At 45.8% G+C, this 144,179-nt stretch overlaps 2 protein-coding genes across 2 annotated transcripts in view; both read right to left on the reverse strand.

Annotated features, from left to right (window-relative positions):
- Positions 1-17,216: 17,216 nt before the first annotated feature.
- On the reverse strand, positions 17,217-114,874 carry LOC115119233 (endothelial PAS domain-containing protein 1-like). Its single transcript, XM_065012605.1, is given in 18 exon segments — positions 17,217-26,412; positions 27,063-27,230; positions 27,367-27,457; positions 31,841-31,937; positions 32,233-32,711; positions 32,860-32,973; positions 35,419-35,630; positions 36,327-36,535; positions 37,569-37,716; positions 45,750-45,856; positions 67,798-67,936; positions 67,939-67,999; positions 68,218-68,330; positions 71,975-72,059; positions 72,606-72,754; positions 84,434-84,517; positions 84,520-84,623; positions 114,459-114,874. Coding segments are annotated over 18 exon segments (2,538 nt in total). The 5' UTR covers positions 114,485-114,874; the 3' UTR covers positions 17,217-26,260.
- A 3,081-nt stretch (positions 114,875-117,955) lies between these two features.
- The window catches only part of LOC115121610 (protein kinase C epsilon type-like), a 225,878-nt gene continuing 199,654 nt past the window's right edge, over positions 117,956-144,179 (reverse strand). Inside the window, 4 exon segments of the mRNA XM_065013213.1 lie at positions 117,956-123,058; positions 125,079-125,225; positions 129,863-130,051; positions 130,669-130,807. Of these exon segments, the coding sequence (XP_064869285.1) occupies positions 122,909-123,058; positions 125,079-125,225; positions 129,863-130,051; positions 130,669-130,807 (625 nt within the window). The 3' untranslated portion in view covers positions 117,956-122,908.

Raw genomic sequence — 144,179 nt, forward strand, 5'->3', positions numbered from 1 at the left:
TGGACATACTGTATTCAGGTACTACTTTAATGAAGGTAGTATTTTAACACCATTCTGAAACGTGTTCTCCCTACTTAACACGGCCCAGAAAAGATTGTCTTTCCACAATGTTACAATGGATGTAATCATCATCAGCATCGTTTGGCTGCAGAACAGTCAAACTTCAACAGATACAATTGCCCCATTCATTTTGCTGACATCACTCTTTTTGTGGGTCGTAACACGTTGCTGACACAGCCTCTATTGAACTGTCTTTTTGAACTGTCCTTACCCTTGGTGGGAACAGACCACCCTAGTCCAGAAAAAAGAGGCTAGTGCCATTTTTTGAAATGAATAGTAAACATTTTGGCTGAGAAAGGCAGGGAGCTCTATTCAGACAATCTCAGTCTTGTTCAGGGACTATGAAAGTAATTATCCATGAGGCAGATCGGAGCTCTGTTTTTCCCTAAACTGCACACAGACTCATCTAACACAGTGTCCTCAATGTGAGTTAAGATACAGCCAATGGTAATGATGAGGGGCCGGCAGTACAGACATTTTTTCTTAAGCAAAGAAATCCAAGCTCATTATAATGAATTACAAATTAACATAGAGACATGGTGCAGGCATCTGAGGCAAGGGATCAGTTGACAAAAAGCGAGTTCGCCAAAGTCTAAGGCCGAGGGCATTTCCCGGCCCTTGCTATCTAGGTAGGGCTTCATGTGCGAGATGCACTAGTCTGCCTGTTCCTTGGACAGATTCTGGTACTACCGATTATTACAACCATCCAGAGACAAGGGATCTTTACTAACGAATGACTACACTATGTACACACACTTAATTATAGGACACTGTAATCAGATGACTGAATTTGGGACAACAGGCTTTTGTTCATGTTTTCACAGCCTTAAGTGAAAGGTTGTTGGGTACACCTTTTTTAAAGGGTACTTATCAAAGTTGAATGCCTGTGTGTAAGCATGTTTTAGTTTTTTACAGATATTGTTCTGAGTGTGTTGTGGAAGTACCAGACTTTGTGAGAGATTGGGTTTGAAGGCACAAAATAAAGCAGAGTAGTCTTTGTGAGTCCTTTGAAAGGGTTTCTGCCAACATTAATAGTTTGATACCACCGCTGCCTAAATAGTCTTCTGGAAACATGAGTCTGGAGGTTGATGAGCTTGTATCTCAGGTTGCTCCTATTTTACCTCCCTCTGTTTTTTTTTCATTAAAAGAAAGGAAGATAACTGTTTGAGGCTACTGAAACGAAGAATACATCTTTGTAGCTGGAGAAGAATGGAAGTCTGGACAAAGGTTGGTTTCTAATCTGTTTCATAAGGTAAGGAAGATACACACAAAGAGTTGGACTGTGTTTCCTAAATTGTATGCCTGGCTATGTCGTCCTGAAGTCCTCTGCACAACCCAGTGAGAAAAATGATGTAAAAAGACATATAAAATACATGTTTCCAGACGTTGAAATAAGGTTTATTTTCAGTTCTGAACTAAAGTTGTAAAATCTGTATTTTCTGGACTTGGTTGTTTCTATGGCAGAATATCAACTGTACATTTATTAAAGGTCAACTAAACAGAAATCCCTCCGACATTTCCTGGTTGCTAAAATTCTAATAGATCTCCTAATTTCAGTTTGTGGAAAAACAAGCAAATATAGTGTAGAGAATGTGTCAAACTCATTCCACGGAGGGCCGAGTGCCTGCAGGGTTTTGTTCCTCCCTTGTATTTGACACAAATTAGTAAGGAACTCCCCTCATCTGGTTGTCTTAATTTTCTACATTTATTTTTTATTTTTTACCTTTATTTAACAGGGAGTCCCATAGAGATTTAACATCTATTTTACAATAGAGCCTTGTACACATTACAATAAAAACAGAATATTAAAACACACGTGTATGAAACAGTGGAGACTGAAGGGATCTCTAGTGTTATCCATTCCAGCAATCATGTTCAAAGTAGTCCAACCAGCGATCCAGCGATCATGTTGAAAGTGGTCCAACAAGGGATCATGTTGAAAGTAGTCCAACCAGGGATCATGTTGAAAGTAGTCCAACCAGGGATCATGTTGAAAGTAGTCCAACCAGGGATCATGTTGAAAGTAGTCCAACCAGGGATCATGTTGAAAGTAGTCCAACCAGAGATCATGTTGAAAGTAGTCCAACCAGGGATCATGTTGAAAGTAGTCCAACCAGGGATCATGTTGAAAGTAGTCCAACCAGGGATCATGTTCAAAGTAGTCCAACCAGCAATCGTGTTCAAAGCAGTTCAACCAGTGATCGTGTTCAAAGCAGTACAACCAGCAATCGTGTTCAAAGCAGTCCAACCAGTGACCGTGTTCAAAGCAGTACATCCAGCAATCGTGTTCAAAGCAGTCCAACAGGCGATCATGTTCAAAGTAGTCCAACCAGTGATTGTGTTCAAAGTAGTCCCACAAGGGATCATGTTCAAAGCAGGCATACCAGCGATCATGTTCAAAGTGCCCAACCAGGGATCATGTTCAAAGTAGGTCCAAACAAGGATAGTGTTCAAAGTATTCCCACCAGGGATCATGTTCAAAGTAATCCAAGCAGGGATCATGTTCAAAGCAGTCCAACCAGGGATCATGTTCAAAGTATTCCAACCAGGGATCATGTTCAAAGTAGTCATACCAGCGATCCAACAATCATGTTCAAAGTATTCCTACCAGTGATCATGTTCAAAGTAACCCAAGCAGGGATCATGTTCAAAGTAGTCCGAACACTGATCATGTTCAAAGCAGACCAACCAGGGATCATGTTCAAAGTACTCCAACCAGGGATCATGTTCAAAGTATTTCAACCAGGGATCATGTTCAAAGTTGTCCAACCAGGGATCATGTTCAAAGTTGTCCAACCAGTGATCATGTTTAAAGTAGTCCAAACTGTGATCATTTAAAAATTAGACCATGCAGTGATAATGTTCAAAGTAGTCCAACCAGGGATCGTGTTCAAAGTAGTCCAGCCAGCGATCTTGTTCAAAGTAGTCCAACCAGCGGTCTTGTTCAACGTAGTCCAACCAGTGGTCTTGTTCAAAGTAGTCCATCCTGTGATAATTTTAAAATTAGACCATGCAGGGATCATGTCCAAAGTCATCCAACCAGCGATCATGTTCAAAGTGGTCCAACCAGGGATCATGTTCAAAGTAGTCCAACCAGGGATCATGTTCAAAGAAGTCCTACTAGATTTCCAGCTATTATGTTCAAAGTAGTCCTACCAGTGATCATGTCCAAAGTAGTCCTACCAGCGATCATGTTCAAAAAAGTCCTACTAGATTTCCAGCTATTATGTTCAAAGTAGTCCAACCAGGGATCATGTTCAAAGTAGTCCCACAAGGGATCATGTTCAAAGATGTCATGCCAGCTTTCCTGCTATTATGTTCAAAGTTGTCCAACCAGGGATCTTGTTCAAAGTAGTCCAACCACGGATCTTGTTCAAAGTAGTCCAACCAGGGATCTTGTTCAAAGCAGTCCAACCAGGGATCTTGTTAAAAGCAGTCCAACCAGCGATCGTGTTCAAAGCAGTCCAACCACCGATCGTGTTCAAAGCTGTCCAACAAGTGATCGTGTTCAAAGTAGTCCAACCAGCGATCCAGCGATCGTGTTCAAAGGTATCTTACAACATAAAAAACCAAGAACACTTAAAATACAAATTTCTCAATAACAGTTAGAGAAATATGTTTCTTTCTATGGCTGTGATAGGTTTTTGTATATCTACCTGAATTTGGTCAGGTCGCCAAAAAAGTGACATATTACAGCTTTAATACAATTCTACAATGTAGTGGAGCATTATATCCCTTACATGTTTTGTCATTCCAATTAAAATAGGAAAATGGATTTAACTGAAGTGTGGGAAATGTATTATTTCTCCTGTCTGTCACATGCACCTATCTTAGCTTTTTCAAAAGCTTTAAACTGGCAGTGATAATGTTCAAAGTAGTTCAACCAGAGATCGTGTTCAAAGTTGTCCTACCAGCAATCCAGCGTTCTCGTTCAAAGTATTCCAACCAGAGATTGCGTTCTAAAGTTGTCCAACCAGCGATCATGATCAAAGTAGTCCAACAAGGGATCGTGTTCAAAGTAGTCCAACCAGGGATCGTGTTCGAACGCTGTCCAACCAGGGATCGTGTTCGAACGTGGTCCAACCAGGGATCGCGTTCGAACGCTGTCCAACCAGGGATCGTGTTCGAACGCTGTCCAACCAGGGATCGTGTTCGAACGTGGTCCAACCAGGGATCGTGTTCGAACGTGGTCCAACCAGGGATCGTGTTCGAACGCTGTCCAACCAGGGATCGCGTTCGAACGCTGTCCAACCAGGGATCGTGTTCGAACGTGGTCCAACCAGGGATCGTGTTCGAACGTGGTCCAACCAGGGATTGTGTTCGAACGTGGTCCAACCAGGGATCGTGTTCGAACGCTGTCCAACCAGGGATCGTGTTCGAACGCTGTCCAACCAGGGATCGTGTTCGAACGTGGTCCAACCAGGGATCGTGTTCGAACGTGGTCCAACCAGGGATCGTGTTCGAACGTGGTCCAACCAGGGATCCAGCGATCACGTTCAAAGTAGTCCCATAAGGGATCATGTTTAAAGTAGTCCAATCAACGATCGTATTCAAAGTAGTCACACCAAACGGGTGCCACACACAGTACCGTGCAGTATCGAAGAGCCCTCACTGCTGCTCGATCATCCTATTTTTCCAACTTAATTGAGTTAAATAAGAACAATCCAAAATTTATTTTTGATACTGTCGCAAAGCTAACTAAAAAGCAGCATTCCCCAAGAGAGGATGGCTATCACTTCAGCAGTAAGAAATTCATGAACTTCTTTGAGGAAAAGATCATGATCATTAGAAAGCAAATTACAGACTCCTTTTTAGGAGGACCTAGGATCAAGAGAAACACAAGTGTTTTATTACTATATCTCTTGACACAATGATGAAAATAATCATGGCCTCTAAACCTTCAAGCTGCACACTGGACCCTATTCCAACTAAACTACTGAAATAGCTGCTTCCTGTGCTTGGCCCTCCTATGTTGAACATAATAAACAGCTCTCTATCCACTGGATGTGTACCAAACTCACTAAAAGTGGCAGTAATAAAGCCTCTCTTGAAAAAGCCAAACCTTGAACCAGAAAATATAAAAAAACTATCGGCCTATATTGAATCTTCCATTCCTCTCAAATTTTAGAAAAAGATGTTGCGCAGCAACTCACTGCCTTCCTGAAGACAAACAATGTATACAAAATGCTTCAGTCTGGTTTTTTGCACTTGTGAAGGTGGTAAATTACCTTTTAATTGCGTCAGACCGAGGCTCTGCATCTGTCCTCGTGCTCCTAGACCTTAGTGCTGCTTTTGATACCATCGATCACCATATTCTTTTGGAGAGATTGGAAACCCAAATTGGTCTACACGGACAAGTTTGGTCTACACGGCCTGGTTTAGATCTTATCTGTCGGAAAGACATCAGTTTGTCCCTGTGAACAGTTTGTCCTCTGACAAATCAACTGTAAATGTTGGTGCTCCTCAAGGTTCCGTTTTAGGACCACTATTGTTTTCACTATATACTTTACCTCTTGGGGATGTAATCCGGAAACATAATGTTAACTTTCACTGCTGTGCGGATGACACACAGCTGTACATTTCAATGAAACATGGTGAAGCCCCAAAATTGCCCTCGCTAGAATCCTGTGTTTCAGACATAAGGAAGTGGATGGCTGCGAATGTTCTACTTTTAAACTCAGACAAAACAGAGATGCTTGTTCTAGGTCCCAAGAAACAAAGAGATCTTCTGTTGAATCTGACAATTAATCTTGATGGTAGCACAGTCGTCTCAAATAAAACTGTGAATGATCTCGGCGTTACTCTAGACCCTGATCTCTCTTTTGACGAACATATCAAGACTGTTTCAAGGACAGCTTTTATCCATCTACGTAACATTGCAAAAATCCAGAAACTTTCTGTCCAAAAATGATGCAGAAAAATTTATCCATGCTTTTGTTACTTCTAGGGTAGACTACTGCAATGCTCTACTTTCTGGCTACCCGGATAAAGCACTAAATCAACTTCAGTTAGTGCTAAATACGGCTGCTATTTGGTCATATTACTCCAGTACTAGCCTCCCTACACTGGCTTCCTGTTAAGGCAAGGGCTGATTTCAAGGTTTTACTGCTAACCTACAAAGCATTTCATGGGCTTGCTCCTACCTATCTTTCCGATTTGGTCCTGCTGTACATACTTACACTTATGCTACGGTCACAAGACGCAGGCCTCCTAATTGTCCATAGAATTTCTAAGCAAACAGCTGGAGGCGGGGCTTTCTCCTATAGAGCTCCATTTTTATGGAATGGTCTGCTTTCCCATGTCAGAGACGCAGACTCGGTCTCAACCTTGAAGACTCATCTCTTCAGTGGGTCATATGATTGAGTGTAGTCTGGCCCAGGAGTGTGAAGGTGAACGGAAAGGCTCTGGAGCAACGAACCGACCTTGCTCTCTTTGCCTGGCCGGTTCCCCTCTATCCACTGGGATTCTCTGCCTCTAACCCTATTACAGGGGCTGGCTTGCTGGTGCTCTTCCATGCCGTCCCTAGGAGGGGTGCGTCACATAAGTGGGTTGAGTCACTGACATGATCTTCCTGTCTGGGTTGGCACCCCCTCTTGGGTTGTGCCGTGGCGGAGATCTTTGTGGGCTATACTCGGCTTTGTCTCAGGATGGTAAGTTGGCAGTTGAAGATATCCCTCTAGCGGTGTGGGGGCTGTGCTTTGGCAAAGTGGGTGGGGTTTGGCCCTGTCCGGGGGTATCATCGGATGGAGCCACAGTGGCTCCCGACCCCTCCAGTCTCAGCCTCCAGTATTTATGCTGCAGTATTGTGTGTCGGACTGGCCACCCCTCATTGTGGCTCATTACTGTGCAGCTGTATTCATTGACCTGGCCAAGGCTTTCGACTCTGTCAATCACCACATTCTTATTGGCAGACTCAACAGCCTTGGTTTCTCAAATGATTGTCTCGCCTGGTTCACCAAATACTTCTCTGATAGAGCTCAGTGTGTCAAATCGGAGGGCCTGTTGTCCGGACCTCTGGCCGTCTCTATGGGGGTGCCACAGGGTTCAATTCTCGGGCCGACTCTCTTCTCTGTATACATCAATGATGTCGCTATTGCTGCTGGTGATTCTCTAATCCACCTCTACGCAGACGACACCATTCTGTATACTTCTGGCCCTTCTTTGGACACTGTGTTAACTAACCTCCAGACAAGCTTCAATGCCATACAACTCTCCTTCCGTGGCCTCCAACTGCTCTAAAACGCAAATAAAACTAAATGCATGCTATTCAACCGATCATTGCCCGCACCTGCCCGCCCATCCAGCATCACTACTCTGGACGGCTCTGACTTAGAATACGTGGACAACTACAAATACCTAGGTGCCTGGCTAGACTGTAAACTCTCCTTCCAGACTCACACTAAGCATCTCCAATCAAAAATTAAATCTAGAATCGGCTTCCTATTTCGCAACAAAGCTTCCTTCACTCATGCTGCCAAACATACCCTCGTAAAACTGATCATCCTACCGATCCTTGACTTCGGTGATGTCATCTATAAAATAGATGTTCTCTGCTGCCACTGACTGGAACGAACTGCAAAAATCACTGAAGCTGGAGATTCCCATCTCCCTCACTAGCTTTAAGAACCATCTGTCAGAGCAGCTCACAGATCACTGCACCTGTTCATAGCCCATCTGTATACAGCCCATATATCTACCTCATTCCCATACTGTATTTATTTATTTTGCTCCTTTTGCACCACAGTATCTCTACTTGCACATCTACCATTCCAGTGTTTAATTGCCATATTGTAATTACTTCTCCACCATGGCCTATTTATTGCCTTAACTCCCTTATTTGACCTTATTTGCACTCACTTTATATAGACTTTAAAAAAAAAAGTTCTACTGTATTATTGACTGTATGTTTTGTTCATTCCATGTGTAACTTTGTGTTGTTGTATGTGTCGAACTGCTATGCTTGATCTCGGCCAGGTCGCAGTTGCAAATGAGAACTTGTTCTCAACTAGCCTACCTGGTTAAATAAAGGTGAAAAATAGCCTGTTTCCTCTCTAGGTTTCTTCCTAGGTTTTGGCCTTTCTAGGGAGTTTTATCCTAGCCACCGTGCTTCTACACTTGCATTTCTTTCTGTTTGGAGTTTTAGGCTGGGTTTCTGTACAACACTTTGAGATATCAGCTGATGTAAGAAGGACTATATAAATACATTTGATTTGATTAGTCCAACCAGCGATCTTGTTCAAAGTAGTCCAACCAGCGATCTTGTTCAAAGTAGTTCAACCACTGATCATGTTCAAAGTAGTCCAACCAGCACTCCTGTGATCGTGTTAAGTTGTACAACCAGCGATCATGCTTCAAATTAGTCAAACCATCAATCCAGCGATCGTGTTCAAAGTAGTCCAACCAGCGATCGTGTTCAAAGTAGTCCAACCAGCGATCGTGTTTAATACACACATCACAACAAGAAAGACAACACAAAACTACATAAAGAGAGACCTAAGTCGACAACATAGCAAGGCAGCAACACATGACATCTCAGCATAGTAGCAACACGACATGGTAGCAGCGTAAAACATGGTACAAACGTTATTGGGCGCAGACACCAGCACAAGGGGCAAAAAGGAAGAGACAACAATACATCACACAAAGCAGCCACAACTGTCCGTAAGAGTGTCCATGATTGAGTTTTGAATGAAGAGATTGAGATAAAACTGTCCAGTTTGAGTGTTTGTTGCAGCTTGTTCCAGTCGCTAGCTGCAGTGATCTGAGAAGAGGAGCGACCCAGAGATGTGTGTGCTTTGGAGACCTTTAACAGAATGTGACTGGCAGAATGGGTGTTGTATGAGGGCTGCAGTAGATATCTCAGATAGGGGGAATGAGGCCAAATGGGGTTGAATAAATAAGCATAAATCAGTGGGTCTTGTGACGGGTATACAGAGATGACCAGTTTACAGAGGAGTATAGAGTGCAGTGATGTGTCCTATAAGGAACATTGGTGGTAAATCTGATGGCCTAATGGTAAAGGACATTGAGTCGAGAGTACCCTTACCTGAGAAGAGCGTGGGGATTGAGCTTTTGTGTACACCCTTGGTGACAGGCAGTGGCTGAGACAACAGATTTTCTGACTTTATACACTGCACTCTTTGAGAGAGGTAGTTAGCAAACCAGGCCAAATACCCCACAAAGACACCAATACTCCTTAAATCTGAACCAACTGTAGAAAACTTTTCTGGGTCCAAATCAGGTCCAGTCTGCTGTTGACGTTAAAATAAAGACAGGTCCGGACCAGAGAATGACATCTGTGGATGTTTAAATCAAGGTCAGGGGGGCTGGACCAAATTTCAACGTCTATGGACGTCGGTGTCTGACAGTGCTCACTGGGAATGGAGCACTAAAGTCAATTCTGTTTTAGTAACTTTATTGCTGACATTTCCTTGAACATCTCATTTGAACCTACATTTCTGGTCTGATGTGTGAGCTCTCCTCGGGAAAGATGAGGACGCAGGGTGTTCCGTCTCAGACCCTCGGAATAAGCTGTCCTATTCAACAGATGCCTGATTCAACATACCTCACATGGCACAGACAGACCACAAACAGATCAACTTCACCAAAATATGTCCACTGATCTCTCTCTGACCTTTCTTCTCAGTTCCCTCCACAGAGAGTAGAATTCACACAGTAACTTCACCTAGGATCTAAAACAGACAATAGTGAATGAATCAGTAACTGGGCATCATACTAATCACTCATATAATAGATTTGACAAATATCTTGCTTCCATCCCAGTTGGAGGAAGCTGGTTGGGACAGGTTTTCTACACTGTAACCCAGGGCTTTCAAAGAGACTTCTTCCTCTTAAATCAGTTTTACTAAATTATTATCAGCATGTCACATGTGCAACCAGGGGGGGAAAAAAATCCTAGACCACCTTTACTCCACACACAGAGATGCATACAAAGCTCTCCACCGTCCTCCATTTGGCAAATCTGATCAGATCTCTATCCTCCTGATTGCTGCTCACAAGAAAAAACGAAAGCAGGAAGTACCAGTGACTCGCTCAATACGGAAGTGGTCAGATGACACGGATGCTACACTACAGGACTGTTTTGCTAACACAGACTGGAATATGCTCCAGGATTCATCCAATGGCATTGAGGAAATCAACACCTCAGTCATCGGTTTCATCAATAAGTGCATTGATGACGTTGTATCCACAGTGACTGTACGTACATATCCCAACCAGAAGCCATGGATTACAGGCAACATCCTCCTTGAGCTAAAGGCTAGAGCTGCCGCTTTCAAGGAGCGGGAGACTAATCCGGACGCTTATAAGAAATCTTGCTACGCCCTCAGATGAACCGACCAACAAGCAAAGCTTCAATACAGGGTTAAGATTGAATCCTACTACACCGGCTCTGATGCTCATTGGATGTGGCAGGGCTTGTGCTTTGAAAGGCTGGTCATGGCTCACATCAACAGCATCCTCCCGGACACACTAGACCCACTCCAATTCGCATACAGGGTCGTACTCTGCGGATGTTGTAGGTTCATGCTCTACAACATCCGCAGAGTACGACCCTGCCTCACACAGGAAGCGGCGCAGGTCCTAATCCAGGCACTTGTCATCTCCCGTCTGGATTACTGCAACTCGCTGTTGGCTGGGCTCCCTGCCTGTGCCATTAAACCCTACAACTCATCCAGAACGCCGCAGCCCGTCTGGTGTTCAACCTTCCCAAGTTCTCTCACGTCACCCCGCTCCTCCGCTCTCTCCACTGGCTTCCAGTTGAAGCTCGCATCCGCTACAAGACCATGGTGCTTGCCTACGGAGCTGTGAGGGGAACGGCACCTCAGTACCTCCAGGCTCTGATCAGGCCCTACACCCAAACAAGGGCACTGCGTTCATCCACCTCTGGCCTGCTCGCCTCCCTACCACTGAGGAAGTACAGTTCCCGCTCAGCCCAGTCAAAACTGTTCGCTGCTCTGGCCCCCCAATGGTGGAACAAACTCCCTCACGACGCCAGGACAGCGGAGTCAATCACCACCTTCCGGAGACACCTGAAACCCCACCTCTTTAAGGAATACCTAGGATAGGATAAAGTAATCCTTCTCCCCCCTTAACCTGTTGCTTCTACTCGGGACGCTTGCGTCCCAACTAGAGCTCTGGAAATGCAAATGCGCTACGCTAAATGCTAATAGTATTAGTTAAAACTCAAAAGTTCATTAAAATACACATGCAGGGTATCGAATTAAAGCTACACTCGTTGTGAATCCAGGCAACAAGTCAGATTTTTAAAATGCTTTTCGGCGAAAGCATGAGAAGCTATTATCTGATAGCATGCAACACCCCAAAAGACCCACAGGGGACGTAAACAAAATAATTAGCATTTCGGCGTTACACAAACCGCACAATAAAATAGAAAACATTCATTACCTTTCACCATCTTCTTTGTTGGCACTCCTAGATGTCCCATAAACACTATTTGGGTCTTTATTTCGATTAAATCGGTCCATATAAAGCCTAGATATCGTTATATGTAGACTGTGTGATAAACGAAAAAAACATTGTTTCAAAACGTAACGTCATTTTTAAAATTCAAAAAGTCGACGATAAACTTTCACAAAACACTTCAAATACGTTTGTAATGCAACTTTAGGTATTAGTAAACGTTAATAAGCGATAAAATTCATCAGGAGGCGATGTAAAGATCATTAGCTGTCCGTCTGGAAAAATGTCCGGCTAGAAACTCAACGAAAATATCCGGTCCTAGACCGGAGGAGATACGGTGTCCTGTATGTGTTTGACCAAGAAAAAACTCGAAGGGAAATGACAAGACTCTAGACACCGTGTGGAGGCTGTAGGTACTGCAACCTCAGTCAATTAATTGTGGTTCACGTTTATCAATGGGTTCAAGTAGCGCATGGATATATTTTCCCATTTTCAGTGATCAGTTTTTCCTGTGCTTTTCGATGTAAATGCCGTTCTGGTAAAGCCACAGCAGTGATTTAACCAGTTTTTTAAACGTCTGAGTGTTTTCTATCCACACAGACTAAGCAAATGCATATACTATATTCCTGGCATGAGTAGCAGGGCGCTGAAATGTTGCGCGATTTTTAACAGAATGTTCAAAAAAGTAGAGGGTCGACTTAAGAGGTTAAAAGATTTAGATGCACTACTGTTCCACTGGATGTCATAAGGTGAATGCACCAATTTGTAAGTCGCTCTGGATAAGAGCGTCTGCTAAATGACTTAAATGTAAAAAAAATGTAAATGCATACTGCCCCAACAGATCCACAAATGACGAAATCTCAATCGTACTCCACACTGCCCTTTCTCACCTGAACAAAAGGATCACCTATGTGAAAATGCTGTTCATTGACTACAGCTCAGCATTCAACACCATAGTGCCCTCAAAGTTCATCAATAAGCGTAGGACCCTGGGACTAAACACCTCCCTCTGTATCCTGGACTTTCTGCCACATTGATCCTTAACACTGGGGCCCCTCAGGGGTGTGTACTTAGTCCTCTCCTGTATTCCCTGTTCACCCACCAATGCGTGGCCAAACACGACTCCAACACGATCATTAAGTTTTCTGACGACACAACAGTGCTAAGATTGATCACCAACAACTATGAGACGGCCTATAGGGAGGAGGTCAGAGAACTGGCAGTGTGGTGCGAGGACAACAACCTCTCCCTCAATGGGAGAAAGACTAAGAAGCTGATCGTGGACTACAGGAAAAGGGGGGCCGAACAGGCCCCCATTTACATCAAAGCTGTAGTGGAGCGGGTCGAGAGTTTCAAGCTCCTTGGTGTCCACATCACCAACAACTATCATGTTCCAAACCTACCAAGACCGTCGTGAAGAGGATATGACAAAACCTTTTCCTCCTCAGGAGACTGAAAAGATTTGGCATGGGTCTACAGATCCTCAAAAGGTTCTACAGCTGCACCATCGAGAGCATGGTTGCATCACCGCCTGGTATAGCAACTGCTCGACATCTGACCGTAAGGCACTACAGAGGGTAGTGCAAATGGCCCAGTACACTACCGGGGCCAAGCTTCCTGCCATCCAGGACCTATATAATAGGCAGTGTCAGAGGAAAGTCCATACAATTGTCAGACTCCAGTCACCCAAGTTAGAGACTGTTTACTCTGCTACCGCATGGCAAGCGGTACTGGAGCGCCATGTCTCGGACCAAAAGGCTCCTCAACAGCTTCTACCCCTAAGCCATAGACTGCTGAACAAATCATAAAATTGACACCAGACAATTTACATTGAGCCAACCCCCTTTTGTACACTGCTGCTACACGCTGTTTGTTTGTTACCTATGCACATTCACTTCGCCCCCACCTACATGTTCAGATTACCTCACCTATAACCTGTACCTCCGCACACTGACTCGGTACTGGTGCCCCTGTATATACAGTCTTGGCCAAAAGTTTTGAGAATGACACAAATATTAATATTTGTGTCATTCTCAAAACTTTTGGCAATTTGCATACACTCCAGAATGTTATGAAGATTGATCAGCTGAATTGCAATTAATTGCAAAGTCCCTCTTTGCTATGCAAATTACATTAATCCCCCCCCCAAAAAATCCACTGCATTTCAGCCCTGCAACAAAAGGACCAGCTGACATCATGTCAGTGATTATCTCGTTAACACAGGTGTGAATGTTAAAATATTGACCCTTTGCATCAACTTCATGTAATTGTCAATAAAAGCCTTTGACACATGAAATGCTTGTAATTATACTTCAGATTTCCAAAGTAACATTTGACAAAAATATCTAAAGATACTGAACTTGTTGAACTAGCCTTGTTGGTTAAGGGCTTGTAAGTAAGCATTTCACGGTGAAATCTACACTTGTTGTATTCGGCGCATGTGACAAATAAAGCTTGATTTTGATTTCACTTTCATGTAGAAAATAGTAAAAATATAGAAAATACCTTGAATGAGTTGGGGTGTCCAAACTTTTGACTGGTACTCTATATATAATTTTTAAGTCCAGTAATGGTATGTAATAACTACAGATGGCCCCTTTAAGTCTATCAAAAGTGTGCAAGTTTGAGCATGTGTCCATTAGGCCTTTGGAATAGGCATGAATTAATTTATCAGCATGAATTAGATTGAGCAATAAAAGCCACACTTTTATTCCGTAGGCTTGGATCCAAACTATGCAGCTGTTGCAAGAGCACATTTTTCAATGACTGCCCACTAGTTTCAAAAACAATGATTGACAGGCAGCTTAAACTTCTTGAGTTCAACTACATATTTAGATTTGTGAACAGCCATCCACAACAACCACAATCAGTGAGGCGCAAATAGCTAAATGAGAGAGCAGCAGCAGTGTGATTGACATCAAATGCGCTATGTAGATATCAATAATAAGTTATCTCCGTATCGTCGTAGACTACACGGCTACTGTCATCCTTGCCTCCAAGCGTTTACTCAAACTGGATCATCTTTGGTTGCCGACAGCAGTCACACCATTGGAAGACATAGCTTGTACTGTAGCCTACAAAAGCCTATTCCTGCTCTTTTCTCTGCGCTTCATCAAACACATTGCGTGTGTCATCATAGTGGTATCTGACTTCGCTCAGGTGGAACAAACTTAAAATTGTGCCTTTTTTCAATGTTGATTTGAATGTCATTGAGAAAACAGAGAAGTGTCAAATATTTTTTTACGCAAACATCCTTTCTGAATTTAAAAGTAATTCTCGAGAATCTAGTTTTTCAAAAGTATCAGTAATCTGATTGCAATATTTGTTGCTGGTAACGGATTACAGTTACTGTTTTTTGTAATCAGTTACTCCCCAACCATGAGTACAGGGCAGGAATGTTCCTTTAATTGAATTAATGCCCGAAACAGCCCAACGTTCTGAAGCTGTTTCTCCTCTCCCCTGGCAGACTTCAGGCCAGAGGGGGCAGGGGTGAGTGATCTATCAAGAGGAGCTTCCAAACCAGACAGGCCCGTCGTCTCCCTCGTCCTAGGGAACCAACACTGATGAACCCCTCTGTCCGGGTGAAATGTGGAAGAGAGGAAGAGGGAGAGGAGAGGAGAGGAGGCAAGCCCTGAGGCTATTCTCTCAATGCCTGCATGGATGGATGGAGGGAGGGATGATAGATCAAATTTCATTTGTAACATGCGCCGAATTCAACAGGTATTCCGTGAGCTATTTACTTACAAGCCCTTAACCAACAATGCAGTTCAATAAATAGAGTTTACAAATGAACTAAAGTAAAAAATTAAAAAAATCTTTCTTTTATCGATGGTGGTTATGATATCGCTTAGGACCTTGAGCGTGGCTAAGCCATGACCAGCTCTGAAACCAGATTGCATAGTGGAGAAAGTAAGGTGGGATTCGAAATGGTCGGTGATCTGTTTGTTAACTTGGCTTTACATTTTACATTTAAGTCATTTAGCAGACGCTCTTATCCAGAGCGACTTACAAATTGGTGCTTTCACCTTATGACATCCAGTGGAACAGCCACTTTACAATAGTGCATCTAGGTCTTTTAAGGGGGGGGGGGGGGGGGAGAAGGATTACTTTATCCTATCCTAGGTATTCCTTAAAGAGGTGGGGTTTCAGGTGTCTCCGGAAGGTGGTGATTGACTCCGCTGTCCTGGCGTCGTGAGGGAGTTTGTTCCACCATTGGGGGGCCAGAGCAGCGAACAGTTTTGACTGGGCTGAGCGGGAACTGTACTTCCTCAGTGGTAGGGAGGCGAGCAGGCCAGAGGTGGATGAACGCAGTGCCCTTGTTTGGGTGTAGGGCCTGATCAGAGCCTGGAGGTAGTGAGGTGCCGTTCCCCTCAAAGGCAGGGCAGGATGGATATAGGTCTGTAATAGTTTGTGTCTAGAGTGTCTCCCCCTTTGAAGAGGGGGATGACCGCGGCAGCTTTCCAATTTTTAGGGATCTCAGACGATACAAAAGAGAGGTTGAATAGGCTAGTAATAGGGGTTGCAACAATTTTGGTGGATCATTTTTAGAAAGAGAGGGTCCAGATTGTCTAGCCCAGCTGATTTGTAGGGGGGCTTGGGCAAGTTGCTGCAGGGGGTGCTGAGATGTTGGCAGGGGTAGGGGTAGCCAGGTGGAAAGCATGGCCAGCCGTAGAAAAATGCTTATTGAAACTATCGATTATCGTAGATTTATCGGTGGTGACAGTGTTTCATATCCATCTGCAGTGGGCAGATGGGGGGAGGTGGTCTTATTCTCCATGGACTTCACAGTGTCTCAAAACGTTTTGGAATTAGTGCTACAGGATGCAAATTTCTGTTTTCACAGACCTGGATAGTAAGATGGAACTCTGCAGGCTATCTCTGCATTAGATTGCAACTCCGCCCCCTTTAGCAGTTCTATCTTGTCGGAAAATGTTATAGTTAGGGATGGAAATTGGCCTTCCTAAGCCAGGAATCAGACACGGCCACAACAGGCACTTGTCAGTGTTGTCCAACTCATGCTAACCCTGCCACAGCAGGAAGCATCAATTTTAGTGTATCAAGAACTGCAACGCTGCTGGGTTTTTCACACTTAACATTTTCCCGTGTGTATGAAGAATGGTCTTCCACCCAAAGGACATCCAGACATCCAACTTGGTTAGAGTGTTGGGCCAGTAACCGAAAGGTTGCTAGATCGAATCCCAGAGCTGACAAGGTAAAAATATGTTGTCCTGCCCGTGAACAAGGCAGTTAACCCACTGTTCCTAGGCTGTCATTGTAAATAAGAATGTGTTCTTAACACACTTGCCTAGTTAAATAAAGGTTCAATCAAAAATAAAAGACTTGACCCAACTGTGGGAAGCATTGGAGTCAACATGGGCCAGTATCCCTGTGGAACGCTTTCGACACCTTGAAAGAGTCCATGCCCCGACGAATTGAGGCTGTTCTGAGGGTAAAAGGGGTTAAACTCAATATTAGGAAGGTGTTGCTCATGTTTTGTACACTCAGTGTACATTCCATATAGAATATAAGGTGTTTTCAGTCTTTATGAAGTTCCTGTCTTATATTTTAGAATTTTGGCTTTCCAATTGAAGGTGTTGTGCATTATTATGCATTAGGTATAGCTCATTATTATTATTGTAAATGTGCCTATGTGTTATGAAGGGAGTATAGGAAGTGTTGATACAGGGAAGAGAACACATGTATCACATCACAAATGCAGATCAGTACACTTTAATAAGAAATCAGTGCAGAAATACATCTTATTGGGTTAAATTCCCTATACAGTAATAACAAAATGAATAACAATATAATGAATTCTATATAAATCATAGGATCATCTAAAATAACTAAGACATCCAAAAATGTAATGGATAAAAGCAGAAAAAACAACCCTCATTATATTTAGTAGCCTAGAATGCTGATATTGCCTTTAAAGAGGATGAGAACTGAGATTGTTCAATTATTCATATTGCTAAATGTTGTTTTTTGGCCCTTGAAGTGTCACAGTAGCTACAGCTAGGACTGGTGCTACGCCTTGTTTCTGCAGTTATTTTGTGACTTCCCTCTAGCCAACTCTTCTCACATACCGGAACTCAATTTAGGCCAAATCACATCTGCAGTTCTATCTGACATCTCAGCCTTGACTCATCTCCGTCAGGAACAGGAGCATGGCCTGCAAGGTGGAGAACTTTAACTTTATCTTACTTTGGTTTTTCTATCGCTTAAAATTCAAGTAATAACAAGAGATTTTAACTCAAATAAGTTTAAAATCACAAATGCAAAGCATGGAATTTTTCATGCTTTTATCTGTTAAATACTGCATATTTGTGCATATAGGGACCAACACCAGAAATGGTTCAGCTAATGGAGTGGTCTGATCTAACTATCGGTAACTCATTTATGTACTCCTCCTCATTCCCATAGAATAAATAAATATATGAAATTATACATCCCATCATTTTATCCTTGTGTTTATTTATCTGGAACATGGCTAATTTAAGGAAACGTTCCACATTCCATTCACTTTGGCTCAACGACAACAAGGATCTTATTTTCTCATGTCTTTGGAGGAACTCACGGCATCTATATTTCCATTAACAGTGGAAACAATATTTGGTCTAAAATGTTCTAAGGTTGACAGGATAGCTAAACTTGACAGGGCTGATCCTAAAATTGAACGTGGGAGGGAAAGAGAGAGGGAGATAGAGGGAAAGAGAGAGGATGACAGAGAGGGAGGGAGAGAGGGAGGGAAAGAGAGAGGATGACAGAGAGGGAGGGAGAGAAAGCAATGAGCTGAATAATGTGTGAAGTAGCGTGGAGAGATAAGTGCATCAGTCAGTTCAGCACCACAGTCCCTCTCTATATGTCAGTCACAGTTCAGCACCACAGTCCCTCTCTATATGTCAGTCACAGTTCAGCACCACAGTCCCTCTCTATATGTCAGTCACAGTTCAGCACCACAGTCCCTCTCTATATGTCAGTCACAGTTCAGCACCACAGTCCCTCTCTATATGTCAGTCACAGTTCAGCACCACAGTCCCTCTCTATATGTCAGTCACAGTTCAGCACCACAGTCCCTCTCTATCTGTCCCTCAGCTCTCCGTCTTACTTCTGTCACTGTCTCACCATTTGTTCCAACAGGTCCCAACAGGTCCCAAAAGGTTTCAACAGAATTCTGCCACCCATTGCTCTACATGTAACTATTACTGAGTCTAACACAGAAATAATCTGAGGTTCAACCGTTTTGATTTTGAGATTTGTGTATCGACCACAGGAGGCTGGTGGCACCTTAATTGGGGAAGGCGGGCACGTGGTAATGGCTGGAGCGGAATATGTGGAAAGGTATCAAAAACACCAAACCAATGATTTCCATGTGTTTTATGCCATTCCGTTCACTCCGTTCCAGCCATTATTATTATCCGTCCTCCCCTCAGCAGCCTCCACTGGTATTGACAAAACATATGCTACCAAGAGGTCAAGGGAAGTGCCTGAGTATTTGATATTGACGGTTGGTCGTTAAAGTTCTCACACACTGGGGGCACACTGGTTGAATCAACATTGTTTCCACCTCATTTCAATGAAATGATGTTGGACCAATGTAGGACAGACATATCACCCTCACTGATTAACACCCTCTGCACCACATTACAGCCTCTTATTATTGAACTACCCAAACCCACATGAAATCCTGAGAACGATGGTCATGATAATGCACAGCCCCATTTCACAAGGATCTGTACACAATTCCTGGAAGCTGAAAATGTCCCCGTTCTTCCATGGCCTTCATAGTCACCAGACATGTCACCTATTGAGCATGTTTTGGATGCTCTGGATTGACGTGTACGACAGCGTGTTCCAGTTCCCTCCAATATCCAACAACTTCACACAGCCACTGAAGAGGAGTGGGACAACATTCCACAGGCCACAACCAACAGCCTGATTCAACTTTTGAAAAGGATGTGTGTCACGCTGCATGAGGCAAGATACTGACTGGTTTTCTGATCCATGCCCTACTTTTTTAATGGTGTCTGTGAGCAAATATGCATATCTATATTCCCAGTCATGTGAAATAAATAGATTAGGGCCTAATTAATTTAGTTCAATTGACTGATTTCCTATATGAACTCTAACTCAGTAAAATCTTTCATTTGACGTTAATATTTTTGTTCAGTATAATTTGGTTGGAGGCAATGATTCTCCATTACTGTGTAATTTATTTAAGTTTCAGGTGCCTACAGGGTAAAAATAGCCATTCAACATTCTGCTCCATTGCACCTCCATTGTAAAGTGCAAGGGTGCCAATATATTTGACCACATCTGTAGGTCGACGTAGTGAATCAGATTCTTTATCCTTCTAGAATTGTCTCCTCAAAACATCTCTCGTTATCACAACTAGGGGAGGTCTACACTGGACTAATGACATATTCTCAACATAATTACATATAGTCAACATACCGGATCTTAAGCTAGGGCTCGCCAAGCTAAACATCAGGATTTGTATAGTGTGGGTTTTATTGGACGTCTATGTTTACAGAGACAATCTGTGCATTTGAAGGGCATAACACTGGGCTGAGTCAACATTGAGACAACCTTAAGGCAATGTTAAGGCAAATTACAGTGAGCTCAAAGTATTGGGACAGTGCATTTGTTGTTGTTATTCTGTCTCTGTACTCCAGGACTTTGGATTATAAAATAATACAATGACTATGATGTTAAAGTGCAGACTGTCAGCTTTCATTTGAGGGTATTTCATCCATATCGGTTGAACCGTTTAGGAATTACAGCACTTTTTGAACATAGTCCCCCCCCATTTTATTTGACCAAAGGTTTTGGGGCAAATTCACTTATGTGTATGGTGCCCTACCAAGTAAAGAGTTCATGTCATTTTTGCTACATTAAATACATGCTTAATCATGTGGACAAGTATCCTGCCTCTATTGTATTGTGTTTTGGAGAAAATGGGGGTCATGTTAGCAGTAACTGCACAAAGTAAACCAAGGTAAATAAATAAAAGCCATTTTTCTCAGTTCCACGCTATGAGCAGTTACTACCTTTTTGCTTGGTAGGGCAGTATTAAAGTAGTCAAAAGTTTAGTATTTGGTCCCATATTCCTAGTACGCATTGATTACATCAAGCTTGTGACTCTACAAACTTGTTGGATGCATTTGCAGTTTATTTTGGTTGAGTTTCAGAGTATTTTGTGCGCAATAGAAGTTAATGCTAAATAATGTACTGTGTCATTTTGGTCACATTGTAAATAATTATAAAATCTGTTTCTAAACACTTCTACATTAATGTGGATGCTACAATGATTATGAATAGTCCTGAATTCATTGTGAATAATGATGAGTGGGAAAGTTCCAGATGCACAAATCTCATACCTCCAAGACATGCTAACCTCTCACATTAAAATAAAAGGGGAGGTTATCATTTTTGAGGGTGTATGATATTTGTGCGTCTGTAACTTTGCACAACTAGTGCTGTAATTCCTAAATGGTTCACCCAATATGGATAAAAATACCCTCAAATTGAAGCTGACAGTCTGCACTTTGACCTCATTATGTTATATAATATATCAAATCCAAAGTGCTGGATTACAGAGCTAAAACAACAACAAATGTGTCACTATCCCAATCCTGTTGGAGCTATAAATCACCTTTAAAGACAATGTCAGCAAGAAAAATAAACAACAACATCAAAATACAGTGTTAATAAAAGTGGATCCAATAAACATATAAAGATTCCTCTACAAATGCTAGATGGTTATATCTATAAAGCACCATCACCTTTTTAGATACTGTTGAAAGAGATGACTTTATATCTATACATAAAGCATCAGCACCTTTTTAGATACTGTTGAAAGAGATGACTTTATATCTATACATCGAGCATCAGCACATTTTTAGATACTGTTGAAAGAGATTACTTTATATCTATACATAAAGCATCAGCACCTTTTTAGATACTGTTGAAAGAGATGACTTTATATCTATACATAAAGCATCAGCACCTTTTTAGATACTGTTGAAAGAGATGACTTTATATCTATACATAGAGCATCAGCACATTTTTAGATACTGTTGAAAGAGATTACTTTATATCTATACATAGAGCATCAGCACATTTTTAGATACTGTTGAAAGAGATTACTTTATATCTATACATAAAGCATCAGCACCTTTTTAGATACTGTTGAAAGAGATTACTGTGTCAATTTCAATTGTTTACAATATTCAAAATTATACAGTACCTGTCAAAAGTTTGGACACACCTACTCATTCAAGTAAAACTGAAACACATATGGAATCATGTAATAACCAAAAAAGTGTTAAACAAATCTAAATAGATTTTAAATTCTTGTAGCCGTCCTTTGACTTGATGAGAGCTTTGCACACTCTTGGCATTCTCTCAACCTGCTTCATGTTATTCTACAATGTAGAAAATAATAAAAATACAGAAAAACCCTTGAATGAGTAGGGGAGTCCAAACCTCTGACTGGTACTGTGTATCTTTCATATTTTTTTCTCTCAATTTTCTTTTTTCTTTAAAGCGCAATAACAGATCACTACTGGCCTGCCATGTAATTCATTATACTTGTACAAAAAAAGACACCAGCACTATGGAGTAACATCTAAAACACAGGAATACAATCTGTATCTACCGGGTAGATAAGACAAAGTACCAAGACACTAAAACACTATCTTGACATTATAGTAGAAACTTTCGAGCTTATGTCTTTAAATGTACTGTATATGTGTGTACAAAGCTAAAGTCAAAATGTAAAGGGGTTAGCACACAAAGACAAATACCTTCAAAAAAGAGAAAGAGACAGGAAGAAAGAGAAGGAATCCATAAAAACTGTCTGAATGTCGATAGCCTCACCTCTTAAACTAAGGGCTAAAGTCTATCAGATCTGTGCTAGCCGACACCCTCATAGCAGTTGTACTGGTGGTGTTGGAGGTGGAACTGCATTAGAGCTATCAAATCCACAAGCGGCTCCTGGCATTATACCCCAAGCGGACGTTGCCATTGGCTGCATGGAGTCACATTAAGAGAACTCCCTTGCAGCTTTGTTTAAAAGTTCTAACACTGGAATGTGAGATGTAATCTACACCATTAGGATGATAGAAACCCTCATGATTTCAGCATCATTATTTCTATATATAATACACTTTCTTCTTCTGAACTTCTAACGGGAGTGGGACGGGTGGGTCTTCCTGACAATGACCAGCAGCCACTCTGTTTTGACAGCTCCAACGCAGTTAACCCTCCGACACCACCAAAGCATCAGCTACCACCCGGTTACTCATCCCTGCACCTTACAGGCTGCTGCACTATATACATAGACATGGAATCACTGGCTACTTGAATACTGTTTAAATACTGCTTTACTCATTTCATATGTATATACTGTATTCAATTCCACTGTATTTTAGTCAAAGCCACTCTGACATTGCTCGTCCTAATATTTATATATTTCTTAATTCCATTATTTTACTTTGTATTTGTGTGTATTATTGTGAATTGTTAGATACTACTGCAATGTTGGAGCTAGTGTCAGCTATAGCCAGTTAACGTTTGATATGATTGAATCTAGACCACAGGCATCTAGTAGCACCTTAATTGGGGAGGATGGACTCATAGTAATGGATGGAATGGAATGGTATCGACCATTCCAATCACTTCATTCCAGTCATTATTATGCACTGTCCTTCTCTCACCAGCCTCTTGTGATCAAGGCCAAAGTCTCCCTGATCCTGATATGACCTCTAATGCCATAACAAAGGCACCAAAAGTAGGACTATTCTCTCAATGTAAAGGCATGCTCTGATTTGACCAATCAATTTCATGGCCTGACAAGCACTGTAACTATCCAGTGAAAAACATGCAAACAGACACCAGTCAAAGGCAGTGAGAGACAGACTAGGTCAATGGGATTGAAGGAAGGTAGACGGTAAGGGAAAAGGAAGGAAAACCCCAGATATCATGCTGACAGTAGATAATGTACCATCCAGATTTTAGACGGTTATGTTTTTTAATTTGTCTCTAACAGCGCCAAATGGACGGACGGACAGGCAGACAGACAGACAGACAGACAGACGGACAGAGGGGGAGAGATTGTGAAAGAGGAAAAGTATGACATCCGCCTGCTACAGATCACACAACTGGGGGGACAACATAGACCTTGAGATCAATGAAACAGAAATAGACTCAGAACTAAAAATTCCTCCTCCCACAGGAGGCTGGTGGCACCTTAATTGGGGAGAATGGTGGGTAATGGCTGGAATGGAATTATCAGACACATCAAACACATGGTTTCTATGTGTTTTAATGAGTTCCAATCCAGCCATTATTATGACCCGTCCTCCCCTCCCCAGCCTCCTGTGGTATATAATTTATGATGATAAAGATGACAAAATAGAAAACACATGTTTTTCTAATGATACATAGAGGCAGTAGGGTGGATGGATGAAGAGGAGGATTAGCCGATGGAACAGGTTCATATGGGGCTTGGTATGGTCGGGTGGGGTAAGGTGTGGAGGAGTAGTACTACAGTTGAAGTCGGAAGTTTACATACATCTTAGCCAAATACATTTAAACTCAGTTTTTCACAATTCCTGACATTTAATTCCCTGTCTTAGGTTAATTAGGATCACCAATGTGAAATGTCAGAATAATAGTAGAGAGAATTATTTATTTAAGCTTATATTTCTTTCATCACATTCCCAGTGGGTCAGAAGTTTATATACACTCAATTAGTATTTGGTAGTTTTGCTTTTAAACTGTTTTTTCTTGGGTCAAACGTTTCGGGTAGCCTTCCACAGGCTTCCCACAATAAGTTGGGTGAATTTTAGCCCATTCCTCCTGACAGAGCTGGTGTAACTGAGTCAGGATTGTAGGCATCCTTGCTCGCACACGCTTTTTCAGTTCTACCCACACATTTTCTATAGGATTGAGGTCAGGGCTTTGTGATGGCCACTCCAATACCTTGACTTTGTTGTCCTTAAGCCATTTTGCCACAAGTTTGTAAGTATGCTTGGGGCCATTATCCATTTGGAAGACCCATTTGTGACCAAGCTTTAACTTCCTGACTGATGTCTTGAGATGTTGCTTCAATATATCCACATACTTTTCCCGCCTCATGATGCCATCTATTTTGTGAAGTGAACCAGTCCCTCCTGCAGCAAATCACCGCCACAACATGATGCTGCCACCTCCATGCTTCACGGTTGGGAGGAGGTTCTTTGGCTTGCAAGCGTCCCCCTTTTTCCTCCAAACATAACGATGGTCATTATGGCCAAACAGTTTTATTTTTGTTTCATCAGACCAGAGTACATTTCTCCAAAAGTATGATCTTTGTCCCCATGTGCAGTTGCAAACCGTAGTCTGGCTTTTTTATGGCGGTTTTCGAGCAGTGGCTTCTTCCTTGCTGAGCGGTCTTTCAGGTTATGTCAATATAGGACTCGTTTTACTGTGGATATAGACACTTTTGTACCTGTTTCCTCCAGCATCTTAAAAGGGTCCTTTGCTGTTGTTCTGGGATTGATTTGCACTTTTCACACCAAAGTATGTTCATCTCTAGAAGACAGAATCTCCTTCCTGAGCGGTATGATGGCTGAGTGGTCCCATGGTGTTTATACTTGCGTACTATCGTTTGTATAGATGAACGTGGTACCTTCAGGCGCTTGGAAATTGCTCCCAAGGATGAACCAGACTTGTGGAGGTCTTCAAAAAAAAAATTCTGAGGTCTTGGCTGATTTCTTTAGATTTTCCCATGATGTCAAGCAAAGAGGCACTGAGTTTGAAGGTAGGCTTTGAAATACATCCACAGGTACACCTCCAATTGACTCAAATGATGTCATTTAGCCTTAACAGAAGCTTCTAAAGCCATGACATAATTTTCCAAGCTGTTTAAAGGCACAGTCAACTTAGTGTATGCAAACTTCTGACCCACTGGAATTGTGATAAAGTGAATTGTAAGTTAAATAATGTGTCTGTAAACAATTGTTGGAAAAATGACTTGCGTCATGTACAAAGTAGATGTCCTAACCGACTTGCCAAAACTATAGTTTGTTAACAAGAAATTTGTGTAGTGGTTGAAAAACGAGTTTTAATGACCAACCTAATTGTATGTAAACGTCCGTCTTAAACTGTATCTTGAATGTGCTAGGCCTTTGGGGCAGGGGTGGGGGCTTGGCTGAGGCCTCAGTCAGGGTTGTAAAGAGGTCTAAATTGTATTGTTTAAGGCTATTGGAGGGTAAGGGTGGGGTTGAAGATGGATATATCTAGGTAGGGTAGGGGAGGGTAAAGTTGGGGAGGGGGTATAGGTCTGGGTCTAGGTAGCCACATCCAAGGGAAGGTAGGGGGTTAGGGGGTGTAGGGCTGGGTCTAGGTAGCCTGGTCCAGGGTAGGGTTGGGGAGTAAGGGGTGTAGGGCTGGGTCTAGGTAGCCTGGTCAAGGGTACGGTAGTGGAGTAGGGGGTGTAGGGCTCGGTCTAGGTGGCCTGATCCAGGGTAGGGTAGGGAAGTAGGGGGTGTAAGGCTGGGTCTAGGTGGCCTGGTCCAGGGTAGGCTAGGGGAGTAGGGGGTGTAGGGCTGGGTCTAGGTAGCCTGATCCAGGGTAGGGTAGGGGAGTAGGGGGTGTAGGGCTGGGTCTAGTTGGCCTGGTCCAGGGTAGGGTAGGGGAGTAGGGGTGTAGGGCTGGGTCTAGGTGGCCTGGTCCAGGGTAGGGTAGGAGAGTAGAGGGTGTAGGGCTGGGTCTAGGTGGCCTGGTCCAGGGCTCTCAGCAGGTCACTGCCCTGCAGCAGGTGTAGGTTGCCCTGGAGAGGGACGTTGACCTCACAGTCGTAGCGGGTGAGCTCTGGCAGACAATAGGTCTCAATGGATGGGCCCAACAGCCGACTGGCAACCCCTACACACACAACAAAGTCAGTCCATCATTGGTTAGTAGGTAAGTTATTTTGGAGTCACTGTTATTGTAAATAGTTATTGAATATGTTTCTAAACACATTAATGTGGATGCTACCATAATTACGCATAATCCTGAAATTAATTGTGAATAATGATGAGTGTGAAAGTTAGACACACAAATATCATATCCCCAACACATGCTAACCTCTCACCATTACAATAACAGGGGAGGTTATACATTGTGAGGGGGTATGATATTTGTACTTTTGTAACTTTGCACAAAAAGTCAACCCCTACACACTCAACAAAACATGGAGTCAGTACGTAAGTAGGGAGGAAATGGCTTTGGGCCAATCGCCAATCAACCATCATCTGAGGAGGACAGTTCATTGACTGGCACCAAGTCATGGAAAAGGTCTGTGATTACAAAACAAAGGATATCATTTGTCCAAATCAATTGCGTGCCTGTCTAAAAATAGATTTCAACATGTTTTATCATTTCCAAAATCGGCAAGTTATCATGAATGCATTTTCCTTGACTGGTCACAGCCTGTCCAACTGGTTGTTATTGGTTTAATCAGTCAATCTTTTTGTAACGACATATGACACATGGGAGTAACATAACAACTGAAATGAACAAGCTAAACCTACCCTCTGTTTTGGAGGAGGGCAGCATACGGTATTCTTTGTAGTTGCAACACTGTTTGGGGAAGGATTTTCTGGATGTACCATTTAAACATCCTGGATACCGGGACTTCCTGTGCCGCTGAAGGGGAATGAGACACTTGTCAACACCCCCAGGTATGCACATACCTTTAACTGTAAAAGAAAGAGGAAGAGAGAGATTAAAATTAGTTCAATATCGCTCTATTTTCTCTTCTGTTCTTGCACTTTTAGCGATATTTGGTATTTTTGTTTGTGCACTGCATGTCCCATGTGGGCCACCATACAGTACCTTCCAGTGAGCTGGTGCTGAGAGATCTGTCCATGATGGCATAGCTTTCATTCCTCGTCATCTTTGAAGGAGTACTGAGGGTGGTGTCACCCTGACAAACACAAATACAGACACAGACACACATCACAATCAACAACCAAGTCTGGTCCATTGAGGAGTGACGGACTCCATCCTAGCTGGAGGTGTGCTCTCATCATATCTACGAAGATAGACAGGGCTCTAACTCCCCTAGCTCCACAATGAGATAAGGTGCAGGCCAGGATAGTGGAGTTTGCCACTAGCACAGTCAGTGTAGTCAGCTCAGCTATTCCCTTTGAGACCGTATCTGTGCCTCGACCTAGGTTGGGCAAAACTAAACATGGCGGTGTTTGCCTTAGCAATCTCACTGGAATAAAGACCTCCTCCATTCCTGCCATTATTGAAAGAGATTGTGATACCTCACATCTCAAAATAGGGCTACTCAATGTGTTAGTTCCCTCACTTCCAAGGCAGTTATAGTCAATGAACTGATCACTGATCATAATCTTGATGTGATTGGCCTGACTGAAACATAGCTTAAGCCTGATTAATTTACTGTGTTAAATGAGGCCTCACCTCCTGGTTACACTAGTAACCATATCCCCCGCACATCCCGCAAAGGCAGAGGTGTTGCTAACATTTATTATAGCAAATTTAAATTGACAAACACCCCCCGATGTTTTCGTCTTTTGAGCTTCTAGTCATGAAATCTATGCAGCCTATTCAATCACTTTCTATAGCTACTGTTTACAGGCCTCCTCGGCCATATAAAGCGTTTCTCACTGAGTTCCCTGAATTCCTATCGGACCTTGTAGTCATGGCAGATAATATTCACATTTTTGGTGACTTTAATTTTCACATGGAAAAGTCCACAGACCCACTCCAAAAGGCTTTCGGAACCATCATCGACTCGGTTTTGTTCAACATGTCTCCAGACCTACTCACTGCCACAGTCATACCCTGGACCTAGTTTTGTCCTGTGGAATAAATGTTGTGGATCTCAATGTTTTCCTCATAATCCTGGACTGTTGGATCACCATTTTATTACATTTGCAATCGCAACAAATAATCTGCTCAGACTCCAACCAAGGATCATCAAAAGTTATGCTATACATTTTCGGACAACACAAAGATTCCTAGATGCCCTTCCAGAATCCCTCCGCCTACCCAAGGACGCCAGAGTACAAAAATCAGTTAACCACCTAACTGAGAAACTCAATTTATCCTTGCGCAATAGCCTAGATGCAGTCGCACCCCTAAAAACAAAAAGCATTTGTCATAAGAAACTAGCTCCCTGGTACACAGAAAATACCCAAGCTCTGAAGCAAGCTTCTGGAAGTCTTCCGACTAGTTTGGAAAGACATTACCGTGCAGTATCGAAGAGCCCTCACTGCTGCTCGATCATCCTATTTTTCCAACTTAATTGAGGAAAATCCGAAAAATCCGAAATGTATTTTTGATACTGTCGCAAAGCTAACTAAAAAGCAACATTCCCCAAGAGAGGATGGCTATCACTTCAGCAGTGATAAATAATAAACTTCTTTGAGGAAAAGATCATGATCATTAGAAAGCAAATTATGGAATCCTCTTTAAATGTGCCTATTCCTCCAAAGCTCAGTTGTCCTGAGTCTGCACAACTCTGCCAGGACCTAGGATCAAGGGATACACTCTAGTGTTTTAGTACTATATCTCTTCACACAGTGATGAAAATAATCATGGCCTTCTTAACCTTCAAGCTGCATATTGGACCCTATTCCAACTAAACTACTGAAAGAGCTGCTTCCTGTGCTTCACCCTCCTATGTTGAACATAATAAACAGCTCTCTATCCACCGGATGTATACCAAACTCACTAAAAGTGGCAGTAATGAAGCCTCTCTTGAAAAAGCCAAATCTTGACCCAGAAAATATAAAAAACTATTGGCCTATAATCAAATCTCCCATTCCGCTCAAAAATTTTAGAAAAAGCAACTCACTGCCTTCCTGAAGACAAACAATGTATACGAAACGCTTCAGTCTGGTTATAGACCCCATCATAGCACTGAGACTGCACTTGTGAAGGTGGTAAATTACCTTTGAATTGTTTCAGACATCTGTCCTAGTGCTCCTAGACCTTAGTGCTGCTTTTGATACAATTGATCACCACATTCTTTTGGAGAGGTTGGAAACCCAAATTGGTCTACACGGACAAGTTCTGGCCTGGTTATTAAGATCTAATCTGTCGGAAAGATATCAGTTTGTCTCTGTGGATGGTTTGTCCTCGGACAAATCAACTGTAAATTTCGGTGTTCCTCAAGGTTCCGTTTTAGGACCACTATTGTTTTCACTATATATTTTACCTCTTGGTGATGTAATCCGGAAACATAATGTTAACTTTCACTGCTATGCAGATGACACACAGCTGTACATTTCAACCCCCAAATTTCCCTCCCTGGAAGCCTGTGTTTCAGACATAAGGAAGTGGATAGCTGCAAATGTTCCACTTTTAAACTCAGACAAAACAGAGATGCTTGTTCTAGGTCCCAAGAAACAGAGAGATTTTCTGTTGAATCTGACAATTAATCTTGATGGTTGTACAGTCGTCTCAAATAAAACTGAAGGACCTCAGCGTTACTCTGGACCCCGATCTCTCTTTTGACGAACATATCAAGACTGTTTCAAGGACAGCTTTTTCGCACCTACGTAACATTGCAAAAATCAGAAACTTTCTGACCAAAAATGATGCAGAAAAATCAGTCTATGCTTTTGTCGCTTCTACATTGGACTACTGCAATGCTCTACTTTCCGGCAACCTGGATAAAGCACCAAATAAACTTCAGTTAGTGATAAACACGGCTGCTAGAATCTTGACTAGAACCCCAAAATTTGATCATATTACTCCAATGCTAGCCTCTCTACACTGGCTTCCTGTTAAGGCAAGGGCTGATTTCAAGGTTTTACTGCTAACCTACAAAGCATTACATGGCTCTGCTCCTACCCATCTTTCCGATTTGGTCCTGCCGTACATACCTACACGTACGCTACGGTCACAAGACGCAGGCCTCCTTACTGTCCCTAGAATGTCTAAGCAAACAGCCGGAGGCTATACTCCTATAGCTCCATTTTTATGGAATGGTCTGCCTACCCATGTGAGAGACGCAGACTCGGTCTCAACCTTTAAGTCTTTACTGAAGACTCATCTCTTCAGTGGGTCCCATAATTGAGTGTAGTTTGGCCTAGGAGTGTGAAGGTGAAAGGAAAGGCACTGGAGCAACGACCCGCCCTTGCTGTCTCTGCCTGGCCGGTTCCCTTCTCTCCTCTGGGAGTCTCTGCCTCTAACCCTTTACAGGGGCTGAGTCACTGGCTTACTGGTGCTCTTCCATGTGTGTGTCACTTGAGTAGGTTGAGTTACTGACGTGATCTTCCTGTCTGGGTTGGTGCCCCCCTTTGGGGTGTGCCGTGGCGGAGATCTTTGTGGGCTATACTCGGCCTCGTCTCAGGATGGTAAGTTGGTGGTCGGAGATATCCCTCTAGTGGTGTGGGGGCTGTGCATGGGAAAAGTGGGTGGGGATATATCCTTCCTGTTTGGCCCTGTCTGGGGGTATTGTCGGACAGGGCCACAGTGTCTCCCAACCCCTCCTGTCTCAGCCTCCAGTATTTATGCTGCAGTAGTTTATGTGTCGGGGAGCTAGCGTCAGTCTGTTATATCTGGAGTATTTCTCCTGTCTTATCTGGTGTCCTGTGTGAATTTAAGTATGCTCTCTCTAATTCTCTCTTTATTTATTTATTTCTCTCTTTCTTTCTCTCTCTCGGAGGTCATGAGCACTAGGACCATGCCTCAGGACTACCTGGATGTATGACTCCTTGCTGTCCCCAGTCCACCTGGCCGTGCTGCGGCTCCAGTTTCAACTGTTCTGCCCTTGGCTATGAAACCCTGACCTGTTCACCGGACGTGCTACCTGTCCAAGACCTGCTGTTTTCAACTCTCTAGAGACAGCAGGAGCAGTAGAGATACTCTGAATGATCGGCTATGAAAAGCCAACTGACAGTTGCACCCTCGACAACCACTGTGATTATTATGAACACATTATGAACACTTTAACATCTTGGCCATGTTCTGTTATATAATCTCCACCCGGCACAGCCAGAAGAGGACTGGCCACCACTCATAGCCTGGTTCCTACCTAGGTTTCTTCCTAGGTTCTGTCCTTTCTAGGGAGTTTCTTCTTGCCACCGTGCTTCTAAACACCTGCATTGCTTGCTGTTTGGGGTTTTTGGCTGGGTTTCTGTACAGCACTTTGTGACATCAGCTGATGTAAGAAGGGCTTTATAATAAATTTGAATTGATTTGATCTTAGACAAAACCAGTCTGCAGTTTCGGCATCTAATATAACTCTAGTGGAATATTTAACAGTGACCTCAACCTGGATACACACATCATAAACAACGGTCATAAAGCAGTGAGAGGGTAAACGTACCACTGCCATTTGTGTGAAGGAGCGCTTGACGTTGTTGGCTATGGAGATTCTGGTGGGACTTATGTCTCTGTAGGCCTGGACAAAGTTCTCCATTGACCTGCAAAAGAGGATTACTTACCATCGCTGTACACTACTCTAGCTCTAACAAACATCAGTACAAGAACACAACTGAATAAAAACCGGTAGGACAGACACACAGAATCAGTAGGATAGACACACAGAATCAGTAGGACAGACACACAGAATCAGTAGGACAGACACACAGAATCAGTAGGACAGACACATTGAATCAGTAGGACAGACACATTGAATCAGTAGGACAGACACACTGAATCAGTAGGACAGACACACTGAATCAGTAGGACAGACACACTGAAGGCCCTCTATAGTACCTCTGCTTGTGCATCATGTTGACTGGCATGTTCTGACATGAGTGGCTTCTGCCCATGGAGTTCACCTGTAGTAGAGAGTTTAACGGAGGATCTGGGGGCCACTGCAGGTTCTGATGTCCACCCATGGAGGACAGAGGTGTGCTGGCTGGGGCGTGGTAGGGGGGGATCTGTGTGGGGCCTGTGTATGGCAGAGTAGGCCTGGAGTCCATGGGCCTCATTTGGCTGTGGTTGGGGCCTCTCTTGTCTCCTGGGGCACACTTGGCGGGCTGGTAGTGGTCAGACTGTGGGGATCTCAGGTTTTGGAAGAGGCTGGCGATGTTGCTGAAGCTATTCTGTGTGGTGAGGTGGCCCAGTGGGCCGGTGGCCCCCTCTGGGCCTCCAGGCACCTCCTCAGGAATGATGGGATGGAGCTGGAAGTCCTCTCCGTCCATGGGGATGTAGGGTGCCAGGGTCTCCAGGTCCAGATCACTCAGGGCCGACTGAGAGGGTCACATCACATTACATCACACAACCCCAAGAAAGCAACCATGACCAATTGTGTTAAATACATGTCAATCTAGTATAATGTCAACCTTCCTCATCCACACTGATTCAGTAATGGGTCTGTGAAGTGCCAGTAAGACTGACCTGGGTGCTCCCAGGGCTCTTGGGCCCCTCTGTGTCGAGAGCAAAGAGCTTCTCAGTCAGCTCTACCTTCAAGTCACTCTCTCTCTCATTGTAGTAATCCCCTGGGCTGCTGGGCTGTACCCACAGAGAGGAGAGTGAGAGAGAGAGAGACAGAGATTGAGAGAGAGGACAGGACAAAAGCTCCCTTGAGGCCTAAGTAACTAAGTGACCAGTGCTTATTCCAACCATCCTCCCTGTATTCTCACAACACTCTGCCCCATGTTGCAAGCACCTGGGATCCATGCCCACTCCATAACACACACACCAGTGGAGGCTGCCGAGGGGAGGACGGCTAATAATAATGGCTGGAACGGAGTGAATGGAATGGTATCAAACCATGTGTTTGATGTACTTGATGCCATCCACTCATTCCGCTCCAGCCATTACCACAAGACTGTCCTCCCCAATTAAGGTGCCACCAACCTCCTGTGACACACACACACACACACACACACACACACACACACACACACACACACACACACACACACACACACACACACACACACACACACACACACACACACACACACAAACAAGTTTTGGGACACTGTAAAGTCCATGGAGAACAAGAGCACCTCCTCCCAGCTGCCCACTGTACTGAGTCTAGGTAACACGGTCACCACCGATAAATCCATGATAATCAAAAATTTCAATAAGCATTTCTCTACGGCTGGCCATGCTTTCCTCCTGGCTACCCCAACCCCGGCCAACAGCTCTGCACCCCCCGCAGCTACTTGCCTGAGCCTCCCCAGCTTCTCCTTCACCCAAATCCAGATCGCAGATGTTCTGAAAGAGCTGCAAAACCTGGACTCATACAGATCAGCTGGGCTAGACAATCTGGACCCTCTCTTTCTAAAATTATCCGCTGCCATTGTTGCAACCCCTATTACCAATCTGTTCAACCTCTCTCTCGTATCGTCCGAGATCCGCAAAGTTCAAGGGGGCCGAATACTTTCTCAAGGCACTGTAAATATGCATATTATCGAACAAAACATACATGTATTGTGTAACATGATGTCATATGAGTGTCATCTGATGAAGATCATCAAAGGTTAGTGATTAATTCTATCTATATTTCTGCTTTTTGTGACTCCTCTCTTTCGCTGGAAAATGGCTATGTGTATTTTTGTGACTTTACTATGACCTAACATAATCATATGTGGTGCTTTCACTGTAAATTATTTTTGAAATCGGGCACCATGGGTAGATTAACAAGATGTTTATCTTTCATAGGCTGTATTGGACTTGTCAATGTGTGAAAGTAACATGTTTATAAAAAATATTTTTGAATTTCGCGCGCTTCCTTTTTCAGCGGAATGTTGAGGTGGGGTTCCACTAGCGGAACGGCCCATCCTAGACAGCTTATACCACCCACCACTGCGACCTGTATGCTCTAGTCGGCTGGCCCTTGCTACATATTCGTCGCCATACCCACTGGCTCCAGGTCATCTATAAGGCTATGCTAGGTAAAGCTCCGCCTTATCTCAGCTCATTGGTCACGATAACAACACCCACCCGTAGCATGCGCTCCAGCAAGTATATCTCACTGGTCATCCCCAAAGCCAAGACGTCCTTTGGCCACCTTTCCTTCCAGTTCTCTGCTGCCAGTGACTAGAACGAATTGCAAAAATCGCTGAAGCTGGAGACTTACATTTCCCTCACTAACTTTAACCATCGGCTATATGAGCAGCTAACCGATCGCTGCAGCTGTACATAGTCCATCTGTAAATAGCCCACCCATTCTACCTTCCTCATCCCCATATTGTTTTTTATTTACTTTGCTGCTGTTTTGCACAACAGTATCACTACTTACACACCATCATCTGCTCATCTATCACTCCAGTGTTAATCTGCTAAATTGTAATTACTTTGCTACTATGGCCTATATTGCCTTACCACCTCACGGCATTTGCACACACTGTATATAGACTTTTTTTTCTATTGTGTTATTGACTGTACGCTTGTTTATTCCATGTGTAAGTCTGTGTTGTTGTTTCTGTCGTACTGCTTTGCTTTATCTTTATCTAAATAATAAAAACACACACACAAACACACACGTGCACACAAACAAGTATACACATCGTGACACATGCACACACGCACAAACAAATGCACACATCGTGACACACATGCAGGATCACACACACACGTAGGCTACGCAGGCACACACACACACACACACACTACATAAAAGTGGAAGAAAAGCTAGTAAAACAGGCTTGTTGTAGAAGATGTGGTGAACAAGACAATAGATGATAGGAGAGTTCTAGAAGAGTTCAAGGAGAGTTCAAGGAGAGTTCAAGGAGGGTTCAAGGAGGGTTCAAGGAGGGTTCAAGGAGAGTTCTAGGATAGTTCAAGGAGAGTTCAAGGAGAGTTCAAGGAGAGGTCAAGGAGGGTTCTAGGATAGTTCAAGGAGATTTCTAGAACCTAGAAGAGTTCAAGGAAAGTTCTTGAAGAGTTCTAGAAGAGTTCTAGGAGAGTTCTAGGAGGACACCAGGGGCAGTAGTGGCTACATACCGTGGAATAACTGCTCAGGCTAGGGGGGGCAGTGCTGGGGGTGGCGCTGCCCGGTGTAGGCTTCTGGGGTACTGAGAAAGTGGCAGCCATTTGTTTGGACATGTCTCCTGATGGGCAGGGTTTGTGGGGATCACTACCCCAGCCCTGAGGGGTGGGCATGGGAGACATCTTGGGGTATAAAGGAGGATGAGGTTCCTCAAATGGTGGCCTTCCTGTAGACAACCATATAAATAGTAAACGGTTAGCATTCCTGTTTTCAAAGAAGTTATAGTATTATCTTAGACTACAGATGGTGTCATCTCATCCACATGCCAGCTCTCTCTCTGTCAAACTGTCTGGTTTCACAGCACCTCAGTACGGGACTTGATTGGAAGTCTATGGCAGTAGATGACGAAACAACCACTGGTTTTAATTGGGTAATCTCAGTCCATCACCATCTAGCATAACCCTGAGAACCTACTCTATATTGTGGACTTCAAATCGCGAGCAGCGCAAGTGATTTAAACAAGGAAGTGAGTTCAGAAAATCTAAAAGTACGCATCTTAGAAATAGTTTTCACATATAAACTTTATATGCCCAAACTCAGATTCAATTGGGCTTCCCAAAACCAATATGGTCAATGTCCTAGATTTTTTTTTTATTGCCAATTGTCGCCATTTTTCTAAGTCCCATCTAATACAGCTGTAGTAGGCTTGCTCCCTCTCCCACCTCAATTTCAACCACATCAAGTCCCAGTTTGTTGCACAGTTATCAGGCTCTATGCACCATCAATTGGAGCCTTGGGGCAACGTTAGAGATGGTGCAGGTTTAAGTGCATGGCTTTGGTGAGATGGATAGTATGGGATGATACAGGGTATAGTTAAGGAGAGATCGAAAGTAGAATGGGAGATATTGGGGGGGATTCTGACCAAAGTCGAGGGTGATGATGGCGTCTCCAGGTGTGGGGGCCAGTTGAGCAAGGTCCTCTGGGTCCTCTTTCAGTTTGGTGAACAGGATCTCCATGGGCTCTGTGGCCACCGCAGCACCACTCTGGCTGAAGAAGCTGTTCATGTTGTGTGGCTTGAACAGGGACTCAGTCTGGTCCATGGAGAAGATCATGGACTTGTTCTCCACGTCACTGAAAACCCACAGAGAGACAGAGGGATACCTCAGGGATGTGTTATGTTACCTACTACGACCCCTTCCATCTCAGCCTCCAGTATTTATGCTGCAGTAGTTTATGTGTCGAGGGGCTAGGGTCAGTCTTATATCTGGAGTATTTCTCATGTCTTATCCGGTGTCTTGTGTGAATTTAAGTATGCTCTCTCAAATTCTTTCTCTATTTCTCTTGGAGGACCTGAGCCCTAGGACCATGCCTCAGGACTACCTGGCTTGATGACTCCTTGCTGTCCCCAGTCCACCTAGCCGTGTTGCTGCTCCAGTTTCAACTGTTCTGCCTGCGGCTATGGAACCCTGACCTGTTCACCGGACGTGCTACCTGTCCCAGACCTGCTGTTTTCAACTCTCTAGAGACAGCAGGAGCGGTAGAGATACTCTCAATTATCGGCTATGAAAAGCCAACTGACATTTACTCCTGAAGTGCTGACCTGTTGCACCCTCGACAACCACTGTGATTATATTATTTGACCCTGCTGGTCATCTATGAACATTTTAACATATTTTGCCATGCTCTGTTATAATCTCCACCCAGCACAGCCAGAAGAGGACTGGCCACCACTCATAGCCTGGTTCCTCTCTAGGTTTCTTCCTAGGTTTTGGCCTTTCTAGGGAGTTTTTCCTAGCAACTGTGCTTCTAAACACCTGCATTGCTTGCTGTTTGGGGTTTTAGGCTGGGTTTCTATACAGCACTTTGAGATATCAGCTGATGTAAGAAGGGCTTTATAAATGAATGTAATTTGATTTACTAACAGATTAAGCGACTGTACTACTGCAATACATTTGAAATATCAGCCTTCAAAAAATAACCTCCCCCCCAATGTTGGGCACTATGGGCCAGTTTCCTGGACACAGGTTAAACCTTGTCCTGACAATCCTGGAGTAGGGTTAATCAGGGTATGTCCCCCTCTGCCTCCCCACCCAAACCTCACCATCTTAACCTCTGACCCCCATCCCTTGACCCCTGACCCTTGACCTGAGACCGGTGACCCTACCTGAGGACATAGTTGACACAGACAATGCACTGCGGCTGGGAATTCCGGCTGTTGTAGATGACTGTGCCCTGGGTCTCCACCCACACGTAGCCTCCATGTTTGGCCAGCATACGATACTGTCCACTCAATGCCTGGCCTTTACTGCACACTGTACAAAGATGGAGAGAGAGATTTTTAAAAATACTTTAATTTAAACTTTATTTAACTAAGCAAGACAGTTCAGAACAAATTCTTATTTCCAATGACAGCCTACCGGGGAACAGTGGGTTAACTGCCTTGTTCAGGAGAAAAACGACAGATTTAACCAAAATAGATAGATAGATAGATAGATAGATAGATAGATAGATAGATAGATAGATAGATAGATAGATAGATAGATAGAGAGAGAGAGAGAAAGTATAATTCAACCAGGATGGAGGTGAACAGAAGAGGAACTCAGAGAGCAAGCAGCAGAGTGAAGAGCAGAGAGGTTCAGGTCAGGGTAAGACTAAGATAGAGGGTGAAGAGCAGAGAGGTTCAGGTCAGGGTAAGACTAAAATAGAGGGTGAAGAGGAGAGAGGTTCAGGTCAGGGTAAGACTAAGATAGAGGGTGAAGAGGAGAGAGGTTCAGGTCAGGATAAGACTAAGATAGAGGGTGAAGAGCAGAGAGGTTCAGGACAGGGTAAGACTAAGATAGAGGGTGAAGAGGAGAGAGGTTCAGGTCAGGGTAAGACTAAGATAGAGGGTGAAGAGCAGAGAGGTTCAGGTCAGGGTAAGAATAAGATAGAGGGTGAAGAGCAGAGAGGTTCAGGTCAGGGTAAGACTAAGATAGAGGGTGAAGAGGAGAGAGGATCAGGTCAGGGTAAGACTAAGATAGAGGGTGAAGAGGAGAGAGGTTCAGGTCAGGGTAAGACTAAGATAGAGGGTGAAGAGCAGAGAGGTTCAGGTCAGGGTAAGACTAAGATAGAGGGTGAAGAGCAGAGAGGTTCAGGTCAGGGTAAGACTAAGATAGAGGGTGAAGAGCAGAGAGGTTCAGGTCAGGGTAAGACTAAGATAGAGGGTGAAGAGGAGAGAGGTTCAGGTCAGGGTAAGACTAAGATAGAGGGTGAAGAGCAGAGAGGTTCAGGTCAGGGTAAGACTAAGATAGAGGGTGAAGAGCAGAGGTTCAGGTCAGGGTAAGACTAAGATAGAGGGTGAAGAGGAGAGAGGTTCAGGTCAGGGTAAGACTAAGATAGAGGGTGAAGAGCAGGGCAGGTGGGTAAGACTAAGATAGAGGGTGAAGAGCAGAGAGGTTCAGGTCAGGGTAAGACTAAGATAGAGGGTGAAGAGGAGAGAGGTTCAGGTCAGGGTAAGACTAAGATAGAGGGTGAAGAGGAGAAAGTTTTAGGGGTGAGGAGAGAATGAGAGATAGAGAAGTACTGTATCAGGGTAGAGAATAAGAGGAGTTGGCTCAAGTCCAGGGCTGGCTTGTAAAAGGAGCAGGCCAGGGATAGTAGGGGTCCCAGGGCTGGCTTATTAAGGAGCAGGCCCAAGGTCATAGGGGTCATCCCAGGGCTGGCTTATTGAGGAGCAGGCCCAAGGTCATAGGGATCATGCCAGGGCTGGTTTGTGAGAGGAACAGGCCCGGGGTCGTAGGGTTCATCCCAGGGCTGGCTTGTGAAAGGAGCAGGCCTGGGGTAGTAGGGTCATCCCAGGGCTGGCTTGTGAAAGGAGCAGGCCTGGGGTAGTAGGGTCATCCCAGGGCTGGCTTGTGAAAGGAGCAGGCCTCGGGTAGTAGGGTCATCCCAGGGCTGGCTTGTGAAAGGAGCAGGCCTGGGGTAGTAGGGTCATCCCAAGGCTGGCCTGTGAAAGGAGCAGGCCTGGGGTAGAAGGGTCATCCCAAGGCTGGCTTGTGAAAGGAGCAGGCCTGGGGTAGTAGGGTCATCCCAGGGCTGACTTGTGAAAGGAGCAGGCCTGGGGTAGTAGGGTCATCCCAGGGCTGGCTTGTGAAAGGAGCAGGCCTGGGGTAGTAGGGTCATCCCAGGGCTGGCTTGTGAAAGGAGCAGGCCTGGGGTAGTAGGGTCATCCCAGGGCTGGCTTGTGAAAGGAGCAGGCCTGGGGTAGTAGGGTCATCCCAAGGCTGGCTTGTGAAAGGAGCAGGCCTGGGGTAGTAGGGTCATCCCAAGGCTGGCTTGTGAAAGGAGCAGGTCTGGGTCTTAGGGCTGGATAAGAGTGAGTAAACACAGAGCAGGGCTGCTCCAGGCCAGTCACGTTGCCGTAGAGACTTCAGCTGGCCACATAGAGATCCCACCTGCTCAGTGCATTCAGTCTGCCTGGGCTAACCACACCACTGATTGATTGATGTCATTTGCATAGACTGCGACAAGGAGCCTGGAGCTCAGCTGATGGTTGAGAGGAAAGGAGTACTAGACTCACAAAGGAGTCGAGCTGCTAGTACACACACACACACACACACACACACACACACACACACACACACACACACACACACACACACACACACACACACACACACACACAATCTAGACCCACACTTCCCCTATTACAGAGAGAGGCTTTAATGATGTGTAAAATGTCACTGTGGGACAGAAGCCATCTCACCGGAGTACCTCATTACAGGGGCAATGTGGGACACCTGGTCCCCTGTCACTACAGATGCCCTGCACTCGTCTTATCTCCCCAGTCACAGGTCAGCCGTAATGGGATTGAAGACATCTTAATACCGGCCCAGGTCCACAGAGCCATGATAATGAAATAAGTCCTGTTTTGAATTATATTCAGAACTCACATCTGAAATGTCATTTGGCTGACAGAGTGGCCTGGTGGGGTTTAGATGTGATGTGCGGGTATTGTGTGTGAGAGGGGTTGCGGGCTGATGTGAGGGTACTGTGTGTGAGGGGGGATGGGGGCTGATGTGATGTGAGGGTATTGTGTGTGAGGGGGTCTGGGGCTGATGTGAGGGTATTGTGTGTGAGGGGAGCTGGGGTATGATGTGATGTGAGGGTATTGTGTGTGAGGGGGTCTGGGGGATAGTGTGAAGGTATTGTGTGTGAGGGGGACTGGGGACTGATGTGATGTTAGGGTATGGTGTCTGGGGGTTGTTATTGTGTGTGAAGGGGGATGGGGGTGATGTGATGGTATGATGTTTGAGGGGGCTGGGGACTGATGGGATGTGAGGGTATTGTGTGTGAGGGAGTTTGGGGCTGATGTGATGTGATGTGAGGGTATGATGTGTGAGGGGGCTGGGGACTGATGGGATGTGAGGGTATTGTGTGTGAGGGGAGTTGGGGGCTGATGTGATGTGAGGGTATGATGTGTGAGGGGGGCTGGGGACTGATGGGATGTGTGAGGGGGGCTGGGGACTGATGGGATGTGAGGGTATTGTGTGTGAGGGGAGTTGGGGGCTGATGTGATGTGAGGGTATGATGTGTGAGGGGAGCTGAACATTGCCTGTGGTGTTCTTTGTGTTACAGAAGCTGGTGGATGTCAACATGGATTGTTTCATCTCTGGGCTGGTAAAAGCAATAACCATACATGAAACAGAGAAGGAGAACGGTGCCAGAGGTAGCGAGAGGTGGACAGAAGGAAATCAAGGTAACAGGATGGAAACTACAAACATAAACTGCAGGTGTTTGACTAGGGCCTGCTACAGTAGCACAAACATAAACAACAGGTGTTTGACTAGGGCCTTCTACAGTAGCACAGACATAAACAACAGGTGTTTGACTAGGGCCTGCTACAGTAGCACAGACATAAACAAAAGGTGTTTGACTAGGCCCTGCTACAGTAGCACAAACATAAACAACAGGTGTTTGAATAGGCCCTGCTACAGTAGCACGAACATAAACTACAGGTGATTGAATGGGGCCTGCTACGGTAGCACAACATAAACTACAGGTGTTTGAATAGGGCCTGCTACTGTAGCAGTAACCATGCAGTAGCAGTAACCAAACATAAACTACAGGTGTTTGAATAGGGCCTGCTACAGTAGCATAAACATAAACTACAGGTGTTTGAATAGGGCCTGCTACGGTAGCACAACATAAACTACAGGTGTTTTAATAGGGCGTGCTACAGTAGCACAAACATGAACTACAGGTGTTTTAATAGGGCCTGCTACGGTGGTACAAACATAAACTACAGGTGTTTGAATAGGGCCTGCTACTGTAGCAGTAACCATGCAGTAGCAGTAACCAAACATAAACTACAGGTGTTTGAATAGGGCCTGCTGCAGTAGCACAAACATAAACTACAGGTGCATGAATAGGGCCTGCTACAGTAGCATTAACATAAACTCCAGGTGTTTTAATAGGGCCTGCTACAGTAGCACAAACATAAACTCCAGGTGTTTGAATAGGGCCTGCTGCAGTAGCATAAACATAAACTACAGGTGTTTGAATAGGGCCTGCTACAGTAGCATAAACATAAACTACAGGTGATTGAATGGGGCCTGCTACGGTAGCACAACATAAACTACAGGTGTTTGAATAGGGCCTGCTACAGTAGCACAAACATGACCTACAGGTGTTTGAATAGGGCCTGCTACAGTAGCACAAACATAAACTCCAGGTGTTTGAATAGGGCCTGCTGCAGTAGCACAAACATAAACTCCAGGTGTTTGAATAGGGCCTGCTGCAGTAGCATAAACTACAGGTGTTTGAATAGGGCCTGCTACAGTAGCATAAACATAAACTACAGGTGATTGAATGGGGCCTGCTACAGTAGCACAAACATGACCTACAGGTGTTTGAATAGGGCCTGCTACAGTAGCATAAACATAAACTACAGGTGTTTGAATAGGGCCTGCTACGGTGGCACAAACATAAACTACAGATGTTTGACTAGGGCCTGCTACAGTAGCACAAACATGAACTACAGGTGTTTGAATAGGGCCTGCTACAGTAGCACAAACATAAACAACAGGTGTTTGACTAGGGCCTTCTACAGTAGCACAGACATAAACAACAGGTGTTTGACTAGGGCCTGCTACAGTAGCACAGACATAAACAAAAGGTGTTTGACTAGGCCCTGCTACAGTAGCACAAACATAAACAACAGGTGTTTGAATAGGCCCTGCTACAGTAGCACGAACATAAACTACAGGTGATTGAATGGGGCCTGCTACGGTAGCACAACATAAACTACAGGTGTTTGAATAGGGCCTGCTACTGTAGCAGTAACCATGCAGTAGCAGTAACCAAACATAAACTACAGGTCTTTGAATAGGGCCTGCTACAGTAGCATAAACATAAACTACAGGTGTTTGAATAGGGCCTGCTACGGTAGCACAACATAAACTACAGGTGTTTTAATAGGGCGTGCTACAGTAGCACAAACATGAACTACAGGTGTTTTAATAGGGCCTGCTACGGTGGCACAAACATAAACTACAGGTGTTTGAATAGGGCCTGCTACTGTAGCAGTAACCATGCAGTAGCAGTAACCAAACATAAACTACAGGTGTTTGAATAGGGCCTGCTGCAGTAGCACGAACATAAACTACAGGTGCATGAATAGGGCCTGCTACAGTAGCATTAACATAAACTCCAGGTGTTTTAATAGGGCCTGCTACAGTAGCACAAACATAAACTCCAGGTGTTTGAATAGGGCCTGCTGCAGTAGCATAAACATAAACTACAGGTGTTTGAATAGGGCCTGCTACAGTAGCATAAACATAAACTACAGGTGATTGAATGGGGCCTGCTACGGTAGCACAACATAAACTACAGGTGTTTGAATAGGGCCTGCTACAGTAGCACAAACATGACCTACAGGTGTTTGAATAGGGCCTGCTACAGTAGCACAAACATAAACTCCAGGTGTTTGAATAGGGCCTGCTGCAGTAGCACAAACATAAACTCCAGGTGTTTGAATAGGGCCTGCTGCAGTAGCATAAACTACAGGTGTTTGAATAGGGCCTGCTACAGTAGCATAAACATAAACTACAGGTGATTGAATGGGGCCTGCTACGGTAGCACAACATAAACTACAGGTGTTTGAATAGGGCCTGCTACAGTAGCACAAACATGACCTACAGGTGTTTGAATAGGGCCTGCTACAGTAGCATAAACATAAACTACAGGTGTTTGAATAGGGCCTGCTACGGTGGCACAAACATAAACTACAGATGTTTGACTAGGGCCTGCTACAGTAGCACAAACATGAACTACAGGTCTTTGAATAGGGCCTGCTACAGTAGCACAAACATAAACAACAGGTGTTTGAATAGGGCCTGCTACAGTAGCACAAACATGAACTACAGGTGTTTGACTAGGGCCTGTTACAGTAGCACAAACATAAACTACAGGTGTATGAATAGGGCCTGCTACAGTAGCACAAACATGAACTGCAGCTGTTTGACTAGGGCCTGCTACGGTAGCACAAACCTAAACTACAGGTGTTTGAATAGGGCCTGCTACAGTAGCACGAACATAAACTACAGGTGATTGAATGGGGCCTGCTACGGTAGCAGTAACCATGCAGTAGCAGTAACCAAACATAAACTACAGGTGTTTGAATAGGGACAGCTGCAGTAGCACAAACATAAACTACATGTGCATGAATAGGGCCTGCTGCAGTAGCACAAGCATAAACTCCAGGTGTATGAATAGGGCCTGCTACAGTAGCACAACCATAAACTACAGGTGTATGAATAGGGCCTGCTACAGTAGCATAAACATAAACTACAGGTGATTGAATGGGGCCTGCTACGGTAGCACAACATAAACTACAGGTGTTTGAATAGGGCCTGCTACTGTAGCAGTAACCATGCAGTAGCAGTAACCAAACATAAACTACAGGTGTTTGAATAGGGCCTGCTGCAGTAGCACAAACATAAACTACAGGTGTATGAATAGGGCCTGCTACAGTAGCACAAACAAACTACAGGTGTATGAATAGGGCCTGCTACAGTAGCACAAACATAAACTACATGTGCATGAATAGGGCCTGCTGCAGTAGCACAAGCATAAACTACAGGTGTATGAATAGGGCCTGCTGCAGTAGCACAAGCATAAACTACAGGTGTATGAATAGGGCCTGCTACAGTAGCACAAACAAACTACAGGTGTATGAATAGGGCCTGCTACAGTAGCATAAACATAAACTACAGGTGATTGAATGGGGCCTGCTACAGTAGCACAAACAAACTACAGGTGTATGAATAGGGCCTGCTACAGTAGCATAAACATAAACTACAGGTGATTGAATGGGGCCTGCTACGGTAGCACAACATAAACTACAGGTGTATGAATAGGGCCTGCTACAGTAGCACAAACATGAACTACAGGTGTTTGAATAGGGCCTGCTACAGTAGCATAAACATAAACTACAGGTGTTTTAATAGGGCATGCTACAATGGCACAAACATAAACTACAGATGTTTGACTTGGGCCTGCTACTGTAGCAGTAACCTTGCAGTAGCAGTAACCAAACATAAACTACAGGTGTTTGAATAGGGCCTGCTGCAGTAGCATAAACATAAACTACAGGTGTTTGAATAGGGCCTGCTACAGTAGCATAAACATAAACTACAGGTGTATGAATAGGGCCTGCTACAGTAGCACAAACAAAACTACAGGTGTATGAATAGGGCCTGCTACAGTAGCACAAACAAACTACAGGTGTATGAATAGGGCCTGCTACAGTAGCATAAACAAACTACAGGTGTTTGACTAGAGCCTGCTACAGTAGCACAAACATACTCTACAGGACGGTTACTGTAAAGCGTTGTCTTTTCTCTCACACACCAGCACGGTTACTGCACACCATCACGGTTACTGTAAAGCGTTGTCTTTATCTCTCACACACCAGCACGGTTACTGTAAAGCGTTGTCTTTATCTCTCACACACCAGCACGGTTACTGTAAAGCGGTGTCTTGTTCTCTCACACACCAGCTACTGTAAAGCACCGGTTACTGTAAAGCGGTGTCTTGTTCTCTCACACACCATCACGGTTACTGTAAAGCGTTGTCTTGTTCTCTCACACACCAGCACGGTTACTGTAAAGTGTTGTCTTGTTCTCTCACACACCAGCACGGTTACTGTAAAGCAGAAGATGAGATAAGGTCCTCAACAGATGGTTGAGACATTCCCAATGACTTCACAATCATTCTATCTGTTGATAGGCCTTAAGGCAAGAGGAAGAAGTCCCTTTGTCTGCACCGGGGTTGCAGTGTAGTCAGTCTTAGTGTAGACACTCACGGTTCTGGTGGCTCTTGGTGACACTGTCAGAATCGAGGGCGTGGTACAACTCATAGACAGAGCAGCCCAGCAGGTCTTCAGGACTGTAGCCCATCAGCTCAGTGACTCTGCAATACACAAAAATACAGCCAACCGTTAACTCAGCCAACACCACTTTTCTCTGACTGACACACACACACACACACACACACACACACACACACACACACACACACACACACACACACACACACACACACACACACACACCTCTACCACAGCCTCTCTCCTCTACCACAGCCTCTCTCCCCTACCACAGCCTCTCTCCCCTATCACAGCCTCTCTCCCCTACCACAGCCTCTCTCCCCTACCACAGCCACTCTCCTCTACCACAGCCACTCTCCTCTACCACAGCCTCTCTCCTCTACCACAGCCTCTCTTCTCCCTCCTCTACCAGTCTCTCTCCTCTCTCTCTCCTCTGTCACAGTCTCTCCTCTACCACAGTCTCTCCTTTGTCACAGTCTCTCCTCTACCACAGTCTCTCCTCTGTCACAGTCTCTCCTCTACCACAGTCTCTCCTCTGTCACAGTCTCTCCTCTGTCACAGTCTCTCCTCTGTCACAGCCTCTCCTCTGTCACAGCCTCTCCTCTGTCACAGCCTCTCCTCTACCACAGTCCCTCCTCTGTCACAGCCTCTCCTCTGTCACAGCCTCTCCTCTACCACAGTCCCTCCTCTGTCACAGCCTCTCCTCTGTCACAGCCTCTCCTCTGTCACAGCCTCTCCTCTGTCACAGCCTCTCCTCTGCCACAGCCTCTCCTCTGTCACAGCCTCTCCTCTGTCACAGTCTCTCCTCTCTCTCCTCTACCACAGCCTCTCATCTACCTCCTCTGCCACAGTCTCTCCTCTACCACAGCCTTTCCCCTCTACCCCAGTCTCTCCACTACCACAGATTATCCTCTCCCTCCTCTACCATACTCTCTCTCCTCTCTCTCTCTCCTCTACCTCCTCTACCAGTCTCCCCTCTACCAGAGCCTCTCCTCTACCACAGCCTCTCTCCTCTACCAGAGCCTCTCCTCTACCAGAGCCTCTCCTCTACCAGAGCCTCTCCTCTACCACAGTCTCCCCTCTACCAGAGCCTCTCCTCTACCACAGTCTCCCCTCTACCAGAGCCTCTCCTCTACCAGAGCCTCTCCTCTACCACAGCCTCTCTCCTCTACCAGTCTCCCCTCTACCAGAGCCTCTCCTCTACCAGAGCCTCTCCTCTACCACAGTCTCTCTCCTCTACCAGTCTCTCCTCTACCAGAGCCTCTCCTCTACCACAGTCTCTCTCCTCTACCAGTCTCTCCTCTACCAGAGCCTCTCCTCTACCAGAGCCTCTCCTCTACCACAGCCTCTCTCCTCTACCAGAGCCTCTCCTCTACCAGAGCCTCTCCTCTACCAGAGCCTCTCCTCTACCAGAGCCTCTCTCCTCTACCAGAGCCTCTCCTCTACCAGAGCCTCTCCTCTACCATAGCCTCTCTCCTCTACCAGTCTCCCCTCTACCAGAGCCTCTCCTCTACCAGAGCCTCTCCTCTACCACAGCCTCTCTCCTCTACCAGTCTCCCCTCTACCAGAGCCTCTCCTCTACCAGCCTCTCCTCTACCAGAGCCTCTCTCCTCTACCAGAGCCTCTCCTCTACCAGCCTCTCCTCTACCAGAGCCTCTCCTCTACCAGAGCCTCTCCTCTACCAGCCTCTCCTCTACCAGAGTCTCTCCTCTACCAGAGCCTTTCTCCTCTACCAGAGTCTCTCCTCTACCACAGCCTCTCTCCTCTACCAGTCTCTCCTCTACCAGTCTCTCCTCTACCAGAGCCTCTCCTCTACCACAGCCTCTCTCCTCTACCAGTCTCTCCTCTACCACAGCCTCTCTCGTCTACCACAGCCTCTCTCCTCTACCAGAGCCTCTCCTCTACCAGAGTCTCTCCTCTACCACAGCCTCTCTCCTCTACCACAGCCTCTCCCCTCTACCAGAGCCTCTCCTCTACCAGAGCCTCTCCTCTACCAGAGCCTCTCCTCTACCAGAGCCTCTCCTCTACCACAGCCTCTCCTCTACCACAGCCTCTCTCCTCTACCAGTCTCCCCTCTACCAGAGCCTCTCCTCTACCAGAGCCTCTCCTCTACCACAGTCTCTCTCCTCTACCAGTCTCTCCTCTACCAGAGCCTCTCCTCTACCACAGTCTCTCTCCTCTACCAGTCTCTCCTCTACCAGAGCCTCTCCTCTACCAGAGCCTCTCCTCTACCACAGCCTCTCTCCTCTACCAGAGCCTCTCCTCTACCAGAGCCTCTCCTCTACCACAGCCTCTCCTCTACCACAGCCTCTCTCCTCTACCAGAGCCTCTCCTCTACCACAGCCTCTCTCCTCTACCAGTCTCCCCTCTACCAGAGCCTCTCCTCTACCAGAGCCTCTCCTCTACCAGAACCTCTCCTCTACCACAGCCTCTCTCCTCTACCAGTCTCCCCTCTACCAGAGCCTCTCCTCTACCAGCCTCTCCTCTACCAGAGCCTCTCTCCTCTACCAGAGCATCTCCTCTACCAGAGCCTCTCCTCTACCAGAGCCTCTCCTCTACCAGAGTCTCTCCTCTACCAGAGCCTCTCTCCTCTACCAGAGTCTCTCCTCTACCACAGCCTCTCTCCTCTACCAGTCTCTCCTCTACCAGTCTCTCCTCTACCAGAGCCTCTCCTCTACCACAGCCTCTCTCCTCTACCAGTCTCTCCTCTACCACAGCCTCTCTCCTCTACCACAGCCTCTCTCCTCTACCAGAGCCTCTCCTCTACCAGAGCCTCTCCTCTACCAGAGTCTCTCCTCTACCACAGCCTCTCTCCTCTACCACAGCCTCTCTCCTCTACCAGTCTCCCCTCTACCAGAGCCTCTCCTCTACCAGAGCCTCTCCTCTACCCCAGTCTCCCCTCTACCAGAGCCTCTCTCCTCTACCACAGCCTCTCTCCTCTACCACAGCCTCTCTCCTCTACCACAGCCTCTCTCCTCTACCAGAGCCTCTCCTCTACCAGAGTCTCTCCTCTACCACAGCCTCTCCCCTCTACCAGAGCCTCTCCTCTACCAGTCTCTCCTCTACCAGTCTCTCCTCTACCAGAGCCTCTCCTCTACCAGAGCCTCTCCTCTACCCCAGTCTCTCCTCTACCACAGTCTCCCCTCTACCAGAGCCTCTCCTCTACTTCCTCTACCAGTCTCTCCTCTACCAGAGCCTCCCCTCTACCAGAGCCTCTCCTCTACCACAGCCTCTCTCCTCTACCAGAGCCTCTCCTCTACCAGAGCCTCTCCTCTACTTCCTCTACCAGTCTCTCCTCTACCAGAGCCTCCCCTCTACCACAGTCTCTCCTCTACCACAGCCTCTCTCCTCTACCACAGCCTCTCCTCTACCAGAGCCTCTCCTCTACCCCAGTCTCTCCTCTACCACAGCCTCTCTCCTCTACCTCCTCTACCAGAGCCTCTCCTCTACCAGAGCCTCTCCTCTACCAGAGCCTCTCCTCTACCACAGCCTCTCTCCTCTACCAGTCTCTCCTCTACCAGTCTCTCCTCTACCAGAGCCTCTCCTCTACCACAGCCTCTCTCCTCTACCAGTCTCTCCTCTACCACAGCCTCTCTCCTCTACCACAGCCTCTCTCCTCTACCAGAGCCTCTCTCCTCTACCAGAGCCTCTCCTCTACCACAGAGCCTCTCCTCTACCACAGCCTCTCTCCTCTACCACAGCCTCTCCCCTCTACCAGAGCCTCTCCTCTACCAGAGCCTCTCCTCTACCCCAGTCTCCCCTCTACCAGAGCCTCTCTCCTCTACCACAGCCTCTCTCCTCTACCACAGCCTCTCTCCTCTACCAGAGCCTCTCCTCTACCAGAGTCTCTCCTCTACCACAGCCTCTCCCCTCTACCAGAGCCTCTCCTCTACCAGTCTCTCCTCTACCAGTCTCTCCTCTACCAGAGCCTCTCCTCTACCAGAGCCTCTCCTCTACCCCAGTCTCTCCTCTACCACAGTCTCCCCTCTACCAGAGCCTCTCCTCTACTTCCTCTACCAGTCTCTCCTCTACCAGAGCCTCCCCTCTACCAGAGCCTCTCCTCTACCACAGCCTCTCTCCTCTACCAGAGCCTCTCCTCTACCAGAGCCTCTCCTCTACTTCCTCTACCAGTCTCTCCTCTACCAGAGCCTCCCCTCTACCACAGTCTCTCCTCTACCACAGCCTCTCTCCTCTACCACAGCTTCTCCTCTACCAGAGCCTCTCCTCTACCCCAGTCTCTCCTCTTCCACAGCCTCTCTCCTCTACCTCCTCTACCAGAGCCTCTCCTCTACCAGAGCCTCTCCTCTACCCCAGCCTCTCCTCTACCAGAGCCTCTCCTCTACCAGAGCCTCTCCTCTTCCACAGCCTCTCCTCTACCACAGCCTCTCCTCTACCCCAGCCTCTCCTCTACCCCAGCCTCTCCTCTACCAGAGCCTCTCCTCTACCAGAGCCTCTCCTCTACCCCAGCCTCTCCTCTACCCCAGCCTCTCCTCTACCCCAGCCTCTCCTCTACCCCAGCCTCTCCTCTACCACAGCCTCTCCTCTACCAGAGCCTCTCCTCTACCAGAGCCTCTCCTCTACCAGAGCCTCTCCTCTACCCCAGCCTCTCCTCTACCAGAGCCTCTCCTCTACCAGAGCCTCTCCTCTACCCCAGCCTCTCCTCTACCAGAGCCTCCCCTCTACCACAGTCTCTCCTCTACCACAGCCTCTCTCCTCTACCACAGCCTCTCCTCTACCAGAGCCTCTCCTCTACCCCAGACTCTCCTCTACCACAGCCTCTCTCCTCTACCTCCTCTACCAGAGCCTCTCCTCTACCAGAGCCTCTCCTCTACCAGAGCCTCTCCTCTACCCCAGCCTCTCCTCTACCCCAGCCTCTCCTCTACCCCAGCCTCTCCTCTACCCCAGCCTCTCCTCTACCAGAGCCTCTCCTCTAACCCAGCCTCTCCTCTACCACAGCCTCTCCTCTACCCCAGCCTCTCCTCTACCCCAGCCTCTCCTCTACCAGAGCCTCTCCTCTACCAGAGCCTCTCCTCTACCAGAGCCTCTCCTCTACCCCAGCCTCTCCTCTACCAGAGCCTCTCCTCTACCCCAGCCTCTCCTCTACCAGAGCCTCCCCTCTACCACAGCCTCTCCTCTACCACAGTCTCTCCTCTACCACAGCCTCTCTCCTCTACCACAGCCTCTCCTCTACCAGAGCCTCTCCTCTACCCCAGACTCTCCTCTACCACAGCCTCTCTCCTCTACCTCCTCTACCAGAGCCTCTCCTCTACCAGAGCCTCTCCTCTACCAGAGCCTCTCCTCTACCCCAGCCTCTCCTCTACCCCAGCCTCTCCTCTACCCCAGCCTCTCCTCTACCCCAGCCTCTCCTCTACCAGAGCCTCTCCTCTACCACAGCCTCTCCTCTACCCCAGCCTCTCCTCTACCCCAGCCTCTCCTCTACCAGAGCCTCTCCTCTACCAGAGCCTCTCCTCTACCAGAGCCTCTCCTCTACCCCAGCCTCTCCTCTACCAGAGCCTCTCCTCTACCCCAGCCTCTCCTCTACCAGAGCCTCCCCTCTACCACAGTCTCTCCTCTACCACAGCCTCTCTCCTCTACCACAGCCTCTCTCCTCTACCAGAGCCTCTCCTCTACCACAGCCTCTCCTCTACCACAGCCTCTCTCCTCTACCTCCTCTACCAGAGCCTCTCCTCTACCAGAGCCTCTCCTCTACCAGAGCCTCTCCTCTACCAGAGCCTCTCCTCTACCCCAGCCTCTCCTCTACCAGAGCCTCTCCTCTACCAGAGCCTCTCCTCTACCTCCTCTACCAGAGCCTCTCCTCTACTAGAGCCTCTCCTCTACCAGAGCCTCTCCTCTACCACAGCCTCTCCTCTACCACAGCCTCTCCTCTACCAGAGCCTCTCCTCTACCAGAGCCTCTCCTCTACCAGAGCCTCTCCTCTACCCCAGCCTCTCCTCTACCCCAGCCTCTCCTCTACCCCAGCCTCTCCTCTACCAGAGCCTCTCCTCTACCAGAGCCTCTCCTCTACCAGAGCCTCTCCTCTACCCCAGCCTCTCCTCTACCCCAGCCTCTCCTCTACCCCAGCCTCTCCTCTACCAGAGCCTCTCCTCTACCAGAGCCTCTCCTCTACCCCAGTCTCCCCTCTACCAGAGCCTCTCCTCTACACCAGTCTCTCCTCTACCACAGTCTCTCCTCTACCTCCTCTACCACAGCCTTTCTCCTCTACCACAGCCTTTCCCCTCTACCCCAGTCTCTCCTCTACCAGAGCCTCTCCTCTACCCCAGTCTCTCCTCTACCCCCAGCCTCTCCTCTACCCCAGCCTCTCCTCTACCCCAGTCTCTCCTCTACCTCCTCTACCAGAGCCTCTCCTCTACCCCAGCCTCTCCTCTACCCCAGTCTCTCCTCTACCAGAGCCTCTCCTCTACCTCCTCTACCCCAGTCTCTCCTCTACCTCCTCTACCAGAGCCTCTCCTCTACCCCAGTCTCCCCTCTACCAGAGCCTCTCCTCTACCCCAGTCTCTCCTCTACCCCAGCCTCTCCTCTACCCCAGTCTCCCCTCTACCAGTCTCTCCTCTACCAGTCTCTCCTCTACCAGTCTCTCCTCTACCCCAGCCTCTCCTCTACCCCAGCCTCTCCTCTACCCCAGCCTCTCCTCTACCCCAGTCTCTCCTCTACCAGAGCCTCTCCTCTACCTCCTCTACCCCAGTCTCTCCTCTACCTCCTCTACCAGAGCCTCTCCTCTACCCCAGCCTCTCCTCTACCCCAGTCTCTCCTCTACCAGAGCCTCTCCTCTACCTCCTCTACCCCAGTCTCTCCTCTACCTCCTCTACCAGAGCCTCTCCTCTACCCCAGTCTCCCCTCTACCAGAGCCTCTCCTCTACCCCAGTCTCTCCTCTACCCCAGTCTCTCCTCTACCCCAGTCTCCCCTCTACCAGTCTCTCCTCTACCAGTCTCTCCTCTACCCCAACCTCTCCTCTACCCCAGCCTCTCCTCTACCCCAGCCTCTCCTCTACCCCAGCCTCTCCTCTACCCGAGCCTCTCCTCTACCACAGTCTCTCTCCTCTACCAGTCTCTCCTCTACCAGAGCCTCTCCTCTACCACAGTCTCTCTCCTCTACCAGTCTCTCCTCTACCCCAGTCTCTCCTCTACCAGAGCCTCTCCTCTACCTCCTCTACCCCAGTCTCTCCTCTACCTCCTCTACCAGAGCCTCTCCTCTACCCCAGCCTCTCCTCTACCCCAGTCTCTCCTCTACCAGAGCCTCTCCTCTACCAGAGCCTCTCCTCTACCAGAGCCTCTCCTCTACCAGAGCCTCTCCTCTACCCCAGCCTCTCCTCTACCACAGCCTCTCTCCTCTACCTCCTCTACCAGAGCCTCTCCTCTACCAGAGCCTCTCCTCTACCAGAGCCTCTCCTCTACCCCAGCCTCTCCTCTACCCCAGCCTCTACCCCAGCCTCTCCTCTACCAGAGCCTCTCCTCTACCAGAGCCTCTCCTCTACCAGAGCCTCTCCTCTAACCCAGCCTCTCCTCTACCACAGCCTCTCCTCTACCCCAGCCTCTCCTCTACCCCAGCCTCTCCTCTACCAGAGCCTCTCCTCTACCAGAGCCTCTCCTCTACCAGAGCCTCTCCTCTACCCCAGCCTCTCCTCTACCAGAGCCTCTCCTCTACCCCAGCCTCTCCTCTACCAGAGCCTCCCCTCTACCACAGTCTCTCCTCTACCTCCTCTACCCCAGCCTCTCCTCTACCCCAGCCTCTCTTCTACCCCAGTCTCTCCTCTACCTCCTCTACCCCAGTCTCTCCTCTACCTCCTCTACCAGAGCCTCTCCTCTACCCCAGCCTCTCCTCTACCCCAGTCTCTCCTCTACCAGAGCCTCTCCTCTACCTCCTCTACCCCAGTCTCTCCTCTACCTCCTCTACCAGAGCCTCTCCTCTACCCCAGTCTCCCCTCTACCAGAGCCTCTCCTCTACCCCAGTCTCTCCTCTACCCCAGCCTCTCCTCTACCCCAGTCTCCCTCTACCAGTCTCTCCTCTACCAGTCTCTCCTCTACCAGTCTCTCCTCTACCCCAGCCTCTCCTCTACCCCAGCCTCTCCTCTACCCCAGCCTCTCCTCTACCCCAGTCTCTCCTCTACCAGAGCCTCTCCTCTACCTCCTCTACCCCAGTCTCTCCTCTACCTCCTCTACCAGAGCCTCTCCTCTACCCCAGCCTCTCCTCTACCCCAGTCTCTCCTCTACCAGAGCCTCTCCTCTACCTCCTCTACCCCAGTCTCTCCTCTACCTCCTCTACCAGAGCCTCTCCTCTATCCCAGTCTCCCCTCTACCAGAGCCTCTCCTCTACCCCAGTCTCTCCTCTACCCCAGCCTCTCCTCTACCCCAGTCTCCCCTCTACCAGTCTCTCCTCTACCAGTCTCTCCTCTACCCCAGCCTCTCCTCTACCCCAGCCTCTCCTCTACCCCAGCCTCTCCTCTACCCCAGCCTCTCCTCTACCCCAGTCTCTCCTCTACCAGAGCCTCTCCTCTACCAGAGCCTCTCCTCTACCACAGCCTCTCCTCTACCACAGCCTCTCTCCTCTACCAGTCTCCCCTCTACCAGAGCCTCTCCTCTACCAGAGCCTCTCCTCTACCACAGTCTCTCTCCTCTACCAGTCTCTCCTCTACCAGAGCCTCTCCTCTACCACAGTCTCTCTCCTCTACCAGTCTCTCCTCTACCAGAGCCTCTCCTCTACCAGAGCCTCTCCTCTACCACAGCCTCTCTCCTCTACCAGAGCCTCTCCTCTACCAGAGCCTCTCCTCTACCACAGCCTCTCCTCTACCACAGCCTCTCTCCTCTACCAGAGCCTCTCCTCTACCACAGCCTCTCTCCTCTACCAGTCTCCCCTCTACCAGAGCCTCTCCTCTACCAGAGCCTCTCCTCTACCAGAGCCTCTCCTCTACCACAGCCTCTCTCCTCTACCAGTCTCCCCTCTACCAGAGCCTCCCTCTACCAGCCTCTCCTCTACCAGAGCCTCTCTCCTCTACCAGAGCCTCTCCTCTACCAGAGCCTCTCCTCTACCAGAGCCTCTCCTCTACCAGAGTCTCTCCTCTACCAGAGCCTCTCTCCTCTACCAGAGTCTCTCCTCTACCACAGCCTCTCTCCTCTACCAGTCTCTCCTCTACCAGTCTCTCCTCTACCAGAGCCTCTCCTCTACCACAGCCTCTCTCCTCTACCAGTCTCTCCTCTACCACAGCCTCTCTCCTCTACCACAGCCTCTCTCCTCTACCAGAGCCTCTCCTCTACCAGAGTCTCTCCTCTACCACAGCCTCTCTCCTCTACCACAGCCTCTCTCCTCTACCAGTCTCCCCTCTACCAGAGCCTCTCCTCTACCAGAGCGTCTCCTCTACCCCAGTCTCCCCTCTACCAGAGCCTCTCTCCTCTACCACAGCCTCTCTCCTCTACCACAGCCTCTCTCCTCTACCACAGCCTCTCTCCTCTACCAGAGCCTCTCCTCTACCAGAGTCTCTCCTCTACCACAGCCTCTCCCCTCTACCAGAGCCTCTCCTCTACCAGTCTCTCCTCTACCAGTCTCTCCTCTACCAGAGCCTCTCCTCTACCAGAGCCTCTCCTCTACCCCAGTCTCTCCTCTACCACAGTCTCCCCTCTACCAGAGCCTCTCCTCTACTTCCTCTACCAGTCTCTCCTCTACCAGAGCCTCCCCTCTACCAGAGCCTCTCCTCTACCACAGCCTCTCTCCTCTACCAGAGCCTCTCCTCTACCAGAGCCTCTCCTCTACTTCCTCTACCAGTCTCTCCTCTACCAGAGCCTCCCCTCTACCACAGTCTCTCCTCTACCACAGCCTCTCTCCTCTACCACAGCCTCTCCTCTACCAGAGCCTCTCCTCTACCCCAGTCTCTCCTCTACCACAGCCTCTCTCCTCTACCTCCTCTACCAGAGCCTCTCCTCTACCAGAGCCTCTCCTCTACCAGAGCCTCTCCTCTACCAGAGCCTCTCCTCTACCACAGCCTCTCTCCTCTACCAGTCTCTCCTCTACCAGTCTCTCCTCTACCAGAGCCTCTCCTCTACCACAGCCTCTCTCCTCTACCAGTCTCTCCTCTACCACAGCCTCTCTCCTCTACCACAGCCTCTCTCCTCTACCAGAGCCTCTCTCCTCTACCAGAGCCTCTCCTCTACCACAGCCTCTCTCCTCTACCACAGCCTCTCTCCTCTACCACAGCCTCTCCCCTCTACCAGAGCCTCTCCTCTACCAGAGCCTCTCCTCTACCCCAGTCTCCCCTCTACCAGAGCCTCTCTCCTCTACCACAGCCTCTCTCCTCTACCACAGCCTCTCTCCTCTACCACAGCCTCTCTCCTCTACCAGAGCCTCTCCTCTACCAGAGTCTCTCCTCTACCACAGCCTCTCCCCTCTACCAGAGCCTCTCCTCTACCAGTCTCTCCTCTACCAGTCTCTCCTCTACCAGAGCCTCTCCTCTACCAGAGCCTCTCCTCTACCCCAGTCTCTCCTCTACCACAGTCTCCCCTCTACCAGAGCCTCTCCTCTACTTCCTCTACCAGTCTCTCCTCTACCAGAGCCTCCCCTCTACCAGAGCCTCTCCTCTACCACAGCCTCTCTCCTCTACCAGAGCCTCTCCTCTACCAGAGCCTCTCCTCTACTTCCTCTACCAGTCTCTCCTCTACCAGAGCCTCCCCTCTACCACAGTCTCTCCTCTACCACAGCCTCTCTCCTCTACCACAGCTTCTCCTCTACCAGAGCCTCTCCTCTACCCCAGTCTCTCCTCTTCCACAGCCTCTCTCCTCTACCTCCTCTACCAGAGCCTCTCCTCTACCAGAGCCTCTCCTCTACCCCAGCCTCTCCTCTACCAGAGCCTCTCCTCTACCAGAGCCTCTCCTCTTCCACAGCCTCTCCTCTACCACAGCCTCTCCTCTACCCCAGCCTCTCCTCTACCAGAGCCTCTCCTCTACCAGAGCCTCTCCTCTACCCCAGCCTCTCCTCTACCCCAGCCTCTCCTCTACCACAGCCTCTCCTCTACCCCAGCCTCTCCTCTACCCCAGCCTCTCCTCTACCAGAGCCTCTCCTCTACCAGAGCCTCTCCTCTACCAGAGCCTCTCCTCTACCAGAGCCTCTCCTCTACCCCAGCCTCTCCTCTACCAGAGCCTCTCCTCTACCAGAGCCTCTCCTCTACCCCAGCCTCTCCTCTACCAGAGCCTCCCCTCTACCACAGTCTCTCCTCTACCACAGCCTCTCTCCTCTACCACAGCCTCTCCTCTACCAGAGCCTCTCCTCTACCAGAGCCTCTCCTCTACCAGAGCCTCTCCTCTACCCCAGCCTCTCCTCTACCCCAGCCTCTCCTCTACCCCAGCCTCTCCTCTACCAGAGCCTCTCCTCTACCAGAGCCTCTCCTCTACCAGAGCCTCTCCTCTAACCCAGCCTCTCCTCTACCACAGCCTCTCCTCTACCCCAGCCTCTCCTCTACCCCAGCCTCTCCTCTACCAGAGCCTCTCCTCTACCAGAGCCTCTCCTCTACCAGAGCCTCTCCTCTACCCCAGCCTCTCCTCTACCAGAGCCTCTCCTCTACCCCAGCCTCTCCTCTACCAGAGCCTCCCCTCTACCACAGTCTCTCCTCTACCACATCCTCTCTCCTCTACCACAGCCTCTCCTCTACCAGAGCCTCTCCTCTACCACAGCCTCTCCTCTACCACAGCCTCTCTCCTCTACCTCCTCTACCAGAGCCTCTCCTCTACCAGAGCCTCTCCTCTACCAGAGCCTCTCATCTACCAGAGCCTCTCCTCTACCTCCTCTACCAGAGCCTCTCCTCTACCAGAGCCTCTCCTCTACCAGAGCCTCTCCTCTACCAGAGCCTCTCCTCTACCACAGCCTCTCCTCTACCACAGCCTCTCCTCTACCACAGCCTCTCCTCTACCACAGCCTCTCCTCTACCAGAGCCTCTCCTCTACCAGAGCCTCTCCTCTACCCCAGCCTCTCCTCTACCCCAGCCTCTCTCTCTACCCCAGCCTCTCCTCTACCCCAGCCTCTCCTCTACCCCAGCCTCTCCTCTACCAGAGCCTCTCCTCTACCAGAGCCTCTCCTCTACCCCAGCCTCTCCTCTACCCCAGCCTCTCCTCTACCCCAGCCTCTCCTCTACCAGAGCCTCTCCTCTACCAGAGCCTCTCCTCTACCAGAGCCTCTCCTCTACCCCAGTCTCCCCTCTACCAGAGCCTCTCCTCTACCCCAGTCTCTCCTCTACCACAGTCTCTCCTCTACCTCCTCTACCACAGCCTTTCTCCTCTACCACAGCCTTTCCCCTCTACCCCAGTCTCTCCTCTACCAGAGCCTCTCCTCTACCCCAGTCTCTCCTCTACCCCAGCCTCTCCTCTACCCCAGCCTCTCCTCTACCCCAGTCTCTCCTCTACCAGAGCCTCTCCTCTACCTCCTCTACCCCAGTCTCTCCTCTACCTCCTCTACCAGAGCCTCTCCTCTACCCCAGCCTCTCCTCTACCCCAGTCTCTCCTCTACCAGAGCCTCTCCTCTACCTCCTCTACCCCAGTCTCTCCTCTACCTCCTCTACCAGAGCCTCTCCTCTACCCCAGTCTCCCCTCTACCAGAGCCTCTCCTCTACCCCAGTCTCTCCTCTACCCCAGCCTCTCCTCTACCCCAGTCTCCCCTCTACCAGTCTCTCCTCTACCAGTCTCTCCTCTACCCCAGCCTCTCCTCTACCCCAGCCTCTCCTCTACCCCAGCCTCTCCTCTACCCCAGCCTCTCCTCTACCCCAGTCTCTCCTCTACCAGAGCCTCTCCTCTACCTCCTCTACCCCAGTCTCTCCTCTACCTCCTCTACCAGAGCCTCTCCTCTACCCCAGCCTCTCCTCTACCCCAGTCTCTCCTCTACCAGAGCCTCTCCTCTACCTCCTCTACCCCAGTCTCTCCTCTACCTCCTCTACCAGAGCCTCTCCTCTACCCCAGTCTCCCCTCTACCAGAGCCTCTCCTCTACCCCAGTCTCTCCTCTACCCCAGCCTCTCCTCTACCCCAGTCTCCCTCTACCAGTCTCTCCTCTACCAGTCTCTCCTCTACCCCAACCTCTCCTCTACCCCAGCCTCTCCTCTACCCCAGCCTCTCCTCTACCCCAGCCTCTCCTCTACCAGAGCCTCTCCTCTACCCCAGTCTCTCCTCTACCACAGTCTCTCCTCTACCTCCTCTACCACAGCCTTTCTCCTCTACCACAGCCTTTCCCCTCTACCCCAGTCTCTCCTCTACCAGAGCCTCTCCTCTACCCCAGTCTCTCCTCTACCCCAGCCTCTCCTCTACCCCAGCCTCTCCTCTACCCCAGTCTCTCCTCTACCAGAGCCTCTCCTCTACCTCCTCTACCCCAGTCTCTCCTCTACCTCCTCTACCAGAGCCTCTCCTCTACCCCAGCCTCTCCTCTACCCCAGTCTCTCCTCTACCAGAGCCTCTCCTCTACCTCCTCTACCCCAGTCTCTCCTCTACCTCCTCTACCAGAGCCTCTCCTCTACCCCAGTCTCCCCTCTACCAGAGCCTCTCCTCTACCCCAGTCTCTCCTCTACCCCAGCCTCTCCTCTACCCCAGTCTCCCCTCTACCAGTCTCTCTCTACCAGTCTCTCCTCTACCAGTCTCTCCTCTACCCCAGCCTCTCCTCTACCCCAGCCTCTCCTCTACCCCAGCCTCTCCTCTACCCCAGTCTCTCCTCTACCAGAGCCTCTCCTCTACCTCCTCTACCCCAGTCTCTCCTCTACCTCCTCTACCAGAGCCTCTCCTCTACCCCAGCCTCTCCTCTACCCCAGTCTCTCCTCTACCAGAGCCTCTCCTCTACCTCCTCTACCCCAGTCTCTCCTCTACCTCCTCTACCAGAGCCTCTCCTCTACCCCAGTCTCCCCTCTACCAGAGCCTCTCCTCTACCAGAGCCTCTCCTCTACCCCAGCCTCTCCTCTACCCCAGCCTCTCCTCTACCAGAGCCTCTCCTCTACCAGAGCCTCTCCTCTACCAGAGCCTCTCCTCTACCAGAGCCTCTCTCTACCCCAGTCTCCCCTCTACCACAGCCTCTCCTCTACCCCAGTCTCCCTCTACCACAGTCTCTCCTCTACCTCCTCTACCAGCCTTTCTCCTCTACCACAGCCTTTCCTCTACCCCAGTCTCTCCTCTACCAGAGCCTCTCCTCTACCCCAGTCTCTCCTCTACCCCAGCCTCTCCTCTACCCCAGCCTCTCCTCTACCCCAGCCTCTCCTCTACCCCAGCCTCTCCTCTACCCCAGTCTCTCTCTACCTCCTCTACCCCAGTCTCTCCTCTACCTCCTCTACCAGAGCCTCTCCTCTACCCCAGCCTCTCCTCTACCCCAGTCTCTCCTCTACCAGAGCCTCTCCTCTACCTCCTCTACCCCAGTCTCTCCTCTCCTCTACCAGAGCCTCTCCTCTACCCCAGTCTCCCCTCTACCAGAGCCTCTCCTCTACCCCAGTCTCTCCTCTACCCCAGCCTCTCCTCTACCCCAGTCTCCCCTCTACCAGTCTCTCCTCTACCAGTCTCTCCTCTACCCCAGCCTCTCCTCTACCCCAGCCTCTCCTCTACCCCAGCCTCTCCTCTACCCCAGTCTCTCCTCTACCCCAGTCTCTCCTCCTCTACCCAGTCTCTCCTCTACCTCCTCTACCAGAGCCTCTCCTCTACCCCAGCCTCTCCTCTACCCCAGTCTCTCCTCTACCAGAGCCTCTCCTCTACCTCCTCTACCCCAGTCTCTCCTCTACCTCCTCTACCAGAGCCTCTCCTCTACCCCAGTCTCCCCTCTACCAGAGCCTCTCCTCTACCCCAGTCTCTCCTCTACCCCAGCCTCTCCTCTACCCCAGTCTCCCTCTACCAGTCTCTCCTCTACCAGTCTCTCCTCTACCCCAGCCTCTCCTCTACCCCAGCCTCTCCTCTACCCCAGCCTCTCCTCTACCCCAGCCTCTCCTCTACCCCAGCCTCTCCTCTACCCCAGTCTCTCCTCTACCAGAGCCTCTCCTACCTCCTCTACCCCAGTCTCTCCTCTACCTCCTCTACCCCAGCCTCTCCTCTACCCCAGCCTCTCCTCTACCCCAGCCTCTCCTCTACCAGAGCCTCTCCTCTACCAGAGCCTCTCCTCTACCAGAGCCTCTCCTCTACCAGAGCCTCTCCTCTACCCCAGCCTCTCCTCTACCCCAGCCTCTCCTCTACCCCAGCCTCTCCTCTACCAGAGCCTCTCCTCTACCAGAGCCTCTCCTCTACCAGAGCCTCTCCTCTACCAGAGCCTCTCCTCTACCCCAGTCTCCCCTCTACCAGAGCCTCTCCTCTACCCCAGTCTCCCCTCTACCAGTCTCTCCTCTACCTCCTCTACCACAGCCTTTCTCCTCTACCACAGCCTTTCCCCTCTACCCCAGTCTCTCCTCTACCAGAGCCTCTCCTCTACCCCAGTCTCTCCTCTACCCCAGCCTCTCCTCTACCCCAGCCTCTCCTCTACCCCAGCCTCTCCTCTACCCCAGCCTCTCCTCTACCCCAGTCTCTCCTCTACCTCCTCTACCCCAGTCTCTCCTCTACCTCCTCTACCAGAGCCTCTCCTCTACCCCAGTCTCTCCTCTACCAGAGCCTCTCCTCTACCTCCTCTACCCCAGTCTCCCCTCTACCAGAGCCTCTCCTCTACCCCAGTCTCTCCTCTACCCCAGCCTCTCCTCTACCCCAGTCTCCCCTCTACCAGTCTCTCCTCTACCAGTCTCTCCTCTACCAGTCTCTCCTCTACCCCAGCCTCTCCTCTACCCCAGCCTCTCCTCTACCCCAGCCTCTCCTCTACCCCAGTCTCTCCTCTACCAGAGCCTCTCCTCTACCTCCTCTACCCCAGTCTCTCCTCTACCTCCTCTACCAGAGCCTCTCCTCTACCCCAGCCTCTCCTCTACCCCAGTCTCTCCTCTACCAGAGCCTCTCCTCTACCTCCTCTACCCCAGTCTCTCCTCTACCTCCTCTAGAGCCTCTCCTCTACCCCAGTCTCCCCTCTACCAGAGCCTCTCCTCTACCCCAGTCTCTCCTCTACCCCAGCCTCTCCTCTACCCCAGTCTCCCCTCTACCAGTCTCTCCTCTACCAGTCTCTCCTCTACCCCAACCTCTCTCTACCCCAGCCTCTCCTCTACCCCAGCCTCTCCTCTACCCCAGCCTCTCCTCTACCCCAGTCTCTCCTCTACCAGAGCCTCTCCTCTACCTCCTCTACCCCAGTCTCTCCTCTACCTCCTCTACCAGAGCCTCTCCTCTACCCCAGCCTCTCCTCTACCCCAGGCTCTCCTCTACCAGAGCCTCTCCTCTACCAGAGCCTCTCCTCTACCAGAGCCTCTCCTCTACCAGAGCCTCTCCTCTACCCCAGTCTCCCCTCTACCAGAGCCTCTCCTCTACCCCAGTCTCCCCTCTACCACAGTCTCTCCTCTACCTCCTCTACCACAGCCTTTCTCCTCTACCACAGCCTTTCCCCTCTACCCCAGTCTCTCCTCTACCAGAGCCTCTCCTCTACCCCAGTCTCTCCTCTACCCCAGCCTCTCCTCTACCAGAGCCTCTCCTCTACCCCAGCCTCTCCTCTACCCCAGTCTCTCCTCTACCAGAGCCTCTCCTCTACCTCCTCTACCCCAGTCTCTCCTCTACCTCCTCTACCAGAGCCTCTCCTCTACCCCAGCCTCTCCTCTACCCCAGTCTCTCCTCTACCAGAGCCTCTCCTCTACCTCCTCTACCCCAGTCTCTCCTCTACCTCCTCTACCAGAGCCTCTCCTCTACCCCAGTCTCCCCTCTACCAGAGCCTCTCCTCTACCCCAGTCTCTCCTCTACCCCAGCCTCTCCTCTACCCCAGTCTCCCCTCTACCAGTCTCTCCTCTACCAGTCTCTCCTCTACCAGTCTCTCCTCTACCCCAGCCTCTCCTCTACCCCAGCCTCTCCTCTACCCCAGCCTCTCCTCTACCCCAGTCTCTCCTCTACCAGAGCCTCTCCTCTACCTCCTCTACCCCAGTCTCTCCTCTACCTCCTCTACCAGAGCCTCTCCTCTACCCCAGCCTCTCCTCTACCCCAGTCTCTCCTCTACCAGAGCCTCTCCTCTACCTCCTCTACCCCAGTCTCTCCTCTACCTCCTCTACCAGAGCCTCTCCTCTACCCCAGTCTCCCCTCTACCAGAGCCTCTCCTCTACCCCAGTCTCTCCTCTACCCCAGCCTCTCCTCTACCCCAGTCTCCCCTCTACCAGTCTCTCCTCTACCAGTCTCTCCTCTACCCCAGTCTCTCCTCTACCCCAGCCTCTCCTCTACCCCAGCCTCTCCTCTACCCCAGCCTCTCCTCTACCCCAGCCTCTCCTCTACCCCAGTCTCTCCTCTACCAGAGCCTCTCCTCTACCTCCTCTACCCCAGTCTCTCCTCTACCTCCTCTACCAGAGCCTCTCCTCTACCCCAGCCTCTCCTCTACCCCAGTCTCTCCTCTACCAGAGCCTCTCCTCCTCCTCTACCCCAGTCTCTCCTCTACTCCTCTACCAGAGCCTCTCCTCTACCCCAGTCTCCCCTCTACCAGAGCCTCTCCTCTACCCCAGCCTCTCCTCTACCCCAGTCTCTCCTCTACCCCAGCCTCTCCTCTACCCCAGCCTCCCCTCTACCCCAGTCTCCCCTCTACCAGCCTCCTCTACCCCAGCCTCCCCTCTACCCCAGTCTCCCTCTACCCCAGCCTCTCCTCTACCCCAGCCTCTCCTCTACCCCAGCCTCCCCTCTACCCCAGCCTCTCCTCTACCCCAGCCTCCCCTCTACCCCAGCCTCTCCTCTACCCCAGCCTCCCCTCTACCCCAGCCTCTCCTCTACCCCAGTCTCTCCTCTACCCCAGTCTCTCCTCTACCCCAGCCTCTCCTCTACCCCAGTCTCTCCTCTACCCCAGTCTCTCCTCTACCCCAGTCTCTCCTCTACCCCAGCCTCTCCTCTACCCCAGTCTCTCCTCTACCCCAGCCTCCTCTACCCCAGTCTCTCCTCTACCTCTCTCCTCTACCAGAGCCTCTCCTCTACCCCAGCCTCTCCTCTACCCCAGTCTCTCCTCTACCAGAGCCTCTCCTCTACCTCCTCTACCCCAGTCTCTCCTCTACCTCCTCTACCAGAGCCTCTCCTCTACCCCAGCCTCTCCTCTACCCCAGTCTCTCCTCTACCAGAGCCTCTCCTCTACCTCCTCTACCCCAGTCTCTCCTCTACCTCCTCTACCAGAGCCTCTCCTCTACCCCATTCTCCCCTCTACCAGAGCCTCTCCTCTACCCCAGTCTCTCCTCTACCCCAGCCTCTCCTCTACCCCAGTCTCCCCTCTACCAGTCTCTCCTCTACCAGTCTCTCCTCTACCCCAGTCTCTCCTCTACCCCAGCCTCTCCTCTACCCCAGCCTCTCCTCTACCCCAGCCTCTCCTCTACCCCAGTCTCTCCTCTACCAGAGCCTCTCCTCTACCTCCTCTACCCCAGTCTCTCCTCTACCTCCTCTACCAGAGCCTCTCCTCTACCCCAGCCTCTCCTCTACCCCAGTCTCTCCTCTACCAGAGCCTCTCCTCTACCTCCTCTACCCCAGTCTCTCCTCTACCTCCTCTACCAGAGCCTCTCCTCTACCCCAGTCTCCCCTCTACCAGAGCCTCTCCTCTACCCCAGCCTCTCCTCTACCCCAGTCTCTCCTCTACCCCAGCCTCTCCTCTACCCCAGCCTCCCCTCTACCAGCCTCTCCTCTACCCCAGCCTCCCCTCTACCCCAGCCTCCCCTCTACCCCAGCCTCTCCTCTACCCCAGCCTCTCCTCTACCCCAGCCTCTCCTCTACCCCAGCCTCCCCTCTACCCCAGCCTCTCCTCTACCCCAGCCTCCCCTCTACCCCAGCCTCTCCTCTACCCCAGCCTCCCCTCTACCCCAGCCTGTCCTCTACCCCAGTCTCTCCTCTACCCCAGCTCTCCTCTACCCCAGCCTCTCCTCTACCCCAGCCTCTCCTCTACCCCAGTCTCTCCTCTACCCCAGCCTCTCCTCTACCCCAGTCTCTCCTCTACCCCAGCCTCTCCTCTACCCCAGCCTCTCCTCTACCCCAGCCTCTCTACCAAAACAATAATACGGATCAGATAGGTAGGTAACATGTGACTCCTAGAGCATTACCCCATTACCCATTGCATCAAAGTTGCTTCCACGTCTTTTCAATGGAATTCTGTTGAACCAACAGGTAATAAATGTTGAATTGACGTCTACCAGCCAGCCAGCCAGCCAGCCTTCCAGCCAGTCAGTCAGCAAACCTGCCAGCCAGCCAGCCAGTCAATCTGCCAGCCAGACTGGAGCACAAATAAGTCATTCCTCACTGCTTTACACCCACACACCGGTTGTGTTGTTTATGTGATTGAGTGATGTGGTTTCAATGTGTTTTTATCTTTGCGTGAGGTGGATTTGGGTGTTAAGTACAGTAGAGAGCTCTACTCTCCCAATGATGCCTGCATAATCTTCAAACAGATGAATAGGGATTTTTTGTGTTTTTACAAATCAAGGCTCTGAAAACCTGAGCTGTTAGTTAATCCCAGCTAAAGCACCACTGCTGAAATACAGTTAGGTAACTCAACCTTGAGTAAGAAAAACAGCTGGTGGACCTCAATCATAGGTACTTAATATAAAATCATAGACATTTCTTAAAAAGTTAAAACAACGATGTAGACCCCAGATTAACACATAGTTTCCATAATGAAAAAACAGTAATAATGATAATTGCAAGCTTATGGGCCAAGTAGCCTCAATCAAAGTAGCCTCAATCATTTTCTTATCCATGCAGGTGCAATGGTTCAAAATCTGTTGAGACCCAAGACGGAAAGTTACATTGAAGTTTAAACCAACATTACATGAACATTTCTGAGTTCCTTCTCTTCCTTCCAGCCTTTCTCCTCTCCTCACGGGCGGTCCAAGGGCAACCCGTGCTGTGCCAGTTGGGAACATCAACCATGACCACTAATGAGCATAATGACGTACGCAAGGCATCATGGGCTGTCGCCTCATTTGCGTAATTGAAGTCGATTTGTGCAAGGATGAAATAAATACAACATTTGAGAAAAGTAAAAAGGGGCCTCTGTTTCACAGGAAGGTACACTCTGTTCTCAGAAGAAATCTTTTGTCTTTGCATGAGCGCTTGATCAGATTACAGCCGAACCCGACCGGTGTGGTTTTTAGCACTAGCAGCTAGGAGGATGGAATGTTTTTCTCTACCGGCGAGACATTGGCTCTAAGATGGCTGCCGTGTCTGTGATGCAGTTGGCCCAGAGGGGACAGCAGACACTCCTAACGGGGACATCGATCATCACAGGGACTTGATGGTAGGACTTGGACTTGTCATTATTGTCACAGTTGTCATGGTGACATGCTGCTTTGGTTGCAGTGGTGATGGGTGCATAGCGCTCCCTTTGTGTGAAGTGCCCAGAGAACATGTTGTGGGTAACCTCTGGCACTCTTTGATGATGTCGTGCGATGCAAGTCATTCTTGATGTTTTCTCTCTCTGGTCCTGCCAAACCAAACGGGTTCAGTCAGCAGATCATTATCCCGGCTTGTTTGCATGCTTGTGTGTGTGTAAGTTTGCGTAATTTGTCGTTCAGTGACAGCACTTGATTTTGGGTTTTACCAGCCTGCTGCTGTTTACGATTTACAATATAAATGTGAGTCTGTGATCATATATGTCTGTATGAGAAGGTACTTTATGCATGAATATGTACAGTTGATGAGTCTTGTTTTTCAACCAATCCACACATTTATTGTTAACAAACTATAGTTCTGGCAACTTGTGCATGACACAAGTAATATATTTCCAACAATTGTTTACAGACAGATTATTTCACTTATAACCCAATGTATCACAATTCCAGTGGGTCAGAAGTTAACATACACTAAGTTGACACTAAGTTGACTGTGCCTTTAAACAGCTTGGAAAATTCCAGAAAATGATGTCATGGCTTTAGAAGCTTTTGATAGGCTAATTGACATCATTTGAGTCAATTGGAGGTGTACCTGTGGATGTATTTCAAGGCCTACCTTCAAACTCAGTGCCTCTTTGCTTGACATCATGGGGAAATTAAAATAAATCAGCCAAGGCCTCAGAAAAAATTGTAGACCTCCACAAGTCTGGTTCATCCTTGGGAGCAATTTCCAAATGCCTGAAGGTCCCACGTTCATCTGTACAAACAATATTACGCAAATATAAACACCATGGGACCAGGCAGCCATCATACCGCTCAGGAAGGAGAAGCATTCTGTCTCCTAGAGATGAACGTACTTTGGTGCGAAAAGTGCAAATCAATCCCAAAATTACAGCAAAGGACCTTGTGAAGATGCTGAACGAAACAGGTACAAAAGTATCTATATCCACAGTAAAATGAGGTATATATTGACATAACCTGAAAGGCCGCTCAGCAAGGAAGAAGCCACTGCTCCAAAACCATGATAAAAAAAGCCAGACTACGGTTTGCAACTGGACATGGGGACAAAGATCGTACTTTTTGGAGAAATGTCCTCTCTGGTCTGATGAAACAATAATAGAACTGTTTGACCATAATGACCATCTTTATGTTTGGAGGAAAAATGGGGAGGCCTGCAAGCCGAAGAACACCATCCCAACCGTGAAGCACGGGGCTGGCAGCATCATGTTGTGGGGTTTTTACTCTGATTAAATGTCAGGATTTGTGAACAGCTGAGTTTAAAAGTATTTGGCTAAGGTATATGTACACTTCCGACTTCAACTGTATATGAGGATGTTTCTATGCATATACAGTATAGAGAGGGAGTGTATGCCTATGTGTGAGTATGTGAGATGGTTTGTGTGTGTTCCCTGCTGTTACTGTACTGTAAGCTAACTTTCCGTCCCTTCTGCCAGTGTGTGTGTGTGTCTGCGTGTGTGCGTGTGCGTGTGTGTGTGTGTGTGTGTGTGTGTGAGTATGTGAGACTGTTTGTGTGTGCTACGCGTCATTATAGTCCTGTAGGTGAGCTGTGTGTCCCTGGTGGGAGCATGTGTTAGTGTGTGTGTATTTATCTGACAGTGTGCGTTACCTGTCGTCACAGTAGGTGAACTTCATATCCATGCTGTGACGGCTCAGGAAGGTCTTGCTGTCCAGGGGTGTGTCGATGTTGGAGGGGTGGGGGATGGGCTCACACATCATCAGCAGGCAGGTGAGAGGAGGCTCCTTGAACCACACAGCCCATGAGGGGCGCAGCTGTTGTACACCTTGAGGTGGCCCGTGCAGTGCAGAACCTAAGAAAGCAGAGGAGAAACAATTATATCAACATTATTTTATATAAGAACTATTATCTGTAACATCTGATATCATCTCAATGATGCAGTACGGTCCTATTCTGAATAAACAATGCAAAACAGAATTTACAATCAATATTAAACAAGCCAAGTAGAGGGTTGTTCATGAGTAGTGATGGCAGTGATCTTGGCATCTTCTGTTAATTCCATGGACTCACCTTCCAGCTGGCTGATTTCAGGTTGACAGTGCGTCCACGGTTTGTCACTGTGCACTTCATCCTCATGAAGAAGTCTCTCTCAGTGCTGAAGGCTTTCCCCTTTGTCCCAGTACCTGTGAACAAACATACACAGATTTTCTTCACCTTCATTTTCCAATCGCATGCTTGCGATATCACAGTTTTTGTGTGAGGTCAAGGTTTCGGTTTCTTCCACTCCTCTCTGTCCCACGAACGTGCATGCAAGCACACAAAGGACTCTGCCCCATGTTTCTGACATATCTGGAGCAGCAACTCAGTCCAAAAGGGCTGATCGTAAAGCTGTCAGTGGTGACATCATCTTTACACAGACTCTTTTTTTAACACTCCTTGTTATTGCATTTCCATTTCTGTTGTTGTGTGTTGCACTTGCATTCAGTAGCGTCTGAATAACATGATTTTGAAGGCATACATGTATGAAAGTTTGTATTATTATTTAAAATGTATATAGTTCTGTCATGATGTTCTTGTCTGTTAATGTTCTGTATTATGTCATGTTTTAGGTTTTGTGTGGACCCCAGGAAGAGCAGCTGCTGCTTCAGCACTAACTAATGGGGATCCTAATAAACGTGTAAATACTAAATTCGCCACAGTCTGCAGCCAAACCATTACATCACAAAGTGAGAGTTCAGCCCTCAGACACTGGCCGCTAGCCGTGGAGCAAGACAGAGCCATATGGGTCCAGCTAATAAGGAGTGTTAAAGGGGGTCCCATGACGGGGGTGGCGCCAGGGAAAGGTCTGGCATGGCTGGCAGTACGTGTGGACACAACAGCAGCGCCCGCACTTCCACCAACCTTACCATCCTCCTTTGGTCCCCCATGCCGCCCACCCCTCTATCAACAGTCCCAGGAAGGGGCCTGAGGAGTCGGCCTACTAGGCTCCTTGTCTGACCACTTTGGTGTGGCCCGCCCTGGAACGAGAGAAATTGATTCAAATAGCAACAAACACTGGGGAGATTAGAGGACAACTGGAGATATTAGAGGACAACTTGGGGAGAGAGAAGCATGGAAAGAGTCAGTGTGTCCAGAATGTTATTTCTATCATCATTATTTACTCTTAGCATAGCACACAAGCCATGGCCGAGGAAGCTGTTCATGTAGTGTTATTATCTCATGTTATAGCTTTTAATTTAGTGTTATTACGTCATTATATAGCTGTTAATTTAGTGTAATTACGTCATTATATAGCTGTTAATTTAGTGTTATTACGTCATTATATAGCTGTTAATTTAGTGTAATTATGTCATTATATAGCTGTTAATTTAGTGTTATTACGTCATTATATAGCTGTTAATGTAGTGTTATTACGTCATTATATAGCTGTTAATTCAGTCTTATTACGTCATTATATAGCTGTTAATTTAGTGTTATTACGTCATTATATAGCTGTTTATTGTCCAATGACAAGTGTCCAGAGGGTAGTGGAGTAGTGTTTATAGCCTGGAACTTGAAGTTATGTTAATTATTCGTTGTGTGTGCAATTTTACAACTTCTACGTAACGCATTAGGACCTCCAGATACTTATGTCAGCTTTTTTCGACAGGGAGTCATGCTGAGAATAAGGTCTCTTTTACAGATTAGCCCTGTATACATATCGATTCACAATATACACATCAATATACACATACATACATATCAATATACACTATACACATCAATATATATGTCAATATGTACAATACACATCAGTATACACATCAATATACATACATATACACATTAATAGATATCAATAAACACTATAGACATCAATATACACTACACACATAAATATACATAATATACATCAATATACACATCAACACATCAATATACAACAATATACACATCAATATACACTATACACATTGATATATAATCAATATACATCAATATACACTATATATATATATATATAAAGTACCAGTCAAAACTTTGGACACACCCACTCAATGATTTTCTTTATTTGACTATTTTCTACATTGTAGAAAAATAGTGAAGACATCAAAACTATGAAATAACACATATGGAATCATGTAGTAACCAAAAAAGTGTTAAACAAATCAAAATATATTTTACATTTGAGATTCTTCAAAGTAGCCACCCTTTGCCTTGAAGACAGCCCTAACCTTATTTACATAAGTATTCAGACCCTTTGCTATGAGACTTGATATTGAGCTCAGGTGCATCCTGTTTCCATTGATCATCCTTGAGATGTTTCTACAACTTGATTGGAGTCCACCTGTGGTAAATTAAATTGATTGGACATGATTTGGAAAGCCACACACCTGTCTATATAAGGTCCCACAGTTGACAGTGCATGTCAGAGTAAAAACCAAGCCATGAGGTTGAAGGAATTGTCCGTAGAGCTTGGAGACAGGATTGTGTCGAGGTACAGATCTGGGGAAGGGTACCCAAAATATTATGCAGTGTTGAAGGTCCCTAAGAACACAGTGGCCTCCCATCATTCTTCAATGTAAGAAGTTTGGAACCACCAAGACTCTTCCTAGAGCTGGCCGCCCGGCCAAACTGAGCAATCGGAGGAGAAGGGCCTTAGTCAGGGAGGTGACGAAGAACTCAATGGTCAATCTGACAGAACTCTAGACTTCCTCTGTGGAGATGGGAGAACCTTCCTGAACCTTCCAGAAGGTCTCTGTAGCACTCCACCAATCAGAACTTTATGTTAGAGTGGCCAGACGGAAGCGACTCCTCAGTAAAAGGGACATGACAGCCCACTTGGAGTTTGCCAAAAGGCAACTAAACACTCTCAGACCATGAGAAACAAGATTCTCTGATCTGACGAAACCAAGATTGAACTCGTTAGCTTGAATGCCAAGCGTCACGTGACAGCATCATACTGTGGGGATGTTTTTCAGCGGCAGGGACTGGGAGACTAGTCAGGATTGGGGAAAAGATGAACGGAGCAAAGTACAGCGAGATCCTTGATTGAAACCTGCTCCAGAGCGCTCAGATCCTCAGATTGGGGCAATGGTTCCTCTTCCAAAAGGACAATGACCCGAAATACACAGCCATGACAACGCAGGAGTGGCTTCAGGACAAGTCTCTGAATGTCCTTGAGCCCGGACTTGAATCCAATCTAACATCTCTAGAGAGACCTGAAAGTAACTGTGCAGCAATTCTCGCCATCCAACCTGACAGAGATTGAGAGGATCTGCAGAGAAGAATGGGACAAACTCCCCAAATACAGGAGTGTCAAGCTTGTAGTGTCATACCCAGGAAAACTTGAGGCTGTAATCACTGCCAAAGGTGCGTCAACGAAGTACTGAGTAAAGGGTCTGAATACTTACTATGTAAATGTGATATTACAGTTTTTTAGGTTTTTAAAAATTTGAAGAAAATTCAAAAAAACTGTTTTTTGCTTTGTCATAGGGGATTGTGTGTATATTCATGAGTAAAAAAACATATTTGATACATTTTAGAATAAGAATGTAACCCTACAAAATGCGGAAAAGGTCAAGGGGTCTGAATACTTTCCAAAGGCACTGTATATATTATACTATAGAACATTCCATGTGCAGAGCATGTGTGTATCTAATTCAGTGTCTCAGAGACACACACTGCTGTGCTCCTCTATTGTCTCGTATTGTCATCTAACCCTGACCCTAACCCTAACTCAGAGAGACACTGTGCTGTGCTCCTATCTCGTATTATTATTATCTAACCCTAACACTAACCCTAACCTTAACCCTAACTCTTTCACGTGGACAGAGAGAATAATTACCGGTTTTCAGATTGAGGTTCTCGCGAATCTCGTCGTGGTCGCAGGGGTGGGTGAAGTCAAAGATGCTTTGTCCGGTCAACTCCACCTGTAGAGACACACATATGGTGTTATGCCAGCAAGAACACAGACAGGGCCAAACCTTTGTTACATTGTGGTAACACCACATCAGCCAAACCAAAGAGACGGGTAACACCTGCATTCAGTCAAAGTAAAGAGGTTAGGAAGACTGTTGTTCTCTGAGAGCCTTGGTTATCAGAGAGACCAGCAGTGAGAAATATAGTAGACAAAGCTGACGGTGTGAGAAGTGAGGGAGGGCTGGAGGCCTTCTGCCCTACGTAGCTACAGTAGATAGTGTGTTTGAGCCAAACAAGCCTCTGACAGGGCTGACATTTCACGGTTATGAGAGACATCCCCAGCTACAGCCTCTGTCTGTCTGTCTGTCTGTCTGTCTGTCTGTCTGTCTGTCTGTCTGTCTGTCTGTCTGTCTGTCTGTCTGTCTGTCTGTCTGTCTGTCTGTCTGTCTGTCTGTCTGTCTGTCTGTCTGTCCGTCCGTCTCCAGGGAAAGAGTACTGGATGTATTGTACATAAGAAACAACCCCATTATGTATGATTACATAATGTTTCTGCTCACCTGTGTTAAGCCCATTAACTTGTTGACGTTTTCTGAGAGGAAGATCATGTCGCCATCCGATGTAACCACAGTGACGAACCCCTCCAGTGACTTCAAATACATACAGTCCATCTGTCTGTCCTCCTCTGCCTCTGCACTGTTGGGGCAGCCTGTGGAAAACACACACGTCAGATGTGCAACATTATATAACCGTGTGTGTGTGTCAAGCTTGTTTTCCTTCTTGAAGCCCTGGCCAAGGTCCAAAACAAACTTCATACTGCATCTCTAAACACTCCCAAATCCCCTGACCTTCCCTTGGTTGCTTCCCGCACACACACACACACACAAACACACACACACACACACAAAGGCTGTTGCTTTAACGGCGTCTGTCTTAAGGCATACACTAATGAGTTAGCCTAAACCTTGAGACAAACATTCCCAGTACACTGAAAGTACATGATATACTAGCCAGTAGCTTAATCAAATGAAGCAACACAACCCCAACAATATTCTGCAGTCAGCACCACGTTTTTTGAAGCCAAGTGAGAAAATAGAGATAATGTTAATTTGGCATGGGCTGAAAAGGGAGGCAGCAGAACGACTACAGAGTCCCAATGAACAAAACGTGACTCCATGCTGGGGGGGGTGGTCGGAAGCCTGTGATTCCTACAGTGTGCTTCCCTTAGATAAGAGCTGTTCTCAAGGCCCGGGCCTGGATTTTGGAGTTTGGCCCAGCATGAGAATGAGGCCCCAGGGGAGCAGCGACTTTCTCATGGGTCCTTGGCTGATGGGAGATTCAACTCCATAGGACCACCTTTGGCCTGAACACTTACCAGTGATTTTGCATCAGTAGTTTTCCTCTCTATGATCTTGAGTAGAAAGTTTGGGATTCTAATAACCCCCATTTGAGCTCAGACGAAGGCCTTGAGGCTGATAAGTAAAGCTTAATAAAGAGCAGTAATACTATCAAGAGAAGTGTGCGGTTTTTTCTCAGCTGTACAGAGACATAACATGGTTAAATGTACGTTAATAGGTACAGTATAATTACATTTACATTTAATTTAAGTCATTTAGCAGACGCTCTTATCCAGAGCGACTTACAAATTGGTGCGTTCACCTTATGACATCCAGTGGAACTGCCACTTTACAATAGTGCATCTAAATCTTTTAAGGGGGATTACTTTATCCTATCCTAGGTATTCCTTAAAGAGGTGGGGTTTCAGGTGTCTCCGGAAGGTGGTGATTGACTCCGCTGTCCTGGCGTCGTGAGGGAGTTTGTTCCACCATTGGGGGGCCAGAGCAAGACTAATAGTTTAAAAAAAAAAAAGCACAGATTGTAAGTCACATGATGCCATATCTTGTATCATTCAATGTAGTGTGTACTATATCCACCTACGGATCTGAGCTCGGAGGACTTTCCTCTTGAATGTAACATTTCATCCCATGTCAGAATCACTGCAGCTCAGTGCAAATGCAACAAATTGAACCATTGTAGGGGTGTTGGTGAGACAATGTCATGGCAGCTACATACTTCAACAGGCAGCCTGCTTCTGTTGTCAAATAAGGCTGGTTTTCGGTAAAACCGAGAATGCTAAATCAAGTGTAATTTAATCTTTATCCCTGGGAATATCTGTGTATCAGTGTCATAGTGGCTATCTGAGGGGCCAGTGTGTCAGTGTCCCAGATTCACATGGGCTGCTCTTAAATAACACAAGTGCTTCCCTACTGCTGCGGCAGTGTGTGTGTGTGTGTGTGTGTGTGTGTGTGTGTGTGTGTGTGTGTGTGTGTGTGTGGGCGAGGGGGAGTTGCATGGCGCCAGGGCAGGTCTGTGTTATGGCTGAGTTGAGAGAAGGAGCGTCAGCCTTACAGTGGCAGCAACCGGGCTTTCCACTGAGCGCCTTAATATCTCGCTCTCCATCCAACTCCAATCAGAAGCAACAGCCATGCAGATAAGATAATCGTCTGTAACATCTCCCCTCTTCTATCCCTCTCTCACTCCCCTTCCACTACTGTCCCTCACCGCCCCACTCCAGCCTATTCTGAATCCTCACATTCCATCTCCTTCCCCTACTGTTCCTCACAAACCCCACTCCAGCATATTCTAAACCCACACATTGCATCTCATTTTCTATATCGCTCACCTTCTAACTGCCCCTAAACTACCTATAGGTAGAACACCTTCTAACTGGCCCTAAACTACCTATAGGTAGAACACCTTCTAACTGGCCCTAAAACACCTATAGGTAGAACACCTTCTAACTGGCCCTAAAACACCTATAGGTAGAACACCTTCCAACTGGCCCTGGAACACCTATAGGCAGAACACCTAACTGGCCCTAAAACACCTATAGGTAGAACACCTTCCAACTGGCCCTAAAACACATATAGGTAGAACACCTTCTAACTGGGCCTAAAACACCTATAGGTAGAACACCTTCCAACTGGCCCTGAAACACCTATAGGTAGAACACCTTCCAACTGGCCCTAAAACACCTATAGGCAGAACACCTAACTGGTCCTAAAACACCTATAGGTAGAACACCTTCCAACTGGCCCTGAAACACCTATAGGTAGAACACCTTCCAACTGGCCCTGAAACACCTATAGGTAGAACACCTTCCAACTGGCCCTAAAACACCTATAGGCAGAACACCTAACTGGTCCTAAAACACCTATAGGTAGAACACCTTCCAACTGGCCCTGAAACACCTATAGGTAGAACACCTTCCAACTGGCCCTGTGAAACACCTATAGGCAGAACACCTTCCAACTGGCCCTGAAACACCTATAGGCAGAACACCTTCCAACTGGCCCTGAAACACCTATAGGCAGAACACCTAACTGGTCCTAAAACACCTATAGGCAGAACACCTTCCAACTGGCCCTAAAACACCTATAGGCAGAACACCTAACTGGTCCTAAAACACCTATAGGTAGAACACCTTCCAACTGGCCCTGTGAAACACCTATAGGCAGAACACCTAACTGGTCCTAAAACACCTATAGGTAGAACACCTTCCAACTGGCCCTGAAACACCTATAGGTAGAACACCTTCCAACTGGCCCTGTGAAACACCTATAGGCAGAACACCTAACTGGTCCTAAAACACCTATAGGTAGAACACCTTCCAACTGGCCCTGAAACACCTATAGGTAGAACACCTTCCAACTGGCCCTGAAACACCTATAGGTAGAACACCTTCCAACTGGCCCTAAAACACCTATAGGCAGAACACCTAACTGGTCCTAAAACACCTATAGGTAGAACACCTTCCAACTGGCCCTGTGAAACACCTATAGGCAGAACACCTTCCAACTGGCCCTGAAACACCTATAGGCAGAACACCTTCCAACTGGCCCTGAAACACCTATTGGCAGAACACCTAACTGGTCCTAAAACACCTATAGGCAGAACACCTTCCAACTGGCCCTAAAACACCTATAGGCAGAACACCTAACTGGTCCTAAAACACCTATAGGTAGAACACCTTCCAACTGGCCCTGTGAAACACCTATAGGCAGAACACCTAACTGGTCCTAAAACACCTATAGGTAGAACACCTTCCAACTGGCCCTGAAACACCTATAGGTAGAACACCTTCCAACTGGCCCTGTGAAACACCTATAGGCAGAACACCTAACTGGTCCTAAAACACCTATAGGCAGAACACCTTCCAACTGGCCCTGAAACACCTATAGGCAGAACACCTAACTGGTCCTAAAACACCTATAGGCAGAACACCTTCCAACTGGCCCTAAAACACCTATAGGCAGAACACCTAACTGGTCCTAAAACACCTATAGGTAGAACACCTTCCAACTGGCCCTGTGAAACACCTATAGGCAGAACACCTAACTGGTCCTAAAACACCTATAGGCAGAACACCTTCCAACTGGCCCTGAAACACCTATAGGCAGAACACCTAACTGGTCCTAAAACACCTATAGGCAGAACACCTTCCAACTGGCCCTAAAACACCTATAGGCAGAACACCTAACTGGTCCTAAAACACCTATAGGTAGAACACCTTCCAACTGGCCCTGTGAAACACCTATAGGCAGAACACCTAACTGGTCCTAAAACACCTATAGGCAGAACACCTAACTGGTCCTGAAACACCTATAGGTAGAACACCTTCTAACTGGTCCTAAAACACCTATAGGTAGAACACCTTCCAACTGGCCCTGTGAAACACCTATAGGCAGAACACCTAACTGGTCCTAAAACACCTATAGGCAGAACACCTAACTGGTCCTGAAACACCTATAGGTAGAACACCTTCTAACTGGCCCTAAAACACCTATAGGTAGAACACCTTCCAACTGGCCCTGTGAAACACCTATAGGTAGAACACCTAACTGGTCCTGAAACACCTATAGGTAGAACACCTTCCAACTGGCCCTGAAACACCTATAGGTAGAACACCTTCCAACTGGCCCTGAAACACCTATAGGTAGAACACCTAACTGGCCCTGAAACACCTATAGGTAGAACACCTTCCAACTGGCCCTAAAACACCTATAGGCAGAACACCTAACTGGTCCTAAAACACCTATAGGTAGAACACATTCCAACTGGCCCTGAAACACCTATAGGTAGAACACCTTCCAACTGGCCCTGAAACACCTATAGGTAGAACACCTTACAACTGGCCCTGTGAAACACCTATAGGTAGAACACCTAACTGGTCCTAAAACACCTATAGGTAGAACACCTTCCAACTGGCCCTGTGAAACACCTATAGGCAGAACACCTAACTGGTCCTAAAACACCTATAGGCAGAACACCTTCCAACTGGCCCTGAAACACCTATAGGCAGAACACCTAACTAGTCCTAAAACACCTATAGGCAGAACACCTTCCAACTGGCCCTAAAACACCTATAGGCAGAACACCTAACTGGTCCTAAAACACCTATAGGTAGAACACCTTCCAACTGGCCCTGAAACACCTATAGGTAGAACACCTAACTGGTCCTAAAACACCTATAGGTAGAACACCTTCCAACTGGCCCTGAAACACCTATAGGTAGAACACCTAACTGGTCCTAAAACACCTATAGGTAGAACACCTTACAACTGGCCCTGAAACACCTATAGGTCGAACACCTTCTAACTGGCCCTAAAACACCTATAGGTAGAACACCTTCCAACTGGCCCTGTGAAACACCTATAGGTAGAACACCTTCCAACTGGCCCTGAAACACCTATAGGTTTAACACCTTCCAACTGGCCCTGAAACACCTATAGGCAGAACACCTAACTGGTCCTGAAACACCTATAGGCAGAACACCTTCCAACTGGCCCTGAAACACCTATAGGTAGAACACCTTCTAACTGGCCCTAAAACACCTATAGGTAGAACACCTTCCAACTGGCCCTGTGAAACACCTATAGGTAGAACACCTTCCAACTGGCCCTGAAACACCTATAGGTAGAACACCTTCTAACTGGCCCTAAAACACCTATAGGTAGAACACCTTCCAACTGGCCCTAAAACACCTATCGGTAGAACACCTTCTAACTGGCCCTGAAACACCTATAGGTAGAACAATGCAAAACAGTTAAATCTAAGCAAGCCTAATTATCTTATTGAGTGATAATTCACTTAAAATGTTTTTTTTCTTCTTGTTTCTTTGTACCAAGTTTATATTAACCTAAGATCTTATTTCAAATGTTTTACCTTAATTATCTTATAAGATATTTAGGCTTGCTTAGATTTCACTTTTTCCTGTGAAGTTACACTGTTTGACCAGAAGAGATGGCAAACATACTTTTAACAAAGCACACCTGTTAATTGAAATGCATTCCAGGTGACTACCTCATGAAGCTGGTTAAGAATATGCCAAGAGTTTGAAAAGCTGTCATCGAGGCAAAGGGTGGCTACTTTGAAGAATCTCAAATATAACATATATTTTGATTTGTTTAATTAACCATTTTTTGGTTACTACATGATTCCATGTGTTATTTCATAGTTTTGATGTCTTCACTATTATTCTACAATGTAGATAATAGTAAAAAAATAAAGAAAAACCCTTTAATGAGTAGGCGTGTTCAAACTTTTGACTGGTACTGTAAATATATATAAAATAAAATATCATTGTATGCATTGGTAGTAGTGATAAGCATAAGCTTTATGAGGAAAAAGGTGGTGAAGGCACTTTGATGTGCGTTTGTGTGTTAGTGATGCGCAGATTGACTCATAACCCGCAGTCCGCACCATTATATCCCTGGGGCAGGCGGGTTTAGGGCAGACACGTGCACAGACCGGGCTCTACCTGTAAAGAGCACAGGCTCCTTTGCCCTTCCAGTCTCCAAAGTGCCCTTTTGGGTGGTGGCATAATTTCCCCCAAAATGTTCATTGCTGTTCAGTCGTCGCCAGGTTTTCCACCCCATCCATTGTTTGTGCCTGTTGATCTGCGCTGTACCGAGCTCACGCACCCAGTTGCGCCTTTTTCCCAGTCTATCTGAATGGAGATTGCTCGCGCCGGCCAGACCCTGGCGACAGGACTAAGTGACTAAGTGGGCAGTTGAAATCGGCTAGAGGGCACCATTTTTTTGGAACTTGCATTGGAATTATATTGAATGGTTATATAATCACACTATACCCCAATAAACATAATGCTCAAATGCCAAGATCATTGATTGTTTTTGAAGTGACAGGTAGACTACAGATTTCGTGCCAATCTCCACTGTGCTGTTTTGGTAACGAATATAGGCTTCAAGATATATAGGGTAATTCACCAATTACAAACAGCCTATATGAATGCAGCTGTTTTACCAACATAATGCAAACTCAATGCTTGAAGTAGTAGACTAGTTGTTCATGCATGCAAACAAAAATACTGAAGAGCAGTTTGGCTTAGAATACTGACACAACTGGGAATGTGAACGCATGAACCCGAGCAGGACAAAACAAAACATCAGATCTATAAAGGCATGACACCATCTATATGTACGCTAGTTACATTAACAGTAAACAAACGTAGCAAACAAAAGGCGAATGGAGATCCAAATAGACTACAGCCTACTAATGTGAGTGAGATGCAGCCATTCACAGCTGTCTTGCCAAATAAATATATAGGCCAGCTTCAAACATGGAAAACCATGCCGCTTATGAATTCAGCAGCACGTTGTGATATGCCGCAATACACTTCTGTGAATCAAAGTATTCTCATATTTGCCCCCCAACATTATTCTCATATTTGCCCCCCCAACAGTATTCTTATATTTCCCCCCCCAACAGTATTCTCATATTTGCCCCCCAACAGTATTCTCATATTTGCCCCCCCAACAGGATTCTCATATTTGCCCCCCCAACAGGATTCTCATATTTGCCCCCCCAACATTATTCTCATATTTGCCCCCCAACATTATTCTCATATTTCCCCCAACATTATTCTCAACAGCATTCTCATTTGCCCCCCCAACAGTATTCTCATATTTCCCCCCAACATAACAGTATTCTCATATTTGCCCCCAACATTATTCTCATATTTGTTTGCCCCCAACAGCATTCTCATATTTGCCCCCCAACAGTATTCTCATATTTGCCCCCCAACAGTATTCTCATATTTCACCCCCAACGGTATTCTCATATTTGCCCCCCAGTACAGTATTATCATATTTCCCCCCCCATTTGCCCCCAACAGCATTCTCATATTTGCCCCCCAACAGTATTCTCCTATTTGCCCCCCAACAGTATTATCATATTTCACCCCCAACAGTATTCTCATATTTGCCCCCCCCAACAGTATTCTCATATTTCACCCCCAACAGTATTCTCATATTTGCCCCCCAACAGTATTCTCATATTTCACCCCCAACAGTATTCTCATATTTGCCCCCCAACAGTATTCTCATATTTCCCCCCAACAGTATTCTCATATTTGCCCCCCAACAGTATTCTCATATTTGCCCCCAACAGTATTCTCATATTTGCCCCCCAACAGTATTCTCATATTTCACCCCCCCCAACAGTATTCTCATATTCCCCCCAACAGTATTCTCCCCAACAGTATTTGCCCCCCAACAGTATTCTCATATTTGCCCCCCAACAGTATTCCCATATTTGCCCCCCAACAGTATTCTCATCTCCCCCCAACAGGGGGAATGAGACAATATTTATATTTTTGGAGAATGTGGAAATTGTCCGTGGGTATTTAAAGAACAATCCTGTCGAATTTGTTTCATTTGGTGATCTCATGAAGGACAGTGCTTGTGTACACTTCTCAATTATGGGGTTTGCATCTGGTGGTTGTGTAAAATATATGATTGAATATGAAACTATTTGTGAGAAGATGTAATGTGACGTTGGCCTTCTAAACAAGATCCTTGTTTTGATATAAAGCTTTAACTAGTCAGTGGCCACACCCCTGTGAGCCCAGACATCACAGAAGGCATCATGGAACTGCCCCTTCTTCCACAGAGTTATACTCCCGTGACAAAAACCCATGACAAAAATGACATTAGACCAGAAAATATGGAGCTGTCGCTACATGTTGAAATGGTTTGCAACTCTACAAAAGGACTAGACCAGAGAACGTGGAGACGAGGTCTCCAATTTGAAATCGCTAATAAATCTACAATCTAAAGAACAGTTATTCAGGCTGCAGCTGTTTAAATACTTTAGTCTGGTAAACTAAGAACATTTCCGAATGGTACTCTGAAGGATACATTATAACAACCTACACCTCAGACAGACTTTGATCTCTGGTGGACAACCCAGAGGCTTTATGTCGACTGACTATCCAGCAGACGGACCGGCAACCACAGAGAGGGACAACAAAGGCATACACTCTTAAATATGTAAATTGAAATGTATTTTCCGAATGAGCGGTTGTTCATGTTCAAATTATAGGCATTTCCATGAGTGTAGTGTAGTCAACTGTACAGTGGGGCAAAAAAGTATTTAGTCAGCCACAAATTGTGCAAGTTCTCCCACTTAAAAAGATGAGAGGCCTGTAATTTTCATCATAGGTACACTTCAACTATGACAGACAAAATGAAGAAGAAAAAAATCCAGAAAATCACATTGTAGGATTTTTAATGAATTTTAATGAATTTATGTGCAAATTATGGTGGGAAATAAGTATTTGGTCATCTACAAACAAGCAAGATTTCTGACTCTCACAGACCTGTAACTTCTTCTTTAAGAGGCTCCTCTGTCCTCCACTCGTTACCTGTATTAATGACACCTGTTTGAACTTGTTATCAGTATAAAAGACACCACAACCTCAAACAGTCACACTCCAAACTCCACTATGGCCAAGACCAAAGAGCTGTCAAATGACGCCAGAAACAAAATTGTAGACCTGCACGAGGCTGGGAAGACTGAATCTGCAATAGGTAAGCAGCTTGGTTTGAAGAAATCAACTGTGGAAGCAATTATTAGGAAATGGAAGACATACAAGACCACTGATAATCTCCCTCGATCTGGGGCTCCACGCAAGATCTCACCCCGTGGGATCAAAATGTTCACAAGAACGGTGAGCAAAAATCCCAGAACTACACGGGGGGGACCTAGTGAATGACCTGCAGAGAGCTGGGACCAAAGTAACAAAGCCTACCATCAGTAACACACTACGCCGCCAGGGACTCAAATCCTGCAGTGGCAGACGTTCCCCCCTGCTTAAGCCAGTACATGTCCAGGCCCGTCTGAAGTTTGCTAGAGAGCATTTGGATGATCTAGAAGAAGATTGGGAGAATGTCATATGGTCAGATGAAACCAAAATATAACTTTTTGGTAAAAACTCAACTCATCGTGTTTGGAGGACAAAGAATGCTGAGTTGCATCCAAAGTACACCATACCTACTGTGAAGCATGGGGGTGGAAACATCATGCTTTGGGGCTGTTTTTCTGCAAAGGGACCAGGACGACTGATCCGTGTAAAGGAAAGAATGAATGGGGCCATGGATCGTGAGATTTTGAGTGACAACCTCCTTCCATCAGCAAGGGCATTGAAGATGAAACGTGGCTGGGTCTTTCAGCATGACAATGATCCCAAACACACCGCCCAGGCAACGAAGGAGTGGCTTCGTAAGAAGCATTTCAAGGTCCTGGAGTGGCCTAGCCAGTCTCCAGAACTCAACCCCATGAAAAATCTTTGGAGGGAGTTGAAAGTCTGTGTTGCCCAGCAACAGCCCCAAAACATCACTGCTCTAGAGGAGATTTGCATGGAGGAATGGGCCAAAATACCAGCAACAGTGTGTGAAAACCTTGTGAAGACTTACAGAAAATGTTTGACCTCTGTCATTGCCAACAAAGGGTATATAACAAAGTATCGAGATAAACTTTTGTTATTGACCAAATACTTATTTTCCACCATAATTTGTAAATAAATTCATTAAAAATCCTCCAATGTGATTTTCTGGATTTCTTTTCTCATTTTGTCTGTCATAGTTGAAGTGTACCTATGATAAAAATTACAGGCCTCTCTCATCTTTTTAAGTGGGAGAACTTGCACAATTGGTGGCTGACTAAATACTTTTTTGCCCCACTGTATGTACTTGAATCCACTCTGAATTTCCTGCTCTTGAGCGGCCCCCACCCCCTTTCCTTTGTCTACCAAGTCGTCATATCGGTTTTGTCCGCTAGGGACTATTTCTTTGTTTCATGTAGTAACCAATGTATGACCTATTGTGCTTGTGTTTATGTAAATCTGTGATTGATTAAGTTAGTTAGTAAAAAGATTATTAAGCCAATTTAAATATCGCTGATTCATGACTCTATGCTAGGGTTCGTGCAGATATCCAAGGGTTTGTGATGTTCAGTAATGACACAGATGAGGTAAAATTCATTAATAAGCAACTGTTTTGAAAATCTATGAAAATATCTGAAGAGTTATATTTGGGAAATTGACACTTTATAAACAATATTTTCCATGGTGCCCCGACTTCCTAGTTAATTAAAGTTACATGATTAGTTTAATTGCGTAATTAAATTACACATAGATAATTGATTTGATAATATACATTCTTCACATTTAATGGTAGTCAATGCTATGACACTTGTTAGATATTGCTGCACTGTCGAAACTAGAAGCACAAGCATTTTGCTACACTCGCAATAACATCTGCTAACCATGTGTATATGACTAATAAAATCTTATTTGATTTTGGTGATTACATGAGTATGGAAAAAGCAAAAGGAGAAAGCTCTGTGGCTTTAAAAACTTTGAAAGTACTAAAGTTATGGTTTTCAGATTAGGGCCCATCTCTGGCGTTGATTTGGAGGAGTCAAATTTTATGGACAACATGTCGGGAATAGCTGGGGCACGTCGATTAACCCGTACTGTGACTGGAAAGAAGGAGGAAATGCTTTCTGTACAGTTGATGTTGAGTATCTCCCGACACATGAAAAGCTGGGTACAGAACTTGTTCTCAACTAACATACTTGGTTAAATAAAGGTGAAATAAAATAACAAAATAAAAAATATGAGATATGCGGTCCAAGCATATGCACAAAACCACTACAATGTCATAAATGGCCACGTGTCAAGTATTTGCAGATGGAATATCAGTGTTGAAGAGGATGCACAATGCTGCAATTGTGATGGGAATCATGTTCCAGAATTCACCCAATGCCATGTTAGGGTGAAGGTCAAAGTAACGAGGATCAAACCAATTTAAAAAATTGAGGAGACTGGATATCAACGTGCAAGCGGCAAAAAAAATGCAATAAATGTTCAAGAGAAAAAAAGGAAACTGTATTATTTTATATTTGCGTGTTAATCTATCACATATAGTCCGGCTGATGGGTGAACTAACACCTGACCCACGCATTTTGTGTGTGTTTGTATGTGTGTGTCTTCATGTACAGTATGTGTGCATGGTATAGCGCTGACCTGAACCGATGACCTTGCGGGTGCGCAGGAAGCTGATGGCCAGTCTCATGATGGAGGCTTTGTCCAGGTGGGAGCTGACGCTGTCTGGGAGGGCAGCTGATTGGCCAGCTCGTAAAACACCTCCGTCTCCTTACTACGACGACAGCGTGCCGCATCACGAGACCTCTCCTTACGCCGCTCCGAACTGTTCCTTGACAGGAAGAGAAGTCAGGTCAGGTGGAGAGGTCTTAGGTCAGATGAGCTATTGGCTACAGGTAGAAAGTTTATATCAAACATTGTTGGGTCAAATCCATTTAAATTCCAGTGCAATGAAGGTAGATCAAATTCCAATTATAAATGTTTCTTATTGAAAAGTCCTGAAGATAGTTAGAATTAGAATTTCAGTGTACTTCCTGAATTGACTGGAATAGTAAGGACCCAACCCTGAACCCAACACTCCTGAATAATGTATTATTTATTTGCGTTATTTCTCTCAGGACCAGCACCAATCACCTGTTGAAGACAGTGAGTGGACACAAATGGGAAAACACATATAGGATATAATCATTGAGCTCAGCAAACAAAAGAGACCCAAGTCTCAAGACTGTGTCTGTGTCTCAACTTCTTTATAGCTATGCAGATTTAGCATCTTTCCATATGTTAACATATATTAACAGTCCACTAGTCTTTCTAAATCTTAATATAGTCCACCAGTCTTTCTACATCTTAATATAGTCCACCAGTCTTTCTACATCTTAATATAGTCCACTAGTCTTTCTACATCTTAATATAGTCCACTAGTCTTTCTACATCTTAATATAGTCCACCAGTCTTTCTACATCTTAATATAGTCCACTAGTCTTTCTACATCTTAATATAGTCCACTAGTCTTTCTACATCTTAATATAGTCCACTTAGTCTTTCTACATCTTAATATAGTCCACTAGTCTTTCTACATCTTAATATAGTCCACTAGTCTTTCTACATCTTAATATAGTCCACTAGTCTTTCTACATCTTAATATAGTCCACTAGTCTTTCTACATCTTAATATAGTCCACTAGTCTTTCTACATCTTAATATAGTCCACTAGTCTTTCTACATCTTAATATAGTCCACTAGTCTTTTTCTACATCTTAATATAGTCCACTAGTCTTTCTACATCTCAATATCTTAATATAGTCCACTTAGTCTTTCTACATCTTAATATAGTCCACTAGTCTTTCTAGTCTAGTCTTTCTACATCTTAATATAGTCCACTAGTCTTTCTACATCTTAATATAGTCCACTAGTCTTTCTACATCTTAATATAGTCCACTAGTCTTTCTACATCTTAATATAGTCCACTAGTCTTTCTACATCTTAATATAGTCCACTAGTCTTTCTACATCTTAATATAGTCCACTAGTCTTTCTACATCTTAATATAGTCCACTAGTCTTTCTACATCTTAATATAGTCCACTAGTCTTTCTACATCTTAATATAGTCCACTAGTCTTTCTACATCTTAATATAGTCCACTAGTCTTTCTACATCTTAATATAGTCCACTAGTCTTTCTACATCTTAATATAGTTCACTAAACTTTCCATATCTTAATATTTTCTTTTAGTCATTTGTCAATAATGTCCCTCAGTTTGTTACACAATCTCTGCTGGTTCTCATTTCCATCTACAATTGTGACAGACTGCAGATGTGATCATTGGGAACAGTGATGCTTAACTGACTTTTACTCACAATACTGTGAGACAGAGTGAAACAGAGGCAGTGAGGGGAAAGAGAGAAAGAGAGTAAAAACACTTGCTAAAGATGCATCCAAGTGCTGAACCCACTTCCTCTGTCTCAACAGTTTCCATCAAGGAAAGCAGGTCAATGCCCAAACATTGTCACCACAAGCTTCTTAGCTTCTCTCACACACTCACACTCACACTCACTCTCTCTCTCTTTCTAGGACACAGACTATTTCTCATGAAAAGACAAAAGATTATTAGAGGCATTGTGCATACCAGAACATTCTCTTCTGACATCCCACAAAGACATAACTCTCTTCGCAACCACTCACAGATGGATTGGATTGAGATATCTCTGAGAGGTTTTTGGTGAGCAGAGAACACAGACAGACTCTTTAGTAGTCCGTCATATGATAGGATTAGTGTCTTACACCTGAATAGTGCTTAGACTGAGTTCCACTCTCAGCCAACACACACACTGAACGAGAGAGAGAAATGGTGGGGGTGAGTCAGAGAGCAGAGCAAACTTTAAGGGACAGGGAATCCTGTAGGTGTTAGACCAACACAGAAGTGTACAGAGTTGCAAAAACTGAGACACACAGACAAAACTGATGGTGTACTTTAGGCTACATCAACATATTCCAACATCAGAAAACTCAGATACACATATAGCGCAGGTACCAATTAAACTTTCTCTTCCTTCCAAAACAAACATTTGATCACAGAGCAACTTCAAAATAGCTGACTAACAATGCTGGTTGAGCACCCTTAATGTGAGATGTATCAAACTCAGCAGTCTCATGAAGTCAAGGAAGGTTGATTCTAGATGCGTGTCAATGGGAGGTGAATTGTACCTCTAAACCCCTTCTCTACCAACCAGAGGATCGAATCGCTCTAAACCCCTTCTCTACCAACCAGAGAATCAAACCACTCTAAACCCCTTCTCTACCAACCAGAGAATCAAACCACTCTAAACCCCTTCTCTACCAACCACAGGATCGAACCACTCTAAACCCCTTCTCTACCAATCACAGAATCAAACCACTCTAAACCCCTTCTCTACCAACCACAGGATCGAACCACTCTAAACCCCTTCTCTACCAATCACAGAATCAAACCACTCTAAACCCCTTCTCTACCAACCACAGGATCGAACCACTCTAAACACCTTCTCTACCAACCACAAGTCAAAGGCATAAAACATTTCAAATGGCAATCTTCAGGTCAGACAATGACAAAGCGGTCAGATTTTTGGGTAAACAGCTGAGGGATGGGGCTGGAGTAAAGCAACCACTCTCAAATTCATAGACAGGGCTATGGATTTAGAAATCTCAGAAAAAAATATACACACAGTTTCAAAATCACAAGCAAATACAGAGTTAATACACCACATGATCAAAGTATATGGACACCTGCTCGTCAAACATCTCATTCCAAAATCATAGGAATTAATATGGAGTTGGTCCCCCCTTTGCTGTTACAACAACCGCCACTCTTCTGGGAAGCCTTTCCACTAGATGTTGGAACATTTCTGCGAGGACTTGCTTCCATTCAGCCACAAAAGCATTAGTGAGGTCGGGCACTGATGTTGGGCGATTAGGCCTGGCATGGAGTCAGCATTCCAATTCATCCCAAAGGTGTTCGATGGGGTTGAGGTCAGGGCTCTGTGCAGGTCAGTCAAGTTCTTCCACACCAATCTCTACAAACCATTTCTATATGGACCTTGCTTTGTGCACGGGGGCATTGTCATGCTGAAACAGGAAAGGGCCTTCTCCTTTACTGTTGCCACAAAGTTGGAAGCACATAATCGTCTAGAATGTAATTGTATGCTGTAGCATTAATATTTCCCTTCACTGGAACTAAGGGGCCAAGCACAAACAATGACACACAGCCCCAGACCATTATTCCCCCTCCACCAAACTTTACAGTTGGCACTATGCATTGGGGCAGATAGCGTTCCCCTGGCATCCGCCAAACCCAGATTCGTCCATCGGACTGCTAGATGGTGAAGCTTGGCATTGTGCATGGTGATCTTAGGCTCTTCTCAGCCATAGAAACCCATTTCTTGAAGCTCCTGATGACCGTTCTTGTGCTGACGTTGCTTCCAGAGGCCGTTTGGAACTCAGTGGTGAGTGTTGCAACCGAGGACAGATGATTTTTACGCGCTACGCGCTTTAGAACTCAGTGGTTCCATTCTGTGATTTTATGTGGCCTACCACTTCCTGGCTGAGCCATTGTTGCTCCAGCACTTCTTGACAGGGCCAGTTCTAGCGGGGCAGAATTTTGATGAACTGACTTGTTGAAAAGGTAGCATCCTATGACGGTGCCACAATGAAAGTCACTGAGCTCTTCAGTAAGGCAATTCTACTGCCAATGTTTATCTGTAGAGATTGCATGACTTTGTGCATGATTTTATACACCTGTCAGCAACGTCTGGGTCAAAATTATCACAAGAACGGTGAGCAAAAATCCCAGAACCACACGGGGGGACCTAGTGAATGACCTGCAGAGAGCTGGGACCAAAGTAACAAAGCCTACCATCAGTAACACACTACGCCGCCAGGGACTCAAATCCTGCAGTGCCAGACGTGTCCCCCTGCTTAAGCCAGTACATGTCCAGGCCCGTCTGAAGTTTGCCAGAGAGCATTTGGATGATCAAGAAGAAGATTGGGAGAATGTCATATGGTCAGATGAAACCAAAATATAACTTTTTGGTAAAAACTCAACTCGTCGTGTTTGGAGGACAAAGAATGCTGAGTTGCATCCAAAGTACACCATACCTACTGTGAAGCATGGGGGTGGAAACATCATGCTTTGGGGCTGTTTTTCTGCAAAGGGACCAGGACGACTGATCCGTGTAAAGGAAAGAATGAATGGGGCCATGTATCGTGAGATTTTGAGTGAAAACCTCCTTCCATCAGCAAGGGCATTGAAGATGAAACGTGGCTGGGTCTTTCAGCATGACAATGATTCCAAACACACCGCCCGGGCAACGAAGGAGTGGCTTCGTGGAGGAGGAGATCTGCATGGAGGAATGGGCCAAAATACCAGCAACAATGTGTGAAAACTTTGTGAAGACTTACAGAAAACGTTTGACCTCTGTCATTGCCAACAAAGGGTTTGTAACAAAGTATTGAGATAAACTTTTGTTATTGACCAAATACTTATTTTCCACCATAATTTGCAAATAAATTCATTAAAAATCCTACAATGTGATTTTCTGGATTTTTTTTTCTCATTTTGTCTGTCATGATGAAAATTACAGGCCTCTCTCATATTTTTAAGTAGGAGAACTTGCACAATTGGTGGATGACTAAATACTTCCCCCCCACCACTGTATATCCCCATTCCAGTGATCAAAAAGTTCATATATTCCCATTCCAGTTAAAAAAATAGATCCCCATTTCATTAAACAAAAAGTTAATATATCCCCATTCCAGTGAACAAAAAGTTAATATATCCCCATTTCATTGAACAAAAAGTTAATATATCCCCATTTCATTGAACAAAAAGTTAATATATCCCCATTCCAGTGAACAAAAAGTTAATATATCCCCATTCCAGTGAACAAAAAGTGAATATATCCCCATTCCAGTGAACAAAAAGTTAATATATCCCCATTCCAGTGAACAAAAAGTTAATATATCCCCATTTCATTGAACAAAAAGTTAATATATCCCCATTCCAGTGAACAAAAAGTTAATATATCCCCATTTCATTGAACAAAAAGTTAATATATCCCCATTTTAGTGAACAAAGAGTTAATATATCCCCATACTAGTGAACACAGCACTGGCTGATATAATAGGAATGTACTTCCTCCATTGTTTTTTGTTGTTGTTTATAAACTCTAACCCCTGACCTCTGATCTCTTCTGAATTCACAATATAATTCCAAACTAGCCCAGAACCACATATATGAGTAGCAGTGTGTATTGAAGCACATCCAAAAATAATACTGTATGCAGAACCCAAGCCTTGATTTAAAAAAGAGAAAGGGTTGAGTCTGACAAAAGAGGAGGAGAGGAGAGGCTGCCAAACAGCTACAATTACACTAAACCGCAAAATAAAGGGTGAGTTAAGATGGGGTGGTTATGCAAGATAAGGTGAAAGTATAGCGGGATAAAGAAAGAGTATAAAGTCTTGTAAGTGATGGTTAGAGGATGTAATCAGCTTTGTTTCCTTTAACTCAAAGTCAGGGCCTTGGAGTGTTGTCTGCCCAGGCAGGGATGTGGTCTGCGGCGGTTCTATTGGGGCATGGCGTGTGGCACAAGGAGGGTGAACTCTGTGTGCCCTGTGCCCTGGTACACCACAGCTAAAGTACACACACACACACACACACACACACACACAGAGTTAAATATGTTGTATGTTCAGCAGTTAGAGGTTTGACTTTCTGTGGCTTTTAAAAACCACAAGATAAGAGTACGGATAAACTGCCAAGAGAAACATTGAATAAAATAGCAAACTTGCTGAAAACTAAAGAAAGCAAAATAATCCTTTACTCTGATTTCAAGTTTTATTCAATCAGTTCACTCAGTGTATTATTTATTTGGTTTCCTTTCTGTCAGTCACTTGGTAAAACAAACTATGGGGAGTATAATCTTCATCACCTGAAGAAAACTGAAATCAAAGCCAAAGGGCCAATAGTTGCCGAGCTCACCCACCTTCCCCACCTTTATGGCTATAATACCAGGGCTCGCATTCATTTCCTCAATTCTTCGCTCTTCAGCTCGTCTGAAGGAATAACGTGTCACGCAATTTTCTAACTTTCAAATCATCGATTTTTATCGATTTTTGTGTTTGCTAAGAGCTAACTACTTTATGCTCTGCTTGTGGAGCCAGTGCTTCCTTTCTTGATGGCCAGTGGTAAAAGTAATTTAAAAAAGGCTAACTAGCAGAGTTTGAACCTCCAACCATGCCCTTGAGCATGTGGTTTCACAACTAAACTTAAAGATACTCATGAGTGCTGTCCTGTTCGCCTCAGGTTGAAAGACGCTCAGGAGACATTGGCTCTGACCAGTTTGTGCGACCATTCAACTCCGGTGGGTATCGGACTTACTTTAGGAGAACTATTGGGGCTGCTGGCGAAGGGTCTTCCGGTGAAGTGACCTTGGGAATGGGGTTGTCTGAGGTCGGTAGAGAGTGGTGGTCAGAGTTGATAGGGATGTCATCCCAGCCGAGTGAGGCTCATTCCAGTTTCTCTGGCAGTGTTCAGATTCCAGGGATGATGTACTATCCCTGGTTGGCTCTGGAGGGTTTTCGGATGACATCATTCTGGGGTCATCTAAAGCCACAACTTTGGATTTGGCGGGGGAGAGTGGACCATTGGTGATTAACCTCTCTTAGGTAGGGGGCAGTATTTTCACGTCCGGATGAAAAGCGTGCCCAAAGTAAGGTGCCTGTTACTCAGGCCCAGAAGCTAGGCTATGCATATACTTGGTTTAGTTGGATAGAAAACACTCTAAAGATTCTAAAACTGTTAGAATTATGTCTGTGAGTATATCAGAACTGATATGGCAGGCGAAACCCTGAGGACAACCATCCCAAAATATAGTAATTTTAGTCTACCACTGTTTTCAATGGCTGTCACTTTTATCATAAGGCGATGTGATGGACAGAGGAGTGTATTTGGATGAGCCAGTAACTCCAACAAGGTTGTTTGACTCGGCTATGGAGTACTTCCATTTTGATTGCTATGCATATGGACGCTTCACCATTACCATCAGTTGATCAAGGTATCCCCATCGTGCCTAAGGGTGTTGACTCCTTGGAGGGACCCACGACTGCTGTTGCTGGGAGTTCTCATGGGCCGGGTAGTGTCTTGCAGTGTGATCATGACAGATGCATCTTTACTGCGATGGGAGCGCTGTGTGTGGGCTACTCGGATAGAGGGATTTGGTCAACAGCGCAAAGCGCAGCATGTGTCGCTAAGATCCGACAACAGGACAATGGTGGCATACATCCAGAGCCAGGAAGGACATGGCCTGTCTTTCCTAAACCTGGCCCGTTATCTGTTCATACGGAGCTGTTCTCATTTCCTGTCGCTTAGGGCAACGTACCTTTCCGGATCTAACAACGTGGGTGCGGAACTACTTTCCGGGGGAAACAAATGATAATCCCACTAAGTGCAAACCAGATGGGATGGCGTAAAGCTGCAGAATGCTGTGGTAACCATGGTGGTTAAGTGTGCCTTGAATTCTAAATAAATCTCAGACCGTGTCACCAGCAAAGCACCCCCACACCATCATACCTCCTCCTCCATGCTTCACGGTGGGAACCACACATGCGGAGATCATCCGTTCACCTACTCTGCGTCTCACAAAGACATGGCGGTCGGAAACAAAAATGTCAAATTTGCACTCATCAGACCAAAGGACTGATTTCCACCGGTCTAATGTCCATTGCTCAAGAAAGGCCCAAGAAAGTATCTTCTTCTTACTGGTGACCTTTAGTAGTGGTTTCTTTGCAGCATTTAAACCATGAAGGCCTGATTTACACAGTCTCCTCCAAACAGTTGCTATTGAGATGTGTCTGTTACTTGAACTCTGTGAAGCATTTATTTGGCCTGCAATTTCTGAGGCTGGTAACTCTAATGAACTTATCCTCTGCGGCAGAGGTGAGTCTGGGTCTTCCTTTCCTGTGGCGGTCCCCATGAGAGCCAGTTTCATCATAGCACTTGATGCTTTTTTGCAACTGCACGTGAAGAAACCTTCAATGTTCCTGACATTTTCCAGATTGACTGACCTCCTTAAAGTAATGATGGACTGTAATTTTTCTTTGCTTATTTGATCTGTTCTTGCCATAATATACATTTTTTTATTTTTTTATTTCACCATTATTTAATTAAAACTTCTTCGGGTTAGGCCCCTTTTTTCTCAATGCCTGCCTGAATGACATGCACGAAGTAAACTGCCTGTTGCTCAGGCCCTGAAGCTAGGATATGCATGTAATTGGTACCATTGGAAAGAAAACACTTTGACGTTTATGGAAATGTTCAAATGATCTAGGAGAATATCTCACAATAGATAAGGTAGGAGAAAATCCAAAGAAAAACCAACCGGATTTTTCTTTTATGAGAGACCATCCCCTTGCAATGGCAAGTATAAGTATAACGTATAAAGTATAAAATTAGCTCCCTGGATGCAATTCCTATGGCTTCCACAGGGTGTCAGCAGTCTATGTTCAATGTCTATGTTCAAGGCTTGTAACTTCAAAAACGGATAAGAAATAACAGTTTTAGTAGAAGGACACAGTCTTGGAAATGTGTGTTTGCGCACACCATGAAGACCAAGGACGCACCTGCTAAAATCTATTTCCTATTGAACATACTTCTTTCTGTAAGAAGTATTATTCTTTGATTACATTTTAGGGTATCTGAGGAGTATATAGAAACGCAATTTGACTTGTTGAAACACAATTAGGGGTAGATTTTCGAATTCATTTCTATGTTGAATGAGAGGATTACTCAAAACGATGCCGCCAACTAAACTGACTTTTTGGTATATAAAGAAGTATTTTATCTAACAAAACAACACTACATGTTATAGCTGGGACCATTTGGATGACAAATCAGAGGAAGATTTTCAAAAAGAAAGTGAATATTTAATCGCTATTTGTGAATTTATGAAACCTGTGCCGGTGGAAAAATATTTTGATGTGGGGCGCCGTCCTCAAACAATCACATGGCATTTGCTGTAATACCTACTGTAAGTCGGACAGTGCAGTTAGATTAACAAGAATTGAAGCTTTCAATCGATATAAGACACATAAGTACCTAAATGTTTAATATCCATAATATGTATGATTATTTATTTGAATTGCGCACCCTCCAGTTTCACCAGGTAGGCTAGTTGAGAACCAGTTCTCATTTACAACTACAACCTGGCCAAGATAAAGCAAACCAGTGCGACACAAACAACACAGAGGTCCACATGGGATAAAAAAAACGCACAGTCAACAACACAATAGCAAAATCTATACACAGTGTGTGCAAATGAGGTAAGATAAGGGAGGAAAGGCAAAAAATAGGCCATAGTGGTGAAATAATGACAATTTGGCAATTAAAACACTGGAGTGATAGATGTGCAGAAGATGAATGTGCAAGCAAAGATACTGGGGTGCAAAGGAGCAAAAAATAAATAACAATATGGGGATGAGGTAGTTGGGTGGGCCATTTACAGATAGGCTGTGTACAGGTGCAATGATCGGTAAGCTGCTCTGACAGCTGATGCTTAAAGTTAGTGAGGGAGATATGAGCCTCTAGCTTCAGTGATTTTTGCAATTCATTCCAGTCATTGCCAGCAGATAACTGGAAGGAAAGGCGGCCAAAGGAGGAATTGGCATTGGCGATGACCAGTGAAATATACCTGCTGGAGCGCGTGCTACAGGTGGGTACTGCTATGGTGACCAATGAGCTGAGATAAGGCGGGGCTTTACTGAGCAAAGACTAATAGATGACCTGGAGCCAGTGGGTTTGGCCACGAATATGAAGCGAGGGCCAGCCAACGAGAGCATACAGGTTGCAGTGGTGGGAATTATATGGGGCTTTGGTGATAAAATGGATGGCACTGTGATAGACTGCATCCAATTTGCTGAGTAGAGTGTGGGAGGCTATTTTGTAAACGACATCGCCGAAGTCAAGGATCGGTAGGACAGTCAGTTTTACGAGTGTACGTTTGGCAGCATGAGTGAAGGATGCTTTGTTGCAAAATAGGAAGCTGATTCTAGATTACATTTTGGATTGGAGATGCTTAATGTGAGTCTGGAAGGAGAGTTTACAGTCTAACCAGACACCTAGGTATTTGTAGTTGTCCACATATTCTAACTCAGAACCGTCCAGAGTAGTGATGCTGGACGGGCGGGCAGATGTGGGCAGCGATCGGCTGAAAAGCAGGCATTTAGTTTTACTTGCATGTAAGAGCAGTTGGAGGCAACGGAAGGAGAGTTGTATGGCATTGAAGCTCGTCTGGAGGTTAGATAACACAGTGTCCAAAGAAGGGCCAGAAGTATACAGAAAGGTGTCATCTGCGTAGAGGTGGATCAGGGAATCACCAGCAGCGAGAGCGACATCATTGGTGTATACAGAGAAAAGAGTCGGCCCGAGGATGGAACCCTGTGGCACCCCCATAGAGACTGCCAGAGGTCCGGACAACAGGCCCTCCGATTTGACACACTGAACTCTGTCTGGGAAGTAGTTGGTGAACCAGGCGAGGAGGTCATTTGAGAAACCAAGACTGTTGAGTCTGCAGATAAGAATGCGGTGACAGAGTCGAAAGCCTATGCCAGGTCGATGAATACAGATGCACAGTATTGTCTCTTATCAATGGCAGTTATGATATCGTTTAGGACCTTGAGCATGGCTGAGGTGCACCCATGACCAGCTCGGAAACCAGATTGCATAGCGGAGAAGGTACTGTAGGATTCGAAATGGTCGGTGATCTGTTTGTTAACTTGGCTTTCGAAGACCTTAGAAAGGCAGGATAGGATAGATATAGGTCTGTAGCAGTTTGGGTCTAGAGTGTCTCCCCCTTTGAAGAGGGGGATGACCGCAGCAGATTTCCAATCTTTGGGGATCTCAGACGATACGAAAGAGAGTTTGAAAAGGTTAGTAATAGGGGTTGCAACAATTTCGGTGGATCATTTTTGAAAGAGAGGGTTCAATTTCTAGCCTGGCTGATTTGTAGGGTCCAGATTTAACAGCTCTTTCAGAACATCAGCTATATGGATATGGGTGAAGAAGGGCAAGTTGCTGTGAGGGGTGCATGGCTGTTGACCGGGGTAGGGGTAGCCAGGTAGAAAGCATGGCGAGCCGTAGAAAAATGCTTATTGAAATTCTCAATTATCATGGATTTATCGGTGGTGACAGTGTTTCCTAGCCTCAGTGCAGTGGGCAGCTGGGAGGAGGTGCTGTTCTTCTCCATGGACTTTACAGTGTCCCAGAACTTTTTGGAGTTTGTGCTACAGGATGCAAATTTCTGTTTGAAAAAGATAGCCTTTTCTTTCCTAACTGCCTGTGTATATTGGTTCATAACTTCCCTGAAAAGTTGCATACCGCAGGGGCTATTCGATGCTAATGCAGCACACCACATGATGTTTTTGTGCTGGTCAAGGGCAGTCAGATCTGAAGTAAACCAGGGTCTATATCTGGTCCTTGTTAAAAAAAAATTTAATGGGGCATGCTTTTTTAAGATGGTGAGGAAAGCACTTTTAAATAATAACCAGGCATCCTCTACTGACGGAGTGAGGTCAATGTCCTTCCAGGATACCCGGGCCAGGATACCCGGGCCAGGTCGATTAGAAATGCCTGAGCGGTGTATGTCCCCATTGTATGTTAAACAGAGTCACCGACTGAAAGGGAAGGTACAGTTATGAATATAACTACTGTTCCCTGAAGGAGGAAACCATGCATAACATAATTTGGCCCGCGCCGTTAGGGTATTTGGACTTACTGAAGAGCGGTACTGAATTTATGAAATTATCAGTTTTCAGGTCATTATTATTGGTCATTAACTCCCCATTGTATGTTATACCTCGTTCACTCCTTCAGGGAACAGTAGTTATATTCATAACTGTACATTTTCACTGAGAATTTTATTTTGGTCTTGGCAAAGGTCAAATTCAAAATGATCTTCAAGTTCTGCCGGGACTTTGATGAATGGCAGGAAATCACTCAAAAGGTGGCAAGACTGATCTGAGGTGGATTTGGACTGAGAGTGGTGGCACCCCTTTACTTTTTTCCAGACCAGGTCTTGTTCTGTTTCCTCTATCAGTGAACAGGACTGTAGTGTTCTGAAGAGGTGGTGCTTGGGTCCACGCCAGGGTAAGGAGCCCAGACGTCCAAGTCTTTCACCACAATAGGATTCCATACGTGCCAACATTAACAGAAACACTCCCCCCTCTCTCCACCCCTACACTCCTCCTTCCTCCATCCTCCCTCTCTTGTCCTATTTGTCAGAAAATACATCACCATGAAGCTGGTTTCCACAGAGACCGCCTCGGATGCAACGGTGTCACAGAGGCTATGTTCTAAAAATGGGCTGCGGCAAGCAGACATAGTCCTTTCCTGTGTTGTATCCCATCGGCCAAAGGAAGATGACGGAGCAGGCTTCCCTCTGGGTGGATTTCACAGTAGTATGATGTTATATTGCTTCATTACATATTAATAGCATACTGTTAGCTTGCTTCATTACATATCAATAGCATACTGTTGTCTTGCTTCATTACATACCTTGTCCTACTATCTGTATTTTTTGGCGCCTCAAACAGACAAAAATTTATTCCAAAGTCATCATTTTCTAATCTATGGTTGGGAGCGAGCTATCAATTAGAAACCTTGCCATGGCCATGCACTTTGACCTCTTTCGGACAATTCAAAGGGGATTTCAACTGGGGCCAATGGAAATGTGTAGTGAAGGGCTACTGTGGGTCCTTATCTTATCGAGGTATTTTTATTCTAAACCGTGTCATGTTAAATTATCCCAGATGTCTGGCCTCATTAACCCTGGTCATGTGATTTAACCAGTGTCCACTACTCACTATCTGGCTACTATCAGTGTGGGTTTGTGTGCCTGTGCATGCATTTGTGTGTGTGTGTGTGTGTGTGTGTGTGTGTGTGTGTGTGTGTGCGCGTGTGCGTGTGCGTGTGTGTGTGTGTGTGTGTGTCTGTATGCATGTGTGTGTGCGCAGCTAGTGGTGCCACTGTTTGATAGTCTGGCCTATTGTTACTGCTCAGTCCCAGTGGAAGATCCAGGATATCAAACAATGGAGTCCCAGCACTGTTCGGGCACTGAGCCTCCCAATGTACTCAACGACCCCTCCCACTCACAACCAGGAGACAGTAGCCAATACAGACAGATCCATCCACCGAAGAGTTCAGTTCAAACGGTCTAAACCCCAGTCATCAGATGACCCTTAAAACCAACTACCCAACAGTCCATGAAGTCTACAGTCTGAACCGCAGTTGGTCGATACGTCAACCAAGTTGACAGTGAGCCCCGCTTCTACCCTGACATCCACGGCTGGCCAACTGGCCACTACTTAGAATCCCTAAGAGTCGATCTTTATTTTAATATTCTTTTAAAAATTCTACCTTTATTTAATCAGGTTTTTTCACATTGAGATAATATCTCTTTTCCAAGAGAGACCTGGTCCAATAACAGCAGGGGAAGCAACGTTTCAGACAAAACAACTTACATACACTAACACAACATTACACAAAACTATAAACACACATACAGTACAACAATTACATACTATATTAAAAACACAAACATCTGGACTAAAAACAGCAGGCCTAAAAACAATTACACTCTTCTATGATATATACATCGATCAAGTGTTTAAACTGTACCAACGAAACTAACGAAACTGGGACCGTAATTGATATTTATTTACTGACCTGACTAAAAAAGAACAGAGATAAAATGGAATTTTACCCAATATGACCTTATAAATCAGTGTATACCAGTGTTTAAGCCTACGCAAGATCAATGACGACCAGCCAACAGCGCTGTAGAGATCACAATGATGTGTTAGACATTTCTGATTTGTAATGAACCTGAGGACTGTATGATACACTGAATCAAGTGCTCTCAGGGTAGTGGCTGAGGTCTGCATATATATAATATCACTAAAATCTAAAACCGACAGTAATGTACATCGTACCAGCTCCTTCCTGGCCTCAAAAGAAAACCAAGCCTTATGCCAGTAATAAAATCCTATTTTCGGCTTGAGCTTCCTTATCAAGTTGTCTACATGCACAGTGAAGCTCAGCTTATCATCAAACTACACACCCAAATATTTGTACACTTTAACTTGCTCTATAGTATGTCCAGCCAATGTAGCAATGACATGATTTGTAACATGCCTGGCATTTGAAAATACCATGCATTTTGTTTTACACAAATTTAGAATCAGCTTTAAATCATACAGATTCTGTTGTATGATGTTAAATGCTCTTTGGGCATTTTCAAAAGCTAAAGATAAACTACTACCACTTGAATAAAGAACAGTATCATGTGCATAAAAATGAACATCCGCTGTTTCAATAAGATCCCCAAAGCTGTTGATATACAAAATGAACAACAGAGGCCCAAAATAGAACCTTGCGGAACACCTGAGCACACCTCTATAGACTCAGATTTACAACCATCCACCATTACACATTGTGTACGACTTGATAGATAATTTATAAACCAATCTAGAGCATGACCAGTAATTCCACAACATTTTAACCTTTGCACTAACACAGCATGGTCCACGGTGTCAAAAGCCTTCGACAAATCAATAAAAACAGACACACAATGTAACTTCTTATCAAGAGCACAGTGGATGTCATTTAAAACCTTCAATGTTGCTGAAACAGTGCTGTGGCCACACCTAAAACCCGATAACCTCGTTAGCTGCCTACTAACTAAGGACTCAGTACCTTTGACAGTACAGACACTTTTGATATGGGTCGATAGTTGTCAAGTAGCGAGGGATCTCCACCTTTCAGGAGAAGAAGTACAACAGCTCAACTATACCTTTGACCTTTTCAAATAAACTGCCTGCATCTAAAAAATGCTGGTTCAAGGCTTTCAGAATGGAGGTTCTGTCAGTTACAATCTGTGTGTCGACCAACAATTGTTTAGGAAGCTGTGCATCTTTTCTGCACTCCAAACCTTTCACTACTTGCCTAAATTTGGATGGATTATTTACATTTGGTGAAGTAGATTTCAGGTAGTGGTCTGCTTTCAATTTACGGCTCATAGCCACACCCAGATTTTGAAGACGTTTAAAAGCCTTCCAATCATCTGCCAAACCAGTCCCTCTTGCTTTAGCCCACATAGCATTTCGTTCCCTTATGATTTTTGTATGTTCCTTAGTAAACCAAGGGTTCTCTCTGCCTTTAATCCTGAACTTTTTAAAAGGGGCCTATTGCATACATCCTGGAATGCATTGTGGAAGTAAGAAAAGGCTAGTTCAACATCAGGGATTAATTCCATTCTATTCCGTTCAATGCTAGATACACCATGTAAAAAACCTTGAAAATCAAACCGCTTCCAGTTTTTTTTGTAGTAACACATGGAGATTTCTTAGGAATTGTACCATCTCTCACACAGGCAATAGCACAGTAATAACGTATGTCATTTTTATTAATGTATTTGACCTTTATTTAACTAGGCAAGTCAGTTAAGAACAAATTCTTATTTTCAATGACGGCCTAGTGGGTTAACTGCCTGTTCAGGGGCAGAACGACAGATTTGTACCTTGTCAGCTCGTGGGTTTGAACTTGCAACATTCTAGTTACTAGTCCAATGCTCTAACCACTAGGCTAATCTGCCACCCCTTTGCAAAAATACCAGAAGAGTTAAAAGGCTCATGCAACAGGCTCATGTTTCACTCTAGCGGTCAAATGGTATAATAAACTCATGTCAAAAATGCTGTAAAGGCTTGTTTTCTGGTTATTTGGTTAAAAAAAGGGAGCGTTTGACAGTGATCATCAAGCTTCAACGGTCTGGCCACCAAGTCTAGTCTCCCTAGCTGCTACGCTGCTAGAGATGGCCTTCAAGCTGGTTGGTGTGTCTATAAGAGCATGTTTCTGTGAGTTGACAAGAGAGAATGAGAGAGAATAACAGAAGAAGAAAAACATCTAGATGGAGAAACTCAACAGCTTGTTCAGGTTGAAACATGGAAACCTCATTCTTTGTCTCCTGAAATCCATCTGTACATCAAAGTTATCTACAGTAGCCCCGGCGACAGAAAGTATGAGCAGGGACAAGGCAGAGATTACAGGGCCTTAAAATGACTTTATTTCGAGGTGCCATGTCAATACAGACCCCTATTACTAAAGCACACATCTCTTTCATCTGTTTGAGCAGCAGGAAAAACAGGATTGGTTTTTGACGTTCAGGGTCAGAACAGGCTAGCAATAGTAATCTTAGATGTCATAGAAACTAAATTCAAGGTTTGCACTGAAGTGGGATAGTAGGCCTATACTGTAGTGTGTCGTCTGTGGGTTGTACCTATAGTAAAGGTACGGTGAGGCCTCCAGCATCTGAAATCAGGGTCTTACTTATTACTGCACACAGTAGCAAAATGTTTTGCAACAGAAAACGAAAACAAACGTTTGTTGTTGGACAAGTTCATGTAGTCCACATTTTGGCCCGTTTTCTTCCATTTGGTGAACACGACCCAGGTTGCCAGCCTCACCAAAGTTCAAGTGCATCTGCTAAACCTTTCAGATCTGTTGAAGAATCACACTATTTTGCAGGAGAGCAAAACATGTCAACATGTCAAGTTGAAATGCAAACTATCTGGTTTTGACAAATGAACAACGAGGCTCTTGATGGTACCTCTCGATCACATGATTAAAACAGAAGGCCTCGAGGACAACTGCTGCCTATTCCAGCAGGCCAAGTCAACTGCCAACTAGAGATTCTATCTTTATTGTATCTGTATTAATGTGTCAGGTGTCAACCTTCCCAAAGAGGTGACCTTTCACCCAGAGATCAAGGACTACAGAGAACTAGCTACAGACAGTATATCATTATCACGCACGCGCACGCGCGCACACGCACACACACACACACACACACACACACACCTGGGATGTTTGCAGCCAAAGGTTACCTCAATGAAACAAATACACTGACATAATATCAATAAATAGGCTTTTAGATACCACTTTGAATACACATTCAAATGCAAACCCTACGCACTACACAAACACACACACACACACACACAAACAAATGTCAGGCTTTTGACTCAGCTGTTCAGCTGCAATCAGGTGTACTCGCTGTGACCAACAGCAGCGTCACAAAATGCCTTGTGACATCTTGAAAGGTTGACTGTCCTGCATCGCATGAACCTCCTTAAAATAAGCTGTGTGCCTCTGCTGCCATCCCAGTCCTCTGCTGGCTGGAATCCCCTGGATCGAACCCCTGTCCTTGACCAGGGCCGCATGCACACACTCTCTCTTTTTCTAGGACCACACAAGCAATATCCCCAGCTAGCACATAACGTTCTGAGAACCATATGTTTCTTAGAGCTTGTTGAAAATGTGGTTGTCCTATGGTTATTTTGCATACAAAGTTCTGGGAATGATGCAGGATACCCAGCTAGCACATGACGTTCTGTTTCCTCATGGTGTTTTCAGAACCTTCAGAGAACGTTAAGAAACAAAGTTCTTGTGGGAATTTCAGTATTCAGCATGACATTTTCAGTAGGTTTCCTCATGGTTCTAGTCAAAGTCATGTTCTCAAAACATTAAGAAGACTTTCCATAAAAACCACAAGAAAACATTATTAATGTTCACAGAACGTTCTAAGAATGTTATTTAAAAACATATACAGTACATTTAGCTTTCGGCGTCAACAAAACTCTCTCTATCCTCTATCTTGTTAAATGTGTTCAGGTGTTTTGGCCACACCCACTAATTGGCCACACCTGATCTTAATGAGTGCTGGTTTCCTTTGAAATGCGGTCTGTTTGAATAGACTAAAATGAACAGCTTTGTATGAGCTAAAAAAAAACATGGAACACTAGCTCCATCCTGGTGGTGCAGGTGTCGAATTCCATGGATAGAGAACAGGTTTGAATCTCACTGGCTCTGCGCCACAATAAAAAATAAATGTGTTTGCATGATTAATGCCTACGCAAATTCATTTCCATGTGTCCGATCTATGCGTGGCCTTCAAAACAGCTAACAGTGTTATTAGAAGTCTTACTGAAACATGTTCCCAGAATGTTTTTTAATAATTGAACCTTCCAATAACCCAGTGTTTCCCAAACTCGGTCCTGGGAAACCAAAGAGGTGGATGTTTTGGTTTTTGCCCCAGCTCTACACAGCTGATTCAAATAATCAACTCATCATCAAACTTTGACTATTTTAATCAGCTGTGTAGTGCTAGGGCAAAAAACAAAACATGCACCTCTTGGAGTCCCCAGGACCGTTCTCAGTACATTAATAATATCTCCCAGTAAATCTTTCAGGGAACTATAGTGAAACGTTCTCAGAACCTCCTTGCAACCTAAAAATGTATGTTCCCAGAAAAGGCAAAATTTCAATTCCGTTCTCAGAACGTTTAAAAAACATTTTGTTTTACCGATCAGAACCAGTGGGAAACCATAAACGTACATCAATTTCCAAGGAACTATCTGGGTCATCAGAATGTGCAATGCACAGACAGACACGGTATTAAAAGTCACCATCATTAACTGGGTACAGTTTTCATTGGGGGGAAAGTGTTGAACTGATTTAATCTTGTTTAAATTGCTCCAACTGTGTATCACTTGACATTTCACGAGAAGCATACCTAGCCTTGCTTAACAGGCTTACGAAGACACATGACTGTTCAACGATACTGTGAGAATTATGTCGAGGAAAACACATATAGGAAAACAGTGGACTTTTTCTGCCAGATTACGATCCAACAGTCCCAATGACAGAGCTGCCTTTGATATCATCTGCTGTTTCCTAGCTTAGCGTTTACCTGATTTAGCACCGAGTGAAGCGATGCAGAGTTCTCCATTCCCACATATTCCTGTAACATGAGTTAGTCTGAATAGATCTGCAGCTCAGCACTGTGGATCTCCGTGCAGCCCATCTAGTCAGCCATTGTTTCTCGATTCACTTTCCCTGCTAGGGTGCATCTGTCGTAAACCTCCACAAGAACTGCAGGAAGCTGGTAAAAAGAGAATGATGGTTCATGTACTGAGGCATGATCGTTCTATAGACTGTGTAGATATGGGATGAAGATCTTTAGCATGTTCAACATCTTTTCCTTTAAGGTCTTAGTGTGAGACAAGGACAGGCCGTACGAATCAGGAAAGGAAAAAGCAACATTTATTCTGATGAGTTCAGATGATGAGTTCAGGTGATGAGTTCAGGGGATGATTTCAGGGCCCGTTGGCAGAGAATGCATACCTGACATTCTGCTCTGTATATCAGCTGACATTAACGCTGACGGTACTTAAACTCCTAGGTATGGCAGGTCACGAGGCCGCCAGGCCCCGGGCACATTGTTAAGGAGGATTAAAAAGGCCTAAACAAGTCTGACATATTGAGATGAAGAGTTTAGTGTGACACAAGAGTTTGATATACAGATGTAGGATCCTAATTTGAGCCAGTTTGCTCTAGCAGGTAAATGTGAATTGTTATGTGGATTATATTTCAGACATTTTTGTAGGGGGTGGTTACTTTTTCGTGAGAGAAAATCAAGTCTGAAATTTCAAAGTGGTAATTATACATTTTTCACACGGGAAAATTAAGTCTGAAATTTCAAAGTGGAAATTACAAACTTCAGAAACCTTTTTAAACTTCAAATAGACAACAAGTTGCAGGAAAGTTCTCCTGCAACCGGGTGATCAAATTAAGACCCTACACCTGTAAGCATGTTGCACTGCTGCTACAGTCATAAGATTGTCTTGGACCAGTAGGAAAGTTTCCAAATGAGGAACAGTCTGGTTGACACACTGTCCGTTGCTGAACGTCTAGGCAGCAGATGCACTTGGAAGTAGCAATATCGATAGCCAGTTTCCCTTCTTTCCTTAGGGTCATTTTTTTCCATCAAAAGTGACTGTCAATGTTATGTACATCACAGAGCATATACTTTTTGGTACCTCCAAGGTCAACACACACTTCAGGGAGGTGTGTAGGGTCACAGTCAAGGTCGAACACATGATGGTATTCAAAAAGGTGAATGTTTGTGAGAGCATAAAGCCCATAGTCTGAAGCTGTAGTCTATAACTAGGATGTTGGCCCTTATTTCCCACCTTTTTAAACCAAAACCTGCATCAAAAAACGTCCCCATTGCCACTGTGAGTGACAGCCTACCTTACAATAGTGAGGCTCCATTTTTTCCTGTTTTTATTTGATTTATTTTTTATCTCACCTTTATTTAACCAGGGAGGCCAGTTGAGAACAAGTTCTCAATTACAACTGCGACCTGGCCAAGATAAAGCAAAGCAGTGCGACAAAAACAACAACACAACAACACATGGGATAAACAAACGTATAGTCAATAACACCATAGAACAATCTGTATACAGTGTGTGCAAATGAAGTAAGGAGGTAAGGCAATAAATAGGACATAGTGGTGAAGTAATTACAATTGAGCAATTAACACTGGAGTGATAGATCTGCAGATGAGGATGTGCAAGTAGAAATAATGGTGTGCAAGAGAGCAGAAAAACAAAAACAAATATGGGGATGAAGTAGGTACTTGGATGGGCTATTTACAGATGGGCTGTGTACAGCTGCAGCGATAGGTAAACTGCTCTGACAGCTGATGCTTAAAGTTAGTGAGGGAGATATAGGTCTCCAACTTCAGTGATTTTTTGCAATTCGTTCCAGTCATTGGAAGAAGAGAACTGTAAGGAAAGGTGGCCAAAGTAGGTGTTGGCTTTCGGGATGATTAACATGTCAGTCAAAGACAATGCTCAAACCTACCTAACCTAACACTCCAACCTACCCTGAGGGTGGCCATTTTCTGACATGCGAATGATTCTTTCCACAAGTCTCCTCTTCTGTCAGAGGGTTATTGTCAAAACAAACAGAGCAATGCTTAGGAAACACAGAAGTTAAAGTCCATCCCAGAATTACACGAACGCTACAGGGACGATACAGGGACGTTACAGGGACGTTACAGGAACACTACAGGGACGATACAGGAACACTACAAGGACAATACAGGAACGCTACAGGGACGATACAGGGATGTTACAGGAACACTACAGGGACGATACAGGGATGTTACTGGAACGCTACAGGGAAGTTACAGGGACTCTATAGGGACGTTACAGGAACACTACAGGGAAGTTACAGGGACTCTACAGGAACACTACAGGGACGATACAGGAACACTACAGGGACGATACAGGGACGATACAGGGACGTTACAGGAACACTACAGGGACGTTACAGGAACACTACAGGGACTCTTCGGGAAGTTACAGGGTCTCTACCGGGACTCTACAGGGATGTTACAGGAACGCTACAGGGACTCTACAGGGACGTTACAGGAACGCTACAGGGAAGTTACAGGGAAGTTACAGGAACGCTACAGGGAAGTTACAGGGATGTTACAGGAACGCTACAGGGACGATATAGGGATGTTACAGGAACACTACAGGGACAATACAGGGGAGTTACAGGGACTCTACAGGGACGATACAGGGATGTTACAGGAACACTACAGGGACGATACAGGGAAGTTACAGGGACTCTACAGGGACGATACAGGGAAGTTACAGGAACGCTACAGGGATGATACAGGGAAGTGACAGGAACGCTACAGGGACGATACAGGGATGTTACAGGAACACTACAGGGACGATACAGGGAAGTTACAGGAACGCTACAGGGACGATACAGGGATGTTACAGGAACGCTACAGGGAAGTTACAGGGATGTTACAGGGACTCAACAGGGACGTTACAGGAACACTACAGGGACGATACAGGGATGTTACAGGAACGCTACAGGGATGATACAGGGAAGTTACAGGAACACTACAGGGACTATACAGGGAATTTACAGGAACACTACAGGGATGAAACAGGGAAGTTACAGGAACGCTACAGGGAAGTTACAGGGAAGTTACAGGAACGCTACAGGGACGATACAGGGATGTTACAGGAACACTACAGGGACGATACAGGGATGTTACAGGGACTCAACAGGGACGTTACAGGAACACTACAGGGACGATACAGGGATGTTACAGGAACGCTACAGGGATGATACAGGGAAGTTACAGGAACACTACAGGGACGATACAGGGAATTTACAGGAAAACTACAGGGATGAAACAGGGAAGTTACAGGAACGCTACAGGGAAGTTACAGGGATGTTACAGGGAACGCTACAGGGAAGTTACAGGGACTATACAGGGAATTTACAGGAACACTACAGGGATGAAACAGGGAAGTTACAGGAACGCTACAGGGAAGTTACAGGAAGCTACAGGGACGATACAGGGATGTTACAGGAACACTACAGGGACGATACAGGGATGTTACAGGGACTCAACAGGGACGTTACAGGAACACTACAGGGACGATACAGGGATGTTACAGGAACGCTACAGGGATGATACAGGGAAGTTACAGGAACACTACAGGGACGATACAGGGAATTTACAGGAAAACTACAGGGATGAAACAGGGAAGTTACAGGAACGCTACAGGGAAGTTACAGGGATGTTACAGGGAACGCTACAGGGAAGTTACAGGGACTCTACAGGGACGTTACAGGAACACTACAGGGACGATACAGGGAAGTTACAGGAACGCTACAGGGATGATACAGGGAAGTGACAGGAACGCTACAGGGACGATACAGGGATGTTACAGGAACACTACAGGGATGAAACAGGGAAGTTACAGGAACGCTACAGGGAAGTTACAGGGATGTTACAGGAACACTACAGGGACGTTACAGGGACTCTACAGGGACGTTACAGGAACACTACAGGGACGATACAGGGAAGTTACAGGAACGCGACAGGGACGATACAGGGAAGTTACAGGAACGATACAGGGAAGTTACAGGAACGCTACAGGGACGATACAGGGATGTTGCAGGAACACTACAGGGATGAAACAGGGAAGTTACAGGAACACTACAGGGACGATACAGGGATGTTGCAGGAACACTACAGGGATGTTACAGGAACACTACAGGGACGATACAGGGATGTTGCAGGAACACTACAGGGACGATACAGGGATGTTACAGGAACACTACAGGGACGATACAGGGATGTTACAGGAACACTACAGGGACGATACAGGGATGTTGCAGGAACACTACAGGGACGATACAGGGATGTTGCCGGAACACTACAGGGGCGATACAGGGAAGTTACAGGGACATTCTAGGTATGTTCATCCAAAAATAGGCAAATCTGTATTTAATCAAAATACAATGTACTTTCCATAAAGTTGGTTTGACCAGACCATAGGCCTCCTTCGGAAATGCAAACACACATAAGGACACACACACACATACAAACACAAACACACACATACACACATACCTTCCTTGCTTACAGTCTGTCTTCCTTTAGTGGCGTCTCGCTAAACACAAACAGCGAACAATACGGCCCGGGCTAATCTCTGATCCTAATCTCTGATCTTCTAATCCAGCAGCCAGCCCAGCTCAGTGCAGCCCAACAAGCTGTTCTCAATCAGGGGAAGGTAGATGGACGAGATGGCTGATGGATCTGATACACTCACTGAAAGGGATGATGGGATTACGCCCAGCCCGTTCCGATTAGGGCCTGCACCCCACTCCCCCCTTCCCCTACCTCTTCAAGTTCATAACCTGATGCACACATTTTCCTCTCATGCCACTTCAACATCTTAATGAGACTAGCATAGCCTTATAAAGCCTGCAGTCTGGACCAAGGAGATTCCCATTCTATCTGACTACCATCTGTTAGGAGTTGCCCATTCTATCTGACTACCATCTGTTAGGAGTTGCCCATTCGATCTGACTACCATCTCTTATAAAATAGTCTGTCATAAGGGCCCAAGAGTGTAGGATCCTTATGAATCATAGCTTCAAAGACATAGGGGCAATGGTGGATATATACAGCCATATTAATATCTCCGGTGAAATGGGGGAGACTGTTGGGAATGTGCCTGGGACTGAGGGCTGGGTTAGGAATACCTAGGATAGGATAAAGTAATCCTTCTCACCCCCCCCCCCCCTTAAAAGATTTAGATGCACTATTGTAAAGTGGCTGCTCCACTGGATGTCATAAGGTGAATGCACCAATTTGTAAGTCGCTCTGGATAAGAGCGTTTTTACTGTTTATTTCACTTTTGTTTATTATTTGCATTACTTGCTTTGGCAAGAGAGAGAGAGAGAGAGAGAGGAGGAAAAGCGAGAGAGAGAGAGAGACAGAGAGAGAGAGAGGAGGAAAGAGAGAGAGAGAGATAGATAGATAGAGAGAGAGAGATAGATAGAGAGAGAGAGACAGAGAGAGAGAGAGAGAGGAGGAAAGCGAGAGAGAGAGATAGATAGAGAGAGAGAGAGGAGGAAAGCGAGAGAGAGAGGAGGAAAGCGAGAGAGAGAGGAGGAAAGCGAGAGAGAGAGGAGGAAAGAGAGAGAGAGAGGAGGAAAGAGAGAGAGAGAGAGAGACAGAGACAGAGAGATAGATAGAGAGAGAGACAGAGAGAGAGACAGAGAGAGAGAGAGGAGGAACAGAGAGAGAGAGAGGAGGAAAGAGAGAGAGAGAGGAGGAAAGCGAGAGAGAGAGGAGGAAAGCAAGAGAGAGAGAAGGAAAGCGAGAGAGAGAGAGAGAGACAGAGACAGAGACAGAGACAGAGAGAGAGAGATAGAGATAGAGATAGAGATAGAGATAGAGATAGATAGATAGATAGATAGAGAGAGACAGAGAGACAGAGAGACAGAGAGAGAGAGAGACAGAGAGAGACAGAGAGGAGGAAAGCGAGAGAGAGGAGGAAAGCGAGAGAGAGAGAGAGATAGATAGATAGAGAGAGACAGAGAGACAGAGAGACAGAGAGACAGAGAGACAGAGAGAGAGAGAGACAGAGAGAGACAGAGAGGAGGAAAGCGAGAGAGAGAGGAGGAAAGCGAGAGAGAGAGAGAGATAGATAGATAGAGAGAGACAGAGAGACAGAGAGAGAGAGAGACAGAGAGAGACAGAGAGGAGGAAAGCGAGAGAGAGAGGAGGAAAGCGAGAGAGAGAGAGAGAGAGATAGATAGATAGAGAGAGAGAGATAGATAGATAGATAGATAGATAGATAGAGAGAGAGGAGGAAAGAGAGAGAGAGGAGGAAAGAGAGAGAGAGAGAGAGAGAGAAGGAAAGAGAGGTTCCCAAACCATAACAAGGATTCTGCCTCTCCCCCTGCTGTTTCTCCAGAGGGGTTGGGGCTGGGAGTTCAGAAGCCTGCGTTCATGGATCCTCCTGAGAACTTGTCACAATAAACGACATACTTCAGTTTTAAGACATCATACAGCTGGGAAAGACTGTTTCCCTCTCTGTCTCTTTAAAACCCTCAAAACCTCCCACAGTGGTCTTACACAAAGGTCGTTTTTGTGCTACTAGCATGCCATTTAAAGCTCCAGCAAATTTGACATTTCAGCCATTTAGCAAATGTTCTCACCCAGAGTGACTTAAAAGAGCAATTAGGATTAATGTCCTTGCTCAAGGACACATCAACATATTTTTCAACAAGTCGGCTCGGGGATTAAAGCCAGCAACCTTTTGATTACTGGCCCAATGCTCTTAGCTGCTAGTCTACCTGCCACCCAAATGACTGTGAAAGAGAAACTAAACTGAGTGTGTGTGTGTGCGCGTGTGCGTGTGCGTGTGTGTATAAAGTTAGGCATTGGGGGCAGCAGGTAGCCTAGTGGTTAGAGCGTTGGACGAGTAACTGAAAGGTTGCAAGATCAAATCCCTGAGCTGACAATGGAAAAATCTGTTGTTCTGCCCCTGAACAAGGCAGTTAACCCACTGTTCCTAGGATGTCATTGAAAATAAAAATGTGTTCTTAACTGACTTGCCGAGTAAAATAAAAAAACATTTGAGTGCTGAGTCTCCTAGCGGCACTTACCTGGCACACTTGGCTCTCTCTCAGCTCTCTTCTCGTTTCTCTGTTCACTGCCAGTCAGCCATCTACTCAATGTCAAGTCATTTTCAATACTGCCTATCCCTCACACCCATGGAAGGAACTAAACCACTACAATTCCCCATTCGCTCCACTAGTTTGAAAAGGATTAAAAAATATATTTATTTTTTTATCTTTATTTTACTAGGCAAGTCAGTTAAGAACAAATTCACATTTTCAATGACGGCCTAGGAACAGTGGGTTAACTGCCTGTTCAAGGGCAGAACGACAGATTTGTACCTTGTCAGCTCTGGGATTTGAACTTGCAACCTTTCGGTTACTAGTCCAACGCTCTAACCACAAACAATCGAGACACAGGATCCACAAACAATCGAGGTAAAACAGCCACAGACCTTCCAGAGGTGTGGGACCACCTACTGTCTCTCAGTGTGAATTTGGTTTATGTCTCTAAATCCCATGGCCAACCTGTAATCATGGCCTAAAGGAGAAATGTTGAGCGGGGTAAGTCAGTGTTTGGGTAATGTTTGGATAGCGCGCTGTGGCAAGGCATTGGGCACGGTGCCAGCTCTTTCCCCACAGGCCAGTGGGCTGAATGGCTGAGTTGACTGGGGCTCTGGCCAGAGCAGGGCTTTTTTTCTCCCTAACATGCCAATGGGCTGAATGGATGAGTTGACAGGGTCTCTGGCCAGAGCAGGGCTTTTCTTATCCCTAACAGGCCAATGGGCTGAATGGATGAGTTGACAGGGGCTCTGGCCAGAGCAGGGCTTTTCTTATCCCTAACAGGCCAATGGGCTGAATGGATGAGTTGACAGGGCTCTGGCCAGAGCAGGGCTTTTATTCTCCCTAACAGGCCAATGGCTCTTTTAGAGGACCCCGCACAGAACAGGCCACAGAGAAAGCGAGAGTAGAGAGCACCCCATAATATAGGTGACGTAACCTCACCAAAGCCACAAACCAAAACAGACCAGCACAAAGTGGCTGGTGTAGATAGCCAGATGCTTTATAATACAGTACACAATGATAGCTATGAGAATAAACATTTTGAATAGATAGATCCTTTGCTTGATAAATGAATGAGGGAAGAAAGTGGATGCTTGCAGTACATTTGTCATGCTGCTTGTAAAGTGTTATTGTACAGGCATATGAGAACAGTAAGTAAATAAGCACATCAAACAATCCTGTAAGTGGATCCTCTCACAATAACACATGGTCCATAAAACTAAGTATGCAATATCACTGCTCAAATAAACATTGCTGTGCAAGCCAGGCCAGAAGCAATGATTCACCCCATTGACAGTGCAATAAAGACTAGACATTTCACACACACACACACGCACACGCGCACACGCACTTCGCACTTCCTAGGCCGTCATTGTAAATAAGAATTGGTTCTTAACTGACTTGCCTAGTTAAATAAAGGTAAAAAAAAATAATAGTATACTCTAAGATGACCACCATCTCCTGTGTTGTATAAGTTATGGCTAACAGGAACTCCTTCTCTGTGTTGTATAAGTTATGGCTAACGGGAACTCCATCTCTGTGTTGTATAAGTTATGGCTAACGGGAACTCCATCTCTGTGTTGTATAAGTTATGGCTAACGGGAACTACTTCTCTGTGTTGTATAAGTTATGGATAACGGGAACTCCTTCTCTGTGTTGTATAAGTTATGGCTAACAAGAACTCCTTCTATCTGTTGTATAAGTTATGGCTAACGGGAACTCCATCTCTGTGTTGTATAAGTTATGGCTAACGGGAACTCCATCTCTGTGTTGTATAAGTTATGGCTAACGGGAACTACTTCTCTGTGTTGTATAAGTTATGGCTAACGGGAACTACTTCTCTGTGTTGTATAAGTTATGGCTAACAGGAACTACTTATCTGTGTTGTATAAGTTATGGCTAACGGGAACTCCTTCTCTGTGTTGTATAAGTTATGGCTAACGGGAACTCCTTCTCTGTGTTGTATAAGTTATGGCTAACGGGAACTCCTTCTCTGTGTTGTATAAGTTATGGCTAACAGGAACTACTTATCTGTGTTGTATAAGTTATGGCTAACGGGAACTCCTTCTCTGTGTTGTATAAGTTATGGCTAACGGGAACTCCTTCTCTCTGTTGTATAAGTTATTAATTAAGGCTAACGGAAACTCCTTCTCTGTGTTGTATAAGTTATAGCTAACGGGAACTCCTTCTCTGTGTTGTATAAGTGTGTGTCTGAGAAAGCAGACCGAGGGGCGCTCGTCTCATCACTAGACTCTCATAGTGCTCTCCTCAGGAGGCTATGGTGTCTCCATCTAACCATATTACTGAAAGAGCACCCAATACAGATAACACTCCAAAACTAAAGGATGCACAAATCCACTGTCTTCTACTAGGGAGCCAGACGAGATATCAAGGAGTTAATATATTTTTGAAGACACTGAGCTGTGGGCAGAGTAAACTGACGCTGGTGAACAGTTATCCAGTTTCCAGTGCCACAGGCTGAGGGACCGTGTGCTGTGAGAAGGGCTCTACTGTCAACCTCAGAACTACAGGCTCATCATCAGGCAACACTCAATACACACTATATAGTAGTGTGTGGTAATATTTGTGGTTAAAGGAATGTTTTAGTCCGTTCTCTTCATATGAAGAGGTCACGAGGGTTAATATTTAGTTTTGCTCTGAGGTCTGAGATTAAAGTCGAGGTTACAGAAGTTCTGTGTTTCTATGAATCTTCTGAAACCCTCTTATAGATGACGAAACTCTCCCCTTAGCGGTTCACCACTCGAGGGACTGTATAGACTGTATATTTATAATTGGTTGAGTGTTTGAGACGTTCTGTTAAGCAAATAATGTGTGCTACGTCTGTTTAACAGTTGCCGTTTTTCCAACCCTTCATGAGCGTCATGAGCCCTACACACTTAACACACTAAAATACAAGAGGTCACAGAAACAGTGTCTGTTTCATTTGAAGATGGAGAAAGGAGCAGCATGCAAAGAGAAATGCATACATGTTTATTTCATTTTACAGCCAGAACAACAGATCACTTACCCTCAGTAAATCTTTTCAGCACTGACATGTTTCTTGTGATTGTGAAAAGACATGTTTTATCTTTTTTTACCAAGTAGAATATGTTTAATACCATTATCATGATCAATTATGTATACAACATAGGCTAATAGCCTGCAATATAAACAAAACGTGAGGTCCTTAAATAAAAAACACAAATGTTTTATCAATGTTTAATCAATCAACAGCATTTGTCGACCTTGCCTAATTGATCATGCTTTAAATAGTGGAATCTACACCATGATGGTAAATACAATATGAAAAATGGTTGATGGTTACTATTATATTATTCTATTTCATTTCATGTAAAAAAAAAAAAGAGTTGCAAGAAGATGGATAATGCTACATATTCACCACCATCTAAAATTACCCCCACAAACCGTGACACCGTTTATGACTGCTAAGTTTGCACTGTAGTGAACTAGACCGCAGCGCTTCAAAATGGTCAAGTAGCGTGCCTGTAGGCTACCACGTTACGCACAGTGCGCTTTTATTATAGCGCGGCAGGTGTCCGTTCTGCGAATTTTCTGCGAAATGTCACTCATAGATCGCGAGGACAATAGTTTAATAGCCCTACCCTTTAACGTGTTTATTGTAGGTTTTACATTATACTTTCTAACATAATGTATTAACATAAGAATAAATAAGCCAAACAGGAAATATTTCAAAAATCGACATTACCTTTTCTTGTCCTTATCGGCAGTCATGTTTTCTTTTGCAAAGTTTAGTAACAATTTCCCCGAAAGTCCGACTCAGTCCACTTTCTCAACAATTTTAAAGCAACATAAGACGCACACAGTGAAACGTATTGAAAGTCAATAAGAGAAAATGTAATTGCTCTTTACGCACAGTCCATTTCATAAACAAGTTGTCCTTCAGAAGCAGTTGGCAGCTGTACAGTCTCAGAACACTGCCAAGGATTGTACAGCCTATTTATTCACCGATTAACAAAAGGTACAATACACAGGCTTTAGCCTACAAATAATTCACAAGTTGGATAATGTCGGGTCTGCCGTCAAAGTTTCCTTAGTCTGCTCAAACTTCTATTCCCGTTCCACCGTACTCTCTCTCTCTTACCCTCAGCTGGACCGATGACAGTCGCTCAGTCAATCTGACCACAGTGATTGGTGAAAATGCTGTGTAGAACCGCCTTAAATAACCCAACCCCCTACACTGATTGTTTCGCTGTTTTATACTGTCACTGGTAGGTCTACACCTTTGAGTCGACTTGCCCTGTACATTCTGTTGTGTAGGTACATGTCAGTGATGAACTTATTGGCCTTGCATTGTGCAGATAAGTATGTCAACCTCCGATCCTTTTATTTGTTCATGTGCTAGTATGGTGATGGAAACCTGTCATTCATGCCAGCCAGTAGGGGCCAGTTGGGGCATTCAAAGTCCACACTAGTCTCTGCTGTCTTTAAATATGGTTCTACTAAAAAATAATTTCCTGAAGAAATAACTGTTTTAGTCAATGGCTGAGATACCATTGCTTGTTTACCCATTCCGAAATGTTGAGGAAGATGTTTATTTTTAAATTTTGACATTTCAGATGTGATATACATAGTCTTGTCCTTAACTACTGACACTTTGATGAGCAAAACATACTGTAAAATATATTGTATGGGAGAGAGGAGGGAGAGAGAGAGTCAACAGACAGACAGAAGTGGGAGAGAGAAGGGAAAGAGAGGAGGGAGAGGGAGCGGGAGATGAGAGGAAGAGGAGGGGAGGTAGGGGAAAAAGGAGGGAGAGAGAATGGAGGGGTAGAGGAGGGAGAGAGAGAAGGCGGAGAGAGGAGGGCAAGGGGGAGAGCTGAGAGGAGTGGGAGGGAAAGTAGAAGGAAGAGAGAATGGGAGAAGGGGGTGGAGGAGGAGGGGGAGAGGGTGGGTGAGGGCGGAGGGTTTGGAGGAGGTTGGGGAGAGGATGGGAGTGGGGTGTGGAAGGGGGAGAGGGTGAAAGAGGGGGAGGGAGAAAGACAGACAGAAAATGAGATAAACAAGAAAAACATCAACCCTGTGACAATCATCTATTCCAATCGACTGAAATGTATTGATAAAAACATCAGCTGCTGTGATGTTTCACCTTTCTTCAGACTGTTAATGGGCTGCACAGGCATCTGATTGGTCAAAAGACCAAAGAGTGATCAAAAGATCAGAATTGGGATGCCTGTCTAAACAGCTTTGCGATTCAAATAATTCACCTCAAGGATTAAACAAGTAAACTGAAGGTTCACTGAGTTGAGGGCAGTAGGTAGCCTATCGGTTAAGATTGTTGGGCCAGTAACCAAAAGGTCACTAGTTCAAATCACTGAGCTGACTAATGAAAAATCTGTTGATAGGCCCTTGAGCAAGGCACTTAACCCTAATTGCCCCTATACATTGCTGTGGATAAGAGTGTCTGCTAAATGACTAAAATGTGAAAAATTGTTAGGTCACTGTGACCTATTATAACTAATATATAAACTGCCATCCTTCTCGAACATATTTGCTGAATATTGTAGAAAAAAGAAGGAAGGGAAGCGATGCTAGGATACAGAACAGTAGATCAATGTAGATAGAAGGTGCTGTTAGGTAAAGGAGTCTCAGCTTACTGTTGAGAGTTAGAGTAATAGAATACACAAGGTGCAACTTCAAAATGTGGTTTTGCATTACCAGTCACTCAATTAGCCAATTTGTAGATTGGTAAATTAGTCTAGCCGCAGCTATCAAAACTTGTAGTAAGCAACCAGGCTGGGGTCCATTGATCATCCGTTTTTCATGTTAAAAACTGCCAACATTTCTCTTCGCCCCATGGCAAAATGAGTAGAATTGCATGAAATGAACTTCACAACTTTGGATGTGGGTACGCAGACCCATGAACAACTGCGGCCTCTCATGAGGAGTTCCGTTTTATTGTGGCCCCCACCCCCATCAAAGTTGCCCATCCCTGGTCTAAATATTCCGTTTCCATGACACTAGTGTGGAATGCAACATTTGCTTTGAAAGGGAAGAATACCCAAATGTGGCAACACCAGTCAATGATTAATGGCACATTGTGTTATCATTTTAACCGTGTGTATCTCAGAGTACATTCCAACAGTGGTCACTTATGGACACTGTACAGTACTCTATATACACTCAACCCAATCTGGCAATGTAAACAGTGTTTCATAGAGAGCTTTTGTACCTTTATTGTAGCAGGGAGTCTCATTGAGACCTGAGTATCTTTTGCATACATTTTGATTATCACTGAACAGAAATTAGCCCTAAAACAAGCAAATGCACTATTTGATTTGACATCATTATATTTAATAAGTTCCAAAAACCAACAGTACACATTCACATCCTTTTGGCACACAGCCAAAATGCTTACAATGACATACAGTAATGAATGACAAAGGACTTCAAAATAAAACAGCCAGGTGACAAACTGTACATAGAAAGCTTCACAATACAGAAACCAGAAGTCCAATACTATTGTCCAGATTCCCAGACCCAGAATCAGTGTCGTCCTGGATTAAAAAGACATTCCAATAGATATTCTTAAATGAGCATGCTTTTATTACAGAAGTAGTCTCCATTAGGAAACCCTACATGTACAGAGGTACATACAGTAATATAATGCATGTGGCCCACCGCTGTGTCTTTTATTCTACTGTATGTAACAAACACATAATATTCCGGCAGATGTACTTCTTCAACAATGTACATTGTACTCATTCATCTGCTTCACTGACCTTACAACAGACACATGAGTTTCCTATGAGTTGTTTTCTTCCTTTTACAAACAGTTTCAAAAGTACACAATAAAAGAAGGACCATAGAAATTTGGAGTTAAGGATTTGGCATGGAGCATTTTGGACCTCTAGGGACACCGTCCATATGGGTCGGAGTAGGACGGGTGTCTGCCATCTTACAAAACAAAACACAAATGTCCTCTCTTTAACACTGTTCTCATGTTGGGGGTCATGTGATTAATTGACATATGTGCAGCTGTTTCAAAGGTGTGGTTGCTTTGGGTGTATGAGCGGCCTTCATGCAGTGGTGTGTGTGAGTCAGGGGCATCAGTATTGCTTTGGGTGTATGAGCGGCCTTCATGCAGTGGTGTGTGTGGGTCAGGGGCATCAGTATTGCTTTGGGTGTATGAGCGGCCTTCATGCAGTGGTGTGTGTGGGTCAGGGGCATCAGTATTGCTTTGGGTGTATGAGCGGCCTTCATGCAGTGGTGTGTGTGGGTCAGGGGCATCAGTATTGCTTTGGGTGTATGAGCGGCCTTCATGCAGTGGTGTGTGTGAGTCAGGGGCATCAGTATTGCTTTGGGTGTATGAGCGGCCTTCATGCAGTGGTGTGTGTGGGTCAGGGGCATCAGTATTGCTTTGGGTGTATGAGCGGCCTTCATGCAGTGGTGTGTGTGGGTCAGGGGCATCAGTATTGCTTTGGGTGTATGAGCGGCCTTCATGCAGTGGTGTGTGTGGGTCAGGGGCATCAGTATTGCTTTGGGTGTATGAGCGGCCTTCATGCAGTGGTGTGTGTGAGTCAGGGGCATCAGTATTGCTTTGGGTGTATGAGCGGCCTTCATGCAGTGGTGTGTGTGAGTCAGGGGCATCAGTATTGCTTTGGGTGTATGAGCGGCCTTCATGCAGTGGTGTGTGTGGGTCAGGGGCATCAGTATTGCTTTGGGTGTATGAGCAGCCTTCATGCAGTTGTGTGTGTGGGTCAGGGGCATCAGTATTGCTTTGGGTGTATGAGCGGCCTTCATGCAGTGGTGTGTGTGGGTCAGGGGCATCAGTATTGCTTTGGGTGTATGAGCGGCCTTCATGCAGTGGTGTGTGTGGGTCAGGGGCATCAGTATTGCTTTGGGTGTATGAGAGGCCTTCATGCAGTGGTGTGTGTGGGGCAGGGGCATCAGTATTGCTTTGGGTGTATGAGCGGCCTTCATGCAGTGGTGTGTGTGGGTCAGGGGCATCAGTATTGCTTTGGGTGTATGAGAGGCCTTCATGCAGTGGTGTGTGTGGGTCAGGGGCATCAGTATTGCTTTGGGTGTATGAGCGGCCTTCATGCAGTGGTGTGTGTGGGGCAGGGGCATCAGTATTTTTTGACAGTTGATTCCATGATACCGTCACCTATTAACGCTGCTACAACCACTGTTGCTACAGTTACTCCTGCTCCCCATAGCATAATTGCTACTACTAGTAGCACTAGCACTGTTATACATGCTACTAATAATACTACAATAACTACTACTACTACTACTACAATAACAACTGCTACTGCTACTTCTACAGTAGTCATACTATCACTACTACACTACCTCTTCAATTGCAAATAGTCCTACTGTTATTTACTTTCATGTTTCTACTCTAAAATGGAATGTACAACTTGCAATATCATAACAAACCAACATTGTTCTTTTTGTGTTCTACTGACAGAATATGACAGTAGATTTGACTTTACCTTGATTTGGTGTAGGCTTACAATATCACATACAGTATCTTGGCCAGAGAGTTATTTGGCTTGAATGCATTAGAAGGTCGATGGTTTCTATAAGCTTCATGAATCCAATAGATTTACTACCTTTGGTAATATTAATGTTCTAAAGAGATATGCTATAGGAAATGTTGACTTTTTAAAGAGATATGCTGTAGGAAATGTTGACTTTTTAAAGAGATATGCTATAGGAAATGTTGACTTTTTAAAGAGATATGCTACAGGAAATGTTGACCTTTTTTAAAGAGATATGCTATAGGAAATGTTGACCTTTTTTCAAAGAGATATGCTACAGGAAATGTTGACCTTATTTAAAAAGAGATGCTGTAGGAAATGTTGACCTGTTTTAAAGAGATATGCTACAGGAAATGTTGACTTTTTAAAGAGATATGCTACAGGAAATGTTGACCTTTTTTAAAGAGATATGCTACAGGAAATGTTGACCTGTTTTAAAGAGATACGCTACAGGAAATGTAGACTTTTTAAAGAGATATGCTACAGGAAATGTTGACCTTTTTTAAAGAGATATGCTATAGGAAATGTTGACTTTTTAAAGAGATATGCTATAGGAAATTTTGACTTTTTAAAGAGATATGCTACAGGAAATGTTGACCTTTTTTAAAGAGATATGCTATAGGAAATGTTGACCTTTTTTCAAAGAGATATGCTACAGGAAATGTTGACCTTATTTAAAAAGAGATGCTGTAGGAAATGTTGACCTGTTTTAAAGAGATATGCTACAGGAAATGTTGACTTTTTAAAGAGATATGCTACAGGAAATGTTGACCTTTTTTAAAGAGATATGCTATAGGAAATGTTGACCTTTTTAAAGAGATATGCTACAGGAAATGTTGACCTTTTAAAGAGATATGCTACAGGAAATGTTGACTTTTTAAAGAGATATGCTACAGGAAATGTTGACATTTTTTAAAGAGATATGCTATAGGAAATGTTGACCTTTTTAAAGAGATATGCTATAGGAAATGTCGACCTTTCTTCAAAAGAGTTGAGAGAGGGCAAGGAGAGGGGTGGTGAGGTGGTTTGATGGAACACTCTGAAGGAAGCACATAGACATGGCTATCAATGGGGTTAACGACAGGCAAATGAAAACAGCCATGCAAAACCATACAGAACAACAGCTAGAGTCAGTGGGAGGATGAACAGCGAAGACACCTGGCAAGAGAGCAAAGGAAACCAAAAACAGACAGACAGACATAGAATATTGCACATGGACATTGTCACTTTTTCATATTCTACTAATACACAATAACATCATATGCATAACCATGCAATAGATGATACCTCTATTTCTCCAAGAAGTCCACAGGCTTCTATATACAAGGTGGTCTGTACAGAGGGAAAGACACAGCTATCTGGTGATGCCTTCCCCCACATGATTGTGAGTCTTGTTGCATAGCAGGGAAATCCAGGATTTCAGACACTGAGCAACAAGACAATCCAGTAAAATCACGACAAATAAAACACACAATAAAATAAAACACACAAAGAAATAAAACAGACACAATTAAATAAAACACACAATGAAATAAAACACAATGAAATAAAACAGACACAATGAAATAAAACACACAATGAAATAAAACACACAATGAAATAAAACACACAATGAAATAAAACACACAATGAAATAAAACACACAATGAAATAAAACACAATGAAATAAAACACACAATGAAATAAAACACACAATGAAATAAAACACACAATGAAATAAAACACACAATGAAATAAAACACAATGAAATAAAACACACAATAAAATAAAACACATAATGAAATAAAACACACAATGAAATAAAACACACAATGAAATGTTAAAGCTTCAAGAGGGCCCTTCTCATGAACCCACTGCCTATGTCGCACAAGCACACACACACACACACACACACACACACACACACACGATACATTCAGTTGCATCCCCACCATCACTCATGCATACAAGCACATTCGTCCACATTGAAACCCATGACATTCATTTGGAATACATGAAGCTAGACTACCATAACACTGTGGGCATATCTACAATATGTAACTGATCTGCAGCTACACACAATGGGCATTTGATGTACTGTACATGGACTTGTTCTAATTCTGCCGTCGTTTTGATCTTGAGGAAACTTTGAAACAGGCTTCTCTTTTTATTGACACTGAGAACCAATTGGTTTTTTAGCTTTTTTAAATACAATCATTGGTTCTATGGATTCGTTTTTTTTTGTGCATTTAAACATGGCAGAGGAGGACATTCTAGTACATCCAGTTTAAACATGGCAGAGGAGGAGGACATTCTAGTACTTCCAGTTTAAACATGGCAGAGGAGGAGGACATTCTAGTACATCCAGTTTAAACATGGCAGAGAAGGAGGACATTCTAGTACATCCAGTTTAAACATGGCAGAGAAGGAGGACATTCTAGTACATCCAGTTTAAACATGGCAGAGGAGGAGGACATTCTAGTACATCCAGTTTAAACATGGCAGAGGAGGAGGACATTCTAGTACTTCCAGTTTAAACATGGCAGAGGAGGAGGACATTCTAGTACATCCAGTTTAAACATGGCAGAGGAGGAGGACATTCTAGTACTTCCAGTTTAAACATGGCAGAGAAGGAGGACATTCTAGTACATCCAGTTTAAACATGGCAGAGGAGGAGGACATTCTAGTACTTCCAGTTTAAACATGGCAGAGGAGGAGGACATTCTAGTACATCCAGTTTAAACATGGCAGAGGAGGAGGACATTCTAGTACTTCCAGTTTAAACATGGCAGAGGAGGAGGACATTCTAGTACATCCAGTTTAAACATGGCAGAGGAGGAGGACATTCTAGTACAATGAGAAATTTACAGGACAGCTTAAGAAATTACAGATTCATATAATAATATAATTATTTCAGTATCATATACTCACTGAGGAACTAGGATGGTTGACGAAACAGTTGAAAGTCTGATCTATTGTAAGGAGACCATGTCGAACAAGACCCCTGCCCAAAGCACACATAACCCCTGACCTATAAATCCTTATATACACAAAAAGTTGACACCGTCACACAAACATTCCCTGTACATTTCATAGTCCACTGGAAAGGGCCTTGTGACAATCTGGGGCTGGATTGTGAGGAGCTTTCATCACTGTTATCAGCCCGGGCCAGTGGGGCAAGGCCAGGCTATATTCAGTGTCAGGGGGCCAATCCTAGGGCCACCCTCCACCACAAGGAGTGTGGTTTGATCCACCACTCAGATCTGGACGAGCCAATAGGACCTTGATAATAAAGCAGATGGGCTTCCTATCTGACCTACTCTTGAATTACATTGGTTTGTAACTTAGAAAACATGCACTGATGGACAGACAGACATACAGACAGATACTGGTAGAGCGCTGTAGATGGTCTGGTTTAGGTTTTGAAGTTGGTACTAATCTGACGCCCTAATGGCCGGAGTTTTATATGAGTGTGTGAAAGTAATAATTTACTCTGTGTGTATTTTATAATTCTGTATGTCTGCATGGGAGAAAATACATGGGTTTGCATGTATGTATGTATGTTTGTATGTGTGTTCTTAAATTCGTGTGTCAGTGTTCCTGCATGTATGTGTGTCTATACGTGTTTGTTTGTGTGTTGGTGTGTGTGTGTGTGTTGGTGTGTGTGCAGGCCTTAGGACAGATTCTCCTCCCCTCCAAAGTAGGAGAAACCCTTGAACTCGTCTTGGTTGATCTGCTTAATAATGGCGTCTTCTACTGGGGTGAGGACAGGTTCCTCGCGAGTGAAGTCCTGGTCAAAGTTGTTCACGTCCCTTTTGGTTTTCTGTACAGGAGCAGGAAGGAAGGAAGGAAGGAAGGAAGGAAGGAAGGAAGGAAGGAAGGAAGGAAGGAAGGAAGGAGCATGAGAGTCAGATAGTACAGGATGATGACTGCCAAAAAATGAGACCTTATTTGATAAAGTAATGATAAAACAAGGCTGATTAACATATAGATTTGGATGGAGTGATCACGTTGTGTGATTCGTTGAGGTGCTCATCGTCCCCTCTCTGTGTGAATGGAAACAGGACATACCCTTCCCCTCACACTCCATTAGGTATTTCATAGTACCCCATGCCCAGCAGGTATCTAGCTATACAGGTCATTTACATTTGAGTCATTCAGCAGACACTCTTATCCAGAGTGACTTACAGTTAGTGCATTCTTCAGATAGTTAGATGGGACAACCACATACACTACATGACCAAAAGTATGTGGACACCTGCTCGTCGAACATCTCATAACAAACTCATGGGCATTAATATGGAGTTGGTCCCCCCTTTGCTGCTACAACAGCCTCCACTCTTCTGGGAAGGCTTTCCACTAGATGTTGGAACATTGCTGCGGGGACTTGCTTCCATTCAGCCACAACAGCATGTTGGGCCACAACAGCGAGCACTGATGTTGGGCGATTAGGCCTGGCTCGCAGTCAGCATTCTAATTCATCCCAAAGTTGTTCGATGGGGTTGAGGTCAAGGCCAGTCAAGTTCTTCCACACCGATCTCAATAAACCATTTCTATATTGGCCTTGCTTTGTGCACGGGGGCATTGTCATGCTGAAACAATAAAGATCCTTCCCCAAACTGTGGCCACAAAGTTGCAAGCACAGAATCGTCTAGAATGTCACTGTATGCTGTAACATTAAGATTTCCCTTCACTGTAACTAAGTGGCCTAGCCCGAATCATGAAAAACAGCCTCCTCCACCAAACATCACAGTTTGCACTATGCATTGGGACAGGTAGCATTCTCCTGGCATCTGCTAAACCCAGATGTGTGATTCATCACTCCAGAAAACGTGTTTCCACTGCTCCAGAGTCCAATGGCGGCGAGCTTTACACAACTCCAGACGTCGCTTGGCATTGCGCATGCTGATCTTAAGCTTGTGTGCGGCTGCTCGGCCATGGAAACTCATTTCATGAAGCTTCTGATGAACAGTTCTTGTGCTGACGTTGCGTCCAGAGGCAGTTTGGAACTTGGTACTGAGTGTTGCAACCAAGGACCGATGATTTTTCACCGCTACGTGCTTCAGCACTCACCTGTCTTGTTCTGTGAGCTTGTGTGGCCTACCACTTTTCTGCTGAGCTGTTGTTGCTCCTTGACGTTTACACTTCACAATAACAGCACTTACAATTGACCAGAGCAGCTCTAGCAGGGCAGAAATTTGACAGACTGACTTGCTGGAAAGGTGACATACTTTGACGGTGCCACATTGAAAGAAACTGAGCTCTCCAGTAAAGGCCATTCTACTGCCAATGTATGTCTATGGAAATTGCATGGATGTGTTCTCAATTTTATACACCTGTCAGCAACTGCTGTGACTGAAATAGCTGAATCCACTAATTTGAAGAGGTGTCCACATACTTGTGTTATATAGTGTATCTAAGTCATAGTAAGTACATTTTCCCTCAATAAAGTAGCTATCAGCAAAGTCCTAACCACATAACCATACCAGAGCCCAGGAGTTGTTCCGGGTCATGTTATATGAAGGTTAAATAAAACTAGGTTCCAGAGTTCTCAACATACTATTAAGATTGAAGCTTTGGTGATATTTAGTATGCTAAAGGTTAGGGGTTGATAATGGTGAGGGTGGAACATCAGGGGCCCTAAAACCTACAGCATGATATGTTCCCTAAGACCTCAGACACACTCCGGGGTGAAGTCTACCCTAGGTGCAGATCTAGGATCAGTTTCCCCTGCCCCAATCCTAACCTTGACCATTCGTGTGGATAATGCTAAACTGAACCAAGATCAGCATCTACAGGCAACTTCATCCTACATGGTCTGGGCTATGTGTGGTGATACTCACAATGCGAGGTTTGAAGGGTGGTTTGACCCTCTTCTGCTCCAGCAGAACCCAGTCCATCTCCTTGAAGAAGGGATGAACCTTGATGGCCTCCTCCAAGCCCTGGGTGATCACACAGCCCAGACGCTTGTTTGGACTCTTCGTCATGAACTACATGACAGGAAAACAGGACGATGAATAAAGGAGGAAGAAAATTAAATGTACTAAACTTACTTGACTTTTTCCCCTTGGCCCCCTTGGGAGCATGAGGCCATGAAGTAAATGCAAGGAAGAGAGAAATGGAGGTGAAAGAGCAAGAGTGAGAGGTTGAGACAGTCAAGTGGTGCAGACAGGTCTGCTCTGTGGTCATTGTTAAGATATGACCATTAGGACCACTGGGCTGGGTAATGTGACGATTAGGACCACTGGGCTGGGTAATGTGACCATTAGGACCGCTGGGCTTGGTAATGTGACCATTAGGACCGCTGGGCTGGGTAATGTGACGATTAGGACCACTGGGCTGGGTAATGTGACCATTAGGACCGCTGGGCTTGGTAATGTGACCATTCGGACCGCTGGGTAATGTGACCATTAGGACCGCTGGGCTGGGTAATGTGACCATTAGGACCACTGGGCTGGGTAATGTGACCATTAGGACCGCTGGGCTTGGTAATGTGACCATTAGGACCACTGGGCTGGGTAATGTGACCATTAGGACCGCTGGGCTGGGTAATGTGACCATTAGGACCGCTGGGCTTGGTAATGTGACCAATAGGACCGCTGGAATATGCAATGTGACCATTAGGACCACTGAGCTGGATAATGTGCCCATTAGGACAGTTGAGCTGGGTAATGTGACCATTAGGACCGCTGGGCTGGGTAATGTGACCATTAGGACCGCTGGGTAATGTGACCATTAGGAACGCTGGGCTGGGTAATGTGACCATTATGACCGCTGGGTAATGTGACCATTAGGACCGCTGGGTAATGTGACCATTAGGACCGCTGGGTAATGTGACCATTAGGAACGCTGGGCTGGGTAATGTGACCATTAGGAGCACTGGGCTTGGTAATGTGACCATTAGGACCGCTGGGTAATGTGACCATTAGGACCGCTGGGCTGAGTAATGTGACCATTAGGACCACTGGGCTGGGTAATGTGACCATTAGGACCGCTGGGTAATGTGACCAGTAGGACCGCTGGGTAATGTGACCAGTAGGATCGCTTGGTAATGTGACCATTAGGACCGCTGGGTAATGTGACCATTAGGAACGCTGGGTAATGTGACCATTAGGACCGCTGGGCTGGGTAATGTGACCATTAGGACCGCTGGAATATGCAATGTGATCATTAGGACCACTGAGCTGGATACTGTGGCCATTGGACAGTTGGGCTGGGTAATGTGACCATTAGGACCGCTGGGCTGGGTAATGTGACCATTAGGACCGCTGGGTAATGTGACCATTAGGACCGCTGGGCTGGGTAATGTGACCATTAGGACCGCTGGGTAATGTGACCATTAGGAATGCTGGGCTGGGTAATGTGACCATAATGACCGCTGGGCTGGGTAATGTGACCATTAGGACCGCTGGGTAATGTGACCATTAGGACCGCTGGGTAATGTGACCATTAGGAACGCTGGGCTGGGTAATGTGACCATTAGGAGCACTGGGCTTGGTAATGTGACCATTAGGACCGCTGGGTAATGTGACCATTAGGACCGCTGGGCTGAGTAATGTGACCATTAGGACCACTGGGCTGGGTAATGTGACCATTAGGACCGCTGGGCTTGGTAATGTGACCATTAGGACCGCTGGGTAATGTGACCAGTAGGACCGCTGGGTAATGTGACCAGTAGGATCGCTTGGTAATGGACCATTAGGACCGCTGGGTAATGTGACCATTAGGAACGCTGGGTAATGTGACCAGTAGGATCACTGGGTAATGTGACCATTAGGACCGCTGGGCTGGGTAATGTGACCATTAGGACCGCAGGGCTGGGTAATGTGACCAGTAGGACCGATGGGCTGGGTAATGTGACCATTAGGACCGCTGGGCTTGGTAATGTGACCATTAGGACCGCTGGGTAATGTGACCATTAGGACCGCTGGGCTTGGTAATGTGACCATTAGGACCGCTGGGCTTGGTAATGTGACCATTAGGACCGCTGGGTAATGTGACCATTAGGACCGCTGGGCTGGGTAATGTGACCATTAGGACCACTGGGCTGGGTAATGTGACCATTAGGACCGCTGGGCTTGGTAATGTGACCATTAGGACCGCTGGGTAATGTGACCAGTAGGATCGCTTGGTATTGTGACCATTAGGACCGCTGGGTAATGTGACCATTAGGACCGCTGGGTAATGTGACCAGTAGGATCACTGGGTAATGTGACCATTAGGACCGCTGGGTAATGTGACGATTAGGACCACTGGGCTGGGTAATGTGACCATTAGGACCACTGGGCTGGGTAATGTGACCTGTAGGACCACTGGGCTGGTTAATGTGACCAGAAGGACCACTGGGCTGGGTAATGTGACCAGTAGGACAACTGGGCTGGGTAATGTGACCATTAGGACCACTGGGCTGGGTAATGTGATCATTAGGACCGCTGGGTAATGTGACCAGTAGGACCGCTGGGTAATGGGTCTGCTGGGTAATGTGACCAGTATGATCGCTTGGTAATGTGACCATTAGGATCGCTGGGTAATGTGACCAGTAGTATCACTTGGTAACGTGACCATTAGGACCACTGGGCTGGGTAATGTGACCATTAGGACCGCAGGGTTGGGTAATGTGACCAAAGGACCAGTGAGACTGATCACAGAGTGAAACAGGCCGGTCCAAGACAAACACACCTGCTTTCCCACAAGGCTTTGCAAACATATAGCTTACAGTGGCCCTTTGCATTCAGAAGGATGCTATCCAGTTTCAGATCTCTGGAGAGACAGACTGCCAAAGTAAATGCAGGACGCGATGGACCAGGAGGAGGAGGCTTAGGAGGAGGAAGAGGAGGAGGAGTAGGAGGAGGAGGAGGATTAGGAGGAGAAGGAGGAGGAGACTTAGAAGGAGGAGGAAGAGGATCAGGAGGAGGCTTAGGAGGAGGAAGAGGAGGAAGAGGAGGAAAATGAGGACTAGGAGGAGGATGAGCAGGAGTAGGATGAAAAGGAGGAGAAGGAAGAGGAGGAGGATGACAAGGACTAGGCGGATGACTAGGAGTGGGAGGAGGAAGAGGAGGAGGAGGAGGAGGAAGAAGATCAGGAGGAGGAGGCTTAGGAGGAGGAGGAGGAGGAAGCAGAGATGAATTAGGAGTGGGATTAGGAAGAAGAGGAGGAGGAGTAGGAGGAGGAAGATGAAGAGGAGAAGGAGGAGGTAGAGGAGGAGGAAGAGAAGGAGGAGTAGGAGGAGAATTAGGAGGAATAAGAAGAGGAGTAGAATGACAAGGAGGATAAAGAATAGGAGGAGGAGGAGGAGGAAGAGAAGAATGACAAGGAAGATTAGGAAGAAGAGGAGGAGGAGGAGGACGAGGAGAAGGAGGACGAAGAGAAGGAGGAGTAGGATGAGGATTAGGAGGAAGAAGAAGATGAGGAGAAGGATGACAAGGAGAAGGACGAGGAGGAAAAGGAGAATGAGGATGAGGATGACAAGGAGTAGGAGGAGGAAGAGGAGGAGGAGGAAAAGGAGGCGGAGGAGGATAACAAGAAGGAGGAAGAGGAGGAGGAGTAGGAGGAGGAGGAGGATTAGGAAGAGAAGGAGGAGGAGACTTAGGAGGAGGAGGAAGAGGATCAGGAGGAGGAGGCTTAGGAGGAGGAGGAGGAAGAGGAGGAAAATGAGGACTAGGAGGAGGATGAGCAGGAGTAGGATGAAAAGGAGGAGAAGGAAGAGGAGGAGGATTATGAGGAAGAGGAGGAGGATGACAAGGACTAGGCGCATGACTAGGAGTGGGAGGAGGAAGAGGAGGAGGAGGAGGATTAGGAGGAATAGGAGGAGGAGGCTTAGGAGGAGGAGGAAGAGGATCAGGAGGAGGAGGCTTAGGAGGAGGTGGAGGAGGAAGAGGAGGGGTAGAAGGATGACAAGGAGGAGGAGGAGGAAGAGGAGGATTATGAGGAGGAGGAAGCAGAGATGAAGTAGGAGTGGGATTAGGAAGAAGAGGAGGAGAAGTAGTAGGAGGAAGATGAGGAGAAGGAGAAGGAAGAGGAGGAGGAAGAGAAGAGAAGGAGGAGTAGGAGGAGAATTAGGAGGAATAAGAAGAGGAGAAGAATTTCATGGAGGAAAAAAATAGGAGGAGGAAGAGGAGAAGAATGACAAGGAGGATTAGGAAGAAGAGGAGGAGGAGGAGGAGGAAGAGGAGAAGGAGGAGGAAGAGAAGGAGGAGTAGGATGAGTATTAGGAGGAAGAAGAAGATGAGGAGAAGGATGACAAGGAGGAGGAGGACGAGGAGGAGGAAAAGGAGGAGGAGGAGGATGACAAGGAGTAGGAGGAGGAAGAGGAGGAGGAAAAGGAGGCGGAGGAGGATGACAAGTAGGAGGAGGAAGATGAGGTGGAGGAGAAGGATGAGGAGGAGGAGGAAAAGGAAGAGGAGGAGGTGAAGAATGACAAGGAGGAGGAGGATGACAAGGAGGGGGAGGAGGAGGAAAGGGAGGTGTTAGAGACAATAACGTGTCCGAACAGATGAAGCAGAGAAATGAGAGGAAGAGATATGAAGAAAATAAAAAGAGGTAGAGAAGGGGAAAAAGAGGAGTGTAATGAGGGATAGTTAGAGATACAGGCAGATTAGAACAGGTAGGTATTCTGTAGGTCACTGACCGCTTTGAGGATGGAGACTGCCTCCTTGCTTAGCCACACTGGGTAGAGGACATCATCGTGGAGAATGGACTCAAACAGGTCATCCTCATTGTCGGCCTCAAAGGGGGGCTGACCAGCCATCATCTCGTACATAAGCACCCCCAGAGCCCACCAGTCCACAGAGGGGCCATATTCTAGCTCCTGTAGGATCTAAAACACATAAGGGGACAGGAAACAATGTAACACCATCTCATACACAAGACAAATGTTATATTTAATTTTTAAATGTAAAACATGGATGGATGAAAGAGTAAGGGAGAGGGCAGAGTAGAGGGTATAGAAAGAGTACAGTACATGATAATAATACAATACTGTCAGACTGTCTCAGATAAAAGGGTGGGTGGGTACTGTCAGACTGTCCCAGATTAATGGGTGGTTGAGTACAGTCAGACTGTCTCAGATTAATGGGTGGTTGAGTACTGTCAGACTGTCCCAGATGAATGGGTGGTTGAGTACTGTCAGACTGTCCCAGATGAATGGGTGCTTGAGTACTGTCAGACTGTCCCAGATGAATGGGTGGTTGAGTACTGTCAGACAGTGCCAGATGAATGGGTGGTTGAGTACTGTCAGAATGTCTCAGCTGAATGGGGGTTTGAGTACTGTCAGACTGTCCCAGATTAATGGATGGTTGAGTACTCTCAGACTTTATCAGATTAATGGGTGGTTGAGTAATGTAGGACTGTCCCAGATGAATGGGTGATTGAGTACTGTCCCAGATGAATGGGTGGTTAAGTACTGTCAGACTGTTCCAGATAAGTGTGGGTTACCTCCGGAGCGATGTAGTCTGGGGTCCCACAGAAGGTGGTGGTGGTGACTCCATTGAGGATCCCCTCCTTACACATGCCAAAGTCAGCCAGTTTACAGTGGCCTTGTGCATCCAGCAGAATGTTATCCAGTTTCAGATCTCTGGAGAGACAGAGACAAAGAGACAACATGAGGGCCTAGGGGTAAGAGGGAAGCAGTTACAGAGGTCAGAGGGAAAGGAGAGAGAGAAAGATCATGAGGAGAGACAGAAAGAGAGAGAAGATAGAGAGAGAAGGAGGGAGAGAGACAGAAAGAAAGAGGAGATACAGAGAGGAGGGAGAGAGAGACAGAAAGAGAGAGGAGATACAGAAAGGAGGGAGAGAGAGAGAGAAAGAAAGCGGAGATAGAGAGAGAACGAGAGAGAGAGAGATCTACATAAAGAATGTGGTTGACATGACATTCTATACTAGAAGAGAGAAAGAGAGAGGAAGCACAGTAGAATGATCCCACATTTCGTTCAGTCCAATACAAGCATAGAAATGGACACATTTACAGTGATGTACAGTATATAAAGCATCTATCAACATGAATATAATATCGATCACAGGTCAGATAAGTAATCACTGTGACATTTTACATTCACATTTAAGTCATTTAGCAGACGCTCTTATCCAGAGCGACTTACAAATTGGTGCATTCACCTTATGACATCCAGTGGAACAGTAGTGCATCTAAATATTTTAAGGGGGAGGGGGGGTGAGAGGGATTACTTTATCCTATCCTAGGTATTCCTTAAAGAGGTGGGGTTTCAGGTGTCTCCGGAAGGTGGTGATTGACTCCGCTGTCCTGGCGTCGTGAGGGAGTTTGTTCCACCATTGGGGGGCCAGAGCAGCGAACAGTTTTGACTGGGCTGAGCGGGAACTGTACTTCCTCAGTGGTAGGGAGGCGAGCAGGCCAGAGGTGGATGAACGCAGTGCCCTTGTTTGGGTGTAGGGCCTGATCAGAGCCTGGAGGTACTGAGGTGCCGTTCCTCTCACAGCTCCGTAGGCAAGCACCATGGTCTTGTAGCGGATGCGAGCTTCAACTGGAAGCCAGTGGAGGGAGCGGAGGAGCGGGGTGACGTGAGAGAACTTGGGAAGGTTGAACACCAGACGGGCTGCGGCGTTCTGGATGAGTTGTAGGGGTTTAATGGCACAGGCAGGGAGCCCAGCCAACAGCGAGTTGCAGTAATCCAGACGGGAGATGACAAGTGCCTGGATTAGGACCTGCGCCGCTTCCTGTGTGAGGCAGGGTCGTACTCTGCGGATGTTGTAGAGCATGAACCTAAAGGAACGGGCCACCGCCTTGATGTTAGTTGAGAACGACAGGGTGTTGTCCAGGATCACGCCAAGGTTCTTAGCGCTCTGGGAGGAGGACACAATGGAGTTGTCAACCGTGATGGCGAGATCATGGAACGGGCAGTCCTTCCCGGGAGGAAGAGCAGCTCCGTCTTGCCGAGGTTCAGCTTGAGGTGGTGATCCGTCATCCACACTGATATGTCTGCCAGACATGCAGAGATGCGATTCGCCACCTGGTCATCAGAAGGGGGAAAGGAGAAGATTAATTGTGTGTCGTCTGCATAGCAATGATAGGAGAGACCATGTGAGGTTATGACAGAGCCAAGTGACTTGGTGTATAGCGAGAATAGGAGAGGGCCTAGAACAGAGCCCTGGGGGACACCAGTGGTGAGAGCACGTGGTGTGGAGACGGATTCTCGCCACGCCATCTGGTAGGAGCGACCTGTCAGGTAGGACGCAATCCAAGCGTGGGCCGCGCCGGAGATGCCCAACTCGGAGAGGGTGGAGAGGAGGATCTGATGGTTCACAGTATCGAAGGCAGCCGATAGGTCTAGAAGGATGAGAGCAGAGGAGAGAGAGTTAGCTTTAGCAGTGCGGAGCGCCTCCGTGATACAGAGAAGAGCAGTCTCAGTTGAATGACTAGTCTTGAAACCTGACTGATTTGGATCAAGAAGGTCATTCTGAGAGAGATAGCGGGAGAGCTGGCCAAGGACGGCACGTTCAAGAGTTTTGGAGAGAAAAGAAAGAAGGGATACTGGTCTGTAGTTGTTGACATCGGAGGGATCGAGTGTAGGTTTTTTCAGAAGGGGTGCAACTCTCGCTCTCTTGAAGACGGAAGGGACGTAGCCAGCGGTCAGGGATGAGTTAATGAGCGAGGTGAGGTAAGGGAGAAGGTCTCCGGAAATGGTCTGGAGAAGAGAGGAGGGGATAGGGTCAAGCGGGCAGGTTGTTGGGCGGCCGGCCGTCACAAGACGCGAGATTTCATCTGGAGAGAGAGGGGAGAAAGAGGTCAGAGCACAGGGTAGGGCAGTGTGAGCAGAACCAGCGGTGTCGTTTGACTTAGCAAACGAGGATCGGATGTCGTCGACCTTCTTTTCAAAATGGTTGACGAAGTCATCTGCAGAGAGGGAGGAGGGGGGAGGGGGAGGAGGATTCAGGAGGGAGGAGAAGGTTGCAAAGAGCTTCCTAGGGTTAGAGGCAGATGCTTGGAATTTAGAGTGGTAGAAAGTGGCTTTAGCAGCAGAGAGAGAAGAGGAAAATGTAGAGAGGAGGGAGTGAAAGGATGTCAGGTCCGCAGGGAGGCGAGTTTTCCTCCATTTCCGCTCGGCTGCCCGGAGCCCTGTTCTGTGAGCTCGCAATGAGTCGTCGAGCCACGGAGCGGGAGGGGAGGACCGAGCCGGCCAGGAGGATAGGGGACATAGAGAGTCAAAGGATGCAGAAAGGGAGGAGAGGAGGGTTGAGGAGGCAGAATCAGGAGATAGGTTGGAGAAGGTTTGAGCAGAGGGAAGAGATGATAGGATGGAAGAGGAGAGAGTAGCGGGGAGAGAGAGCGAAGGTTGGGACGGCGCGATACCATCCGAGTAGGGGCAGTGTGGGAAGTGTTGGATGAGAGCGAGAGGGAAAAGGATACAAGGTAGTGGTCGGAGACTTGGAGGGGAGTTGCAACGAGGTTAGTGGAAGAACAGCATCTAGTAAAGATGAGGTCGAGCGTATTTCCTGCCTTGTGAGTAGGGGGAAGGTGAGAGGGTGAGGTCAAAAGAGGAGAGGAGTGGAAAGAAGGAGGCAGAGAGGAATGAGTCAAAGGTAGACGTGGGGAGGTTAAAGTCGCCCAGAACTGTGAGAGGTGAGCCGTCCTCAGGAAAGGAGCTTATCAAGGCATCAAGCTCATTGATGAACTCTCCGAGGGAACCTGGAGGGCGATAAATGATAAGGATGTTAAGCTTGAAAGGGCTGGTAACTGTGACAGCATGGAATTCAAAGGAGGCGATAGACAGATGGGTAAGGGGAGAAAGAGAGAATGACCACTTGGGAGAGATGAGGATCCCGTGCCACCACCCCGCTGACCAGAAGCTCTCGGGGTGTGCGAGAACACGTGGGCAGACGAAGAGAGAGCAGTAGGAGTAGCAGTGTTGTCTGTGGTGATCCATGTTTCCGTCAGTGCCAAGAAGTCGAGGGACTGGAGGGAGGCATAGGCTGAGATGAACTCTGCCTTGTTGGCCGCAGATCGGCAGTTCCAGAGGCTACCGGAGACCTGGAACTCCACGTGGGTCGTGCGCGCTGGGACCACCAGATTAGGGTGGCCGCGGCCACGCGGTGTGGAGCGTTTGTATGGTCTGTGCAGAGAGGAGAGAACAGGGATAGACAGACACATAGTTGACAGGCTACACAAGAGGCTACGCTAATGCAAAGGAGATTGGAATGACAAGTGGACTACACGTCTCGAGTGTTCAGAAAGTTAAGCTTACGTAGCAAGAATCTTATTGACTAAAATGATTAAAATGATACAGTACTGCTGAAGTAGGCTAGCTGGCAGAGGCTGCGTTGTTGACTATGTAGGCTAGCTGGCATTGGCTGCGTTGTTGACACTACACTAATCAAGTTGTTCCGTTGAGTGTAATAGTTTCTACTGTGCTGCTATTCGGGGCTAGCTGGCTAGCTAGCAGTGTTGATTACGTTACGTTGCGTTAAAAGAACGACAATAGCTGGCTAGCTAACCTAGGAAATCGCTCTAGACTACACAATTATCTTTGATACAAAGACGGCTATGTAGCTAGCTATGTAGCTAGCTACGATCAAACAAATCAAGCCGTTGTACTGTAATGAAATGAAATGAAAAATGTGATACTACCTGTGGAGCGAAGCGAAATGCGACCGGATTGTTGAGTGCAGAAGACATCAATATATTGGGTAAAGAGTAAGAGAAAGTCTATTGAAAAGGACATGGAACCTCAGTGTTTTTACTCAGTGAACAGACACAATGCCAAATATAATCTCAGTGTGTCACGTTCTGACCTTAGTTCCTTTATTATGTCTTTGTGTTAGTTTGGTCAGGGCGTGAGTTGGGGTGGGTAGTCTATGTTATTTTTTTTATGTTGTAGTTTTGTGTTTGGCCTGGTATGGTTCTCAATCAGAGGCAGGTGTCGTTTGTTGTCTCTGATTGAGAATCATACTTAGGTAGCCTTTTCCCACCTGTGTTTTGTGGGTGATTATTTCCTGTTTAGTGTTTTTTCCATTCACCTTACGGGACTGTTTGTTTGTCGTTTATTGTTTTGTTCAGTGTTCAGTTACTTTATTAAAAATATGAACACTTACCACGCTGCGCTTTGGTCCTCACCTTACTTCACCACTGTTTGATCGTTACACAGTGTTCTTACTCAGTGAACAGACACAATGCCAAATATTCTCTCAGTGTTCTTACTCAGTGAACAGACACAATGCCAAATATTCTCTCAGTGTTCTTACTCAGTGAACAGAAACAATGCCAAATATTCTCTCAGTGTTCTTACTCAGTGAACAGAAACAATGCCAAATATTCTCTCAGTGTTCTTACTCAGTGAACAGAAACAATGCCAAATATTCTCTCAGTGTTCTTACTCAGTGAACAGACACAATGCCAAATATTCTCTCAGTGTTCTTACTCAGTGAACAGAAACAATGGCATAGGACTTTCCCAGTATGGGGGCCAAGAGCACTGTGAGGAGCTATCGGAACTACGGAGGCTACTGTTGACATACACATACAGTATATATATACACACACACACACACACACACAGACAGACAGACAGACAGACAGACAGACAGACAGACAGACAGACAGACAGACAGACAGACAGACAGACAGACAGACAGATAGATAGATAGATAGATAGATAGATAGATAGATAGATAGATAGATAGATAGATAGATAGATAGATAGATAGATAGATAGATAGATAGATAGATAGGGGTGATAGGGGGTGCAAAGTTGAAGAGCTGTTCCACAGACACACAGTCGTGTGTCTCTTCATCGCTCCTCGCCTTTATCACGGGGAGCAAGCAAGGGATGGAGGGTGCTGTTGGGTGCTGTTGGACATGGTGGGAGGGGAGGAACAGAAGGGAAGATAAGAGGTCTCTGATGAAAGATACCAGGGAGAAGCATGAAACCAGTCGGGTCAGGGTTTGATGGTTGATTGCTGAAAATATGTCAACATCTTTTCAGATGCCATTCAGCCCAAGGTGTTTTCACGAAAACAGCCTCCCGAAATGGGAGGGTGTGTGTGTGTGTGTGTGGGGGGGGGTTATTTGTGTGTGCACGCCTGTGCGTGCGAATTTGGCTGTTATACAACTGTTCTGTTTTAGAGGCCTACAGAAGGCATATCCATAATATCCAATGTCCCATGGGAGTGACATGTGGTAGGTTTAGTTGGGTTCCTTTATTCCCATAAAACATTGATTTTGTACAGGTAATATCGCTATAGACTTTCCTGCCAAGGTGCTATGTATGAACATGGCATCTCAACTATGGCCTGATGTTATAACATCTGGTATCTACTGCACATTGCAAGAATTTAAAAAAGTGTTTGGTACTAAGCATGCAAAGAATACTTGGATGAACTCCCTCCATAGGGGTGAACAGGTGGATAATCCTCTCTCTCTTTCTCTCCCTCTCTCTCTCTCTATTCCTCTCTTTCTCTCTCCTTACTAGATGAGACTAAACTATGTTGTAAAATCCTTTAAAAAAATATGTTTCGGCAAGATACTGTACTGTACTCTGTACCCACTGATTCCTAATGTCTAGTGGACATGGTGTTGAATTGACATTTTAGTGCAAAGGCATGTATAGCTTTAAGGTCAAGCTAACCATTAAAACTATTTCAATGTATTTTAGTTGGGGTTCATTTATCTGCGGCAAGAAACATGTATTCAACCCAATAACCCAGGAAGTTTAAAATTAGCATTTTGATGTAGTCTGCACAATTGATGATGACGATGTTCAATGATTTGATTGCACAGCACTGTGCATCAGTGGCCTCTCCATGTGTAGCAGCAGGTGCTCAAGAGCGCTAATGGAATGATATTTGAAGAAGTTTATTGAGTATACCCTGTGACGGTTATACTTCGATAACCTAGGTGTTGCTGCTTTAACTGGATTTGTTGTTGTCATTGTTGAATAATATAATATATAATATGCCATGTTGGAGACTCTTTTATCTAATGCGACTTACAGTAGTTTGTTTATACATTTTCAGATGGGTGGCCTTAGTGGTAATCAAACCCACAATCCTGATGTTGCAAGTGCCATGCTCTACCAACTGAGTGAAACTGGCTTAATGTTTTGCACGTAGAAGCAGACATGCTACCATGTTGATAGTTTTATCAACGTTCTGGCCCTTGGATCTCTCTTTAATTCCTTGCACAACCCATTTTTCCCTAGAGGGAAGGCCTTTGGGACAGAGTATGGTAGTAGGCGCCAGGTTTCTGTCAAGAACTGCAATGCTGCTGGGTTTTTCCCACTCAACAGTTTCCTGTGTATCAAGAATGGTCTACCACCCAAAGGACATCCAGCCAACTTGACACAACCATGGGAAGCATTGGGGTCAACATGGGCCAGCATACATGTGGAATGCTTTCGACACCTTGTATAGTCCATGCCCAGATTAATTGAGACTGTTCTGAGGGAAAAAAAATAACTCAATATTAGGAAAGTGTTCTTTACATTTTGTACACTCAGTGTATAATTTAAGGTTCAAAAACATTTGGGATGGTAAAATGTTTTCAATGTAAACTTAAATGACTAAAATCAGATATTATTAAGTATCTAGAAAATAAAATAATGCAGCAAAGTTATTCTTTGGCTAACTTTGCCACCGCTGCTTACAAAAATGAGGGGGAACTGTAATGATGAATTAAAACATGCATGACACAAATGAAGTAGAATACAAGCTGACATTAAAACTACAACAAGAAACTTGGGTTCAAGAACGCTTCAAACAAACAAACTCCAACTGAGATTATTGCTTGCAAAACAGATCAAAACTGATATTAAGAAGACAGAATTTTATCATAGTAGTATACCACAGGTGGCTGGTGGAACCTTAATTGTGTTTGGCCCCCATCCATTCACTCCATTCCAGCAATTATTGTGTGCTGTCCTCCCTTCAACAGCCTCCTGTGTATATGATAAATAAACATGAGTTACTATCACCACTGCCAGGACCTTTCCTCAGGATGTTGGCAACATTGAAAATATGTTATATCGCCCAATTATTCTTTGATGATACATTTGCCTCTTTTTCTCAGCTGCAGGAAAAGTTCAATCTCCCCAATCCCACTTTTTCCGCTATCTCCAGACTTGAAAATTTGTCAGAGCTAACACACCTGGATTTCCCAATAGGCCTGCGAATACAGCTGTAGAGAGCATCTTGGAGTTGAACAAGCTTCCTAGGGGTGCAATTTCAGATGTATATGCAATCATTCATGACTTACAGAACCCTTCTTTGGTGCCTTTAAAGACTCGATGGGGAAAGGATTTGGGGGAGGAACTTGGGGAAGACGCCTGGGAATCTGTGCTGCAAAGGGTGCACTCATCCCCTTTTAGCACTAGACACAGCCTCATTCAATTCAAGGTGGTTCACCGTATCCACTTGGAAGAATATTGGAAGAATATTCTCTGATTTTGATCCTACCTGTGTCAGATGTAAAGTGGAACCAGCCACACTGTTGCATATGTTTTGGGGCTGTCATAAACTGTCAGGTTTATTTAAATGTTTCTCTGATATATATGACACTGTTATAGATCCGCCTCCCCTTACAGCCCTTCTTGGAGTACTGCCCATGTGTACCCCCCTATCAAGAATCCAGTCGGACACTGTTGCTTATACAACTCTTTTAGCTAGACGGCTAATACTACAGAACTGGAAAATGGCAGCTCCCCCATCTTATAAATATTGGGTGAGGGATGTGTTGTGCTCTCTGAAACTAGAAAAATTTAAATGAAATTCACGTGGGAACCCCAAACTGTTTTATGAGGCTTGGGCTCCATTCCGGTCTTACTTTAAACAGTCCATCCTCTGATGGCATTCCAAATAAAACTAAAATAAGTCTGTATTTGACCCCCCTGTGACTTAAGGGTTGGAGGAGCTTCTCTCTGTGTTTTTGATAGGGGGGGCATTAAGGTCCATGTGCTTATTGATTGTGACCCGCGGATGCCTTGTTCATCTTTCCCGGGCAGAGACTGAAGTGTGAGCTTGTTTTTCCCAGTTATTTTGACATTTTGTTCACGCCTACATGAATAATCATTCTATTTGTTTTATTTTAAAGTATTGTAAACTTTATTTTTGGTCCAGTGGATGTTCGGTCTGTGGCCTTGACTGTCTGTGAGTGGTTGCATTTCTCCTCCCTTATCCCTTGACTGTTTACAGGAACAATGGGGAGGTGTTTGCTCTGTCCCTGTACTATATATTGCCCTTTAACCTTTGTAGCCTTCTGCCTGGTGTGTTTAACTTGTCTAAAGTATGGTATCTTTAAAGCTATTTTTTTAGTTGTATTTATTTGTTTTTGTTTTTTTCTAGTTGAGTATATTATTTATATTGCTTTGTGTTGTCTTGTATGTGTGTGTGGGTGTGTGTAAAACTTAATAAACAGAGTAAAAAAAAATATATATATATATGTTATATCACACACACGCTCGCATACATCGAAAAAAGGTTGTATCATCCACACACGCGCACACACACATACAGCAATCAGGCTCAATTGAGAGCATTTCCTGTGTTTCGAGTTAATCATGTGGAGTGATTTTTCCATTACGTACTCAGTAACCCTAAGTGCTCTGACAGCTAACATCCCTCCCTCTGCTTCAAATGAGCTCCCCATTTAAAAGACAGAAACACACATGCAGACACACACACACACACACACACACACACACACACACACACACACACACACACACACACACACAGCGCAGGGAATGGCAGCCATTTTACAGGCTCCTGACTGGTATTTTGTGTATTTTTAGGAAAGAGCTTCTAAGCGTCAGAAAAGCTATCACTAACCTCGATTTGGGCGATCACTTCTTCTTCAATGAGCCGAAGGCGAAAGACAAATTGATTATCCCGGACCAGGCCCTAATGCCCAACACTTGAAGACCCTGATGAGCCATGGTGTCTCTCAGTTCTATTGACGAATGTACAATCGCTGGAGTCTAACTGGACAAGCTCCATTCGAGACTATCCTATAGTATCAACAGGACATTAAAAACTGTAATACATTATGCTTCTCAGAGTCATGGCTGAGTCCGGTAAGCTGTCTATTTACTACCACAAACCAATGTTGGCACTTATACAGCACTCAACGCGCTGTGTAGGGCCATAAGCACATAATAAAATACTCATCCAGAGGTGGTGCTCCTACTGGCCAGTGATTTTAATGCAGCAAAAATGAAATCCGTTTTACCTCATTTCCACAAGCATGTCACCAGTGCAAATAGAGGGATAACAAATCTAGATCACATCTACTCCACACACAGATGCATACAAAGCTCTCTCCCGCCCTCCATTTGGCAAATCTGACCATAACTCTATCCTCCTGATTCCTGCTTACAAAAACTCAAAGGAAGTATCAATGACCCGCTCAATTTGGAATCAGTGCGATGAAGTGGACGTTAAGCCACAGGACTGTTCCGGGATTCATTCAATGGCATTGAGGAGTTTACCACATCAGTCACCGGCTTCATTAATAAGTGCATCAATGACATTGTTCCCACAGTGACCGTACGTACATATCCCAACCAGAAGGTTACTGGAAACATCTGTACAGAGCTAAAGGGTAGAGCTGCTACTTTTAAGGAGCAAGACACTGATCCGGAAGCTTATAAGAAATCCGTCTACGCCTTCCAACGAATCATCAAACAGGCAAAGCGTCAATACAGGACTAAGATCGAATCCTACTACACCGGCTCTAATGCTCGTCGGAGAGCTGCCCAGCTACCCAGCTCAGCCGAGAGCTGCCCAGTGACGCGGGATTACCAGATGAGCTAAATGTCTTCTATGCTCGCGTCGAGGCAAGCAAAACTGAACCACGCATAAGAGCACCAGTTGTTCTAAAGGACTGTATGATCAAACTCTCCGTAGCCGATATGAGTAAGACCTTTAAACAGGTTAAAACAATTATTTTATTTTATATTTCACCTTTAGTTAACCAGGTAGGTCAGCTGAGAACAAGTTCTCATTTACAACTGCGACCTGACCAAGATAAAGCAAAGGAGTGCGACAAAAACAAAAAAACTGAGTTACACATGGGATAAACAAATGTACAGTCAATAACACAATAGAAAAATCTATATACAGTGTGTGAAAATGTAATAAGTGTAAGGATTTTCTTCTGGTGAAAGAGAGGCGGACCAAAATGCATCGTGGTGGTTATTCATGTTTTTAATAAAGACGACTATACATGAACAGACTATACAAAACAAGAAAAGTGAAAACCTAAACAGTCCTATCTGGTGAAATAGAAATAGAAATAGACAAACCAGACACACAACATAGAATGCCCACCCAGCTCACGTCCTGACCAACACTAAAACAAGGAAAACACATACGAATGATGGACAGAACGTGACAGTAAGATTAGGGAGGTAAGGCAAGAAATAGGCCATAGTGGCGAAATGATTACAATTTAGCATTTACACTGGAGTGATAGATGTGCAGATGATGAAGTCCATGTAGGGATACTGGGATGCAAAAGAGCAAAAATAAATAACAATATGGGGATGAGGTATTTGGGTGGGCTATTTACAGGTGAGCTGGGTACAGGTGCAGTGATCGGTAAGCTGCTCAGACTGCTGCTCAGTGATTTATACAATTCGTTCCAGTCATTGGCAGCAGAGAACTGGAAGGAAAGGCAGCCAAAGGAGGAGTTGGCTTTGGGGAGGACCAGTGAAATATACATGCTGGAGTGCATGCTGGAGTGTTGCTATGGTGACCAGTGAGCTGAGATAAGGCGGGGCTTTATATAGCAAATACTTATAGATGACCTGGAGCCAGTGGGTTTGGCGACGAATATGAAGCGAGGGCCAGGCAACGAGAGCATCCAGTGGTGGGTAGTATATGGGGCTTTGGTGACAAAACAGATGGCACTGTGATAGACTACATCCAATTTGCTGAATAGAGTGTTGGAGGCTACTTTAGAAATGACATCGCTGAAGTCAAGGTTCAGCAGGATAGTCAGTTTTACGAGGATATGTTTGTCAGTGTGAGTGAAGGAGGCTTTTTAAAATTTTGGATTGGAGATGCTTAATGTGAGTCTGGAAGGAGAGTTTACAGTCTAACCAGACACCTAGGTATTTGTAGTTGTCCACATATTATAAGTCAGAACCATACAGAGTAGTGATGCTAGTCGGGCGGGCAGATGTGGGCAGCGATCGGTTGAAGAGCATGCATTTAGTTTTACTAGCATTTAAGAGCAATTGGAGGCCACGGAAGGAGAGTTGTATGGCTTGTCTGGAGGTTTGTTAAGTGTCCAAAGAATGGCCAGAAGTATACAGAATGGTGTCGTCTGCGTAGAGGTGGATCAGAGAAACACCAGCCATAAGAGCGACCACATTGATATGTACAGAGAAAAGAGTCAGCTCGAGAATTTAACCCTGTGGCTCTCCCATAGAGACTGCCAGAGGTCCAGACAACAGGCCCTCCAATTTGACACACTGAACTCTATCTCAGAATTAGGTGAACCAGGCGAGGCAGTCATTTGAGAAACCAAGGCTGTTGAGTCTGCAGATAAGAATGCGGTGATTGACAGAGTCGAAAGCCTTGGCCAAGTCGATGAAGACGCCTGCACAGTACTGTCTTTTATCGATGGCGGTTATGATATCGTTTAGGACCTTGAGCGTGGCTGAGGTGCACCCATGACCAGCTTGGAAACCAGATTGCATAGCGGAGAAGGTACGGATGGATTCAAAATGGTTTCGGTGATTCGGTGATCTGTTTTCGAAGACATTAGAAAGGCAGGGCAGGATAGATATAGGTCTGTAACAGTTTGGGTCAAGAGTGCCACCCCCTTTGAAGAGGGGGATGACCACAGCAGATTTCCAATCTTTAGCAATCTCAGACGATACACTAGAGAGGTTGAACAGGCTAGTAATAGCGGCAGGGTAGCCTAGTGGTTAGAGTGTTGGACTAGTAACCGAAAGGTTGCAAGTTCGAATCGCCGAGGTGACAAGGTACAAATCTGTCGTTCTAACCCTGAACAGGCAGTTAACCCACTGTTCCTAGGCCGTCATTGAAAATAAGAATTGGTTCTTAACTGACTTGCCTGGTTAAATAAAGGTAAAATATGGGTTGCAACAATTGCGGTGGATAATTTTAGAAAGACAGGGACCAGATAGTCTAGCCCAGCTGATTTGTAGGGGTCCAGATTTTTCAGCTCTTTCAGAACATCAGCTATCTCGATTTGGGTGAAGGAGAAGCAAGGGGGGGTCAAGTTTCTGCAGGGGGTGCAGAGCTGTTGGCCGGGGTAGGGGTAGCCAGGTGGAAAGCATGGCCAGCCGTAGAAAAATGCTTATTGAAATTATCGATTATCGTAGATTTATTGGTGGTGACAGTGTTTCCTAGCCTCAGTGCAGTGGGCAGCTGGGAGGGGGTGCTCTTATTCTCCATGGACTTTACAGTGTCCCAACATTTTTTGAATTTGTGATACAGGATGCAAATTTCTTTTTGAAAATCTAGCCTTTGCTTTCCTAACTGACTGTGTATATTGGTTCCTAACTTCCCTTTTGATGCTAATACAGTACACCACAGAACGGTCAAGTCTGGAGTGAACAAAGGGCTATATCTGTTCTTAGTTCAACATTTTTGAATGGGGTTTGCTTATTTAAGATGGTGAGGAAAGCACCTTTAAAGAATAAACAGGCATCCTCTACTGACGAGATGATGTCAATATCCTTCCAGGATACCCGGGCCAGGTTGATTAGAAAGGCCTGCTTGCTGAAGTGTTTTAGGGAGCGTTTGACAGTGATGATGGGTAGTCGTTTGACCGCGGACCCATTACGGATGCAGGCAATGAGGCTGAGATCCTGGTTGAAGACAGCAGAGGTGTATTTAGAGGACAGGCTGGTCAGGATGATATCTATGAGGGTGCCCGTGTTTACGTATTTAGGGTTGTACCAGGTAGGTTCATTGATCATTTGTGTGAGATTGAGGGCATCTAGCTTAGAT

This window comes from Oncorhynchus nerka, linkage group LG28 (genome assembly GCF_034236695.1).
Source record: "Oncorhynchus nerka isolate Pitt River linkage group LG28, Oner_Uvic_2.0, whole genome shotgun sequence".
NCBI lineage: Eukaryota > Metazoa > Chordata > Actinopteri > Salmoniformes > Salmonidae > Oncorhynchus > Oncorhynchus nerka.